We start from the raw sequence: 144,179 nt of genomic DNA on the forward strand, positions 1-144,179 counted from the left end.
TGCCTACCATGCTAGTGTTGCTCACTCCTTTGTTTTAGTCTGTAGGGCTGTGGGTCGTCCCAGCCCAGGAGTTACTGCCCACGAAGGCGTCCTCTGCTGGAGGGATGTCGAAGCCTGACCAGTTGCACTTCCGTGGATGGGGGAGACAGGTCACAGTGGCAGGGGACCCTCAAATCAGTAGGCTTTGGTCTGGGGGAATTTCAGAGCCTGGCTGGCCAGCTCCCCAATTGGTCTAGGCCTCCTGCAGAGCCTCTGCAGTTCATCCCCCACCCAAAAGAGAGAAGCCTTGATGGCTGGATCATGTCATTTCCCTTGGCCCTTGTTACAGTGGAAAGGACACTGGACTTCGTGGGTGTCCACAAGCCTGGGGCTGTGCTAGGCCAAAGCCCTGCAAGGCCAGGGCTAGCAGCCTGCAGTTGCTTTGAACTGGTGAAGATTTGAAAGGTTGTTTTTTTTGTTTGTTTGTTTTTGGGAGGGCAATAAGGGTTGAGTGACTTGCCCAGGGTCACACAGCTAGTAAGTGTCAAGTGTCTGAGGCTGGGTTTGAACTCAAGTTCTCCTGAATTCAGGGCAGGTACTTTATCCACTGTGCCACCTAGCTGCCCCCAAAAGGTTTTAATAAAACTCACAGTCTCCATAGTGATTCTGTCTCCTGGCCATATATTCCTCTATCCTAATAAATCTTTATTTATAAAAAAACATATACACACATAACACTGTAAAATGAATCTCATCCCTCCTGGACTTAAGCAGCATCTCTTCCCTCCAGAGATGGGAGGTACCAAAAATGATACAAAGAAAGTGTTTCCATGACAAACAAAAATCCTCCAGGGAAAGAGAAATCCGTTGGTCCTGACAGGAGGCTAATGAGGCACTTTAAGTGGCACTGACAGGCACACCCAGGCATGGGCACTACCCAAGCTAACTGGCACCATCCCATATCCCCCCACACCCCACAGGACTGCTGACTACAGGGCAGCTCTCAGCTCGAAGCAAGCAGCCCCAGGAGCCACTGCTGCCTCTCCAATTGAGCCAGGCAGGGAGGGTTACTCCCAGACAGAGTAGCTGAAGACATAGTTTCTGACACTTCTCCCCGAGAATCAGAGCCAAGCCTCAAAAAGGCTTGGCCTGCCCCACACCCCTCTGCTTCCTCAGTTTGGTCCCTGTCACGGCTCAGAGGATACCATTCACGTCCCCACTCTTGGCAGGGGCAGCTCTGGGGAAGAAGCTCTGAGCGAGTTTGGCCATCCTCCTGTTCTGATGCACGTCTTGGAGGGTGAGGCCCCGGCTCCCATCCCTCTCATCTAAGGCTGTTGCTTGGCGGCTGGGGTGCAGCCAATAGTAGTAGGCACCACGAAGCCCCAGGCCCAGCAAGAAGAAGAGCACAGGCCCAAGCAGGAGCCACGGCAACAGGGAGGGGTTGGGAAGTGGGACATTGTATGCCAGCCATGTGCCTCCCAAGAGGAGGCTGTCCATCACAAGGAAGCTGCAATGGATGATGCTGCGGCTTTGAGTCCTCCCCTCAGACACGTTAAACCAGGAGAAATAGAGGATGACAGCCACGGTGCCCCGGTACAGCCACTCGGATGCAATGGTTGGCATGAAGTCTGTGTTCTGCAGCCAAACCCAGAGGAGCAGGACCACCCAGAGGGTCAGGAAGTGGACAGTGATGTACCTGGGGAAGACAGTGGTGAAGAGGGCCAAGGCCACAATCCGGGGACACAGTAGCAGCAGGTTCCAGAGGAAATAGACAGTAGAAGAGAGGTAACCCAAGGAAGACTTGGTCGGGAGGCAGCTTCTAAGGGCCCGGTGATAATCCAGCAGGGTCCACGAAATGCAAATGAAGGAGGTGCTAATGCCCAGCCCTGTAAAGCACGCACACCACAGGCATGAGCTCAGATCCACGATGCTGAGGCCGTAAACATCACTGGATGGTGTGGCCAAGGTCTCTCCTCACAGCAGTGACATAGGAGAGATTAGCCCCCATTTCAGAAAGGACAGTGGCCTCGGGCTCCCAGAAGAGCTGAGCAGAAGGAACAGAACCCAGCAGGTAGTCGGGTCCTAAGACCCAAGACCGAAGGTGCTGCCCCCCCACACACGAGGCCCTGAGAGCCTTAAGCTAAAACCAAGTGCCCAGAAAACATGCTCGCAGCTCCCCGCCCACCCTTAGGGAGTTCTACCCTGGACCAGGATGTTCCTACCCAGCTCCTACCTACTATGCCTTAGAAGGAACTCCCTTCATGGCAAGCGTTCCTCAGGCCTGCCCCTTACTGAGGGGCTGGGGAGAAAGATGAGGCAGGAGATCTGGGATTGAGCCCCTGGTTTCTTTGGAGTCTGCAAAAAGGCAGAGTGTCTGACTCCTTCCTACCTCACCTCAAAATGTCCCTGACCTAAGGGGAAGCTAGGTGGCATAGTGGATAAAGCACTGGCCCTGGATTCAGAAGGACCTGGGTTCAAATCCAGCCTCAGACACTTGCCACTTACTACCTGGGTGTGTGACCCTGGGCAAGTCACTTAACCCTCACTGCCCCACCAAAATAAATTAAAAAATTTTTTAAATGTCCCGGACCTGGTCCCAGCCCCAGAGCTGCTGCCTCTGCCCCATGCATGACTGGTGGGTGTCCCAGGACCATTCCACAGATAGAAGCTATGCTAAGGCATTACTGGATGGCAGAGGTTCCCAAACTTTCTAGGGTGATGGCAGCCAGGTGGCTCATTGGATAAAGCACTAGGTCTGGAGTCAGTCAGAACTGAGTTCAAATCTGGTCTCAGACACTTATTAGCTATGTGACCCTAGGCAAGTCACTTAAGCTCTGTCTTAATCCACTGGAGAAAGAAATGGCAAACCACTCCAGAATCTCTGCCAAGGAAACTCCACAAGCATTATTGGCATGATATGGGCCACAGGATCAGGAAGAGTCAGACATGACTGAACAACAATTTTTTCATGGAGCCCATGAACCAAAGGAAATAGCTAACAGTGCCTTTTATTAAAGAGGTCCAAAATGTGGGACTATCCCACAGTGCCCCTGTGAGTTTGCTGCATGCTGTACACAGTTTGGGAACAACATGCTGCCCTGTAGTGGGCAAATCTCTCCGGGCCTGGTAGGCCAGGACCCTGCAGCACATGGGGAAGTGAAGGTAACCTGCCTCCCTCCTGACCCCCTCACCCACCCCACCCACCCCAACCCTTCGGGTTCTGGGGCAGCACTCACACTGATAGCATTCCACTCTGCCTGTACACAGGGCGATGTGGAGCACCAGGATGAGCTGGGGTGTGGCCTCCAGGAAGGTCTCGAAGAGCCGCAGCATGCTAATGTCCATGGAAATGAAGTTGGCATAGTCCAGGTCAAGCTCGGATGGCTCATCCTGCCTCCACAGGGAAAATCCCACCTTCAGGGCCCGGGCACACCTGGAAGGGCACAGTGCACCAACAGCAGCAGAATTAGGCCTCTGTTTCCTGGGGCAACAGTGCAAAGGACCCCTCATTCCCAGCACCCTGATACTCCCTGCTGAGGGAAGCCCAGGTCTCAGGCCCCAGGACAGGCTTTTGAACCTGGTGTCCATGACATCACTATTGCAGGATAATTGGTTTCCTTTGTAATCCTAAGCATTTTCTTTTATACACTTTTTTTTTTTTTGCGGGGCAATTGGGGTTAAGTGACTTGCCCAGGGTCACACAGCTAGTAAGTGTTAAGTGTCTGAGGCCGGATTTGAACTCAGGTATTCCTGAATCCAGGGCGGGTACTCTATCCACTGCGCCATCTAGCTGCCCCTCTTTTATACATTTAATAACTTTATTCTGAGGAACCCATGGGCTTGACCTAGACTAGAGGCTTCTGGGACACACAAAAGGTCAGAATTCCAGTTCTGCCTGTCCCCACCGGCCAGGAGGGCCCACCCAGTCACTGAGCAAGCGTTAGGACAGGTGGCACTACCTTTGATTCTAAACTTGCCCATGGAGGAGCTAATTGATGATTAACCTGATCAGATCTGAGATACACACACCTCACCCTTTGCTCCCACTATTCAAGGGAAAACAAAACCCTTGATAATAAATGGTTGTTTTTGTGTTAGCCATTCAAAACTGACAGTCATAACAGCTGTTCTTGCTATACTCACCTGAAAACTGTTCAAATTAGTGAATAATCGGAGGAATGCATGTCAGATGGCAAAAACAGCTACAAACAACAAACAGCCTTTAATTTGAGGGCTTTTTCCTTGCATCAGTCCCCACGTTGCCCCTTTGTGATTTATAGTCACTCCCAGCTGCTAGATTTGCCCTCTGGGGCCAAGAACAGGTCTGTTCCATCTTGCAAATACTAGCATGTCTTCATGTTGCTCTTCTTCAATTGAAACATCTCCCCATCCTGGCTGCCCTTTCTTAAAATGTGGAGGCTGTCACCTCCCAGGACATTGGACATGGGCATTTAGTAAGCACACTTCCCATCATCCTCTGCTCCCGGATCCTATGATCTAGTGGACTCACATACTTTAGATTTCTCAACTCATATGGAGCTTGCAGTCCACTAAAACCCTCAGATCTTTTTCAAATGAATTGCTGTTTTGCTGTGTCCCTCCCATCCTGTACTTATGAGGTTGATTTGCTAAATCCAAGTGTGTAAGACTCCACTTCTATCCCTTTTAAATTTTATCTTAATAGATTTGGTCCAATGTTCTCACCTGCCACAATTCAACAGTCATTCCATAACTGCCTACTACATACAAGGCACCCAGTATAAAAAGACCAATCATGGGGAATCTTTTTTTAGATCTCGAATCTGTCATCGAATCTATTACTCATCTGTTCCCAGCATCGTACTGCCTGTAGATGTAATGACCATACCACCTATACCTTTATTCAAGGTACTGATCAAAATGGCAGCAAAGGCCCACCAGTCAATTGGTAAAAATTGATGAAGGGCCTCCCATGTGCCAGGCATTGTGCTAAGCCCTGGAGACACACATATTCTATGCTGCGCTTCTTCCAAGTGGACATCCAATCATTTGGCCAGTTCCCATACCACAGAATGGTATCAATTTAGCTCACATTGCCCCATCTTCTCCATAGAAAGGGCATGGGACAAGGGCAGCTAGATGGCACAGTGGATAAAGCATCGTCCCTGGATTCAGGAGTATCTGAGTTCAAATCCAGCCTCACACACTTGACACTTACTGGCTGTGTGACCTTGGGCAAGTCACTTAACCCTCATTGCCCCACAAAAAAAAAAAGAAAAGAAAAGGCATGAGAGAGTCTGATGTTTGGTAAAATCGAGCCAGTCTAGTAACCCTGTAAGAAAGAAGATGAGGCTGGTGTGGCATGACCTGTTCTAATGAGGCATGCTGGCTCTGTGAAGCCTCCCCTCTGACGGGGACTTCTGTCCTTCAGCAAGAACGAAGGCTAAGGTTCCATCCCAGACACTGGCCCTTCTTTGGGCCTTCCGTGGGTGCCTGGCCCACTTTCTCAGCTCTTTCAAAGATCACATACTAACAGTGGCTCTCTATCCACCAGCCAGTTAGCCTAGGAAGTAGTTTGTCTGAACCTGGTCACTTGAACTTATCAATGGCATCCAGGTCCTAATGACTGGGTACTTTTGTCCTGGCCTTTCCCAGCAAAGCTCACTCTCTCTGGCAGAGAAAACAGAATAATAAAAGTTGGTTTAGGAGGTAGAACATAGACCTTGGGGTGGAGAAGACCTAGATTTCAATCCTGCTTCTGCTACTAAGATGGAAGCTGTGGGCAGCTAGATGGTGCAGTGGATAGAGCACCGGCCCTGGACTCAGGAGTACCTGGGTTCAAATCCGGCCTCAGAGACTTGACACTTACTAGCTGTGTGACCCTGGGCAAGTCACTTAACCCCAATTGCCTCACTTAAAAAAAAAGATGGAAGCTTTGGAGCTAGAAGGGGCCATGGAGTGCAGCTCTCTCCTTCTACAGATCCCACAGTGGCTCTAGCCACTGAGCAGGTTCCTCCACCCCAGACTATCTGGACAACTTTTGTACCCCTGCCCTAGAGACCTTCTCTAGGACTGTAAACTCCTTGTGGGCAGGTCTTTTGGGCTAGTATACCCAGTGGTTTAGTACAATGCCTGGCCCATAGTAAGAGGTTAATGAATAACTGCTTTCCCTAATCTAATCCAAAAGGAGGGGAAGAGGACAATCGCTAAGGTCCTTTCCGCTCCAAATCCAGGATGCTCTGCTCTGTCTTCACTCCAGCTGTCCCAGGCCACAGGGCTGTCCCACCTTTGATTGACTACTAGGGCTAAAAATGAGGTTGCATGAAAGATTAGAGTAAATAAAAAACTATCGGGTTAAAAAACCGCCAAGGCTTTTTGTAATGATTAGCTTCAATCCCCCACCTCGGCTCATCCTAAGCCTCAGTGTTCTCAGAGTGACTTTTCCAGGCCTCATCTTCAGACGACAGAGGAAAGTGACCAATCATCACAGCACAACAAGTGCAGCTTGGGAGGTCTGGGAAGGGGACATGGAGCAAACAGACAGCTCTTTGCTGTTGTTTGGTGAACATTTTTTTTTTCCAGTTAAAAAGGCAACTCTCTCAGGAGCCGTGACCCCGAGACAATTGGGGAGGGCTCATTCCATTTCCATTTCCAGGAACGATCCCACCCGTTTAGTTTTCACTACATTTTCAACTCAAAACCAACAAGCATTTATTAAGAGCTTTCTGTGTACTGGGCCCTTCACAAGCATCTCTCGCTCCAAAGAGCCCTATTTGAGAGGTGGGGAAGGCATTATGACCCTATTTCAGAGGTGAGGAAACAGGCCCAATAAGGAGAAAAGTTTGCCCAAGGTCACAGAACAAATGATTAGCAGGACAGGACTTTGAACCCGTCACCTGACACTATGAGACCTCACTAGCCAAAAAAATTTCTCCACTTGGTCCAGGGCCGAAGAAGCAGATTTGAGGAAGAGCCCACAACATAAAATGCTGTTCTGGTCCCTGGCTGCACCCCAGGGCAGGAGAGACTATGGCATTTTATTTGTATCCAACCGTCTGTGCCCCTCAGGGTACCAGGATTACTGCACTGAGCTGGAAGGGTAACACTTGTAGTCGAGTCCCCAAGGTCCACCTGGAGGAGGAAGCAGCTACCATATACCAGACTTCACCCAAGGCACAAATGGAAGGCTGCTGAGGGGGCCTGAGATGGCAGCAGGCTTGGCAGTCACAGTGCCCACTCCTGGAAATGATGCCCAAGGCTTTAATCGGGCAATCACTGGCCCATCTCTCACCAACTCACTGCTGGAAGTAAGACACTTCCCTCTGGGTCTTGCAAAGTAAAGTGGCAGATGAGGCGCCTTCCAGCTTCACCATTCCCTAGGAATAATAACTGGCATTTCTATAGTGACAAGTAGCTTGGTACAGTGGAGAAAGAGATGGCCTTCGAGTCCAAGTCCTATCTGATGCATCCTGGCTGGGCAGGACCCTGGGTGAGTCACTTTACTTCAGAGGGGGGAGGGGGGAAGAGAGAAAAACAGCTGATTGAGAGAGAGAGAGGTAGAAAGACAGACAACATTTAAGCACTTACTTCGGATACCCCCCTAAGAATGCCCCCTACCTAGGAACTCAGTAAGGTCTCCAAGATAACTTCTCTGCCTCCCTCCCTCCTCCGCACCTTCCGACCCCGCCCCCTCCCCGATTTACCGGTCCCTCCCAAAGTCTTTAAAATCCCCCTCCCCTCCTTTAGAAAGGAAGCTCCCAGCGGGGAGGCTCAGTGCTTCTTTTCTAGTTTTTATTCCCAGGGCTGAGCACGTAAGGATTTACCAGGCTTTATATCAAAGGATTTAAATGCTTTATCTAATCTGATCTACTAAAGATAAGGCTGGGAGTTAAGAGCTGGGGAGGGAGGAGCAAGTGAGTCCTGCCCACGCTTCCCAATTTCTTAGGACACATGGCCTCTGGCTAAGAATATTAGTCCTAGTTATAATGATAGCATTTATACTTAGGGCGGCTGGGTGGGGTGGTGGGCAGTGTCGGCCTGGAGTCAGGAGGACCGCTTTCTAGCTGTGTGACCATGGGCAACTCGCTTACGCGCTGCCTCAGTTTCCTCATCTGTAAAATATGGGGAGCATAACAGCACCTACCTCTCTGGGTTATTCCGAGCGTGAGCTGAAATAATTATAAAACGCTTAGCAGAGTGACTGGCAGATAGCGGGCCCTAAGGAAATGCTTGTGTCCTTTCCTTCCCCGACTAGAACTGGCAAGGACCGTAAGTGCCATCTAGCACCCCCCCCCACGACGCGTCACTGGACAGAGGGGGAAACTGAGGCACAGTCGGGAGGCGCGGGGACTTGCCTATGCAGGTAGCCCAGGTGCAGGAAGTGCAGCAGCGCCAGACGGCGGCCCGAGGGCAGCCCTGGGTGCAGGTCGTCGGGGTCTCCGCTGTACCAGGCCCAGCTGAAGAGCTGCAGGGCGGCCGAGGCGAGGCCCAGCGCGGCCAGCTGCAGCGCAGCCCACGGCAGGCGGCCCTGGAGCGCGTACTGGCCCGCGGCCCACACGTCGGCGCCCAGGTCCAGCACGAAGGCGCCCGTGCCCAACGCCGTCAGCACCAGATCACGGAGCCGGCAGGCCCGGGAGGGCCTAGACATGACCCCGCTTCCTCCCGCCTCGGCTGGTACCACTCCCGCTCAGGACGCCGGCGGGCCGGGTCAGTGCGAGGCCGGCTGGAATGGAGCGCGGAGGTTCCGCCCCTTCCATCGCGTCCCCGCCTATCCCCGCCACGCCCCGCCCCTTCCATCGCGTTCTCTCCTATCCCCGCCACGCCACGCCCCTTCCATCGCGTCCCCTCCTATCCACTATATCATCTCTTCCCCTTTCCTTCCCTTCGGGGCCCGCCCCCTCCCTCCTTTTCCTTACAAGAGCCCCGCCCCTTTCTCCTCCTCAAGGAGCGGCCAGGACCAGATATGCTCCACCTCCTCCCTAATGGGACGGAGCCCAAGAGAGTCTCTCCCCAGCACTCCCCTCCCCAGCCAGGTCTCCAGTTGTTTGCTTTTTAAGCTACTTGAGCTCCAGTCGGGAAGTATCGAAACGGGGAGGAGCCTCAGTTTCCCCTTGTAGCAAAGGGCTACTACTGATCCAAACCCCACCCCCACCCCTTAGTAGAGAAGGTTAACACTTTTTGGAAAGTAGAGGGTGTGAAATCAACCATGTTCAAGGCCTTTGTCGGGTCTCTGGTTCCCTGTCCAGTGTGGATGTGCCACGAGGTACCCCGACCCCTCCATCCAGGCATCTGTTTGGAGGAGATGCCTGTCCAGGAAGCGTAATCACAGGTCGCAGAGGTGATGGTCAACCTGTGGCCCAGAACGGACACAATGTCAGCGCTGGGAGAGACCTCGGAGGTCACTCAGTCCAGATTAAAGTGAAATATTCAACGAAAAAATAAAAATACCACTGAATCTTGAGGTGTGCAGCCAGCAGGATTGTTGACTCCCTTGCTGTGGGAGTTCCACACAAGGAGTCGAAGCCTATTTTCCTCATCTGAGAATGATTTTTTGGAGGGGGAGGAAGTTCTAGGAGGGAGGAATCAGGAAAGGCAGTGTGTCAGTAAATCAAGTCAACAAGCATTTATTTGGCACGTACTGGGCAACGTGTTAAGCACTTGGGGTACAAAGGTAAAAGTCAGTCCCTGCTCTCAAAGAGCTCACGGTGTAATGGGGAGATGACATGAAGGGACAACTATGTTCAAACAAGATATATGTGGGATGAACTGCAGATGGTCCCCAGAGGGAAGGTGCTAGAATGAAGAGAAATCAAGAAAGTGGGCCCCCAGAAGATGCAATTGTAGCTGAGACTTGAAGGAAGACACGGAAACCAGGAAGCAGCGATGAGGAAGAAGAGGAGAGACAGTATTCCACCCATAGAATAGTCCCAAAATAGAGAAGGAGGGTCTTGGCAGCTGTATATGGAAGTGGAAAGAGCAAGAGGCCTGTAGTGGGTAAGACCTGAATTCAAATTCAGCTTCAGACACTTACAAACTGTGTGAGCCTGGGCAATTTCCCTTAACTCCTGTCTGGCTCAGTTTCCTCTTCTGTAAAGGGGGTATAATAACAACACCTACCTCCCAGGGTTGTCGTAAGGCTCAAATGAAATAACACTGGAAAGTGCTCAGCATGGTAGGAGTTTACACAGTAGGAGTTTAATAAATACTCATTTCCTTCCTTCTTTGAGGTACAGCAAGGTGAGCAGTGTCACAGAATGGCAGATTCCCAGAGGGGGAGATTGGGAAGCGGGGAGGGGCCAGGCCGTGAAGAGCTTTCTCAGTCCGGGGCTCTCTCTTGCTCTCTCTCCTCATGTATCCCTTTGACTTCCCAAAGGACTGGAGCTTCAGAATCTTTTTGCCTGCTCCAACCCCTCTCCCCACAATGCTTCTCTTCTACCGGGGAGCCAGGACTCTGATCAAGTGAAGCCCCATCATCAGGCAGAGGAGGAGCAGGGACCCCGACAGCCCACAGGAGGAGTTGATACACCTTTCATAGCCTGCAAAGTCCACCTCCCTCAGGGCACACAGCTGCTCTGCCCGGCAGCCCTGCTCACAAGGGTCCAAATCATAACTGACAGAGTTGTACCGGTAGTATCTCTGCAGGGCACAGTTATCCTGGGTAAGCTGGTCCAGCACCCGCTGCATGGAGGCTGCTGAGCCATCCAGGGCCTGGAAGGCTTCAGTCAGACGGTATTCCTTCTCCCACCTTGGGGCCTGCAGGTTGGCATGGGTGAGATTTAAATAGTAAGTCACCATGTCCTGAAGGGGCAAGAACAGAGGCCGATGTCAGCTAGGATCTGGTGTCTGATGAGCCAAACACTTCCAGCTTCCTCTTCCTCCTCCTCCTCCTTCCTCCTCCTCCTCCTCCCCCTCCTCCTCCTCCTCCTCCTCCTCCTCCTCCTCCTCCTCCTCCTCTCTTCTCTCTCTCTCTCTCCTCCTCTTCCTCCTCTCTCATCTTTTCCTCCCCCTTTTTCTCCCTCTCAGATGCCTGTGGCACTTAATGTGTATTACCTAAGGCTGAAAAGCTCAACTGGATCTGAGATATAACAACAACTAACTGATTTAGTGCCGGTCCCTATTTTACAAATACTATCTCATATGATCTTCACACACCAAACCGAGGACACTGAGGCAGATGGGGGTCACACAGCTAATGAAAAGGCTTATCAGTCTGAAGCCCTTTCGTCCCTTCAAGGGTGCAGATCACAACCCAATGTGAGAAGTTTTTGCCCCCACCTGGTAATGGCCATCTGAGGACCAGCCAGGCCAAGTTTAGTTCACCAGAGGGGCTCAGGCCTCTCTAACCTTCTCCCTTTCAAGTGCCTCCACCTCTCATTAGAGTGGAAGCTCCCTGAGAGGACAGTCTACTTCTTTGTTCATATTTACGGAGCCCAGACTAAGGCCCAGGAGTCGTCGGCAGCTCCTCACTGTTGCCCACACACCCCATATCCAATCAGTGGTCAGGTCCTGTCATCTCCACCTTCATCTCTCCTCAAGCCCACCACCACCAGGGACAGGCCTCATCTCCTTGTTTAAGGGCTAAAATTCTAGCTAGTCTGTCTAAAATATCTAATGAGTGGTCGCCAATAAATTATAAGCTTTAGCAAGAGTTAGACTTTTAAGCATTTATTAAGGAGAATAAGAATTTGGTAAAGAGAGAGAGAAAGGCCTAGATTTCTATCTATTAAAGGGAGAGAGCATTTCTAGCTCCACTCTCCACCAGCGTCCTCAGGAAAGAGACTGAGACTGAGCGCCAGTCTCTTCCTTCCTCCTCCCACTAGCCCGCGTCACTTCCTCATGCCAAAGAAAAGACTCCTGGTCTTGCCCTCAAAGACCTTCGCTTCATGGGTGGAACTCTTCTACAGTAAGTCTCCAGCAGGTGGCGTCATTCCAATCGGTACATCCTCATGTCTGGACTAACCCCACTTCAGCCACCCCCTCCCCACAGCTGTCAGACTGACCTTCCTAAAACTCACCCTCCTATTCAATCAACTCCAGAGTCTCCCGGTTACTTCCAGGATCAAATAGAAAACCCTTTTATTGGCTTTTAAAGCCCTTCAGGCCTGCTCCCTTCCTACCCTAGCCCCAGGAGTCACAGATCTGGGAGGAGAGAAACATTTCTTAAGTATCAACTAGGTTCCAGGCTCCGTGCTAAGCATTTTATAAAGCACTGGATTCTCATAACATCCCTGGGAGGACGGTGTTATTACTACCCTCATTTTGAGGAAACTGAGGCAGAATGAGGGAATTGTCTTGCTCAGGGTCACACAGCTGGGAATTGTCTGAGACAGGTATTAAATCAGGTCCTCCTGACTGTGGTGCACTAACCATTGCACCACCAACTGCTGCCTCTGGAACAAAGCACGTCAGAGTGTAAGGGACCTGGGGAGTCATCTAGTCCTCCCTTGGGAGTGGAGGAAAGTGAGGCCAGGAGGAGAAAAGTGGCTCAGTCACAAGCAGACAGCCACAAAGTGGCACTTAATGTTGTGACTCTCATTAGCACCTTACTCCAACCCAGGCTTGCAGACCCCAAGTCCAAGACTTGGGGAAACATGTTAAAAAGTTGGTTCTTTGTTTCTCTCAAATTATTAAGAAACTGTTCCCATAATCCTGGGGAAAAGCCCCTTGGAAAGGTGGGGGATAAATGGGAGACAAACAGGCTTTTTTTAAGATGATTTACTGGTGATAACCCAACCCTAGTGAATGATCCAAAGAGTCACCAGGCTCCATTTTTAAAGGATTAAGATACTGATGAAAGAAAGCCCTTTCCTGGGGGCAGCTAGGTGGCAAAGTGGATAAAGCACTGGCCCTGGATTCAGGAGGACCTGAGTTCAAATCCCACCTCAGACACTTACTAGCTGTATGACCCTGGGCAAGTCACTTAACCCCAGAAGGAAGGAAGGAAGGAAGAAAGGAAGGAAGGAAGGAAGGAAGAAAGAAAGGAAGAAAGAAAGAAAGAAAGAAAGAAAGAAAGGAAGGAAGGAAGGAAGGAAGGAAGGAAGGAAGGAAGGAAGGAAGGAAGGAAGGAAGGAAGGAAGGAAGGAAGGAAGAAAGAAAGAAAGAAAGAAAGAAAGAAAGAAAGAAAGAAAGAAAGAAAGAAAGAAAGAAAGAAAGAAAGCCCTTCCCTTTGTTGACTTAGAAGCTGCTGGTGACAATGCTGGGTCTCGTCAGGAAGATCTGGGTTCAAATTCAGCCTCAGATACTTACTGTCTGTGGGAACCTTGGCAAGTTACTTAACCTCTGCCTCAGTTTCCTCAACTGTGAAGTGGACATAAAATAAAAGGCACATACTACCTGGCAGAGTTGTTGTGAGGATCAAATGAGATAATATTTCTAAAGCACTTAGTACTTAGCACTTATACTTCCATATAACCATTTTTCAATCATGTCCAACTCTTTGTGATCCCATTTGGGGATTTCTTGGCAGATATACTAGAATGGTTTGCCATTTCTTTCTCCAGCTCATCTGGCAGATGAGGAAACTGAGGCAAACAGGGTGAAGTGACTTGTCCAGGGTCACACAGCTAGGAAGTATCTGAGGCTGGATTTGAACTCCAGGCCCAGCACTCTCTCCATTGCATGACCTAGCTGCCCTTAGCTATGAATACTACTAATATGATTACTCTTGGAGTGAGGGGGAAAGGAAAAGGGAGCAGGAATAAGCATTTCTATAACTCCTACTCTGTACCAGGCACCGAGCTAAGTACAAACATTATTTCATTTGATCCTCACCCTTGGGAAGTGGATGTTATTATTATCCTCATTTTACACTTGAGGAAACTGAGGAAAAGGAGGTTAAGTAACTTGCCCAGGGTCATGCAGATAAGTATCTGAGGCTGGATTTCAACCCAAGTCTTCCTGACTCCAGACCCCAGGATGCTATCAAGTGCTCACTAGCTACCTCCAAGCTAAGAGGCCAAAATACTGTGGACTAATTCTTTTGGCTTCAACAGCTTATGAATCCATCTGCTAAAACATGGCGGGGGGGGGGGGGTGCTGTAATTTGTGGAAGTGGAGATCAGAGCCCTCCCACTGCTGTGCCCTCCCCCCAATCCTTCCTGTTCCTCATGACCAGCGTGCCTCCTCCAGGGCCCTCCAGCTATGTATGTCCTAGCTCGGCTGATGTTCTCTGAGGGGATCCCCGATATGGAAGCTGGATTGCTAACCTGCTGAGGCACCCTCAGTCCCTTCAGGTGAGAAGGACTGGGGGCCTGCGCCAAAGTGAGGGCTGTGTGAACAGATCAAAACAGATGCATGAGAGATAGAAAAAACAAGATTTTGTGACTCATTTGCCGCATGGGGTGAGGAAGGCGACCAAATACCAGGTCCTGTGGAGCCTTCCTCTACAACATATGTCACATCCATCATCCCCCCCCCCCAATTCAGGCCCTCGTTATTTCTGCTGCACTGTTGCAGCAGCTTCTTAATTAGTCCCCTTCCTCTAGCTCGAGCTCAGAGCTACCTGTCTTCCTAAAGCACAGGTCTGATGGTGTCTCTCCCCTGCTCAAAAGCCTTCAGGGGCCCCCTATGGCCTTTAAATTAAAACACAAATCCCTCATCTCTTCACTACTGGCTCCCTTCTCCTTCCTAGATTCATTACACATTATTCCCTTTCATAAAATCCATATCCCAGCCCAACTGACCTATTTGCTGTTCCCAGAACTCGGTGTTCTACCCGGACTCACACAAGCTGTCTCCCCTGCTGGGAAGGCACTCCCTCCTCACCTGGGCCACTTAGAATCCCATGGCCAAGGCTTAGTGAGCATGTGCCATCTCTGGTAGAAAGCCTTCTGATCCCCCCAGTTCTGTGTCTGCATTTCTCTCCTCCAGTGCTCTTAGGCTAACTTGGCTAGGCTCACATGGTAGAAGGTATCTCTCTCTCTCTCTCTCTCTCTCTCTCTCTCTCTCTCTCTCTCTCTCTCTCTCTCTCTCTCTCTCTCTCTCTCTCTCTCCCCCCCCCCCCTCCAGGTGGTTAACCACTGCTGATTGCACTGAATGACATTGGATGGGGTCATGCCTGTGCATACCTGAAGCTGGAAGGTGGCTCGGTCATATTCCCAGACTCGGATCCCAGGATTATTGGCTCCGTTGCTCACCCCAGAGAGTGTTGTCTTCCAGGGAGACACCGCGGGAGCTAGGAACATGACACTGATGGGGACACCTTTCCAGAAGAAGGCAGAGATGAGTGAAGTTTGAGTGTCTTACACCCACATTCAAGGAAGTCTAAAATCTAGCCCTGCTCTGCTTTTTTTCCCCTCAATTAATCAAAATCTGCTTTCTCTCTCACCCATCCTTTTCAGCCTCGTGTCCTGGAGACCCTCTCTATATGCTCTAAATCACCGCCAGCCTGAACTCCTCACAACCCCCCATCTGCACCTGTGCTCCCATTGTTCCCCACGGGAAGATTACCCTCTTCCTGTTCCTCCTATTGAACTTCCTCACCCTTTAAAACCTTCCTCAAATGCTAACCTCCTTTAGGAACCGCCCCCACCTTCTCAGACTTTTCTCCCCTTGTCCCCTAGAACAGCATACCCCATGCCTGGCATGGATTTCTGCAGATATGGTTTATTCTCCCCTATCTGACCGTATCCTCCATGAGGACAGTGCCCAGGCCTTCTCCCCTATCACCCAGAACGGGGCTCCACAAATGGTAGGTCCTTGATTTGGTGGTGTAACTTATAGAACTGAAATATAGGAGGCTCCTGAGGCCTAAGGGCAGTTAGGTGGTACAGTGGATAGAGCACCGGGCCTGAAGTCAGGAAGACTCATTTTCCAGAGTTTAAATCTGGCCTCAGATACCTATTATCTGGGTGACCCTGACCAAGTCACTTAACCCTGTTTGCCTCAGTTTTCTCACTGGAGAAGGAAATGTCAAACCACTCCAGTATCTTTGTCAAGAAAACCCCAAATGGGGACATGAAGGGTCAGACATGACTGAAAATGACTGAAGAATAAGAGACCTGCCAATTCCCTGGCCAAAGAAATCCCTACAGTTCGGGAGGGAAGGCTATTTGAAAAAGGGAGAAGACATAGCTTTAAGCCACCCTGGAGGACAGGACACCTGCCTGTGTCATCATAAAACATCCGGAAGCTGTCAGTGTGCTGATGACCGAAAAACTGCCCAGCAATCACATGATGGTACTTCTTGATAATTTCCATGTAGCGTTGATTGAAGTTGGGCCGGAACCAGGCTTTGCTTCGGGTCTTCTCAAAGAAGCCAGGGGGCACGTGACCAATGACATACACCTGGGAAAGGAAAGGGTTTGGGCTGTTGGGACTTTCTAGGGTACCAAAAGGGAAGACTCCTTCCTGGATCCCTTCCATCTCTGCCTGCTGAATGCCTGGGCTTCCGGGATGGGCTTCCTCTGTCCCTGGAGGACCATTTATTGGGGATGTTGTAGATAAGAATCCCTTCAGGTATGGATTAGACCAGAAGGCCCTTCCAAATCTGAGACTCTGGGAAGGGTGCCAGTACCTTGGGGCAGCTTGGTGGAGCGCAGGAGAGAGCATTAGGCCTAGGTTCAAATCTGACCTCAGACACTTACTAGCTGTGTGCCTCTTGACCAGTTTGCCTCAGTTTCCTTTGTTGTAAAATGGGTTGTTAGTGCCTGGCACATAGTAAGAACAATATAAATGCTTAGCTCCTACTCCTTCCCTTAAGGAAGCCCTCCCTGATTGCCCCAACCTAAAGACATCTCTCCCTTTTCTACATTTGCCTCTTATTGGGCTGGGACCACTACATACCCATCTTATTATCCAGGCATGGACAACCATCCATGTGACCTGAGGATTTAGAGGGCTTCACGATCAATATGAGTCATCTCAATAACATCCTCCTCCTCTTAGCCATCCTTTACATATTACAAAGTGCCTTGGGAGGTAGATGCTATTATTATCCCATTTTAGAGATGAGGAACCTGAGGCTAAACGACTTGCCCAGGGTCACAGACTCTGTAAGCATCTGAGGCAGGATTTGAACTCAGGGCTTCCCAATTCCAGTCTCTACACTCCACCCACCATACCACCTACTTGCCTAGAATGCCATGGTGGCAAAAAAAAAAAAAATCAGTGTAAATTAGGCAGCATAAGAGGGCTTTGTCCAGAATGAGGGAGGTGATTGGTTCACCTGCACTCTGCCCCAGTCCAACAACATCTGGAGGACTGTGCTTGGTTTTAGGCACCACATTTTAGGAAAGACATGAAGACATTGAGTTCATCTGGAGAAGGGAAACCTGAGGGCAGAGGGCACTCCAAACCAGGCCACAGGGAAGGAATGGGGGCTACTTGGTCTAGAGAAGAAAAAACTTAGGGGAAAAATAATCATTATCTTCAAGTAAAGAAGGCTGTGAGGAAGAAGAGAAATCTGACTTGTTTTGCAAGGTCTCAGACAGCAGAATGAATGAGAACCAATGAGTGGTAAAACTTAGACCCCCTGTTTTCCAGAGCTAAGACACAGCAAGCAAGCTGTCAGGACAACAATCCCTTGCAATCACCTGCTGGATGATTTTACCCTCTGGGCAAGTCACACAATTCACCAGATGTTCTATGACCAGAGACAAACACTGAACAAAGTCAGAACATCCTGCCATGAATCAAACTTGTCCCATGCTTGCTGCTCCCTCATTGTCAGGGCTACAACTCACTAAGCAGCCACTAGTATAAGTATTGAGATCTCCCCACACTACCTCAGGGCCCCCCCCATTAAGGGTGGGACCCTGGCACATATGTCTATAGCACCTCCTTGCCTGCAAGCCTTTTTCCTCACTTAGAAAATAAACTTTGTCTCTAATTCCTGACTCACTGGTCTCTGGCCTTGTGCAGCTCTGGCCATACACAGCTTAGAGATAGGTTCTGATCCAGTAGACAATATGTGTGTATATATACAAAGACATAAGTGGTAGTATTATCCCCATTCACAGATGAAGAAACTGAATCTGAAAAAAGTTACGTGACTTGGCTGGGGTCACACAACTAGGAAGTGTCCAAGGCAGTGACTCCAAGCTTGCGCTGTGCTTGCACTGTGCCTGCTGCAACACTTGGCTGTCTCAGAGGAACAATGCCTTACCCTCTGCATGTTTCCCAGGAAGGCAGAGCCTTGCAGAGAGTAGGTCCACGGTAAACGTTTGCTGAATGAAGGTGAGGACAGGACAGGAGACCAGGCTGTAGGCCACCACCCTCAGAGAGAGGAGAAGGAAAACCATCTATTTACCTTTTCTCCCTCTCTGGATGCATTGCTGAGCACATCCTCCAGCCACTGAAACTGGCTCCCGGGGTCGTCCAGGTTGGCCGTCAGCTTGTTGTTGCTATAGTACAGGTTGCTGTTGAGTACCACAATTCGCCCAGGCTTGTCTGGACTAGGCAGCCTCTCCGTGTAGAAGGCACCTGGGGTGACATGTGTGTGTGTGTGGGGTAGAAAAGAAGGTGTATGTGTGCTTCCTCGACACACGTGCTCTCACAACACACGTGCTCCCAAGACACCTCTGCCCAGGCCTACACTCACTCATTTCCTTCAGCTTTAAGTGGAAACAAAGTAGGATGCCTCAGAGTCAGGGGAGCTGGGTTTGAGACCAGGCTCTGCCCTAAACTTTGTGCCTGACCCTGGGCCAAGCTCTTCCCCTCTTAAGGATGATCTTTTAGGGCCTTGCAGCACTAACATTGTGACTCCCTAAAGAACATGCTGACTTGGTCAGGCAATGTCCTTTGCTCTGCCTTCCTTTGCCTTATCCCTTCCCAGGCACCTCAAACCTTCTGTCTTCTTCACTTCTGTTCCCTCCCAGATGCCCCAGCAGCTGCTGAGGTCTCATTGCCAGCCTGTCCTAAGAGACTTCTCTTGCTGCTTAGTGATATAAACAGCCTTCTGGGTACATGATCTTCCACTGGGCTCCCTGGAAACCTCACTCATCCCAGGTATCACTGCTCCTGGTGGAGCCAAAGTGCCCCCTATCAAAGATGCTGCAACACTTTTCTGCCTGGGAATCAAGAAGAAGGCAGAAGGATCTCAACTTGAGCCTCTTACTCCCCACAAAAATGTCTGCTTTGATTCCAAGAAAACAGCCCTCAAATTAGGGAGCCAGACATGATTTCTGGCTCTCAAGCAGGGGTGGGCGGACAAAGGGTAAATCAAAAGGTCCCTTGGGCACTGGTTCCTAGACTCAATGTCTTCATCACCAATGAAGATCTACAGAAGAGTCTCAAATAATCCTCTGGAAAGGCTCAAAGTCTCCCCGGCCTGGGTACATCCTAAGGCAATGAATAGGACAGGTAGAGGCTCCCTGTGAGCACAAGTTCCCTTCCCAGGCCTGACTAGCCCTCTCTTCTTCTCTTCCCCCTCTCCATCCCTGGCAGAGATGAATGAACCCAAGCTGGAGAAGAAGGGATGGCTGCATGACTGCTGCCTACAGGGATCCCAGGTGACTTCTATTGCTGCCTCCATCTGGTGGAACTATCTGGATTTCTTGTTTGGTTGTTGTTGTTTTAACTCATTTTCAAGTCATTATGATAGTAAAACATGGATGTACATTGTTAAGGGCTAAAATTCTAGCTAGTCTGTCTAAAATATCTAATGAGTGGTCGCCAATCAATTACAAGCTTTAGCAAGAGTTAGACTTTTAAGCATTTATTAAGGAAAACAAGAATTTGGTAAAGAGAGAGAGAAAGGCCTAGATTCCTATCTATTAAAGGGAGAGCACATTTCTAGCTCCGCTCTCCACCAGAGTCCAGAGGAAAGAGAGCGAGACTGAGCGCCAGTCTCTTCCTTCCTCCTCCCACTAGCCCGCGTCACTTCCTGACTCCTGGTCTTGCCCTCAAAGACCTTCCCTTCATGGGCAGAACTCCTCTACAGTAAGTATCCAGCAGGTGGCGTTATTCCAATCGTTACAACATGAATAGGAAGAAAGCACATTTCTGAAATTTGGAATAAGACGCACCCAAGGCAAGGCTTGTTGATCAGATGATTCTTGTGGCCTGGCACCGGGGACATACCCACCCCTGCTCTAGGCAGGCCCACATCTTCAGTACTAACCTTCAGCCTGACTCTACTCTTTCTGGTCCTGTTGCCTGGGGCTGTTAGTGAGTTTGGTGCTAATGAGGCCCCTGTTATAGGTACAATCCCCAACTGGACTTCCAGGGCCCCAGACTGCATGCTCAGCTCCCCTCTGCCCTCTCCATAATTCAGAAGGGGGCCTGGGTGAGGGGCTACAGATGGGTCATGCATCCTACACCAGAGGCGGGGACAACTCAGGGCCCACATGGATGTGACTGAAGCTAAGTCAGGTGCACCGTTTTTGCATATGATGTTGCCCAAGCATTCTTTTTCTCTACCGTTAAGTACCTTCTTTGAACTGAGAGACAGATTCATTATTGAGCCACGGCCTCCACAATTCGGCTACTTTGTCATATATATTGTTGCTTCCAGCTGGCAACTGGCTTTTGGGATGGAAATCATGATTTCCCAGAGCAGAGTAGACTTTGGTTTCTAGGGAGAAAATACAAAGGGAACAGTGAGAACAGTTTTAAATGTCATTCTTAAAATTATCTTCACTAAATAGGAAAAGAGATAATGCAGATGACTGAATCAAAAACCCCTCTTTTTATCAATCTGTTTCAGCTCTCCCCATCCCTGCACTCCCACTGAAGCAATACTAAGTGACTTAAGGAAGGGCCGTAGCTGACCTTCTCTACTCCCCTTGGCCATGCGCTACTGGAATAATAAGAGTAGTAATAAAAATAGCCAGCATTTAGAGCACTTTCTTTAGAGAGCAAACTTTAAGTCTGTGAAGCATTTCACATATATTATTCTACTGTTCCTTCTTTGGTCTTTGCTAGGACAGTATGGAAATGGAAATGCTAATGATTTCTGCAGATCTATACTACATCTAGATGCAACCTTGCAGAAACTATTGTCCCTATTTTGTCACTTACTCTCTGGAGTTTTGTAAATATACTATTATGCTACCTGCAAAGAGAGATCATTTTATACATAATAATTAAAGGGGAGGCAGGGCACTAAGGACTCAGGTAAATGACACAGGCTTCCCATAGGAGGCAGCACCTGAGCTGAGCTTTCAAGGTAGCCAAGGATTCTAAGAAGTAGCAAACAGGAGGAGTACAGTCTAGCCATTGGAGGTGAGATGGGGGGTAGGGGAGGCCTGTGAAAAGGCACCTAGCTAGTCTGGTTGGAACAAAGAGTGCATGAAGCCTGGAGAAGGAATGCCAAACAATTAAGTCTGGCTGGAACATCAAAGCTATTATCCTGTAATAGGAGAAGGTTCTCAATGACCTCTAGGAATGAGCAATCTGAATAATAGAAAAAGAGCAGGGCAGCCAGGTGGGGTAGTGCATTGAGTTCCAGCCCTGGAGTCAGGAGCTGAGTTCAAATTTGACCTCAGACACTTACTAGCTGTGTGACCCTGAAAAAGTCACTTAACCCTGAGAAAGGAAGGGAGGGAAGAAGGGAGGGCAGAGAGGGGAGGGGAGAGGTAGGAAGGAGAGGACACAAGTCAGAAGACCCTGAGTTTTAGTCATAGTTTCAACATTCACCCTGCCTAAAAAATCCACAAACCATTGGTTCTTTTGTTTCCTCATTTTGAAAATGAAGATAATAATCTCTGATATCCAGAAATGTTTTGAACTCCTCAAAAGCAAGATGATAGGTGTAGGGTTCTAATCAGAGGTCAAGTTAATTAACAAGACCTCAAACCTTTACTATGACCTCAAGGAAATCTTATCACTCCCCTTTCCCACCTCCCTGGGTAAAGTTAGGGAAAGCTAATATAAAGAAGAGAATGTGCAATCTTGGAATCAGCTGGACAGATGAGGAGGGAAGGCAATGACCAATGGAAATTGAACATAAGATTTGAACCATATCCATAATAGGTGTGATTGTTACATATATAGATGCATATGTATATGTACATGCATACACAAGTAAATACATAAATCATCTGCATGCACACACACACACACCTGTATAGGTACATGTTCCCACTTGGTAATCTCCTTAGAATCTGATGACATGGGTTCAGTGATCTCTATGGAGGTGATTCCTACCTCCATTTATCCAGTCTAGAATGTTTTCCCTTTTGTCTCTGGATGCCCAACATCTAGCAGAGGGCCTAGCACAAAGTAGCAACCTAATAAATATTTGATGATTGATGGCTGAATTGATTGATGCAAAGAGAGAAGAGAAAAGGCCTTGACCACAGACAGGCTTATCAACAGACCACACTGTTCATCAGCAAGGAAGCTTCCTGAACTTGTCACATCACATCAATCTCAAATTGATGGAGGAGGCTAAAAGGGGTTAACAGATAACCTAAGACTTGTTTAATAGTAGCTAAAAGAGTTAACAGAGAAACTAAGGTTTGTGTTCAGTAACAGAAGGTTCAAGTCCCTATCAACCAACAATATTAACAGAAGCCTAAGGAGACATAACCAGGGATCATTAACCATTAATAGCCATTAATAATCCTGGATGACAGGAAACATAAACTGTACCAGAAACCAGATTTTAAAGTAAAGAGATATCCTAAACAGAGAGACCCTTGGGGTCTGACAAGTTTGAACATGTTTTTAGGAACATGTACAGAAGGACCAAATGACATTTAAAACCCCAAAACACACCCCTAGTGACAAAGGTACCTACCTTGGGGGATGTCTTAACACCACAGGAGCTCCAAAATAGGATGGGAACCTCCGACAAGGAGGAGACTGGGATAATGAGGAGATAACCTACTTTTCTCACTATAAATGTAACCATTTTCCTCTCCTTATTTGAGACACCTTTCTGGTGTTCTCCCTGTGGTCATCAGTCTTTCAATAAAACTTCTGAAACTGAGTCACTATTCTTTGGGACACCTCATGATCAATTTGATCAATTTAATCCATCTCCACTTCAATATGACCGGCTGGAGGGGCAGCTAGGTGGCGCAGTGGATAGAGCATCGCCCTGGAGTCAGGAGGACCTGAGTTCAAATTCAGCCTCAGACACTTGACACTTACTAGCTGTGTGACCCTGGACAAGTCACTTAACCCCAATTGCCTCCCCCCTCCCCCCAAAAAAATATATGACCAGCTGGTGCTACCCTCTCATGCTGAAGGTACTCCAGAAGCCTTGGTGTCATGTTGAGTCTTCCTTTTCAAAATATACATGGTAAGAGGCAGCTAGGTGGCACAATAGATAAAACACCGGCCCTGTATTCAGGAGGACTGATTCAAATCCGACCTCAAACACTTGACACTTACTAGCTGTGTGACCCTGGGCAAGTCACTTAACCCCGTTGCCCTGCAAAAAACAAACAAACAAAACCCAAAATATACATGGTAACCTATCTTCCCAACGCTACTGCAAATATCTTGTGGAAATTATGACATCATGCTGACTGAGCATCCTACAAATTTATCATGGCTAATCTCCCCAGACTGTTAACTACTTAGCAAGACAATCCTTCCCCTCCTCTCTGATTTCCTATCCTACCCAACAGCTGTTCCAAACACTTTCTCCTCTCTTCCTGCCTTCCATAACACTCCCTCCCCAAATCTTCTCTGCTGAAGACCTCACTTCATACCTCAACAAAAAAGGACCATTAGAAAACCTCCTCTTCTCCCCTCCTCATTTCACATCCCTCTGACATCACCTCCTACTACTGTCCTCTTAACACCGAGTCCCTCATGGTAAGTTGGTCCTCTGGTTCGTCAAAGCCAGGCTCTCCAGGTGTGCCTTTGACCCAGTTCCCTCCTGTCTTCTCTAGCAGATTGTCCTCATCATCCCCCTCACTCTCTTTCTAACGTTCAATCTCTCCCTACTACTGCCTACAAAAACATCCAAGTGTTTTGTATTTTTTTTAATGTATAAGGTATTTTATTTTTTCCGTTACATGTAAAGATAGTTCTCAACTTTTGTTTATACATGCTTTACAATTTCAGATTTTTCTCCCTCCCTCCCCTCCCTCCCTCCTCCCCTAGACAGCAGGTAATCTGATATAGGTTATATCTATATATCTCTATACATATACATATACATATAGATATATACACACACATATATATACACATAATTGCATTAATCCTGTTACAAGAGAAAAAAATCAGAGCAGTGATGCAAAACCTCAAAATAGAAAAAAAAACAACAGCACCCAAAACAAAAGAAATAATATGGTTCAATCAGCATCTATACTCCACAGTTCTTTCTTTCTTTTTTTTTCTTGGATTTGGAGATCCTCTTCTATCATGAGTTCCCTCATCCAAGTGTTTTTAACAAAACAAAAACAAACCTCTCGCCTCCCCTTTTTTTTTTTTTCGGGGCAATTGGGGTTAAGTGACTTGCCCAGGGTCACACAGCTAGTAAATGTTAAGAGTCTGAGGTTGCATTTGGACTCAGGTCTTCCTGAATCCAGGGCTGGTGCTCTATCCACTGCGCCACCTAGCTGTCCCTCACCTCTCCTTCTTAACTAAACTACTTGAGAAATCCATCAATACCAGCAGGGTGGCACAGTGGACAGAGTACTGGTCCTGTAGTCAAGAACTCAAATCCATCCTCAAACTCTTGTCAGCTGAGTGATTCTGGGCAAGTCACTTAAACATTTATTTGCCTCAGTTTCCTTACCTGTAAAATGGGGATAATATCAACATCTGCCTCACAGAGTTGTTGTGAGAACTAAATGAGGTAATATTTGTAAAGCATCTGGGGCTCTGTATCAATGCTTATTCCTTTCCCTTTCATTCCCCTTCTCTCTTTCTCTCTCTCTCTCTCTCTCTCTCTCTCTCTCTCTCTCTCTCTCTCTCTCTCTCTCTCAACAGTCTGAACTGCTGGCACCATCCATCTATGTCTGCATGTATTTTTTGTTTTATCCTTTAGCTTGATAAAGTAGGCCCTCGGGCTGGGATCTTTCACTTCTGTCTTTGTATTTCTAACACTTGGCACAATGTCAGAGTATGTACTTAATAAATGCTTGCTGATTGACTGTGAGAAAGAACCTTTCATCTAACTCTTTTTTATCCCACTGAATCCATTTCCATTAGAACCGTCTTCCCATGCCTCATCATGGCACCGAGGAGATTCTGGGGTCTTGAAGGCTATTCCAATCATACAGAAGTTTGAACAGCTCCTCTGATGTGAAGGCAGCCCCAAGGACATGCTGGGGAAGAACTGGGTACCTGAAGTCTACAAACCGGCCTGGCAGAAGACTGCCACCAAGGAGGTAGATAGATAGATAGATAGATAGACAGACAGACAGAGAGACAGACAGACAGACAGATAGCTTGATAGATTATAGACAGATATAGATCAACAGATAAGTAGATAGATAAGCAGATAAATAAGTAGATCAGTAGATGGATGGATGGATACATACATATACACACATGTATACACATGCGCACATATTTTGGCCACAACAAGTCATGAAAATGGCCTGGGCATGTGCCCTGGAGGAAGAGGTGCCCACCCTAATGAATCACAGGTCCATGAACCATGCAGCTGGTGTGCAAAACCAACCCCTGTCGTCAATAAGAAATCATTCATTAATTGGTTGAAACATACCTGGGAATACTGACTGAATGAGGTCCGTCAAGCGTTTCACTATTTCCAACACGGCTTCTTCTCCCAGTTTCTCGTTAGGGACATGAGGGGTGTCATCACTGCAAAGTCACAGCAGTGCAGAAGTAAGACGAGGGAGAGGGCAGCATTTCTATGGAAAGGATGGGGAGCCTGAGATAACAGATGTGTCAGACATACTCAACTAGGGTTCATTGATTCAGAGGAGAAAACTCCAGGGGCATACCAGCCTTAGCCTCCAGAATCTCAGGAATCCAGCCTCAACTCAGGACTCTGTGGGTGAGGAATCACCCTCAGGAATGTTAGAGCGGCCTCAGCAATTCCCATGGCCTCTCTCTCCTCTCCTCCTGTGTCCTGGACACCACCAACAATAACAACAATCATTTATTGAGTGCCTAGGATGTGCCAAGTCCTGTGCTAAGCAATCAGAACACAAAGAAAAGCAAAAACAATCCCTGCCTCCACTCTAATGAGGAGGTTTTTATTTTTCCCCATATCATTTTGACTCTCCACTCTAAAACCAAGCTGATTTCTCAAGTCCACCTCAGGCAAACCAGGGAACTGCCCTAATCAATCTGAATATACACCTTCAAGACTATACTGGCATCGGACAAGATGAGGCAGTCGCCTGCCCAGACATGTAATCAGACAAAATCAAAGGACCACACTGGATCACTAGGAAACAAGAATCCATGACAATTTCTTTATTTCTTGGAGTATGCAAAGTTCCAAAGGCTTGTGTGAAATGAGATCTTCTCTACCTTCTAGGGCCTGATTCTGTTGTCAGAAAAAACTACCCATGTCCAGTGGGACCCTGCAGAGGTGGTACAGGTCAGGAGACCTGGGTTGTAAACTTGGTTCTGCCACTCATTATTGTTGTGTATGGTTTTTTTGGGGGGGTTGGGGGGGAGGCTGGACAATGAGGGTTAAGTGACTTGCCCAGGGTCACACAGCTAGTACATGTCAAGTGTCTGAGGCCGGGTTTGAACTTAGGTCCTCCTGAATCCAGGGCCAGTGCTTTATCCACTGCGCCATCTAGCTTCCCTTGAGCCATTCCCCCCCAATGGGCCTTGGTTTCCTCTTCTGTAAAATGAAGGGTTTGAGATAGATTATCTCTAGGGGTTCTCTCCAGCTTCAAAACTATAACATCTCCCACAAAATCATAGAACAAACCTTTTTAACCTTTTTGGTGTGGCAGGCCCCTCTGGTAGTAATCTGGGAAAGCCTATGGATCCCTTCTTAGAATAAGATTTTTAAATGCATAAAATTATTATGAGAGTTTTAAAATTCTGATTATGTTTGGCTCCAGCATGCCCATTTTATTTGTAAGGAAATCTTAGAGTATGGAATTTAGCTGAAACTTCTGATAACTAATTCAAGATGATTACCAGGTTAGGGGTAAAAGAACTCTGGCTCCATTTTTTTTTTTCTTTTCTTTTCTTTTTTTTTAGTGAGGCAATTGGGGTTAAGTGACTTGCCCCGGGTCACACAGCTAGTAAGTGTTAAGTGTCTGAGGCCGAATTTTAACTCAGGTACTCCTGACTCCAGGGATGGTGCTCTATCCACTGCGCCACCTAGCTGCCCCAGCATGCTACTTTTAATTCTCATTTTGTCTAACTTAGCAGTGTCTTCTCGCTGTTAATTACTTCCTATTTATCCTTCATGTAGACTACTTCATAAAAACTTGTTTTCATGTTGTGTCTCCCATTAGATTATAAGCTCCTTGAGGGCAAGGACTGTCTTTTGGCTCTTTTTTGTATCCCTAGTGCTTAGTACAGTGTCTGGCACGTAGTAGTTGCTTAATAAATAATTCTTTATTGTTCAGTAGGTTCTTAGTGAGGGCTACACTGAACTGAAGCCGAGATAGTCATTGAGACCTTACACAAGACAGGAACAAAAGGTCCCTCTGACTCTAACACACTGAAGCTGTGTTGCTAAGGCTCCAAACCAAGATGGTGAGTTCAGCATTTCTGTTTAGGGACAGGTACTCACCCGGTCCAGAGAATGAAGTCCGGGCTGGGCAAGATTGCCTTCATGGCATAAATGGAAGAGTTGATGAGGATCCAGGGAGCATCACAAAGGTAATTTCCCCACACACCTGCATTGGGTACTGGCTGGGAACCTGCTGATGGACACACTTGGAGGGGATCCTGGGAGGCCTTATAGTCAGGGTCCAGGTGCAGGTCTGAGATGTGCCAAAACTGACCTGTGGGAGATAAAATCAGCATCTTATTGCCTGTCCTCCTCCTTCCCCAAGTATGACTACATCCATGAAGGAAGGAAGGAAGGAATGCATGCCTGTGTAGGAATGGGTCTGTCTGTGCACACATGCATGCTGGGACTGATATGGCATTCACATAAAGACAGTTCTCACTTGACATAAATTCCCAGGAAATCCGACTTTATGTAAAGAATTCTGCATACCAAAAAAACACCTATGTTAACTTTACCGTACAGTACTATACCCCAGGGGGTTTGTCTTGAAACCTCCCACCAAAAGGAGACTTTTGCTCTACTCTTCCATGGGCCCCACCAGCCTCCATGTGTCTATTTTTCCTCCATCTGCCCTCAGCCCCAACATTTCCTTGAACCCTGTACCAGCCCATGCTCGCAAGCTAGCACTTGCTTGCTCACATACCACCCCCCCCTCTCTCTTAGTGTCACATACACACACACACACACGTACACACACACACACACACACACACACACACACACACACACACTGTGGCTTCCTTCCTGTCTCCCTCCTTCCCTACATCTGGAAGCAAATTCACATTACACAAAAATCACTTTACTAAAGGTCTCCTGACCTGTCCTTCTACATAAAGTGAGAACTGTATCGTTGGATAGCTTATGCTACTGAGAGCTGATTGTTAAATTTTCAGTGTGAACAGTTATACCCTGGAAATGAGCAAACATACAAATCAGGCATTTATATATTATTTTGTCATTGTCTAGACTTAAAATGATAGAGGGGGCAGCTAGGTAGCACAGTGGATAAAGCACTGGTCCTGAATTCAGGAGGACCTGAGTTCAAATCCGGACTCAGACACTTGACACTTACTAGCTGTGTGACCCTGGGCAAGTCACTTAACCCTCATTGCCCCACCAAAAAAAGATAGATAAAATGTTAGTAATGCCAATTACTTAGGTCTGTCATGTGTATTTTTTTATTTTTTTGGAGAGCCAGTTAGTTGTTAAACACTTACTAGCACTTTACAAATATCTTATTTAATTCTTACAACAATCCTGTGAGGGAGGTGCTATTATTATCCACATTTTATACATGAGGGAACTGAGGAAGATAGAGGTTAAATTATTTATCCAGGCCCATATGGCTCATAAGTATCTGAGGATGAATTTGAAATCAGGCCTTCCAGATTCCAAGTCTATCTCTCTATTGTGTCACCTTGCTGCCACTAAAAAGTAAACACGTGGGTGGGGACTCACGATTTTTGAGTGAATATAGACCTGTGTGTACTTTGAACTTGGTATTCTAGGGTTCTCCATATCTCAGTGTTAAGGATATGCCTCACACGCTACATAAACACTACGCCCATTTTTTACATAGTTCATATGACGAAAAAATATTTATTATGTTTACTTTGTATCAGGCACTGATAAGTGCTGGGGATTCAAATACGAAAGAGGAATAGCCTTTGTCCTTTAGGAGTTTACATTCTTTTTTTCTTTAAAAAATTTTTTTTTCTTTTCTTTTCTTTTTCTTTTTAGGAGTTTATATTCTAACAGTAGGAGACAATACACCCAGGTGGCCATAGGGGGGTGCTGTGGTCTGGGAAGTCACAAGGATGGGAAGTGGAGCTATGGGGCAGGCTGACTGTAATGCTCTTTCCAGAAACAACAGTGATGTTACTTTGCTTACTATACCCAGTCTAAGAGGTGGCCACTGGGCAGATGGCATAGCCAGGGTCAGGCAGGGTGGGTGATCTGGAATCTGCCAGATATAATGGGCTGGTGAGTTTGTGTCCTGACATTCAAGATCAACAGGACACAATCCCAGAACAGAAATTCCAAAGCCGAGTGCTTTAGGAGGTTTGGTTTATTAAGCACTTAATTTATGCTAGACAAATAGACAAAGAGATAGGAATACAAAGTAAAAACAAGGTTTGTGTTTGGTAAATCTGTAAGCATACGATAAATACAAAGTAATGGAATGTAGTCTTGAAAAGGAAGGGTCCTTAAGGTTCCTACTAATTTATGATCTGTGGTATCACGGCATGAGAACTAAATTTTGAGTCAGAGGACAGAGGTTGGAATCCCAGATCTTGGGCAAATCAATTATCCTCTCTGGGGCTCATTCTCCTTATGTTTAAAATGAAGGTGGGAGGGGGGCGGCTAGATGACACAGTGGATAAAGCACCAGCCCTGGAGTCAGGAGGACCTGAGTTCAAATTTGACCTCAGACACTTAACACTTACTAGCTGTGTGACCCTGGGCAAGTCACTTAACCTCAATTGCCTCAAAAAAAAAAAAAGGGTGGGAGAAGGGGCTTAAGTTAGGATCCTATGAACTGGAAAACTTCTAAGGGCCCTTACAGTTTTAAATTCCATGATCCTGTGATCCTTGACATGGGTAGCTACATGGCACAGTGGCTAAAACGCTGGCCTTGGAGTCAAGAGAATCTGAATTCAAATTTGGCCTCAGACACTTACTAGCTGTATGACCCTGGGCAAGTCACTTACCCTGTTTCCCTCAGTTTTCTCATCTATAAAATGAGCTGGAGAAGGAAATGGCAAACTATTCCAGTAACTGCTAAAAAATCCCAAATGGGAGTTGAGTACAACTGAAAAACCAGTGAACAACAACAAAAATGATCCTTGGCAATTTGGATGGATGAAGTGAGGGGGTTTTGAGGCTGTGATGAGAAGAGGCATAAGCATGTCTGTAGGCAATGGGAAAGTAGCCAGCAGTCATGGAGAGATTGAAGGTAAGCAAGATGATGATGGTGGTGGTGGTGGTGGTGGTGATGCCAATGCCAATGATAAAGGCCAGCCTATGTGACAGGCACTATGCTAAATGCTTTACAAATATCTCATTTTATCCCCACAACTACCCTAAAAAATAAGAGAATGGGGATGATGATGCAAAGGGGGCAGGGTGCTAGAGGAGACAGGATAGCATGAGATCACTTCCTTTCACCCTCTGCAGATGATTCCCAAGTCTATATTTATCAAGGGGCTGCCTCTCTCTCTTTCTCTCTCTCAATCTGAGTCACAGTCATAGCAGGCTGCTCCCACTGACAGCTAGGCTGGAAGCTCTACCCCATCTCTTCTTTTGGGAAATCTCTCAGAAACAGCCCAGCGGGGTTTGCATAACTCAGTTATGGGGCTCTTGACTATATATTTATTTGGGTTATCCTTATCAATATTTGTCATATTAGAAATTGGGGGCAGCTAGGTGGCGTAGTGGATAAAGCACTGGCCCTGGATTCAGGAGGACCTGAGTTCAAATTCGGCCTCAGACACTTGACACACTTACTAGCTGTGTGACCCTGGGCAAATCACTTACCCTCAATGCCCTGCCCTGCCCCAAATTGTATCTCAAGTGATTATGTATGTCCCCCTAGCTGTTCTAGGAGAGGAGGTGACTAGGATCCCTAGGAGAAATAAATTTGAGATTTGAGACCTGAACCTAGTTTGGGCTCCAACACTATCTGGATAATTTTGGGTGGATCATGGCCCCCCAGACTGGGGCTCAGTAGTCAGTCAACAAACATTTATTAAGAGCTTACCAGGTTCTAGGCACCATACTAAGTAAGAACTGGGGACACACAAAAAAAGCAAAAAATACCTTCAAGGAGCTCATATTCTAAAGGGGGAGAAAAATGCAAACAGCTATGTGATATAAATATATATGTATATGTACATACATGTACATATAACATCTATGTAACACAAAATTTCTTTCTATAGACATATATTTATATACATATTATAAATATATATATTAAAAAACCCTTCCATCCATATATAATACCTATATATAGATAGATATATCTATATCTCTAGATCTATCAATCCTGGGGCAGCTAGGTGGTATAGTAGATAGTACAGAAGACTCATCTTCCTGAGTTCAAAACTGGCCTCAAACACTTACTAGCTATATGACCCTGGGCAAGTCACTTTACCTTGTTTGCCTCAGTTTCCTCATCTGTAAAATGAGCTGGAGAAGGAAATGGCAAACCAGTCCAATATGTCTGCCAAGAAAACCCCAAATCCCCAAATGGGATCATGGAGAGCCAGACATGATTGAAAACAACTGACCAATCACAAAATCGTAGCTGACATTTATATAGTGCTTACTACAACCTTTACTGTATCTATTTCTCTCTCTCTCTCTCTCGTAAATGGATGGAAAGTAATTTCCAGGGAAGCCACAAGCAGTAGGGGGAAGAGGGAAGAAGGGGAGGTCTAGAAAAGGTCTTTTGACTAATGTGGGATTTGATGTGAATCTTGAAGAAAGCCAGAGAAGCCAAAAGGTAGAGGTGGGGAGGGAAAGCATTGCAGGCATGGGACAACCAGAGAAGAGGCAGAGCTGCATTGTTGTGGGCAAGGACCAGCATGAAGGCCAGTGTAGCTGGACCACAGAGTATGTGGAGTGGAATAAAGGGAAGAAGGAAGGGTCAAGGTCCTTCCAAGCTCTGACCCAGTAATCTGTCAATGTCTTCCCCACACTCGGCCCTACACATGCTGCCAAGGTGCCAGAGAAACACAAGGGGGAAGTGTCTCTAAAGAAAACAAGGGGGAACAGTTAAATGGCACAGTAGATAAAGCACCAGCCCTGGATTCAGGAGGACCTGAATTCAAATCCAGCCTCAGATATTTGACACTTACTAGCTGTGTGACCCTGAGCAAGTCACTTAACCCTCATTGTCCTGCAAAAAAAATTTTAAAAATAAAGAAAACAAGGATCTCTGAACTGAAGAGACTGACTTCTTTTCCTAAGAGACTGACCTCAAGGGGAGGTGTAGGAGCTGAATGGGTGAGAAGACAGCAGTGATTCAGTTTTTCCTTTGGTTGCTTAGCAGCTATTGTTGTTTGTCCTTCATTCCCGAAGAGGACCATAACACTGGGTGCATGGAATTGGATTTGTTTTTTTTAAGGGAGGGAGGGCTGTGCAAGCTCACCAACCTTACTTGCTCCTCCAGAGCCCTCTGGGTCCAATGGTGAGCTATACATCAGGACTACTCATGGCCCTGGATGTTTAAGGCAATTGGGGTTAAGTGACTTGCCCAAGGTCACACAGCTAGTAAATGTCTGAGGTGAGATTTGAACTCAGATCTTCCCAAGTTCAAGGCCACTGCTCTATCCACTGCACCACCTAGCTGTTTAGTATTTTGGGGGGCTGGGGGTGGGGCAGTGAGGGTTAAGTGACTTGTTCAGGGTCACAGAGCTAGTAAGTGTCAAGTGTCTGAAGTTGGATTTGAATTCAGGTCCTCCTGAATCCAGGACCGGTGCTTTATCCATTGAGACACCTATATATACACTCAATTTATTAAGGACCCCAAAGATCTTTTGTTGATGCGGATTACAAGTATTACTATTTACTGCATTAAAATTTTAAGTGGATATATTTTTAAATATTTGTTCATTCATTTAAAATAAAAATAACAAGGGGCAGCTAGATGGCGCAGTGGATAGAGCACCGGCCCTGGATTCAGGAGTACCTGAGTTCAAATCCGGCCTCAGACACTTAACACTTACTAGCTGTGTGACCCTGGGCAAGTCACTTAACCCCAATGGCCTCACTAAAAAAAAAAAAGAAGAAGAAGAAGAAAATAAAAATAACAAGTCAATTATATGTTAACAGAAAGAACGTAAAATAACCATATTTTCTGGAAAAAAACAACAGTGAGCAGAGTGATATCATTTTACATATCTCTAACATCTGTCTTAATGATTTGTTTCCGTATTTGATCTGTTGTAATATGTTGTTTTGGCTGAAACACATGAATATCCCGCCTCACACAACTAATGTAGTTGGAAGAGAAGTTTTTTGTTTTTTGGTTTTTTTTAGTGAGGCAATTGGGGTTAAGTGACTTGCCCAGGGTCACACAGCTAGTAAGTGTTAAGTGTCTGAGACCGGATTTGAACTCAGGTACTCCTGACTCCAGGGCTGGTGCTCCATCCGCTGTGCCACCTAGCTGCCCCCAGAGAGAAGTTTTAATAGGAAAATAACATCTTAGAATTATTATGAAAATAGTTTGAACCTTACAGGCCTCCTGAAAAGATCTCAGAGACCTCTTCAGGGGGTGGGGTGGGGTGGGGGAATTTGTGGATCATATTTTACGAACCTTTGACCCATGAATTAACCTATAAATCAGGTTCAAAGTCAGAAAGCTCCACAAACAACCTTTCCTACTGCCTTCTGCATCTGAGCAAAACACATTACCCACCTCCATCCTGACTCTTCAACCTGACAGCATTTGACTAATAACCTCCCTAAATACCTTCCTTTCTGTTCTCAGTAACAAAGCTCTGGGGTTTTGCTCATTGTTTTTCACTCCCACAGCTAGCTGTCTCCTTGCTCCCTAGCCTCCAGGTCAACAGACACCATCACTAATCAACCTTCCTTTTCTCTCCAAGTCATGGGACCCATCAGTTCTAGATACTTCCTCAATTCTTCAAAAGATTCATAATTTCTTTTAAGATAAAAAAAATTGAAAAATCAAATCAAATAAAAAAAGATTCCTATTTCTTTTCCCTATGGGGATATTCCCTTCATCAATATAAGCCATAATCCTTCCTTACCCCAGCGAATGGTTTCTTGAGTTGACATGGTTGAAACCCCCGCAAACATTCATTACCTTTACCTGCTGGCCTTCAAAGAAGTCAGCCCAACTGGTTTTTTGACAACTAGAAGCTTTCCCGGCTTGCCGGAGCTTGTCTTTCACTGCAATAGCATGGGAGAGAACCTAAGGTCACTTCCATACCACAATGAGGCATCAGAGGAAGATTTGGGGGCAGCACAATTTCCAAACGCAATATTCTTCCTCCTAGCTTTTCGACTTGGGAACTCTGCCTCTTTCTAAATTTATCATTGGCTCCAGTATTCTTAAGTACTCCTATTCTGGGAAGCAGCCTAAGAAGGCAGTTTCCCATGAGAGAGAAGTGATGGATTAACTGTACAAGTGAAAGTGAAAGATCACAATCCAGCTACTGTATTACCTGGAATAGCCCCGGTCACTCTCCAGCATAACAGGAAAAGCAGAAGCTTCAGCCATCTCATGCTTTCAAATTCTCTGAAAGTCTTTCACTTTTCTAGGATCTTTTCAGGTCTTGGATCTAAGTTCACTCTGGAGGTTGTGAAACTAGTCAGCCAGTCCTGGATGAGAAGCACAACTTTCTGCTCAGTTCCTGGTACTCTGAATGTGGCCACTGATTGGGGAACTCTTGTTTAACCAGTAGGGTGTGTACTGGGCTGGATAGAATGGGTAAGCAAGGAAGGCAGAGAATTCAAAGGAAAAGGGACTTTGTATTTTGTACCACAGTACGGCTTGTTCTTCCGGTTATTCCAAAGGCAAAATTTCTGAAAAATGCATAAACCAAGTACACGGCAGTTAAAATCACCCACAGAAATCCTCAGTATTAGTTATGTGACTTATAATGATGACCAAGGTTACTTCCCCTCAACCTTCATTCTAAGTAAAGGTGACAATAAATAATGACACCCACTTCTGAGACTTGTTGGGACAATAACAGGATTGCAAACTACTTAGCACAGTGAGCACTATATAAATGTTGAGTATTGTTATGGCTTCCAGATTGCATAATATATCTAAGCTCATGACAAGAATGATTTTCTTTTTTATCTATTTATTTAGTTAGGACAAGTTACTTCCCCTTTTGATCTCAATGCTGTTAAATTACAAGGCTATGAGTTATATATGGGAAGTGAAAGAAATGATAGAGGAAACAAAGGTTTGAGCTTCTGAGCTTATTGAAATGCATGCCATTTGCATTACAAATCAGAACCAAGCCTCCTCAGCTTGGCACTGGATCCTGAATACAGGGTGAGATGGATTTTTATGCATTAAAAAATAACAATAAGCAGGATACAAAATTAGGTAATCTGATTTCTAGGGGCTTCCCAAGAAAAAGAGGTGTCCTGCTCCCTCCAAGTATTATAAACAATCAAAGGAACATAGAAACAACTGATTGATCAGTACAGGCCAGTTTTCAGATAAGACATATGGGCTGCTTGAGATGTATAACTGTGTGAAATCTTCTTGCATCAATCTTTGGAGCTGACTGAGTTTCTGGTCAGCATAACCTATGTCCTTAGTTAAGGGTCTCTAAACAGCAGGTAGAGGTGGTTCAACTTTCCAGCCATACAGGGCTATGTTCAAACAAGGCAATAAAGTTTTTTTCCAGTTCCCATAATTGAATAAAGTTTTCTCACAAGACAGAAGTTGAACTAGACTCATCATTGAATAGAAAGGGAACTGGAGCTAGCTCCAGAACTGAGCCACAAGATGGAGTCAGAGTGGTTCATTCAATTCCACAATTCCTTCATATGTTTTTTTACTTCCAAAATTGTCCTGTTTTCCTGTGCTTTCCACTAAACTTCCTTCTCTTCTATACATTCTTTATCTTTTTTGTCCACTTTAAAAACCATTTTTATTTAAAGTTTTGAGTTCCAAATTCTATTCCTCCCTCCCATTCCCGCCCCCTCCCTGAGGCAGTAAGCAATAGATATAGGTTATGTGTGGGCTTCTATACTTGGATACATTACTGTTACATGTGAGAACAATATATCCAATATTCTAATCCCTAATATAAGTAAGGGATGTTTACAAAGGAAAGACAGTTCCTAGAAACCTTGGAGCTTGGTGGCATAAACAAAATCCAGCTTTCAAATAGCCAATGCCACCTCCTCCTTCCTGGTAGAAGTTAACTCTAATTAACTCTCTAGTAAAAAGAGGTTCACCTACTGGGGGCAGTTAGGTGGTGCAGAGGATAAAGCACTGGCCCTGGATTCAGGAGTACCTGAGTTCAAATCCGGCCTCAGGCACTTGATACTTACTAGCTGTGTGACCCTGGGCAAGTCACTTAACCCTCATTGCCCTGAAAAAAAAAAAGGTTCATCTAGCTTATGATGGGATCCCCATTCCAGGTCCTCTTATATGTTTTCCTGATTAGGAGACGGGGGCATACATAACCCTCGGACTCATGGTTCTTTTCTGGCTTTATATAAAGAACTGTATGTAGTTATAATTTTCTATGGTTCATGGTTCATGATATTTCTGACTATATATACCTATAGTTTCCCCATTGTTAATTTAATTCCAGTGGATGTTGATCATTTGATCTTTCCTAATGATATTAATTTGGTTTACAAATAGTGATTCATTTGAGCTGTGTCTCCAAAGAATCAAAGGGAGAGTGTGAAATATGAAAATTGATATTCCATAATTAATTATTGAGAATTGTATCTAGTCAGTGTCTCTAATCAGAATTGTTAAGGGCTAAAATTCTAGCTAAACTGTCTAAAATATCTAATGAGTGGTCGCCAATAAATTATAAGCTTTAGCAAGAGTTAGACTTTTAAGCATTTATTAAGGAGAATAAGAATTTGATAAAGAGAGAGAGAAAGGCCTAGATTTCTATCTATTAAAGGGAGAGCACATTTCTAGCTCCCTTCTCCACCAGAGTCCAGAGGAAAGAGACTGAGACTGAGCGCCAGTCTCTTCCTTCCTCCTCCCACTAGCCCAAGTCACTTCCTGACTCCTGGTCTTGCCCTCAAAGACCTTCACTTCATGGGCAGAACTCTTCTACAGTAAGTCTCCAGCAGGTGGCGTCATTCCAATCATTACAGAATCAATATTTGTAACTCAAATTCAGAGTTGACCGTATGGGCCTTGTTGGATTCAAACTAGCCCCTCTTAGTAAAAGCTATAAGATTGGGGGCAGCTAGGTGGCGCAGTGCATAGAGCACTGGCCCTGGAGTCAGGAGTACCTGAGTTCAAATTCGACCTCAGACACTTAACACTTACTAGCTGTGTGACCCTGGGCAAGTCACTTAACCCCAATTGCCTCACTTAAAAAAAAAAGCTATAAGATTATTATACTATTATTATTAACATCCCTATTCTTTTTTTTTTTTTTTTTTTAGTGAGGCAATTGGGGTTAAGTGACTTGCCCAGGGTCACACAGCTAGTAAGTGTCAAGTGTCTGAGGCTGGATTTGAACTCAGGTACTCCTGACTCCAGGGCCGGTGCTTTATCCACTGCGCCACCTAGTTGCCCCCTAACATCCCTATTCTTAAGGGCTTAAATGCAACCACAAAAATTCTAATGCATGAACTTTGCTGACCACAGGACTTTCCAGAGGCTTTGTTTACCCTTTGACAGGTTATGGAAATTACCCTTTGAGTCAGACCAATGATAACCCAAACTCCACTTCTGCTCTTTGCTTCTAATGTAATTTGCATTATGGTCTATTTTTTGCATCCTATGTAATATTTGTACTACTTTAGCTACCTCTGCCTGTCAGTTTTTGGTTACTGAGGAGTCTTGGATCCCATTTGTTAGCAATTGCTAGCTTTGCTAATAAATCGATCATGCTTGGAACTCTGTACCTCAATTTCTCTGGATCACAGATTTTTACTGGGACACTGAATATGAAGTCATTAAAGAATGAATCTGAGGCTATGATCCTAGGTGACTAGGAAAATAGCAGTTCCCTCAAGAAAAACAGGAAAGTTCAGAGGAGGGATAAGTTTAGGCATGAGGAAGTGGGAAATTATGAATTGAGTTTTAGACATACAAGTTTAAGATGCCTATGGATACTTAGGAAATACTATCTAGCAGGCAGATGGCAATGAGTGGTTGCCTCAGGAGAAAAACTGAAACTGGATTTAGGAATCATCTGATTAGAAATGATACTTGACCCCATGAAAATAGAGGAAATCTTCAAGAAAGAAAATATATAGGGGGCAGCTAGGTGACACAGTGGATAGAGCACCAGCCCTGGATTCAGGAGGACCCAAAATCCGGCCTCAGACATTTAACACTGACTAGCTGTGTGACCCTGGGCAAGTCACTTAACCCCAACTGTCTCACCAAAAAAAAGAAAAGAAAAGAAAAAAGAAAATATGTAGTAAGAGAGCCACCCATACCAGGAAAGGAAGAGATAAATGATGATCTAACAAAGGAATATAAGTACACAAATAAGAATACAATGGTGACATGAGAGCCTGGGGAGAAGAGGGTGGGGTGGTCAAAGACAACAGAGGTCAAGAAGGATATAAGACCACATCATCAGATTTGCTGTCAGAGAGATCCTTGGTAAATGCCAGACAAAAAAATCTCTGAAGAGTGGTGGGGTGAGGAATCTATTTTAAGGGATTTAAAAGTGAGTAGGATAGGGGCAGCTAGGTGGCGCAGTGGATAGAGCACCGGCCCTGGATTCAGGAGTACCTGAGTTCAAATCCAGCCTCAGACACTTGACACTAACTAGCTGTGTGACCCTGGGCAAGTCACTTAACCCCAATTGCCTCACTAAAAAAAAAAAAGTGAGTAGGATAGAAATGGAGTCAGAGAATGTACATAATTCTAAGAGTTTGGCAGTGAAAGGAGAAGAGATATAGGACAATAGCTTAGGAAGACAGCATGAGGGAAAGGAGGTTTATTGAGGATTCAATAACAAATTGGATTTGAGAAGCATATATAAGTGCATAGTACATAGAAGGCACTGTGCCAGGTGTTGAGGACATCAAGACAAAAATAGTCCCTACCCTCAAGGGATCTGAGGGTGGGGGTGCAGGGGAGGAAGGGGAAGGTGTGACCTATACAAAGATAATATAAATATATACAAAGTAATTTTAACGTTTTGTATTACTTCACATGTATAATGGGTATCAATGGGTAGGAGAGGGAGAAAATGTGGAACTCACAACAAGAAAAGAATGATAAACATAAATAAATAAGAGAATTACTAAAAACAAATAATGTAATTTCAGGAGGGAGAGATTATTAAGACCTGGGGAGGGGGGTGCACAGCTAGGTGGTGCGGTGGATAAAGCACTGGCCTTGGATTCAGGAGGACCAGAGTTCAAATTTGGCCTCAGATACTTGACACCAACTGTGTGACCCTGGGCAAGTCACTTAACCCTCATTGCCCCACAAAAAAATAAAAGATCTTAAAAACAAAAACAAAAACAAACAAAGACCTTAGGGCATCAAGAAAGGCCTCCTCTAGGAAGGGGCACTTGAATTGGCCTTGGAAGAAAGCTAGGGATTCTCTAAGACAGAGGGTGAGGAGGAAGAATATTCCAGTTCCAAAAGTCAACTAGCCAAACATCTTCAGGCAGGCTCAGACAAAACAGCAAAGACCTGAACAGCTTTGTTAGGCAGGCAGCATGGAATAAGGCAAGAAATGAGAGAGAGGGCATGATCTGGAGCAGGGGTTCCCAACCTTTTTTGGTTCCCATTACTCTTGGCTTTCAGTAAACCTCTCCATACCCTAAATTAGATATTGAAGGAAATAAATTCCAAAGTTTACCTGGTATACACACATTTTGTTGTTGTTGAGTTGTTTCAGTCGTGTCTGTTTATTGGACCCCCTTGGGGTTTTCTTGGCAAAGATTCCTTCTCCAGCTCATTTTACAGATGAAAAGCTGAGGCAGAGTTAAGTGACCTGCCCAGAGTCACACATCTAGTAAGTGCATGAGCCCAAATTTGAATTTAGGAAGAGTCTTCCTGCCACCGGGCACTCCCAGCACTTTAACAAGGTCCACCTAGCCGCCCTAGGTGTGTACACACACAAGAAATATAGAGATTAATTACTTTCTTTTTTTTTTTTTTTGGTGGGGCAATGGGGGTTAAATGACTTGCCCAGGGTCACACAGCCAGTAAGTGTCAAGTGTCTGAGGCCGGATTTGAACTCAGGAACTCCTGAATCCAGGGCCGGTGCTTTATCCACTGAGCCACCTAGCCGCCCCCAGATTAATTACTTTCAACAGAATAACCTAGTTACTTACCAAATCTTTCCCATAACCCTACTCCTTGACAAACTTCTTAGATCTCCTGAAGGAAGGTATGTGGGCCTCTGGCTGGTAATCCCCTATACAGGATATTGAATTCGATTCTGAGTACCACATTTTTGGAAAAATATTGACTAGCTACAACATGCAGGGGAGGACAGGGAGTTTGAAGTCCAAGCTACAGGAAGATTTAAGGAATTACTGATGTTTAACCCTGGAGAAAAGGCTTAAGCCAGGGATAACAGCAGCCTCCAAGTTACTGGACACTGCAGTGCTTGTTGTCTGCTGTCGTGGTTGGATGCTCTGCACCTGGCACACAGTTGGTGATAATTAAGTGCACTTTGACACTGGCTGCCAGTCTGGGCCTGACCCCGGCGGCTGAAGGCGCTTGGCTGAGGCTGGCTTTCAGAGGCTGGGGATTGATTGGTCTCAGAATGTTAAAGACCCTGTGGTTTCAAGCCCAAGCTCTGCCTCAGCACGTGACTCAGTTTCCTCATCTGTAAAACGGCGATAATAACCACGGCGGAGGGTGCAGCCTGTTCAGACACCGGCGCCACCATGGGGGCGCTCAGACCGAGCCCGGCTGCTCGCTCTGGCCACCCCTCCTTTCTAGGACTCAGTTGCAAAACAGGGGTGGGAGGAGGCGGTGTTGGACTCAGGGATCTCGAAGCGTGCTTCCGGTTGCAGGTAATCGGAACTTGCGGAACCTGAGTCGGGAGGATGCAGACCAGACCTTGCCGCCCAGCCCAGATTTACCCCTAAGAGGTCTGCGCTTGCGCCCTGGTCCGTCAGACGCGAGAGCCATCGACCCGAGAGGTGAGAAAGAAGTTCCTAGAGGGGAATGTGACGTCATCTCCGAGAGGCGGGACCACACAAGGGTAAGACCCTACTTTTTCATTGGTAGCTTTCCAGGGATGATCCTCCAGTTTAGGTTTCTAGCACCTGTAGCTCGGACTGGTTCATTGCCCGTGCGAAAGATGGCCGCAAAGACTTCACGTTTCTCCGCGGGATAAAGTGTGCGCACGCCTCGCTAGTACCATCTAAGCCCATTGGATAAACTTGGAGTATCGTCAGCGTTGATTGGCTGAAAAGGGCGGAAGGGAAATCAGCCAGCGAGTTGATTGGCGTGGACATTCGCGGGATAGTGTTTGTGGCGCCAAGTAGAGCCAGATTTCTTCTAGCTGGGAAACTGCGGGATTCCTCGGGCTCCAAGTGGACTCTGTGGACACCGGCCCCGCCACAGCCCTCGGGGTGCTGAGGCCAACATGTGGAATAGTAATGAAGGAGCTGGGCAAGAGACTTTTAGGGAGGGGGAAGGGAAATGTTGAAAGAGAGAGGGGCTCGGCCGGGCTCTGAGGATGGGGGTGCTGCGGTAGGAGCTGCAGGGGGGAGAGGCTTGGCAGTGGTATGGAGAAGGGGTTAACGGTTGGGGTCAGCTGGGGACAGGGTGGTGGCAGAGGTTCTATAGTGGTCTGGGTTGGGGGCGGTGCTAAGCCGGGGACCAGGTGGGGAGGGAGACTCGGCACTACTAATGTGGGGGTACTGGGAGGGGGGCGCCCACTATGGGATTGAGGATCCTGAAGTGATGCTGATATCTTTAATACCAGGTGGATTCGATGGAGGCTATGGGAATACTTCCTACGGAGGTGGTTACACGCAGCCCCCTGGGGGGTTCGGCACGCCTACTGCTTCTCAGGCTGAAAAGAAATCAGTAAGTTGAAAATGAAAATAAACAGTTAGCCCTGTTTCATCGACTCCCTCCTGAAGTGCTTAGAAAAGAATCCCCACTTGGGGGGATTAAGCATAGACAGAATTGGCGTTTTAATGTGGGGGTGTCTAGGGGCTGGGCAGGGCCGGAGGTGGCGATAAGCTTAGTAAATGCCAGATCCTCCTTTATCTTTTTTTTTTCTTTGTTTTTACTTTTTAAAAAGATCTTCCCCCCACCCCCACCCCCACCCCTTTTGAGGCAATGAGGGTTGAGTGTGCTAGGGTCATACAGCTGGTAAGTGTCAAGTATCTGAGGTCATATTCGAATTCAGGTCCTCCTGAATCCAGGGCCATTGCTTTATCCACTGCAGTGCCACCTAGCTGCTCCATCTCTTTTGTCTTTTATGTGTTTCTTTCCCTGAGTAACATCCTGTTCCTCACATTCCGGATTCCATCTCTCAGTTCTTTGCCTTTGGAAGGGATCATCAGAGATTTTGACTTTTTCTTAAACCAGCTGCTGATTAGATTGCACATAACCGATTCTGATGTATTCCCCATTTTAGCATCCAGTTTCTTGTAAAAGCAGTTTCATTTTTTTGCCATATAGTTTACTCATCAGATCGGTTGTCTTTGAGTCTCTTGGAAAAAGTATTCGTGACTTCTGGTTGAGAGGATTTTGAGTAGTTGATGAGATTTTGGCTTTTTTTTAATCTGTCTTAAATCTAAACTGTATTTTCTGATCTCCCCTGGGCCCAACTTCACATTGAAGACACCAGTTATCAAAATATACATAAACTTGATTTGGTGGTGCTTGTCAGGTTCTTTATGTAGTTTTCTGCCTCTTCATTTTCTGCAATTAATGTAGGCCTATAAGCAGCAGTTACCTTCACAGGGGACTTTTTGCTTAAATTCATCATGACAAGCCCAGCAAGGTGACATAATGTGTTCCTTGAAATGTTTCTTCTTGTTGGGAACAAGGTGAAACACAGTGCCAATTCTTTTCATTTGACTCTCTTTTTTGTTTTGTTTTGGGGGTTTTTTTGGGGGGGGGAGCAGGGCAATGAGGGTCAAGTGATTTACCCAGGGTCACACAGCTGGTACATGTCAAGTGTCTGAGGTCAGATTTGAACTCAGGTCCTCTTGAATCCAGGGCCAGTGCTTTACCAACTGTGCCACCTAGCTGCCCCTCATTTGCCTCTCAAAGAAAACCAGTGAGTCAGCCTCACATTTAGCTTCAACTTGCTTCTGAGTTTGTTTTCTGGGAGAATGTCAATATTGACAAGGTTCAGTCCTTCCATTAAAATTCCGTTAGAATGTCACTTCCACTCTATTGCTTCATTGGGACATGCTTTTCTAAATGTGAGGCCCTTGTCCACGTGGCCTCAAATTGACATGGTCTTGGAAGCAAGAGGAAGCAGGAAAGGAACAAGATTCAGTGAAACCTTGGCCTAATTTGATGTCTACCTTCTGGCTCAGCTAGGAAGAAAAATAGAAGGAAATAAGTGAGGTATTCCCAAAGCCCTTTTTATTTACTCAAGAATTGTTTTAGGTTGAATTGAGTCACTTTATACAGTGATTGCTTAAAGGATGTGTGTTTACCTAAATATTGTCCATGGGCCTCATGGTAAGAAACTAGTGAATCTTTTGCAATCTTGTACACAACAGTATTGCACGAAATCTCTCTTGAGGATTGTGGATTTGGAAATAAAGTTGTGACTCTTTCTTCCACTCCCCTAACCCCAAATTATGGCTCTTGCCTAGGGTCACAGAGTGAATTCATAGAACCTTCCTTTTCTTGTGCTAAAAAGAGCTGTAAGAGGGGGCAGCTAGGTGGCGCAGTGGATAGAGCACTGGCCCTGGATTCAGGAGTACCTGAGTTCGAATCCAGACTCAGACACTTGACACTTACTAGCTGTGTGATCCTGGGCAAGTCACTTAACCCCAATTGCCTCACCAAAAAAAAAAGTCTGTAACAAAGACCTCAGAGGCTATGTAAGCCGAAAACCAAACACAAAAATGTTGTGAGTGGGGTCTGGCTCTGCATCTGGGACTTTTGTTGTTTCCCTCTTAGACAGAGGAGAATTCCAGTTTTATCCTGTTGTTTTTTTTTTTTTTTTACTGGTGATCCTTAGTATCCATTTAGTTGAGTTCTTCTTTGGGATACCTGTGGTGGTAACAGGAAGACTGACAGGTGTCTTCTCTTCACAGAGAGCACGAGCCCAGCACATTGTCCCTTGTACCATATCACAGCTCCTTTCTGCCAACCTTATTGATGAAGTATTTAAGATTGGAGAGATCGAGATTTCACAGGTATGGCAACATCTTGGTGCTGGATGATGGCAAAATGTTAGACCAAATGATGATTTGTCATTAAAAGGGCATAAGTTTTGCCCTGGGACTCAGGAAAATCATTGTCTACCTTTTTACATAGGTCACTATCGTGGGAATAATCCGACAAGCAGAGAAAGCACCAACTAACATTGTTTACAAAATAGATGATATGACTGCTGCACCGATGGACGTCCGACAGTGGGTAGACACTGATGTAAGCATTTTGGGATGAGTGAACTACCATATGGTCTCAGCCTTACTGAAAGCAGCATAGTACCCAGAAGAAAGTCCTGTGGGACTCTACCCCAGTTGGATCATATCAGGAGTATTGGGGTGCCACATTTTAGGAAGGTCTATGGTAAACTAGAACATGTCTACGGGAGGGGACCCAAGATAGTGAAGCTACCGAAGACGACCATGACATACTAGGTGAAGGAATGAGCTGTGCTTAGCCTAAAGAAAAGGAGGCTTTGGGGAAGGGGAAGGACCAGGATGATAGCCTTCTTGAGGTATCTGGAGGATTTTCACATGAGAGAGATTTGCTGTGTTTGGCCTCATGGACTCCCTTGGGGGAGATAGTGCTATCTCCCCCACTGCAGGTCTTCAGGCAAAGGCTGAATTGCACCCTAGTCATCCAGTCTTGCTTCATGGAATCGGTGGAGCACGGACCTTGAAGGTTGGGAGATCTTCCACTTCCTGGGCAAAGGAAACGCCATGAGCCCACAGGGGCTGGGCTGGGGGAAAGGCTCCTGACCAGTCAGACAGCACCAATGTATTTGGTCTCTGAGGTCTTGTTGCCACAGTCTCGCTATACCTTAGAGAGCCAGTGAAATGGAATGACTTTGCATGAGAGCCGTTGGCACACCTTTCCTAGAGGGGGATGAGAATGGGATGGGAAGATGACGATATACTCTAAGTACCTGAGCTGAGTCCTTTGTCAGGCCTGCTCTGTGTATACATTCTGCCTTACATAGAGGCAAAGTGGGCAGTCGCCCATTCAGTGTGAGGTGAGAGGTGCCAAGCAAGCCTAATACTAACACCTCTCTTGTCTTTTTTGTACAGGGGTGGGGCAGGTGAGTGAGTTCTGGACCTGTGATTTCACTAGGGTAGGGAAGTCCTTGGCGAGGAAATTACCTCTACTAATGCAGATCTCTAACCATTCTGTGACTTCTAGACTCTGAGAATTGCCTGCACCACCGAAAGCTTCTAACAACTTGTTCAGGCTGTCACTTGGCGCTGGAATTCAAGTATTCTTGATACCAAGATTTCCTCTCTGCTCCCTGCTCTGCTGTACTCTTCTCAGTGCCAGCAATTCTGCCTTAGAAATAGACTCATTTAAGCTCTCATTCCATCTTGCTTGGATTGTTGTAACACCCTCCTGACTCAGGCTCTTACCCCTCCCATCCATCTTACATTATATTGCCAGTTTAATTGTCCTTGTGCACAGATTTTGGTCTTGTTCCCTCGATCCAGAACTTGGTGTGGCTCTCTGTTGCTTTCCAAATAAAGCATGCCACTGGTGGTGGGAGTTCTGCCCATTCTGAAATGGAGTCTTCAAGTCTATTGAAAGTGGAATCAGAACTAGAAGGGATCTTGAGAGAGAAAACTGAAGCCAGAGAAGGGTAGTAGCCTGCTCAGAGTCTTCATGAAAGCTAAGAGTGTAACAGGGCTGTTCATTCTAACTTCAAGATCTGCTAGAATTGAAAGAATAGAAATAACCCCTGTTGCAAAGCAGCTGTACCTGTTTTTAACTTTGATTTTCTTTATACATCTTGGTAATTAAACACATTAATCAACAGCTATAGGACACTTACAGGTTGATTTTTTTTTTTTTTTCCTCTCCCACTCTTAGGATGCAAGCAGTGAGAATACCGTGGTACCACCAGAAACCTATGTGAAAGTGGCAGGTCATCTCAGGTCTTTCCAGGTAAAATTGGACATAAGTAATAATAATCACCGATTTCTATGCCATTTTGCAGTTGACCTAGTGCTTTATTTACAGTGACCCTGGGAGGCAGAGAGTACAACTATTATCCCCATTTTACAGGTGATGAAATTGAGGCTCATATACATGATGTGAACTGCCCACCCTCTCAGAACCACTGGTGTCAGTGTTGGGAATAAATGATAGTTTCTCAAACCCCATCTTCTGAGAAACTGTGACCCTGTTCAGAGTAAAAGAACATTCATATTTTATACACAACAAATGTGGTTTGTATTTGTTTCATGGTATTCTGGGGTATGTCAGAATTGTTGAAACCTATGAGTTTGAGAAGAGTTCATGAAGTGTTACATACACTTTCTCATCTGTTTTATAGAAAGACAGTTCTAGTTTTCGGTTCCAGTGAGTGCTTTGGGAATGACAGTTAGGTCTAGTGGAAAGTGCATTGGAACGTCTCCAATTATGCTACAAAGGAATATTTATCAAAACTCTGGATAAAAGTAGATGAGGATATTAGAAAAGATCTAGAACCAAATGCATATGCATAAGTCCACTTCTTGATAAAATCAAGAACAAAACACCTAGGAAGGAATTCATTATTCAACAAAAACTTGGGGAAATGACATTTCCCAAAATGGGAACAGGCCAACGTCTTACAACATAATAAAATCCAAGTGGATTAACAATCTAAATACAAAAGTACCCTAACAGGGGCAGCTAGGTGGCATGGTGGATAAAGCATCGGCCCTGGATTCAGGAGGACCTGAGTTCAAATCCAGTCTCAGACACTTAACACTAGCTGTGTGACCCTGGGCAAGTCACTTAACCCCCATTTGCCACAGGGGGAAAAACACAAGAACAAAAGTACCCTAACAAAATTAGAGAAAAATAGAAAATTTTAAGAGTGACCATAAATGAATCTGATTATGCATATATATTTATAAAGATTACACATAATTGAAAGTAATAATTCAGAATAAAACAGAAAAATAAGGCATGAGAAGTGATCTTTGCTTTATACTTAAGATAAAAATCTGATTCCAAAATCTATAATTTAAATAATAGGGTTAAGAACTGTTGTCAAGCACCTTAGGGGTCAAAGGTGTGAGCAGCCAGTTTTCAGACCAAGAAATATAGATTATCAACAACTTGGAAAAGTTCAAAATCTCCAATAAAAATGGAGATTCAAACTGAAACAATTTTGAGACGCCACCAAATTAGCAAAAATAGTAAAAGATGCTAAAATCCAGTGCTGATGAAAACTTGCAGCTAGGGATTGGTTTAATTGCTTTGGAAAGTAATTTGGAATCCTACAACAAAAGCTAGATGTTCATGCCCTTTGACTCAGTGATACATCACTCAGTCTGTATTCAGGTCTTTATTGACAGGAAAAAAAAGAGACCTGATCAAAAATATTTCTAGCAGCACTCTTCTTTTGGTGCCTTCTTCCTGACTGTGAAATCACCTCAGAAAAGTTCCCATGTGGCTTTGAACTCTCCCCATTTATCGTTTCTTATCACACAACATTTTACTACGTGTAAATACAGCTTAGTCATTCCCCAATTGTCGGTCACATTTGTCCAATTCCAGTTTTTGTTATTTAATTAGTGTTGCTAGGATGGTTTCAGAAAAACCAGGGAAGACTTAAGTGAACTCATGCAAAGTTACGACTGCAAGAACCAGGAAAACATTGTACCCAGCACAATAGCAATATTGTGTGATGATCAACTGTGACAGACCTGAGTACTGGAAGACTCATGATGAAAAAAGGCTATCTCCATCTAATCCAATTTTACTTTGGTCATTGTTCTTGTTTTGTCTGCTTTCTTTTGCAACACGATTAGCATGGAAACATGTTTTGTACGACTTTACAAGCATTATCCACATCAAATTGCCTTCTCAAGGAGTGGAGGTGGGGGAAGGGAATATAGAATTAAAAATTTTTTTTTAATGGATGTGCTTTGAAAAATTAAAAAAGCATCTTATGTCTGGGGATTGTATTTGTTGTTCAGTATGTAACAGAGAACATTCATTCAAAGACCTAAGTGTGGGGCAGGTGCAGTGAATAGAGCACAGATCCTAGAGGCAGGAGGACTTGAGTTCAAATTTGACCTCAGACATTTATTAGCTGTATGACCTGGTTGAGTCACATTACCCCAATTGCCACCCCCCACTGCCCCAAAAAAACCCAGACCTAAATGCAAGTGCCACCTTCAGCACTTAGCATCCATGTGAGCTTGGCCAAGTCTTTTCTCTCCTGAAATTTATTTTCCTCCCCTGTAAAATGGAAGTAGCATTTACAGTACTTGATTTTTAAGGTGCTTGTGACAAAGTGTGTTGTAATTGTCCACTATGAATGTGAGAACGTATCGATACTTGCAAATGTTTTAAGTTAGTCACTTAAGATCCCTTAAGCCATGCTATCAAGCCAAGTATAAAGTTATCTTTTAGTAGTATGTTTGTACAAAAATTAAGGGGGAAGGACCAGAGGAGGAGGGATTTGTTCTCAGACTTGAAATTCTTAGGTTTCTTTAAGAAAGCTGATACCATCAATAGGAGACCAACAGTTTAATGCTCTCCCTTCTCCCCTCAATTACTTCCATGTTAATATTAGATCTCAAGTGGATCGGTATTGTTTCAGCCCCTTTCTCTCTCTGCCTGTGAATTGTGAGAATGTCAGCAGCCTAGAAATCCAAATAGAAACTTAAGCTTGTGGTTGGAATCCTGTTCCCATGTCCCCAGAGAGTGCCTGTAAACGGTACAGAGCAAAGTGTTCTTAAAGAAAAACTTGCACAGAGCAGTCATATTTATGAATCTAATGCTTCAAAAGACGCAGACCCCAGATTCTGTGTCTAACTTGCAGTCTGTGTTAGTGGAGAGAGTATTTATTGACCCTGATGAAATTGTGGGAGCGTTGAAGACAAGGCCCTTAAAAAAGTTCCCAGAGGAGGTGTGTGACTCCTCTGCTCTGGCTTCCTGGGAGCCAGAGAAATGGGGCAGGCCAGGAAGAAAGGACAGGGGCCCAGTCCTGACCTCCTTCCTGTGTCTGAGCTCAGACTGAGGGAGGGGCAGCTGAGCCCTTTATCTCTCTAGAAAGAGCATATAAGGATTCCTATATCCTGAGATGAAACTGAACCTATTTTCCATAGAAAGTGGTTGGAACGTGGTCGCTAGGATCCATTGTACAATTAGCCCAGTGTGACATGCCAGGCTATTAAGGGTTCAGTAGGCTTTGGCAGGCAGTCTGGAGGACCTGACTACCGTTGATTTTGAATGTTGCTTTTGTGGTCAGTAATTCACCCTTGCAGACAGCTGGCTTCCAGATGCTGTAGGAGCCCAGGCTGTCCCTGACTTTCAGGACGTTAGCCTCATCGTGCCTTAGTGGCAGCTCAGAGAGAGAGCTCTGCTGTGTTCCCTCCTTTGTCCTAAACTATCTTGTTATTTTAACAGAACAAAAAGAGCCTGGTGGCATTTAAAATTCTTCCTCTAGAAGATATGAACGAGTTTACCATCCACATCCTGGAAACTGTCAATGCTCATATGATCCTGAGCCAACCCATCGGCCAGGTGAGTGGTTCATGCAAAAGATAATGCTCTGGACGGCAAAGAGCATAGAAACAGCGGCGTACAAATGAGATAAGACACAGGATAAATCGGAGTTCCACTTTCTCTGGGATAAGATTTAGAGAAGAGAGAGTGTGGGGATGTATGATTTTTTTTCTTCTAAACTTAAACACCAGAAAAAGAACACTTACATATGTAGAGAACACAAAGAGAGGATTCTCTGTAACCAGGAATCGATTTCATACGGCATGCACTCTTTTATAGTCTATTATACCATCCTTTATTTTCAGAACCGAACTGCTAATCTGCGATTCCTTCTGAACCTCTGAATTGTTAAAACATTAGATTATCCCCTTTTTTGTATCACTGTTGCTATCTCTGCCCAGCCCCCTCAGTTTAAAAATTGAGAAGAAAGGGGTAGTGGGAACTTGTAATGCATATGCATAGTTAAGCAAAATAAATCTACATATTGGCTGTATTTAAAACCTAATGTCCTAATCAAGTTACCAGAATCAGAAATGAGAAGGTTGACTATTGCCAATGGAGATGAAATTAAAGCAATGATTAGCAGCTGTTTTGCCCAATTATATGCCAATAAAATTGGTAGTTTAAATGAAATGGATGAATTTTTACAAAAATATAAATGGTTCAGATTGACAGATGATGAAATAGAATATTTAATCTTAGGAAAAGAAATTGAACAAGCCATAAATATGCTCCCTAAGAAATCCCTGCAGACAGTATAAAATACTTGGTAGTCAGCCTGCCAAGACACAGCAACTACCAAACATTTAAAGAACAATTCCATTATTGTATAAAACATTTGAAAAAATAGATAAAGGAGTCCTACCAAATTCCTCTTTTTTTTTTTTTTTTGGTGAGGCAGTTGGGGTTAAGTGACTTGCCCAGGGTCACACAGCTAGTAAGTGTTAAGTGTCTGAGGCCGGATTTGAACTCAGGTACTCCTGACTCCAGGGCCTGTGCTCTATCCACTGCGCCACCTTGCTACTTGCCCCTACCAAATTCCTTTAATGACACTAATGTGGTTTTGATACCTAACCTGAGGAAAGCAAAATCAGAAAAGAAAACTATAGACTAATTTCCCTAATGAAAATTGATGCAAAAGTTTTAAATAAAATACTAGCAAGGAGATAACATTGATCACAAAGTTCATGCACTATGAGCAGGTTGAATTTATGCTAAGATGCAGGGCTGTTCAGTACTGGGGAAACTGTCAGCTTAATTGACCACATTGATAACAAAAACAACAAAAATCACGATTATATTAATAGATGCATAAAAAGCTTTTTACAAAATACAACATCCATACCTCTTAAAAATGAGAAAACATAGGAATGAATGGAGCTTTTCTTTTTGTTTTCTTGGTAGAGCTTTTCTTAAAACAATAATTATCTATTTAAAACCCAAAGCAAGCATTATCTGTCATAGGGATTAACTAGAAGCCTTTCCATGTAGATCAGAGGTAAGCAGGGATGTCTATCATCACCCTTATCATTCAGTAGTGTACTAGAAGTGCTAGCTATAGCAAGAAGACAAAGAAAAGAAATTGAAGGAACTTTGTGCAGATACTATAATAGTAGCCTTGGAGAGCCCAAGAGAATCAACTAAAAGTCTAGTTAACAATGAACAGCTCTAACACAGTTTCAGGATATAAAGTAGACCCACACATGTTACTGACAAAGTTCAGCTGCAAGAGATGGAAAGAAGAATCCCATTTAAAATAACTGCAGACAGTATAAAATACTTGGTAGTCAGCCTGCCAAGACACAGAAACCATATGAACACAGCTACAAAGCACTTCACAGAAACAGAGAGATCTAAACAGCTGGAGAAACACTGATTGCTTATGGGCGGGTTGACAGTACTTCCTAAATTAGTTAATTCAGTGCCATGCCAATGAAAATACTAAAGGATTGCTTTATTGAGGTAGAAAAAAAATTTTTAAATTCATCTGGAGGAACAAAAGATCGAGAATACCAAGAGAATTGATGAAAGAAAAAAAAAGTGAATGAAGGGAGCCTAGCAGATCTTAGTCTATACTTCACCAAAACCATCTGGTACTGGAATTTTGGTCAGTGAAATAGAGCAGGTATGCAGTATGTAGAAGTAAATGACCACAGAGACTTCATATTTGGTCTAAGCCATTGGGTACAAAAAGTCAGCTTCACCAGGACAGGGCTGGGAGGCCTGATCAGGGAGCACTTCTGGAAAAGAAACACCTCGTTTAAGTTGTGAAATATATGCTTCTTTTATAGGGCAGATTGGGGGATTGAGTAATGCCAGAATCCTAGAAATTGACAGAGTTGAAAGGCAGCAACTTAGAGTCCATCAGTCTGTTCCCTTAATTTTATAGTGGAGAGAACTTGGGTTCAGAGAGGGGGAGCCTGCCCTGTGAGACTGGTGGCAGCTGAATTAGAACTCTTCTCCTGACTTTCCCAGCCTAGTACTCTAATGTGTCTTTTTGGTTTTTTCCTTAGCTCTCAGCAGGAAGACCATCTCTCCACCCTTCTGGAATAGGGGATGCAGGAGGCTTTGGGGGAAACAGCTTTGGTGGGAACAGCCTTATGCCAGCAAATGGCCTCACTGTAACCCAGAATCAGGTAAGCCCCACGTATGTGACCCCAGTATCCTGGCTCATGTGCCCACTGATTGCAGTCTTCTAGTGCCATTCTGCCTGTGCTGCTATTTGGATTTGAACTCAGGTCCTCCTGACTTCAGGGCCGGTGTGCTAGCCATTTCATCACCTAGCTGCCCCATCTCTTTCATTTTTCAGTGAGTTAATCCCTCAGACTCAGAATCTTCCTCTCTACCCTCTTCACTGTCATTTTTTTAGAAGGGAGAATGCAAGATTCCATTGTATTTATTGTTTAATGTTTAAAATTTCCTGAATCAAAATGCAGCCTTGGACCCTCTCCTGCAACAAGTTGTCTCCCATGCATGTGTGAAGGTCATGTAGAATTCCTCTACATGCATAGAGATGCCACTGTTGGGGGGGCCCTCTGGCTGTTAGTATCACAGAACCCGGCCACCATTCCTAGGTATTTCAGTACCTGAGCCCCAGATCTGCCCCCTCCTCATTTCCCACTGAATGTCAGCCACATGACGGTGTGGTCACTTGTTACACTTCTTTTTGTTTTGTTTTGGTTTTTTGTTTTTGTGGGGCAATGGGGGTTAAGTGACTTGCCCAGGGTCACACAGCTAATAAGTGTCAAGTGTCTGAGGCTGGATTTGAACTCAGGCACTCCTGAATCCAGGGCTGGTGCTTTAGCCACTGCTTCACCTAGCTGCCCTACACTTCTTTTGATTGCACCAACACTCACATTTGGGACTCTTCCCTCCCACTCCTGGGCCTCCTCTTGCTCCTGTTCTCCCTGGCATCAAGCTGATTTCTCTTTGTTATAATCTGTAGTCCCTCGACTCCCTCACTTCCCATTCCATCTCCTCCATTCTGTTGGTACTTCCCTACAAACTCACCCTTGACCCCAGTGCCATCCACTTATCCTTGATTCTTATTGGTACCCTAGGGCCCCTGGCCCAGCCCTGCCCACTGTCCCTCACCATTTCGGGCCTATGAGCACTTGGTGCTGGATAAGCTCCCCGCTAGCTGATTAGCACTTGTTCCAGGGCTGCAGAACATCCCTATCAGCATGTCCCACACCTGCTCTTCTGAATTCATTTTTTTCTCTTGGTAGCCACACCATTTACCCAGGCTTCCATGTTCATAAAGAAGTGTCTGTTTTAAATTTATTGACTTCTTTTGTTTTTTATACAAGTTTCCTTTCCAAATATGTCCTCCCCCACTTCTCCTCCCTAGAACACCGTGATCCCTTAAAACAAACAAACAAAAAGGAGACAAAGGAAGAAAGCAGTTCAGCAAAACTAACCCACAGGCCCACTAAGTCCTACTTGATCTTGTACTGCTCCATACAGGAGGGAGGGGGCTTCATTCTGGCATCTTTTCGCCAAATGCCGTCACGATAAGGAGTCAGTGATCAGTTTTTGTTGTGGTTCTTTCCATTGACATGATTGTGGTCGTTGTGTGTGTTGTGTGAGCAGGTCCTATCAGGTACATTCCCACAACATCCTTCTAATCTTCCATTCTACTGCCATGGCCCTGACACACAGCAGCCCCCTTCCTCCCCCTCATCCCCTCTGTTCTTCACACTGCTGCCAGGATGATCCTTTCTACAAGTGACTGCTCAAATATCACAGAGACCCCAAGTGGCTTCTCGTTCCCTGCAGAGAGTTTACCCTTAGCCTGGCAGTCACAGCCCCTCTTCTCAACCTGGCTCCATTCTGACTCTCAGCTTGTATTTCTTGCTATTCTTTGCAACTTTGCAAGTTCAAGGCATGGTTTGCAGTTTGTCTGAAAAATATCCAGGGGGTGGGAGGCCTCCTAGATCGGTATGAGACAGCAGCCAAAAAACCTAATGGGTTGGATCAGTTGGCTGCCAAGGCTGCTTCCAGCACTCAGTCTGATTTCTCCCCTGCATGCTTTCTAGACCCTGCTAAGTTCTGTCCACTTCTGCCTCCTAACCCACTGTGCCCTTTGCTCACTCTGGCATGCCTGCCCTGCTTCTCTTTAAAGGCTAACTGCCCTCCTCTATAGGAAGCTTTCCTGCACAGTCTATTACCCCCTACCTCCACCCCCACACAGACCATCTCCTCAAACCTCATGTAATCTTTGTTGTGTCCCTCTCTAGGGCACTTAGAATGACTGTGTGGCTTCCACAAGTCCATCTTGGTGTCCGTGTGTGCTGGATTACAAGTTCTTGGGGGGCAGGGACTGAGTCACACAAACCATGTTTCCTGCCCAACACAGGGTGCACACATTAGGCACTTTTAAGTACTCTGTCATGTTGTCATATTAGGGTTTCCATCTGGCTTAATGGATTTTCTCTTCTTTGATGGTTCTCTCCCCAGGTGCTGAGTTTGATTAAAGCTTGCCCAAGGCCAGAAGGCATGAACTTTCAGGATCTCAAGTCTCAGCTCCACAACTTAAATGTGTCTGTAATCAAGTAAGTGCATTGCTTTCCCTCCAGCCAGGCCTCCGAAGCACACATGCAGACTTAATGTTTGGCAAGCTGAACTGCTGGGGCCATCTGAGCCATCAGGTTTAGTTGAGGTTCTTCTCTGGCCAGTAGCTGTCACGGGGTAGATCTAGGGAGTTACCTTGAGCAATAGGCCCAAACCCCAGAAGATTTTATGTGCCTGCCTTTGGGGTTTGTTCAGAAAACTGAAACGAGGCTGCAGAGCCCTGGTTTGGGGGGCAGCCAGAGTGGGAACAGGGAGACTGCCCACGGGGCAGAGAATCAAGACAGGGCTTTTACTCTCATGGCTGGCCTGAAGTGAGCTTCTCTCTCAGATTTCTGCAGTGCTTTCGCCAAGGGCTGTCCTCACAAAGCGGCTAAATGATGAACAAGCTGAAGGCAAGCGTGGGGAAGGAGCTTGCCCCAAGAATCACTCTTGTCAGTGCAGGAGGCCAAGGCCAAACCCCAATTTCAGACTTGCAGCATTTTCCACTGGGCCACATTGCTTGGGGCTCCCCATCTAGCCCATTGTGGCCACCAAGTCCATGGTCAGCCTTTGTGCTGCCCCATGAGACACCTGTGCCCAAATCTGCCTCCTCTTCTGCCTTGCATAAACAGGTTGACCAAGCTGTGGTCCGTATCAGCAGGAAGTTGGGGGAGGCCTCTGACTGGCTTCTCTCTCTTTACAAACAGTTGCATTCTCTCTCCCCTTCAGGCAAGCTGTTGATTTTCTGAGCAATGAGGGACACATCTATTCCACCGTGGATGACGATCACTTCAAATCCACAGATGCAGAGTGATTCAACAGCTGGGTCTACTTTCATGAGAGCCTCAACTCCCCCCAAGCATCGATTTGGTCTAGTGACTTGGACAAGGTTTTCCCATGGACGCTCTCAAACGCCCCCTCAGACTTTCTGCTCTCCATCTCCTTTTGATGCTCCAGTTAACACCAAGCATACTTACCAGCCAGCTAGCAAAAACTTGCAGGGGTGTTTGGACTTGGTGGAGGGAGGCCCCAGAGGAGTCAGGAAAATATTATTTAAAAGAGGGTTTGAAAACTTGTGTCTTAAAGCTTCCCTGCCTCAGGAGAAAGTGGGCAGGACTGGGTGTCGTGGGGTGAGCCAGGGAAGCAAGGTGAGCCTTGTTTGCAGGGTGTGGCTTCCAGGATACTTGCAGATGTGCTGCTCACTTCTTCAGGCACTGGGGGTGACTGGATGGATACGTGTGTGCCTATCATAGAAATGCATCATGATGCTGAAGACCATAAGGGAAGATCATTAGGTAGAGTACAAAATAAATATTCTAATCTTTGGTTAACATTTTTTTAGTGTTCCTGTTGCATTAACTCATCAAAACATTGGGGTTGAAGACTTTTCTTTTGTAAAGAAAGTTCTATCAGTGTCTTTTTGTTTGTTTGTTTTTTCTAGTGAGGCAATTGGGGTTAAGTGACTTGCCCAGGGTCACACAACTAGTAAGTGTCAAGTGTCTGAGGCCGGATTTGAACTCAGGTCCTTCTGACTCCAGGGCCAGTGCTCTATCCACTGCGCCACCTAGCTGCCCCAGTGTCTTTTGTTTTTACATCACTCATTTCTGGATATATTGAACTATTTTCTAACAGAAAAATAACTGAAAACAGCTGGTTTGGTGATACATTTTACAGTCAACAAACACTTATTAAAATGCCTACTATGTGCCAAACACTGTGCTAAGCATTGGGGCATACTAAGAAAGGCAAAAGACAGTCCCTGCCCTCAGGGAGCTCACAGTCTAATAGAGGAGAAACCTGCACTGTACAAACAGAATATAGACAGGCCACATGGAAGTAATCACCAGAGAGAAAGCACTAGCATGAAGGAAAATGGGGAAAGGCTTCCTAAAGAAGGTGAGATTTTAGCTAGGATTCAAAGGAAGCTTGCAGGCAGAGATGAGGAAGAGAGTTCTAGGCAAGAGGGACAGCCAGGAGGCTGGTGTCACTGGTTCACAGGGCACCATGAGGCTTAACAAGACTGAAAAGGTAGCAAGGGACCAACTGGTGAGGGGCTGTGAACACCCAAAAGGACTTCATCTTTGGCCTTGGGGTGGTAGAAAGCCCCTGGAGCTGACTAAATCAAGGGAGGGTTGATGTCATACTGGCTCTTTAGCTAACAATATAGCTGATTAGAGACCAGATTGGGGTGAGGAGAGACCTGAGGCAGGGAGACCCACCAGCAGGCCATTGCCATAGTGCAAGCCAAAGGCACTGAGGCCCTCCACCAGCGGGGTGGCAGCAGCCAATATTTGACTTCGTGCAGCATTCTGGCTTTCCAGTGCCCCTCTGCTAAGAGAAGAATGGTCTGGTTTTTTTTATCTGTTCTCCAGACCTCCTACTGTTTTTTCAGTTAGGAGGTTTTCTTCCTTTTTCGGTTGTTTCATCTATATTGCAACAGTCTTGTTTTATACGTTGCTCTGATTCTGCTTACTTCAATTCTACATCGGACCATACCCATCTTCCCGTAATTCTCTGAATTCCTCATTCGTCATTTCTTCAGCACAATAATATTTCATTACATTCTCAGTGCAAAATTTGTTCATCCGTTCCCTAATTGATGAATACCAATTTTGTTTCTGGTTCTTACCACAAAAAGTACTGCTATGAATATTTTGGTACATAACTCATTTTCCCTCTTTTTTTTTTTTTTTTTAAGTGAGACAATTGGGGTTAAGTGACTTGCCCAGGGTCACACAGCTAGTACGTGTTAATAAGTGTCTGAGGCCAGATTTGAACTCAGGTACTCCTGACTCCAGGGCCGGTGCTCTATCCACTGCGCCACCTAGCTGCCCCTTTCCCTCTGTTTTTAATCTCCACATACATACTTTCTTTACCTGTGGGCTTGGCATGTTTCAGCACACCTGTTTCACCTGAAATCAACATTGATCACTGCTCAATTGTCTTCTGGTATTGTCTTCACTTGTATCATTTGAATCCTGCATTTTCTTCTGGAGCTGCCTTCCCTGTTTCTCTGAATTAGAAAGGGACAATAATACATTATATTCACATGCCACATTTTGTTCAACCATTTTCCATTCAATGAACCCAACTCTTCTCTTTTTGTTGTTTACTACTACAAATATTTTTGTAAATGTGAGACTTTATAAACTGATTTTATTACTCTTGTGTGGACTTAGGCAGAATAGGAATTGAACGGATGTGATAGTTAAGACTTTAGTGTTGAAGTCCTGGGTTCTGTGTTTAATATGTCATGTGGATCTAATGGCATAGATCATCGGTGTCAAGTTCATATAGAAACAGAACCCTGTAGCCACATTTTCTTTCTTTTTTTTCACGGGGCAATGAGGGTTAAGTGACTTGCCCAGGGTCACACAACTAGTAAGTGTCAAGTGTCTGAGGCCGGATTTGAACTTGGGTCTTCCTGAATCCAGGGCCAGTGCTTTACCCACTGTGCCACCTAGCTGCCCCCACATTTTGACTTGTTGAGTTGTCTCAGTCGTGTCTGACTCTTCCTGACCCCAGTTGGGGTTTTCTTGGCAAAGATACTGGAGTGGTTTTCCATTTCCTTCTCCAAGCATATTGACTTAGAAAACCACAATTAACACTGTCACATTATGTTTTCATTTATGTCGTTAGACATTTCGCAATTATATTTTAATCTTCCTGCAACAGCACTGAGAAGTCAGTTTGACTCCTCAGGCATAGACTACAGAGGTGCTATATTGGTCCCAGCCTCATAGTGGTGCTTGGTAGCAAGAGACTTTCATCTTCTGCCCATTTAACCATCACTTAGCAGAACCAGTCATTTCTCTATTGGACTTAACAGATTCTTGTTTTCTAGAGCAGTGTTGTCACACTCAGAAATGGGGCCACAAAACCGTACATAAGGGCCTCTGGGGGTCATATATTGACTTAGGAAACCAGAACATTAACTATGTCTTACTGCATTTTTATTTTAAAAAATATTTTCTAATTATATTTTAATCTGGTTTGGCTATAATCTGGAATGCTGTGGGCTAGTGCAAACAGTGTCAAAACACCTCTTCTTGAGATCACCATTTTCCAAACTTCTTACTAATATTCTTTTGGCTACAGGATATTTTGGGGCCCGAAAAATATTGGTGGAATCCATATGTACTGATAGTCTAGGAATATGGACATCTACCCTCTGAGATAAAGGCAGGGGAGAAAATGGGCAAATTTTGGATGACTAGAATAGCATTAAGTATTTTTGTTTCCCAAAAAAATGCCTCCCAAGTATTTCTGGTACATAATTTCATGATCTATTTTAGAAGGGAAAATATCACTAGTTTTCAAAATTAATACCACTTATTCACATCATGACAATTCCGTGTTCCATGGACATCAAGCTAGGAAACGCAGTCTTAGATCACAGGATCAGAGATCTGGAATGAGACCTCAGAACCATTTGTTCACACCTGAGATGAAGGAAGGTTGTGACTTGTGGCCACACAGGTGTCAAGCCTCAGAGGCTGGATTTGAACCTAGAGCCTCTGGCTCCTGAGTTATTATTTTCCCCCACTTTACTGCCTCCCATAAAATCATGCATCTGAAAGTGTTTGAAAGCCCTGGAAGAACTATAGAAACAAAGCACCTGGGCAATTAGTTCCAACTGGGAAAGATCTGTGTGCCGAGAGCAGGGGGCAGCATTTGAGCTGGGCTCCCAGGGAAGGAAATAGGATGTCTATTGAGGTTAGGAAGGGCATGTCTGAGGAGCAGTGTGGGCAGGGAGTAGGGCATGTGAGCGGGGTAGCGAAGAGGAGGCTGGGAGGGGAGATCAGAACTGGACTCTGGAGTCCCCTGGACAGCCAGTTAGAGATTTTGGACTTTATTCTATAGGCATTAGAGAGATTTTTTTGTTTCTTAATTTCTCTGGTGCTGTAAAGTTTGCTATGTGCCTAATGAAAGAGGCAATGCAAGTATTATCCTCATTTAATAGGTGAGGTACAAAGAGGCAGCAACTTGGCTCATGCTGGGATCTTCAGGCTGACACCTTTTATTCCCTGCCCCATGGGACTACAGTGCTCAGACATATGCAGGAGGAAGATGTAATAGCATGTGTGATGCAGACTAGAAGGGAGAGAAATGGGAAGCCAGAATTTTCTGTTAATTTGGAGTTGGGGATGGTGGGGAACAAAGAGGCCTTAGGGCCTGTTCTGGGTCTAAATTTTGTGAGGCTATTGAAGTCAATGGAAATGGTTACAGTGGAGACAGATGGGAGGAACGTACAGGAAAAGAGGGAACACTGCATAAATTTGTTCCAAGATGATACCCATTTGGGGCCTTGCAGAAAGGGCTTGGCCCCAGCTCCTCTGTGCTGGCCTATATATCTGGAATCATGCTTCTTGGAAGAGAAAATTAGCTTTGTCAGTTCTGAAAATCTTAACTCAGGTCAAACTGTAATTGAAAAGTCCCTTTCATCACACAGTAAAGGAGATCTGTATATGCAGATATTTCCTCAATGGCCACTGTGTTTCTAAATGACTTAACCATCAGCATGCTAAATATTTTGGTTTCGAACCCAATCGAAAGTAAATTTGTTGAGTGGGCTCTGACCTCAATAGACCCATAAATTCTCTAATTCTAAAAATAATCAGATCCTGTTTCTTTTTTGGATCCACAGTGATAATCTTATTCAACTTCTTCATTTTGCAAATAAGAAAACAATCCCCCTTGCCCAAGGTCCCATCGGGTTACTGGAATCCAAACTTTCTGACTTCCCATCAGTAAATCAGTACCAGAGTTTCCATTTCAAGAAAAGGGAGCTTGGGCCTGGATACACCAACCACTAAGAATACAAACTCTTACATGGGTCTTTGGCAGGTTCATCTTCCCAATGCCGTTTGTGCTTGGCTTAGTATCCCAATGAATTTGTTTTCCTTACAAGGTAACATTGGCAGGAAGAAGCCAATCTAGGGTCAAAGTTTGCCACCAAGAACTAGTTACCAACAGTAACCTTTTTCCCACTTGGCTAGTAAGGGCAAAAGATTGAGTTGTCTCACCTTACCCTTTAGGCACAATGGAATGCTGACTGAACCTTTAAAATGGGCTGCTGAGAAGTATAGAGCAGTCTTACCTCCTATCTCTATGCCCCAGGCAACCTACCCCCGTACCTGAGAATGTACTGTGTTCTCATCTCCACCCCTTGGAAAGTCAGGCTTCCAGATTCATTCAATTCATGAGTCACTATCCACTGGAAGCCTGACCTGACCCATCTAATGATTAGTGTTCATAAATCCAATTCACATACAAGTCAAGATATCATCCCTGTTATTGATGTCATTGTTACTCTGAAAACAGGACAAAGAAGAAGTAAATGTTTCCTCTCTTCTCAAATGTGTGTGTGTGTGTGTATTTTTATATGTTATGTTTTGCACCCAAACTCCTTGAGGTTAGGACAATTCCTTTTGACTTTGTAACCCTAGAACCCAACACGATGCTTGGCACCCAACTTGGTGTTTAATAAATATTTGGTGGATTGGATTCTTGAATACAGAGGCTTGTGGTAGACAGGGAGAAAAGCCAGGCTGTTTATTTCTTGTATCAGCTAAGATGAAGAAAGTTCTCCTCCTGGGCTAGTCTTTGGCCTGTAGGGAGGGGCAGAATGAGAAAGCTGGGACATGAACCCTTGGATACTGTGAAGTGAGTCATTTCCACCCACTTAAGAGCAGCCCTTTCCTAATGAATCTTCTTGTCTCTGGTCTCTTCCTCTCCAGTCAATCTGGTTCATTTCTTTAAAGAATAGATTTTAATTCTCTCATTCCCCTGATCAATTATAGAATTTTAGATCTGGAAGGGACCTCAGAGATGTAGTCTGAATTTCTATAGGAAATAGGAATGCTTCCTACAACATTCTTGACAAGTGGTCGGTCCATCAGCCTCTATCTACTTAGATGATTTCAGGGATATGTTAAGGGCTAAAATTCTAGCTAGTCTGTCTAAAATATCCAATGAGTGGTCACCAATAAATTATAAGCTTTAGCAAGAGTTAGACTTTTAAGCGTTTATTAAGGAGAATAAGAATTTGGTAAAGAGAGAGAGAAAGGCCTAGATTCCTATCTATTAAGGGGAGAGTACATTTCTAGCTCCGCTCTCTACCAGCGTCCAAAGGAAAGAGCCTGAGACCAAGCGCCAGTCTCTTCCTTCCTCCTCCCAGTAGCCCACGTCATTTCCTGACGCCAAAGAAGAGACTCCTGGTCTTGCCCTCAAAGACCTTCACATCATGGGTGGAATTCTTCTACAGTAAGTCTCCAGCAGGGGGCGTCATTCCAATCGTTACAGTTAGAAATCATCATCAGCTGATGGGTTTGACTCATTCCACCTTTTTTTTTTTTTAAGTGAGGCAATTGGGGTTAAGTGACTTGCCCAGGGTCACACAGCTAGTAAGTGTTAAGTGTCTGAGGTCGGATTTGAACTCAGGTCCTCCTGACTCCAGGGCTGGTGCTCTATCCACTGCGCCACCTAGCTGCCCCTTCATTCCACCTTTAAATAGCTCTGATGGCTTCAAAATTTTGCCTTATGTTGAGTCCAAATGAACATCTGCCTCTCTGTTACTTCCACACATTGTCCCTAGAGCTACCCTTTGGCCTCAAGGAGAACAGGTTCCATCCTTCTCCCTGACTGTCCTAAAAATATTTGGAGACATCTTTGCTTCTTTCAGGTTAACTGGTGGTTTCCCATTGCCGGCCTCCTTTTTGGCCTGGCACTTTTTATCTTCTTGTTCTGTATTTAACCATTATCACATATGATCATTTCTTAGACACAGAAGTATAGAAAAGAGGATTATACATGAAACTATGAATATTATATCAGCTTGTATTTTTTAAATAATAAATTTGATATTTTTCAAAAGCTGTCCTGCTTATCTATGCCTCCTGAACCTCCTGTTCTCTTCTTTGCATTGAAAAAAATGCTACAATCTCCCTCCTTTCTTGGGGGGTAGGATGATATTTCTATTATTAGCCCCCTTTTCCCTTACAAATTCTTATTCCCCAAACTGGGGGGAAAAAAACCTCCCACAGAGCAAAAGTATAATCAAGCAAAATAAATTCAATAATTGTCTGTATCCTAAAATGTCTATCTCAATCTGCCCCTTAAATCTGCTACATCTTGGTCAGAAGGTGGGTAATATTTGTCATCATCGGTCCTTTAGAATCACAATTAGTCACTGTATCGATCAGAGTTCTTATGTCTTACAAAGTCTTTACAGAGTTGTCGCTGTTGTATAAATTGTTCTGGGACTGATCTGCTACATGTCACTCTGCATTAGTCCATACAAGTCTTCCCAGGATTCTCTGGAGCCATCCCTTTCAAAATTTCTTACAGCACAATAATGTTCCATTTTATTAATATGCCATAATTTGTTCAGTAATTTTGCAATTGATTGTGAATTCTTTGCTCCAACAAAAGGCATTTATTATATACTTTGTGATAACTATTTCATGAAGGAGTTCTTGATGCTGGTGTCCAGTAAAATCTCATCCTGGTGTGGAGGTGATTTGGGATTTTCCAAGGCTTTGCTAGCAGAATGTGTACTTTGGCAGGGCCTGCCAAACTGCAAAGACTTCAAGTTTGGTTTACTTGTGTATAATGCAACAAACTTGGTCATCTGTGGCTTAGTCTCACTGAGGCTGGAGAGGCTCCCCTGTAACTTGGCTGCAGGAGGAGGAATGGTTGACCATCATATCACTCAATGACCCACACAGTTGTAGAAAGGTTCTGGTCTCTGTCAGTGGAAAGATGGCTCACCTTGAGGAGAACACATATCCCTGAAGTTGTGTATATGTCATATCCCTCATACTATAATACTATACTATAAACTCCTTGAGGACAGGGACTAAGTCTTACTATCTCTGTATAAAGGAATTGAGGGGATTGAGTAATTGTGGGCATTGGTTAAAAGCACACTTTCTCCATCTTGTGACTCAATTCTGGAATTAGCTCAGTTCTCTTTCTTTTTTTCTTTTTCTTTTTTTTTTCTTTTGGTGAGGCAATTGGGGTTAAGTGACTTGCCTAGGGTCACTCAGCTAGTAAGTGTTAAGTGTCTGAGGCCAGATTTGAACTCAGGTCCTCCTGACTCCAGGGCTGGTGCTCTATCCACTGTGCCATCTAGCTGCCCCCTCAGTTCTCTTTCTATTCAGTTACAGGTCTGGTCCAAATTCTGTCTTGTGAGAAAACTTTATTCAATTGTGGGAATTGGGAGAAAACCTTATTCCACTGTTTGCACCTAGCCCTGTGTGGCTGGGAAGCTGGCCCACCTCTACCTGTTGATCAGGGATCCTTAACTAAAGACCCAGGTTATGCTGACCAGAAACCCGGTCAGATGTGAAGATTGATGCAAGGACAGAAGGGCATGGCTGCTGTGGTCCACAGGTCATGAAGAGTCGGATACGACTTAACAGCTGAACAACAATAGCAACAAGAAGTCGATTTTAACTAAAGTGTTTGATAACCAGGTTAAACGTTACTTCTCTGTAGCCATGTTTACACTAACAAAGTCAGTTCAACAAGTATTACATGCTTGCTTTGTGTAAGACTCTGTGTTAAGTATTGGAAATACAAAGAAAGGTGACCTCAGTAGTCTTTAAATAAATGTAAAAAGTAGGGGAGCAGCTAGGTGGCACGGTGGATACAGCACCAGCCCTGGATTCAGGAAGACCTGAATTCAAATCTGGTCTCAGACACTTGACATGTACTAGCTGTGTAACCCTGGGAAAGCCACTTAACCCTCATTGCCCCCCACACAAAAATAAATAAAAAATAAATGTACAAAGTACAAGTAACAAGCAGAAGAACATATAGATCCTGAAGCAAATATGACCATAGGTGTCAACACGGTTTGATGTGTTTCTGGCAATATAACAACAATAATAGTTAACATTTATTTAGCACTTACTGTGTACTGGGCACTGTGCTAAGCACTTAAAAAATATTATCTCATTCGATCCTTACAATAGTCTGGTAGGTAGGTGTTGTTATTATCCCCATCAATCCATACAAGCTTTCTGAGTTTTCTCTGTAACCATTCCCTTCATTATTCCTCACAGCACAATAGTATTTCTATATTCCATCACATTTATATGCCATAACTTATTCACTCCCCAGTTGATGGGCACCCCCTCAGATTCCCTCCCTTTGCCCCTGAAAAGAGAGTTGCCATATTTTTTATACCCATTTGTCATTTTCTTCTTTCTTTGATCTCTTTGGGGCTACAGATTTAGTAGTCATATTGTTGGGTCAAAGGGCATAAACATTTTAACAAACTTTGGGGGCCTGGTTTTATGTTGCTTTCGTTCATATCTCCATCAACAGTGCATTAAAGTACCTGTTTTTCCACACCCCCTCTCCAGAACTTTTTATTTTCCTATTCTGTCAATTTTGTCAATCCTAATGGGTGATGTGAAACCTTGTAGTTGTTTTCATTTGCATTTCTTAAATTATTAGTGACATGGAGCATTTTAAAAATATGACTACTGACTGATAACTTGGATTTCTTCCTCTGAAAATTGCCTATTCTTATCCTTTGACCATTTATCAATTAGGGAATGACTTTTATTCTTATAAATTTGAATCAATTCCCTATATATCTTAGGAATGAGACCTTTACAGAGAAACTTGCTGCAAAGCTTTTCCCCCATTCTATTGCTTCACTTTTTTTTTTTTTTTGGTGAGGCAATGGGGGTTAAGTGACTTGCCCAGGGTCACACAGCTAGTAAGTGTTAAGTGTCTGAGGCCGGATTTGAACTCAGGTCCTCCTGAATCCAAGGCTGGTGCTTTATCCACTGCACCCCCTAGCTGCCCCTATTACTTCACTTTTTTTTTTTTTTTTTAGTGAGGCAGTTGGGGTTAAGTGACTTGCCCAGGGTCACGTGACTTGCCCAGGGTCACACAGCTGGTAAGTGTTAAGCGTCTGAGGCCGGATTTGAACTCAGGTACTCCTGAATCCAGGGCCGGTGCTCTATCCACTGCGCCACCTAGCTGCCCTATTACTTCACTTTTTAAAAAATATTTTTTAAAAAATACTTTCTGTTTCTTACATAATCAAAGTATCCCATGTATGCCTTTCCCTCCCCTTCAGTTACAACCATTCCAAATGACAAATAGTGTTTTTTCAGAAAGGAAAAAAAAAAAAGCCAGTACAACTGATATTGATACATTGAAAAAGTCTGACCATGTGTAATGTGTAACACCTATAGACCTCCTACTTCCACAAAGGGGTAGGTTGGGAGTGTTTTCTATTTATTCATTTGAGGTCCACTTGATGTTTATAGTTTTGTCTCATTTACTTTTGATTTTTTTGTTGTTGTTTTTGGGGTTTTTTTTTGCAGGGGCAATGGGGTTAAGTGACTTGCCCAGGGTCACACAGCTAGTAATTGTCAAGTGTCTGAGGCTAGATTTGAACTCAGGTACTCCTGAATACAGGGCCGGTGCTTTATCCACTGCGCCACCTAGCTGCCCCTTACTTTTGGTTTTTTGGTGTTATGTTCTTTTAATTTACATTGTTGTAGTTTCTGTGTATATTGTTTTCTTGGCTCTGCTTACTTCCCTCTGCATCAGTTCATAAAGATCTTCCCATGCTTCTCTGTATTCATCACATATATAATTTCTTTTCTTTTTTTTTTTTTTCGTGAGGCAATTGAGGTTGTGACTTGCCCAGGGTCACACAGCTAGTAAATGTCAGATGTCCGAGGCCGAATTTGAACTCAGGTCCTCCTCAATCCAGGGCTGGTTCTTTATCCATTGTGCCACCTAGCTTCCCCACATATATCATTTCTTACAGCACAGTAATATTCCATAACATTCATGTACCAGTTTGTTTAGCCATTCCCCAAATGATAGGCATCTATACATTGTCCAATTCTTAGCTATCACAAATACTGCTGCTATAAATATTTTGGAGTATATGGGGACTTTTCTCCTATTAATGGATTTCTTGGGACATAAACTCAGTAATAGAGTCTTTGGTTCAAAGGACATGGACATTTTAGTCACTTTATTTGCATAATTTCAAATTGATTTCCAAAATGGTTGTACCATTTCACAGATCCACCTATCTTTCCACCACCCTGCCAACATTAACTGTTGCCTTTTTTATCAATCTGTAGGATGAGGTTGTTTTGATTTGCATTTCTCTTATTATTAATGATTTGTAACTTTTTTCATATGGTTGTGACTACAGTTGTTGGGATTTTTTTTTCTTATCCTTTGGCCATTAATCTATTGGGGAATGACGATTAATCCTATGTATATTTATTGTTTATATATCTTGTATACCACACCCTTATCAGAGAAATATGGAAATAGTTTTTCCTTCCTTCAACCACTTCCCTTTTTATTCTAGATACAGTGTCTGTGCAGAAGCTTTTCACTTTCAAGTTTCCTTTTCTCCTGTAGAAACAGTATTATGTTCCTTTGGTTACTTAATTTTTTTTTAAGTGGCCCTGTTCTTACTGGGTCTCTTCCACTTGCTCCTGATCCCCATCTCCTTGTTTGATATTCCTCCTTCTTCTCCTCTTCAACTACTCCTGTTCCTTAGTTTTTGCATTTCAATTTTTTTGTGTCCCTTTCTAAAAATGATTTCTCTGACTCTCTTCATTATTTTTTCTTTCTGTTTATTCTAGATCCTCATCCTCTGATTCATGATTCCTATAATTATTTGGTCTCTCTCTCTTTGTATTTTTCATGCAATTAAAGATTCCAAGGTACTCATTCCGGGCTCTCCCCTATAGAGGCTTTCTGCCACTACCTTGTGGATTCCCCTTTTCCATTGTGTCTAATTTCCAGGAGAATGGCAATGGTTGTTGATGTCAGAGAGGACACTGTCACAAGCTAAGGGCCTTTCCCTATCATATCCCTGATTTTGCAGTCCACCACTGATTTATATTCTCTCTTCTTTTTTTCTTCTTCTATATTTGCCTGGAAATCTCCCAAACGACCTTAGAGTTAGTGAGCATCAGCTTCTGGGTTTTTGTTTTTTTTACTTTTTTTTTTTTATGGATTTGGGGTGTTCTTGACCTTGGAGACAGCTGAAGTTACTTTGTCTTTGGAACATAATTTCTGTTTTGGAGAGATTTGAGAGGTTGTGGGAATTGGAAAAAAAAAATGTTTAGTTTGCCCTCTCTCTGCTTCACCTCCAATTTTAGCTGCATTGGTTTTGTTTACCAAAACTTTCAAATTGTATGTAATTAAAACTGTCCATTTTGCCTTCTGTGATCCTATCTCTCATTTTGTCATGATCTCTTCCCCTATTCATAGATCTTTCTTTAATTTTTTTACAGTCACCCTTTATGCCTGAGCCATGCACCCACTTGGAACTTACCTTGGTATACAGTATGAGATGTTGGTCTATACCTAGTTTTTGCCAGAATGCTTTCCGATTTTCTTAACGGTTTTTGTCCAAAAGTGAGTTATTTTCCCAATAGCTAGGATTTGGGAACTTAACAAACACTAAGCTGCTGTACTCATTTGTTTGTGTATTATGTACTAATCTGCTCCACTAATCAACCACTATTTCTTTTTTTTTTTTTTTGTGAGGCAGTTGGGGTTAAGTGACTTGCCCAGGGTCACACAGCTAGTAAGTGTCAAGTGTCTGAGGCCAGATTTGAACTCAGGTCCCCCTGAATCCAGGGCCGGTGCTTTATCCACTGCACCACCTAGCTGCCACTCTCAACCACTATTTCTTAACTAATACCAAATTATTTCAGTGATTACTAATTTGTAGTACAATTTGAAATCTGTTACTTCTAGGCCCCTTTCATTCCCACTTCCCCCCCATTATTTCCCTTGATATTCTTGACTTTTTGTTTTTCTAAATGAATTTTCTTATTATTTTTTCTAGCTCTATAAAGTGATGCTTTAGTAGTTTGATTGGTATGGTACTGAATAAGTATATTAATTTAGGTGATATTGTCAGCATTATTATATTGGATTGGCCTAATTCCCAATTATTTAGATGTCTTTATTCAGGTAGCTATGTTGATATGGTTCCTGTGAGTGTCTTGGTATATAGATTCCAAAACATTTTATGGCTAATATAGGTTTTTTTTTCATATAAATATTTTATTATTTTCCAGTTACATGTAGAGATAGTTTTCAACATTTGTTTTTGTAAGATTTCTAGTTTCAAATTTTTCTCCTTCCCTCCCCCTCCCCAAGACAACAAGTAATCTGATATAGGTTATATATGTACAATCACATTAAACACAATATAGTTTTTTAAAATGGAATTTCTTGTTCTTTTTAATCTGGGCAATTTATAATTTTATAAATACTTATTTATTTCATTTAGATTGTCAGTTGTATTATCTAATTGGGTAAAATAGTTCTTTTTTTTTTTTTTGGTGCAGCAATGAGGGTTAAGTGACTTGCCCAGGGTCACACAGCTAGTAAGTGTCAAGTGTCTGAGGCCAGATTTGAACTCAGGTCCTCCTGAATCCAGGGTCTGTGCTTTATCCACTGTACCACTCAGTTGTCCCAACGGTTTAACTTTTTTTTTTTTAAGTGAGGCAACTGGGTTAAGTGACTTGCCCAGGGTCACACAGCTAGTAAGTGTTAAGTGTCTGAGGTACTCCTGACTCCAGGGCCGGTTCTCTATCCACTGCGCCACCTAGCTGCCCCCCAATGGTTTAACTTTAAAAAAAAAAACAACTACTAGTTTTATTTATTAACTCAATTGTTTTGCTTTTAATCTTGTTAATCTCTTTTTTGATTCTGAGATTTCTGTTTAGTAGAAATTCTTTTAAAAATGTATAAGTTTTCTAGGGTTTGGTTTTTTTTTAATATTGCTTGCTCAATTTGTTGATCTGTTCTTTTTCTTCCTTTTTTAAAAATGAAAGTGTTTAGAGATATGTTTTCTCCCAAAGACTGCTTTGGTTGCATCCACAAAATTTTGGTGTTATTTTTTTTTTGTGGGACAATGAGGGTTAAGTACTTGCCCAGGGTCACACAGCTATTAAGCCACCTAGTTGCCCCTAGTTGTCATTATTTTTAATGAAATAATAAATTATTTCCATGATTTGTTACTTTACACACCCATTCTTTAGGATTAAGTTATTTTGTCTCCAATTAACTTTTTTTTTTTTTTTGGCGAGGCAATTGGGATTAAGTGACCTGCCCAGGGTCACACAGCTAATAAGTGTCAAGTGTCTGAGGTTAGATTTGAACTCAGGTCCTCCTGACTCCAGCTGGTGCTCTATCCACTGTGCCACCTAGCTGCCCTTTCCAATTAACTTATTTATTTATTTAGCCAGGCAATGAGGGTTAAGTGACTTGCCCAGGGTCACACAGCTAGTAAGTGTCAAGGGTCTGAGATTGGATTTTGAACTCAGGTCCTCCTGAATCCAGGGCCGGTGTTTTATCTATTGTGCCACCTAGCTGCCCCCCAATTAACTTTTAATCATTTCTCCAGATATTCTTTATTGAATATAATTTTATTGCATTATGGTCCATAAAATGTATGCTGAATAATTCTGATTTTTTCTATTTGTTTTGAGGTTTTTATGCCCTAATACAATATCAATTTTTAAGGTGCCATACACATCTGAATAATATGTATATACTTTTTATTCCCATTTAGTCATGTCCAGAGATTTATCATATCTAACTTTTCCAGACTTTATTTAGATTCTTATCTCTTTTTTGTTAGATTTATATAGATCTTATAGAGGTAAATTGAGCCACCCCACTGTTATAGCTTTACTGTCAATATTTCTCCCTGAAATTCATTTAATTTCTTTAGATATTTATACACTAAGCCATTTGAAATGCAGCATATATATTTAGGATTTTATTTATTCATTGCTTATAGTACTTTTCAGCAAAATAGTTTTCCTATTTATCTCTTCACTTTGTTTGAGATCATCATTTCTACCACCATCTTTTTTTTAGTCAAGGTAAAGTACAGTGGATTTTGCCTCTGCATGCATCTTTCTATTTCAAATGTGTTCCTTGTAACCAACATACAGAGTGTCCCAAAAGTCTTAGTGCAATTTTAGACTTCAATAGTTTTAAAAGCTTAAAACTACTCTAAGACTTTTGGGACAACCTTATATTATAAGAGTCTGCTTTTTGATACATTCTACTATTGTATCCAGTCTTAGAGATGAATAGAAACAATTAATATTCACAGTTAGGATTGTAATTGTGTATTTCTCTCCATTTTATTCTTTTATACTTTCCCTAATCTTAGTTTCCTACTCCTTATTTTTTTCTTTTTCTTTTTTTAAATAGGGAAATGAAAGAGAAGAGTGAATTCAGAAACAGAATTCCAGGTTTGGTGTAATCTGCTTCTGCTCCCTTTCCCCTCTTTCTGTCATCTAGAGACAACTAACTAATAGGCTCATATTCTTTCTATCTTTTCTTTTAAGTCCCTCTTCAAAGTCCACCCTCCTTAGAAAGCTGTTTTATGTAAGACATCCCTCTTTAAATGTATCTTCCCTTTTATTCCCTCTTGTCCATTATCCCCTTTGCCTCCTCTTTTTATTTTTAAAGCTATTTTTACTTATTTCATTAAATATTTCCCAAGCACGGTGCTAAGCACTGGGGATACAAATTTTAAAAAGCAAGGCAATCCCTGTCTTCAAAGAGTTCATATTCATTTTTATTTAATTTTTTTCACTTAACAAAAATCTATTATTTTCCTCCCACTTCCCCCATTGGAGAAGAAAAAAGAAAAACAAAAACTATTTTAAACAAATAAGCACAGTCAAGCAAAATAAATTCTTGTACTGGTGATGTCCAAAAAATTTTGTCTTATTCTGCACCACCCTAAGTGGATCATCTCCCTCCCCACCAGGAATTGGACAGCATATGTCACCAAGAGTCCCCTGGAATGGTACATGGCCATTCATTGCTCAGAGTTCTTGCGTTTTTCCAAATTCTTTGCCTCTACAGTCATTGTTGTTATTGCATAAATTGTTCTGTTTCTGGAAGGACCTTATACTCTAACAGGGAAAGACAGCACACATACGGGAGTGATGGGCAGGGAAGGGTATTTTGGCCTGGCTGTTTTGACCACAGGGATGCTGAGTGAAATCAATGGACCACTAATTGGCACACCCTTTTCTAGGAATGGTAGTAATGAATTCACTACTGCTCCCAGAACAAGACTTGGAAAGGATGTGGAGTATGCCAGGGGCAGCATGGCATGAAGATGCCAAGAGAGCAACAGCTGGACTAGATAGAGTGAGCCCTCATCAATCAGAAACCCAGGGTGGGATCTGAAGCTCAGGAGCACGGGAGTGTGAGGATGACTGGAGGACAGTAGTGTGTAGGGTCTGAATCTCTGAGTCAAGAGCTGTTCTCCCCACCACCAAGCCACCCCTCCTTCCCAAGCTGCTTCTGAGATGGACACCTGGGAACAGTGGGAAGCTGGTGGAGTTGTCATCTTTGGTTGGAGTCCTTGCTGTTGTGGCCTCATCCATCATCTGAATGGTTTGCTTGAGCCAAAGGTATCCACGCACTCATAGTCATGGTCATAGTAGGAAAGTATGGTCTCTTCCATCTTCTTGATGGTTTGCTTGATATCTCCGTCGGGATTCTCATAGTTGTGGTCGGAGTCATCTGCAGATTCCCTCTGCTCTGTACCGGCCCCAAAGAAGGTAAATGATCAAGGCATGATATATTTCTGAAGGCTTGGAGTTTTCAGAGAAATGACCTCTACCTCATCTCTAGCCCCTGACCACATGCCCCCCCACCTTGCCTTGTCTTGCTACCCCAGCCCATCCCATCCACTCCACACTGGCTCAACTCCCCACCCACTCCATTTGTTCATCTCCCTCCTTCATCTAAGCCATCCCCTTCCACTAAACAACCGCTGGAAAACCTCCCTCTCATCCCTCACCTTTGGCCCCTTCATGAAGACTCCCCAAATTGAATTCTTCTTTCCCACTGTGGACAGAGCTCCCCTTGCTCTTCTCCTAGGCTTTATCTCAAAGTGTACTCAATGTTTTCTTTGCCTAGTATTTTTATAAGATTTAGCATTGGAAGGGACCCTTAAAGGAAATTGAACCTAACCTCCTCATTTTGCAGATAAGAACATTGAGGCCCAGAGTTGTGAAGTGGCTTGCTGAAAGTCACAGATAAAGTAAATGTTGGAGCCTAGATTATAACCCTGGTCTTCTAACCCCAAATTCCCAACTGTCTGTTGTGTGTATGTATGCACAAATATGTGTGGGCACACACACACATGTACATATATGCACATACATGTGTCTGTGTATGTGTGTAGGTGTGGACAATATGTTCCAAAAGTCTTGGTGCGGTTTTAAGCTTTAACAGCTTAAAACCATTAATATAAAATGTTAAGATAAGTCCATATATATATATATACATATATATATATTTATATTATCTGTAATGTTCCAATGGCACTAAGACTCTTGGCATACCTCATACATGTAATTTACCATATGGATTTGCCTTTACTCATTTCTCTGTCAGTGGGTCTGGTTCCCATGCCCAGCTTAGTGTCACAAACAGAGATGGTAACAGTGAATAACAGTGGGCAAGATGGCTATCTGCCAACTCCGGTATTCCAAACGTGGATTTTAGTTCTCTCACTTCTATCTGTGCAGTATCAGACAAGTCACTTCTCTTCTGGACCTTCAAGTTCCTTATCTGTAAAATAGGGGTGATACTTTGGCCCGTCTGAAATCAGAGGAATCTATGCCACCGCTGAGAGGCCATCCTACTGCCCTGAGTAGGTTTGAGAAGCTCTAGAGCAGGTGTTGTTAACTTGGGGGCTGAGAATCTGTTATCTCAATTATCTTGATAACTATTTCGGCATAATTGGTTTTCTTTGTAATCCCTTGTATTTTTATTTTATGTGTTTGAAAACATAATTCTGAGAAGGTCCCATGGTGTGCACTAGACCGCCAAAGTGTCAGCCCACATTTCTGCTCCTGGGTCTGGTCCCTACCTGCTCTCCTCTCCTCCTTCCCTATAACAATCCTGGGTGGAATTGCATGGATAAGAGGAGGCAGAGTTTGGGATTCATATAACTTTCTGGGGAACCCTCTGCAACCCTCATGAGGTTGGGCCCTGAGGGAGGTCACTGGTGATATACCTGGGCTCTTTCTCAGGTCCTTCTGAATTTTGCAGTATCTAGGCTTCTGGGTATACAGATCTGAGCAGCACTTGGAGAACTGTGGCAAGGTTGAGGCTCTGGTGTTTTTGATGGGGGGTTCAGGCAGCTTCATTGAGACCATTCTCTCTGACTGTGGGGGTTGCTTAGGCTGTGGATAGGAAAGAAGAGCTGGCAAAATCAGCCTCAGCACAAGAAACCAGGCAGCAGTCCTAATTAAAAGCAGGTGCGTGGGATTAATTAAAATCAAGCAATGAAGTCCAAGAAAAATATGAAAATCAAGGGGGCAGGGTTCATGAGAGTGGGTCTGCTTCCTGGGAAGATGCTGGTGTTTCAGGAGGTAGGGGGTGATCTGAGACAGGTTACTGGGGGACAGATGGGTGGTGGCAGGGCCAGTTTCTCTGAAGTCTGTGCTCTGAGTTCTCTTGCTGGATACTTACAGCTATAGGCTCAAAGGAGTGGGAAGAAGAAGAGAAGGGAAAAGAAAAAAACGGGAAAGGGAAGCTAGTCTTGCTGTTCCCCATAAGTATCATTCTGACCTTAGAGGTCAGACTCCTAAAAAGCTGGCTGCCTCTGCTTCCTTACCACCCCACTCACTCTGTGTTCTATGATTTGACTTTTGCCCATAATTTCCCTGAAACTGCTCTATCCAAAGTCATTAATGACCTACTAGTGACAAAAGCCAAAGGCCAGGGCAGCTAGATGGCGCAGTGGATAGAGCACTGGCCTTGGAGTCAGGAGGACCTGAGTTCAAATCCAGCCTCAGACACTTAACACTTACTAGCTGTGTGACCCTGGGCAAGTCACTTAACCCCCATTGCCTCACTTAAAAAAAAAAAAAAGCCAAAGGCCTTTCTCTTTCAGTGGTCATCTTCCTTGAGTCTACTGCTCCCCTCCCCCTCCCTCCCCTCTCCTAGGATTTCTCCTGGTTCTCCCTACCTCTTTGGCTGCTGCTCCTTTTCTGTCTTCACCAGCTTTACAACCTACCCCTTGATTGCGGTCATCCACCCCACAGCTTCTGTCTTTGTCCTTCCTCTGTCTTTCTCTACTCTTCTTACTTGGGTGATCTCAATCACTCTCATGACGTCAACTATCACCTTTGCACCCACAAGAACCAAATGGGTATTGCCAGTGCCAAACTCTTCCCTAAACATACTCAACATGTGCAAAACAGAATTTATCTTTCCCTGGAAACCTTCCCCTCTTCCCAACTTCCCCACTACTGTCAAGGGGACCATCAGCCTCCCAGTCACCCCTGCTCACAACCTCTGTTTCATCTTCTCCTTTGCATTTACCTCATGTATCTACTTTATTTTTGTTTTTGTTTTGTGTGGCAATGGCGATTAAGTGACTTGCCCAGGGTCACACAGCTAGTAAGTGTCAAGCGTCTGAGGTCAGATTTGAACTCAGGTCCTCCTGAATCTAGGGCCGGTGCTTTATCCACTGCGCCACCTAGCTGCCCCTTTATGTATCTAATTTAGTGTTAAATATTGTCATTTCTGTATTCATAACATCTCATGTCTGATCCTTCTACCATTCAACACTAGCTCATGCCCTCATCACCTCTCTCCTGGACTACTGCCTTAAGTCTCTTCCCATCCCAGTCCACCTTCCATTCAGCTGCCAACACAATCTTCCTAAGACCTAAGTATATTAGGTCTGACCATGCCATCAACCCTGTACTCAAACTCTAGTGGCTCCCTATTACTTCTAGGGTCAAATATGAAATCCTCCCCTATTTAAAGCCCTTTTCAATCAGGACTCTTACTAGCTCTTCTGTCTTCATACACTTTAGTCCCCTCTATTAGGTGGTGCATTGGATAGAGCACTGGGCCTGGAGTCAGGAAGACTCATTTTCATGAGTTCAAATCCAGCCTCAGACATTTACTAGCTGTGTGACCCTGGGAAAGTCACTTTGCCCAGTTGCCTCCGTTTTCTCATCTGTAAAACCAGCTGGAGAAGGAAATGGCAAACCAGTGCAGTATCTTTGCCAATAAAACCCCAAATGGCATCATGAACACAACTGAAATAACTCAACAACAACCACCTCACTCTATGGTCCATGTACCTTGGCCTTGGTGTTCTTTGAACAAGGCAGGCTATGTCCCATCTCCATGCCTGCAATTTCTCTTCATTTCCACCTCTTAGCCCTGGCTTCCTTGAAGACTCCTGCTGCTAGCACCTTCCCTCTGTGAATGTTTCTTTTTTTTTTGTGGAGCAATGGGGGTTAAGTGACTTGCCCAGGGCCACACAGATAGTAAATATCAAGTGTCTGAGGTCAAATTTGAACTCAGGTCCTCCTGAATCCAAGGCTTTTGCTTTATCCACTGCACCACCTAGCTGCCCCAATGTTTCTAATCTATCCTGTATACATCTTGTTTATATACAGTTGCTTACATGTTGTCTCTCCTCCTTGAGGGCAGGACCTGTCTTTTGTCTTTCTTTGTATCCTTTGAGCTTAGGACAGGGCCTGGCACAAAGTAGATGCTTAATAAAGGCTTGCTGACCGATTGATTGAACTCCAGTTTCCTGTTTCAAATAGCTTTATGGATATCTCCCACCTAGATATCCCACAACAGCTCAAAATTAACATGTTCAAAACTGAACTCATAATCTCTCTCCCCCAACCCTGTCCGTGTTCCCAACTTCCCCGTTTCTACTGATAGTACCATTATCCTACCACTCATGTATGCTCAAAACCTCAGAAACACTGGTGAGAAGTGACTCAATACAGTGGAAAATGACCTGGATCCTTAGCCAGAGGACCTGAGTTCAAATTCCAGCCCTACCACTTAGTAGCTGTGCAGCATCGATCTAGGCACAGCCCCTGTGGACTTCAGTTTCCCCATCTATCAATGAGGGGGTTGGGCTAGATGGCCTGTAGACCTATGATTCTGTGCCTCTTCTTTCTCTCCCCATATCCAATCAGTTATCAGGCCCCCTATCTTTCCCCATCTGTTTCCTTACTTCTGTTCTCAATGCCAGGAGCCTACTCCATGTTCTCACAACTCCTCATCTGGAGTCCTGCAGTCACCTCTTAACTGGTCAGCCTGCCCCTAGCATCTCTCCCCTCTCCAGCTGCCAAAGAACTCCAGTCACACCACTCCCTGTCTCCATTGCCTATCAAACCCAGGCCGGGGTGGGGTAGGGGTTCGAAACCTGAGTCATCCTGGATTCCTCACTATCTCTCACCCCTCATTTCCATTTATTTATTTTTTATGTGCAGGGCAATGAGGGTTAAGTGACTGGCCCAGGGTCACACAGCTAGTAAGTGTCCAGTGCCAGGCCAAATTTGAACTCAGGTCCTCCTGAATCCAGGGCCAGTGCTCTATCCACTGCGTCACCTAGCTGCCCCCACAAATATTTCTTTTATAAAAGCTAATGTGGTTGAATGGAACTGGGATGTAGGGGACGCCTAAAATCTGGGGAATACAAAAAGTGGGGACTTGAGCCAATGGCAGAGAAACCAGACACCCCTAAAGTCACTTAAGGGTCCCAGAGAATCCTAAGGGGAGGATGGAGATGAAATACATTGGCCTTTAGGCTGTGAGGATGGAATGTCTATGACATTACTCTCTCCACCTGGTTCTATGGCTTTCCATATGTTATCCTCTCCCCCCCTCAACCCCTGAATATGCTTTCTTTCACTCTTCTGCTTGCTAAAATCCTTTCCCTCCCCTCTCCCCAGCATACCAATCCATCCCTTAGCACTGGCCTCTCAGATACTCACCTTGGCTGAGCTGCTGCACTTTTGCTTGGTTTTGGGGGGCCTGGGTGGAGGGGGCTGGGCACCAAAGTCCTGCAAGGTCCGAAGTTTGTAGTAGAAGGTATCTGTCAGTTCTTCCACTGTGGAGATTAACAGTGGCTCTCCTTGCTTCTTCAGTGGCTCACTGATGGCCACCACAGTCAGGTCTAGCCATCTGGGGGGGATCTCAAAACCCACTCTGGGGTCAGTGGATAGACTGACGGTCAGGAAGGGCTCTGTGATCTTCTCCTCCAGCCGTAGGCCAAGTAAGGAGAACAATGGGTCCTCAGAAAGGGAAGGGTCCTTGCTTAAGACCTTGACCTCACAGGGCAGTGAGACCTGGGTCATTAGGTTGGCCAGACTGTAGCGTCTCCCATCGTTCATCTCTTCCACAAAGCCACAAGGGGAGTAGAGGGGCAGCAGGAACTCTTCCTTTTCCTTGCTCTGTTCATCCTCTTCCTCCTCCCCAGCCAGATCACTTAGTCGATTACAGACCAGAACCTCTCCATCAGGGCCCTCATTCTTCCCCAATACCTCTACTCGGTCACCTCTGAAAAGGGAAGGGGAGGTGGAGTCACCCTCCTCACCCTCCCAATCTTGGGTGGCCACCACATGCAGTGGGAAACCGGGTGCCAGAGCAGCCAGGAGGTCAAAAGCTGTATGGAATTCTTGGGGCCGGCGCCTCAATTTTCCCTGGTAGGCTCCTGAGATGAAGAAGTGCCGAGGGGTCTTCCGGCTCCTACTGGACGCCAGGACCCACCACGGTGAGGAAGTTGGGCCATGAATCGTTAGCTCCTCTCCTTTCTTCAGGGACCTATGAAAGACGGGGGGACCATCGGGGATCTCTAGGATCTTTACCCACATTGGGAAGGGCCCCCCCTGGGCCAAGACCTCACTGAGCAGCAAAGGTTTGATGAAGTATTGTTGAAGATGTTCTGAGGAGGCAGTCACGTCCTCCACATCCACCTCCAGGGTAGACGGGATCTTCACAATGTTTCTCCGCACTGTGGAGGGAGGTGAGGGTCAGACCCCAGGCCCTGGTGACACCACCCTCTGCCTACAAGCCCCAGAAGTATCTTGTCCCCTCCCTGCCAGGCCCTGTCCTGGCAAGGCCCAGCATCCCAAGCCATCCTTCCCTTTCCCTCTTTACAAAAGGAATGGCCCAAGAAGCAGAACCATCGTATGGAGGAGTTAGAAGGGTCCTTAGAAGTCAGGTGAACCCCACCAGCTCATTTTACAGAGGGGGAAACTGAGGCCCTGAGAAGGGAAGAAATTTACCCCCAGATGGCTTCCATGGGGAGAGTGAGAACTGGAAGGAATATTAACCATCATCTACCCCAAACCCACCATGTTACCAAGATGGAAACAAGTCCAGAGACCACCCTTGGTCTTATGGGGAGTAGCAACAGGCTTGGCTTTTCACAAAGGTCCTCTGGCTCCACATCCCATGCCCTGCACCACACGGGCCGAGCAACTTAATGCTCCCTAACAGCTTCCCACGTTTCACAGGGATCAGTTGAATGGGCATGGATGGATTGTGTCTGCAGACCTCTTGCCCTGGTGGGGCTGCCTGGGATGCAGAACCCTATGGAAATGAGGGAAGCTGGTCCAGTTTCCAAAAGTCCCTAGTTGCGACAGACCCACAAACACTCTGTTTCCTCTACTTTCCACTCATTCTCCCTGTACCACTTCTGTGAGGCCTTGAGGGTAAAAGGGAGGGAAGCTCACAGAGGGGAGGAAGGGGACACATCTAGTGATTGGGTCCCTCCCTCCCAATTTGAGACCCCTCCAGGATCCTCGTCCAGACTTGCTGTGCTTCACAAAGCTCTTTCTTCACAACCATCTTATGAGGGAGGAAATGTCAAGATTTCTCTGCCCATTTACCAAAGAAAAAACTAAGGCTTGGAGTAATGAAGCAATCTGGTCATGGTAGACAGAGCTCTGGACCTGGAGTCAGGAAGACCTGAGTTCAACTTGGACACTCACTAGCTGTGTGACCCTGGACAAGTAACTTAACTTGTTTGCCTCAGTTTCCTCAACTGTAAATCAGGGATAATCAGCACCTACCCTGAAGGGTTGTCATGGGGATCAAATGAGATAATATTTGTGAAGCGTTTAGCAGTGTCTGGCACATAGTAGGTACTATGTACATATAATATGCATCATATGTTTGTATACACACCATACATGTTTATTCCCTTTCCCCTAGGTGCTATATATGCGCACACACACACGTGTGTGTGTGTGTGTGTGTGTGTGTGTGTGTGTGTGTGTGCATACTATATGAGCTGAACGTAACCCTGCAGATGTGGAAGTATCTATGGTCCTCTGACGAGAGGAGGGGACAGTGAAACTTTTTTCCCCCCATTCCTATTGGAAAATCTAACATAGCATGATGTTTTTTGGCTCCATTTAATCCAGCTGACTGAACCTAAGTTTTTGGTTCACTGAATGCTGCACATCTTTTTTGCTTAAACTCTAGCAATGCCTCATCGTCCTATGCCCATCCAGTTGGAACTTTAAGGCCAGGTGCGAGACTTTACAGTTCTGTATGTTAAGCTTCATTTGGTGGGCGTCAGTTCTTGGTGCCATCCTGCCAAGTATTCTATTCTGACTCTCAGTTCTGCATATGCCACCGCCTCGAGTTATTGACCCAGCCTGTTATTGCCCTGACCAATGACTCATTGTGCCTTGTATCCTGTGGCCAATTATCCATATCTGGGGACACCTGAACCTTTGTCTCTGCTACCAGAGTTAATGCCCCTCCAATACTCTTTCACATGCTTTGTAATTGACCCACCTTGCCTAGCAACCTTCAGGCTCCTTCAGGAATTAGTAGGAGGAAAGCAGGGCAGCTAGGTGGCACAGCGGTTAAATCGCCAGACCTGGAGTCAAGAAGACCTGAGTTCAAATCCATCCTCAGACCTACTAGTGGCTATGCCACTTACCCGGTTTTTGCCTCAATTTTCTCACCTATAAAATGAGCTGGAGAAGGAAATGGCAAACCAGTATCTTTGCTAAGAAAACCCCTAATGGGGTCATGAAGAGTCAGACATGACTGAAATGACTGAACATCAACAACAAGGAGGGAAGCAAGGAATGCTGGAATGTTTTGACATTGACTTAAGATTCGATTTAGAAAAATACATCTGTTCTAGGGTGGGTAAGTCATGTAATACATTCAAAAACCACAGAGAATTTATTTGGTCATACGCTTCCATATTTCCATTAGACTACAAGTGCTTTGAGGGCAGGAAATGTCTTCTGTCTCTTTTTGTATCCTGAGGGCTTCGTACCGTGCCTGATAAATGTTTATTGACTGATTGTTATGTTAGCCTTCCGGTACTTCAAGAACTTGCACACTTTCTAGCTACGTGGTCATGGTAAGCATCTTTGTTTTCCTCATCTGTAAAATGTGAGTAATGGCTACCTCACAGATGATAATCTATGTGAAGTGCTTTGTAAACCTTAAACGTGCCATATAAGTGTTAGCAGTAGTGGTCACTATCACCATTGTAAATTACTCAACCCTCCTCAGCAGATAGTCCTAATACAAGGCTTTCTGATGAAGGCATTCTGGATTAAAAGCCCTGCCTATCTCACCCTCCTTGAATTCAGGTGTTCTAAGAAACCCTCATTCCTGACCTGGACAGAGATCTGTATTATCTGTTAGATCCCGATTCAGATCCCACTTATCTTTCCCAGGGTGAAGACTGGAGGCTCTTGGGGCAATTTTTCTAATCACCAGCAAAAGTCAGCTCTTCCCTGACTCCACGCTGGGTGATGTTGCATTGTGTGCCACCCATGGGAGATTCTCAAGGGATGTGCTCCGACAATGGAGAAAGAAGTGAAATGAGTGTTAGTAGGATTTCTACCATCATGGTTAGGGAACCCAGGTAAGAGGCAGAGAGGATGATTTTCTGGGACCAAGATGGTTTATGGGGAGAATGTGTGGTGAGCAGGTTGGGGTGCATGGAGGGGAGAAGTTGGGAGGCATGGTATAGCTGGGGCTTATTCAGTATTCAGTGCCACCCACCCTCCCTGGGCATCATCATTGGAGTGTGGAAGACTATTCATAGGTCTCTGTCATTCTAGGCCTGGAGCTAATGCTTCTCCCACATAAAGCACATTTCAGAATTAGAAAAGCAAGCGATGATAAACTTGTGATCAGACCTAGTGCTACCCATCTTAATTGGACCAGCTGAGCTTACAGTTCCGTCCAGTTCCCATCCCTAGGAGGGAAGGAAGGGTGCCTACCAGTGGGCAGCCAGAATAGTGTTTGGGTTCCAGTATGCCCTCTACCACTTACTAGCCAAGTAATCATGACCAGTAACTTCTCTTTGGGCCTCAGTGTCCTCCTTTTAAAATGTATTCTAGAGTTCTGGAACAGATTGCATAGGGCTCATGGGACAAGAGCAAAATTTTTCCCCCTCCACATTTTCTTTCAGTGCCCCTTCTCCAGGACTGTCCCCCCAGCCTAAAAGGTCCCTGGGACTCACTGTGCATGATGGCATCAATCTCGTACTCGGGTTGAAGGATCAGGGAGTTCCAGTGGAGAGTGGGGCAGATGAGGGGCTGATCCAGCAGAACAGAGTCCTGCAATATCTGGAGTAATGTCCGTGGGAAGTGTGATCCCCAGCTGTAAAAAGTCCCTTGCAGAGACGTAGGTAGGTACATGGTAAACTGCTGGGTTCCTGAGTCCATCATGCAACAGGCATAGTGGGTACCCTGCAATGTCTTCACAGCCGTCAGCACGAGGGGCTGGTCCCTGGGCACCACTCTGCCCTCCACTTCAATGTCGTGCACTGAGCTGAAGTAGATAGGTAGCGTTCCATATCGGGTAGCAACAGATATCAGCTTGGCCAGGGTGCCATGGAGCTGAGGGCTGACAGTCGAGCTGAAGTAGCCTGTGGAAAAGGCAGAAGGAAAGGCGGCTCTGTCACTCAGGGCCCTAAACGCCGGAACTTAGCTTGTAAAAAGATCTATGCAGGTGGTGGGAGCCAAGGTATGTAACAGAGCATAAAGAGAGGAGCACAGCACTGGTGAAATTTGTATTGGGAATGCTGGTGCAGCAAGCTGTGGTCAGGCTATGATGGAGGAAAGGTGAGGATCAAAGAAGGAATAGAAATGCTGCTTAGGGATGGATGAGACAGACAACTGACAGCAGAGAGAATACAGAGACACTTGGTTCTCATTTTTCTCCTGTTTTCTCTGCCAAGGAGAATGAATTTTGCTCTGGAAATTGCCAGAGGAGATAGTAAGAGACACACTAGGTACCCTTGGTAAATTCAAGTCCCTTGCCTTCAATAGATTCACTGTTTCCCCAGGTACAGAAAGAATGGGTGGATGTGACTGCTGAATCACTGGCAATAAGATCTCAGAGAGATTGGAAAATGGGAGAGGTGCTGTGAAACTGGAGCAAGGCAAATGGTTTCCTGACTTTCAAAGAAGGGGAAGAGAATAACCTCAAAATGGTAGACCAGCAAGCTCGTCTTCAATTCTTGGGAAAAGCCCAGAACAGGTTATTAGAGAGATGGTTAATGTACATCTAGAAAGGGAAGTAGTAATCACAGAGGGCTAGTAATGCCTCATTAAGCACTGTTTGTGCCAGAACTCATTGTCCCTTTTGACAGGATCATTGCTTTACAAATGTTATCTCATTTTACTCCTACAACAACTATCCTGGGAGGCAGGTGCTATAAATGATCCCCATTTTACAGTCGAGGAAACTGGGGCAAACAGAGGTTAAGTGACTTGCCCAGGGTCACACAGCTACTAATTTTCTGCAGTTGCATTTGAACTCAGGTCTACCTGACTTCAGGTTCAGCTTTCTATCCATGGTACTAACCAGCTGCCTCTCATCAAATATGAGGTGACACAAAGTTAGGAGCTAACAGTCAGGATACAAAAGGATACTGACAGGCTAGAATTTTAGACTGAACCAAATAAAATGAAATTAGAAAAAGATAAATGTAGTCTTTTTTATGTATGAGGTATTTTATTTTTTCCATTACAGGTAAAGATAGTTCTCAACTTTTGTTTATACATGCTTTACAATTTCAGATTTTTCTCCCTCCCACCCCTCCCTCCCCCCCTCCCCTAGACAGCAGGTAATCTGATATAGGTTATATCTATATATCTCTATACATATACATATATATATATATACACACACACATATATACACATAATAACATTAATCCTATTTCTGCATTAATCCTGTTACAAGAGAAAGAATCAGAGCAGTGATGCAAAACCTCAAAATAGAAAAAAAAAAAACCAACAGCACCCAAAACAAAAGAAATAATATGGTTCAATCAGCATCTATACTCCACAGTTCTTTCTTTCTTTTTTTTCTTGGATTTGGAGATCCTCTTCTATCATGAGTTCCCTGGAACTCTTCTGTACCATTGCATTGGTGAGAAGAATATAGTCCATCACAGTAGGTCAACACTCAATGTTGATGATACTGTTGTGTACAATGTTCTTCTGGTTCTGCTCATCTCACTCATCATCAGCTCACGTAAGACCCTCCAGGTTTCTCTGAACTCTTCCTGCTCATCATTTCTTACAGCACAATAGTATTCCATTGTATTCATATACCACAGCTTGTCCAGCCATTCCCCAATTGATGGGCACCCCCTCAACTTCCAATTCCTTACCACCACATAAAGAGCAGCTATAAATATTTTTGTACATGTGGGTCCCTTTCCCCCTTCCATGATTTCTTTGGGCAAAAGACCTAAAAGTGGGATTGCTGGGTCAAAGGGTATGCACAGCTTTATTGCCCTTTGGGCATAATTCCAAATTGCTCTCCAGAATGGTTGGATCAGCTCACAGCTCCACCAACAATGCATTAGTGTTCCAATTTTCCCACAGCCTCTCCAACATTTATTATCTTCCTTTTTTGTCATTTTAGCCAATCTGATAGGTGTCAGGTGGTACCTCAGAGTTGTTTTAATTTGCATCTCTCTAATCATTAGAGATTTAGAGCATTTTTTCATATGGGAATAGATAGCTTTGGTTTCTTCATCAGAAAACTGCCTGTTCATATCCTTTGACCATTTCTCAATTGGGGAATGACTTGGATTCTTATAAATTTGATTTAATTCCCTATATATTTTAGAGATGAGGCCTTTATCAGAAGCACTGGCCTCAAAAATTGTTTCCCAGCTTTCTGCCTCCCTTCCAATTTTGGATGCATTGCTTCTGTTTGTACAAAATTTTTTTAATTTAATATAATCAAAATCATCCATTTTGCATTTTATAATATATTCTATCTCTTGTTTGGTCAAAAACTGTTTTCCTTTCCAAAGATCTGATAAGTACACTATTCCTTTCTCTCCTAATTTACCTATGGTATCACCTCTTATGTCTAAATCATGTATCCATTTTGACCTTATTTTAGTATAAGGTGTAAGATGTTGGTCTATGCCTAATTTCTGCCATACTATCTTCCAGTTTTCCCAGCAGTTTTTGTCAAATACTGAGTTCCTATTCCAGAAGCTGGAGTCTTTGGGTTTATCAAACACTACATTACTAGTGTCATTTACTACTGCATTTCCTGAGCCTAGCCTATTCCATTGATCTACCACTCTATTTTTTAGCCAGTACCAGATAGTTTTGATGACTGCCGCTTTATAGTAAAGCTCCAGGTTTGGTACCGCTAACCCACCTTCCTGTGAATTTTTTTTCATTATTTCCCTGGATATTCTTGATTTTTTGTTTTTCCAGATGAATTTTGTTATTATTTTTTCTAGCTGTATAAAATAATTTTTAGGTAGTCTGATTGGTATGGCACTGAATAAGTAAATTAATTTAGGCAGTATTGTCATTTTTACTATATTAGCTCTGCCTATCCATGAGCAATTGATATCTTTCCAATTATTTAGATCTGATTTGATTTGTGTGAAGAGTGTTTGGTAGTTGTGTTCATAGAGTTCCTGGGTTTGTCTTGGCAAGTAGACTCCCAAGTATTTTATATTATCTACCGTTACTTTAAATGGAATTTCTCTTTCTATCTCTTGCTGCTGGACTTTGTTGGTCATGTATAGAAATGCTGATGATTTATGTGGATTTAGATAAATGTAGTCTTAACTTGAGTTGTTGAATCATTTCAGTTATGCCCCCAATTTGAGATTTTATTGGCAAAGATACAGGAGCAGTTTGCCATCTCCTTCTCTAGTTCATTTTACAGATGAGGAAACTGAGGCAAACTGGATTAAGTGACTTTCCCAGGGTCACATAGCTAATAAATGTCTGAGGCTGGATTTCAACTCAGGTCCTCCTGACTCCAGAGCCAGCATTCTATCCACTGCCCCTTAACTTCATACAAAAATATCAACTCATAAGTTCAGGATGGAAGAGGTATGGCTAGACAATAGTTTTGTCTGAAAAAAAGACATAGGGGGGCAGCTAGATGGCACAGTGGATAGAGCACCGGCCCTGGATTCAGGAGTACCCGAGTTCAAATCTAGCCACTTAACACTTACTAGCTGTGTGACCCTAGGCAAGTCACTTAACCCCAATTGCCTCACTAAAAAAAAAAAAAAGACGTAGGGGTTATTATAGTGGACTGAAAAGGCAATATGAGTCAGCAATGTAATATAACAACAAAAAACGATAATGTAATCTTGGGCTTAGGAGGTAGTAAACACTCTGTACTCTGCCTTTATTAGATTCTATATGAAGTAACATGGATCTGGACATCATGGTTCAAGGACATTGACAAGGAGAAAACATGGTGAAGGGCCTGGAGTCTTGGGATAGAAAGATCAGTTGAAGAAATTGGGCATGTTCAGCCTAAGGAAGGAGACTTGGGAAGGACGTGAGAGTCATGTTAAGTACCAGAAGGACTGTCATGTGGAAGAGCAATTGGACAAGGTCTCCTTGACCCCAGGGGGAAGAACCTGGAGCAGAGGGCAGAGGTTGCAAAGGGGTCACTTGAAGCTTGATGTCAAGAAAAATGACAACAATCAGAGCTGCCTAGGAGTGGAAAGGGATGCCTGGGAGGTAGTGGATTCCTCACCCCCTGCCCCTGCCCCCAACTTGGTGATCTTTTTAAAAAAATTTTTTTTTAATTTTAAATTTTTTTCCCTTGGTGATCTTCAAGCAGAGACGGAATGACTACTTTCCTGTATTATGCTGAGGATTCCCTTATTTTATGAGTTGGACTAGCCAAGATCACTTTGAACTCAGATTCTGTGATTCTATGACTCAGCAAAATACTGCTAGTTTTTTTGCACACCACTGTATACTAAAAAATGTGTTACTACTACTCTGCAAAAAAATAAGTGTGCAGAGGTGGTAGGGGTAGGGACTAAAAACTAGAGGAATCAAGAAAGGCATTGTAGTTGAGGCAGTGGTGTGGGAACTGAGCATTGAAGGGAGGGTGGGAAGGGAGAATGCATGTTTTAGCTATAAAAAGGTGTGCTATATGTGGGGGACAGTGAACTGGCCAGTGAGGCTGGAAGACGAGGAGAGTTGTGTGGAATCAGCTTAGAAAGATAGGACAGAGCAACACTGGGAGGGGTCTTCAGTGCCAAATAGAGGAGTTTGTATTTTACCCTAAAGTAAATGGGAAACAGTGAGGTTTCTTGAGCAGGGGAATGATGTGGTCAGACCTTCGCTTTAGCAATACAAAGAGAGCAATGGCAGCTCTCTAGAGGAGTGGATTAGAGAGGGGAGAGGCTAGAGGCAGGGAGAACAATGAAGAGGCGATTGTAATAGTTGAGGTAATGAGGATCTGAACTCTAAAATGGCTGTAGTATAAGAGAGAAGAGGAGGGATGGAAGAGATATTGAGGAAGTAGTACAAGCAAGATATGGAAGACAAATGAGAATGAAGAATTGAAAATTATTCCATTGCCAATGTGGCTGACTGGAAGGAAAGATGATGGTGCCCTTGTATAGAGAGGTGAGGAGGAAGGGTGAATTTAGGGATGAGGACACTGAGTTCTGTTCTGTAAATCTTGAACTGAATGTCTCATAGGCATCTTAAACTTTTTTTTTTTTTAGTTTGAGCATTGGTTTTAAAGAGCTTCCAGTCCTAAGCTGTTAATAAAAAGGGAGAAATAAGGAAAGAAGTACATAGGGAACAATGATATTTTTAAAAATTATTCAGAAACTAGGAAAAGAAAAAAATATGACTAAACCCAAGGAGCAGACTCAAATCTCTTAAGATTTTCAGTGATGGTTAAACCACTTTGATTATTACTTTCTCAAATGGTATACTTGGTTTTAAAATTGGGGGGAGTGAAGGTGGTGCTGAGAGGATAGAGATTGTTTATATATAGCTGAATCAGTATCAGCAGGTAGTGTTAGATTACAACCCAATAGGGAAAGAGCAACAAATGGATATATGGTAAGAGAGAAATAGCTATAAAACATCCATTTCACACACATGTACTGAGTTATATTGGGGGAAGAGTAATAAAAATATATTCTCATCTGCAATTCTCCCTATTTTTGGAAAACAGGAATTCTGATGTGATAATGGGTAAACTTTTTTAAAATTTATTTTTAATTTTTTTTTGAATGGGTAAACATTTAATTGGAAATTAGAATTTTTTGTTTTTTGATACTGGTATCACCAGCAATAACCAATAAGGTTTACAAGCATCTGTTGATCATGAGCATCTTAAACTTTTAACACATTCAAAACACAATTTATATTATCCCCCTCAACCCTCCCCATGACACAAACAACCAATCAATAAACTCCAGCAGCTCCTGATTACCCTCAGGAACAAATATAAAATCCTCTTTTTGGAATATACAGTCCTTCACATCCTGGCCTCCGAATAACTTTTCAGTTTTCTTCTACCTAAATCTCCTCCAATCCAGCAATCCAGCTAGGCTGACTGACTTGCTATTCCTAACACATGATCCCATCTCTATGCCAAGCTATCCCCCTTCATGGGAGGCTCTGTCTCCTCACTTCTCCTATCAATTTCACCTGGCTCCCTTCAAAAATTAGATTTGGCTCCCCCCATGTGCCTTCCCTTTCGGATTACCTTCATCTGATCTGTTATGGGGTACCCTGAGAGTCTTAGCAAAGTCTGAAGCTTCAGCAGTTTAAAACTTAAGAAACACTGAAAGGAAGAATGGGGGAAATTATGTCACATAAAAGGGCCCACAAGGAAGTTTTTACAGCAGAGGGGAAAATGAGAGGGGGATGGCAGGCAACACTTGAACCTTACTCTCATTGGAATTGGTTCAAAGAGGGAAGAATATGTATGCATGTGTGTATGCATGCATTATGTATGTGTGGGTATGCATGTATGTATATACCACATGTATACATATATATACACATACACACACTCAGTTGGGTATAGAAATCTATCTTACCCAATAAGGAAATAGGAGAGGAAGGACTTAAGAAATATGGTGTGTGTGTGTGGAGGGGGGATGATAAAAGGGAGGGCAGATTAAGGAAGCAGTAGTCAGAAGCAGAATAGACTTTTGAGGAGGGATAGGGTAAGAAGAGAGAGAAGGATAAACAGAAAAAATAGGATGGAGGAAAATATATAATAATCATAACTGTGAATGTGAATGGGATAAATACCTATAAAATGGATAGCAGAATGGATTAGAAACCAGAATCCAATAATATGTTGTTCAGAAGAAACATACTTGAAACAGAAAGATGCACAAAAAGTAAAAATAAGAAGCTAGAGCTGAGATTAAAAAAAGGCAGGGGTAGCAAGAACTAGTTAAATCTAAACATAAACTAAATACCAAAAAAAGTAAGATGAATAGGATTTCAGAAAAGTTAGATAAGATGGGCCGCTAGAGAAAATGGAATGGAAATAGAAAGTAGTATACCTTTCATGTATGATGCTTTCACAAAAATTGACCATGTATCAGGGCATAAAAACCTCACGAACAAATGCAGAAAAGCAGAAATATTAAATGCACCCTTTCTGGACCATAATGCAGTAAAAATTATATTCAAGAAAGGACCTTGGAAGCATAGATTAAAAATTAATTAGAAATTAAATAATAGAATCCTAAAGAATGAGTGGGTCAAAGAACAAATAATAGAAACAACAAATAACTTGATTAATTAAAGACAATGATCACAATAAGAGAACATACCAAAATTTGTGAGATTCAGCCAAACCAGTACTTAGGAGAAATTTTATATCTCTAAATGCTTACATTTATTAAGAGAAAGAGAGAGAGAGAAAGAGAGAGAGAGGAGAGCAGATTAATGAATTGGGCATGCAATTAAAAAAAATTAGGAAAAAAATTTAAATCCCCAATTAAATACCAAAATAGAAATCCTGAAAATCAAAGGAAAGAGTAACAAAATTAAAAGTAAAAAAGGGACTAATAAATAATAAAACAAGGAGCTAATTTTATGAAAATACAATAAAATAGACAAATGATTGGTTAATTTTATTTAAAAAAAGAAAGACAACCAAATTACCATATCAAAAAAGGATGAATGTATTACCAATGAAGATAAAAGTAAAGCAATTTTTAGCAGCTGTTTTGCCCTATTATAGATCAATAAATTTGATCATCTAAGTGAAATGGATGAACATTTACAAAAATATAAATTGTATAGCTTAACAGAAGAGGAAATATAATACTTAAATAACTCTATCTTAGACAAAAAAAAATTGAATAAGCCATAAATGATCTCCCTAAGAAAAAATCCCCAGGACCAGATGGATTTACAAATGAATTCTACCAAACATTTAAAGAACAGTTAAGTAAAAAACTGTATAAACCATTTGGAAAAACAGGCAAAGAAAGAGTCCTATTAAATTCCCTTTATGACACTAATATGGTTTTGTTGTTGTTGTTGTTTGCAGGGCAATGAGGGTTAAGTGACTTGCCCTGGGTGACACAGCTAGTAAGTGTCAAGTGTCTGAGGCCAGACTTGAACTCAGGTCCTCCTGAATCCAGGGCCAATGATTTATCCACTGTACCACCTAGCTGCCCCACTAATATAGTTTGATACCTAAATCAGGAAGATCAAAAACAGAGAAAGAAAACTATAGACCCATTTTCTTAATGAATGTTGATGAAAAATTTTAAATAAAATAATAGCAAGAAGGTTACAGCAACGTATCACAAGGATCATACACTATGACGAGGTGGAAGTTATACTAGGAATGAAAAGCTGGTTCAGTATTAGGAGAACTATCAGCATAATTGATTATATTGATAACCAAAAAACCATAAAAATTGTATGATTATTTCAACAGATGCATAAAAAGCTTTTGACAAAATACAACACTCATTCCTATTAAAACACTAGGAAGCATTGGAATAAGTGGAGCCTTCCTTGAAATGATAAATTGGGCTAATATGACAAAAAAGGAAAATAATAATTGTTGGAGAAGCTGTGGAAAAATTGGAACACTAATGTATTGTTGGTGGAGCTGTGAACTGGTCCAACCATTCTGGAGAGCAGTTTGGAACTATGCCCAAAGGGCTATAAAGTTTTGCACACCCTTTGACCCAGTAATACCACTATTAGGTTTTTTCCCCAAAGAGATCATAAAAAAGGGAAAAGGACCCACAAGTACAAAAATATTTATAGCTGCTATTTTTTGTGGTAGCAAGGAATTTGAAATTGAGGGGTTGCCCATCAATTGGGGAATGGCTGAACAAGTTGTTGTATATGAATGTAATGGAATTCTATTGTGCTGTAAGAAATGATGAGCAGGCAGATTTCAGAGAAACCTGGAAGGACTTGCATGAATTGATGATGAGTGAGATGAGCAGAACCAGAAGAACATTGTACACAGTATCAACAACATTGTGTATTGATCAACTGTGATAGACTTTATTCTTCTCAGCAATACAATGGTCCAAGATAGTTCCAAAGGACTCATGATAGAAAATGCTCTCCAAATCCAGAAAAAAAACAAAAAAGAACTGTTGAATCTGGATGCAGATCAAACTATACTATTGTAACGATTGGAATAACGCCACCTGCTGGATACTTACTGTAGAAGAGTTCTGCCCATGAAACGAAGGTCTTTGAGGGCAAGACCAGGAGTCTTTTCTTTGGTATCAGGAAGTGACGCGGACTAGTGGGAGGAGGAAGGAGGAGACTGGGGCTCTTTCCTCTGGACTCTGGTGGAGAGCGGAGCTAGAAATGTGCTCTCCCTTTAATAGATAGGAATCTAGGCCTTTTTCTCTCTCTTTACCAAATTCTTATTCTCCTTAATAAATGCTTAAAAGTCTAACTCTTGCTAAAGTTTATAATTTATGGCGACCACTCATTAGATATTTTAGACAGTTTAGCTAGAATTTTAGCCCTTAACAGATGGCTGACCACGAAGAGGAAAGCTAAACCTCAGTCTTCTGATCTTCTGGTTGGGTAAGAAATTTCCCCTCCCTCTCCCTTTAACTGCTAAGTACTGGCGTACTGGCTGTGTTTTCCCTTTAAATTTTTTCGAATGGACCTTTTAAACTCCCTAATTAGCCTATTTTGATTTAGTCTGTTTAACCAGACAAATGGGAGATAAGATCATGTTAATGCTTTGTTTTTGTGGATTTTCTATTTTTCTTTTTTCTTTTTGTTAAAAGAGCCAGCAACTTACTCACACAAGGAAATATCTCTCCCTCTCCCAACCATGCTTTTTCAGAGAAGCCTGAAGAGATTCCCGCAGCTTTTCCCAGTTCTAACAGTAATTGTTGCTTTAATTTTGCATGCCTGGAGGCAATGACCCACTCTCTAGAAGCTTTTAATCCCCTAGCACCTGGAGGCAAAGTGGGGGAAGAGGAATCCAGGCCTGAGTTCAAAATCAAGTCTGATTCAAATTGCACTGGTCCCTCCCCTCCTCCCCAGACCCCACCCTCTACTCCTCCCATGGCCAAGCCCATTACTTCCCCTGCCTGGGAAGTCCAGAGAACTGATGCGCATGCTCAACTTTCTCTAACTACATTTGCAGCTTCAGGCTCAGCCCTTCCCCAGCCTGGCTGTGCTTCTGAGACAACCTTAGAAAACCCTTTAAATTCCAGATATGCTCGTTTTGTTCATAATTTTGCTAACCTGCTTTTGTCTTTAATTAGTAATCTTATAAAGCATTTGTATGGTGAAAAGAATGACAGACAATATAGAGGGGTTAAAGAAGAAAAACTTAAGCTGAATAAGAATGACAATCATCAACATAGTTCAAGACTCTGCTTCTTTTGCCATGGAAGGGTATATATTTTACAGAAATGTAGAAGTAAGCAGCAAGGTATTGATATGAGTATTGGGGATTTTAGATATCGGAATCAAAAGTGTTCTGAATTCACTCAGAGTAATAGTATCAGTTCAGAGGTTACATAGGATTTCTGTGCTATTATATATACATTTTGAAATTAATGGTATGGGTTTATTTTTATAGAGATTTTCATGCTTTTGAGATTGTATTTTATACTTAGTTTTTAAAACAAGGAGAATATTTGTAAAAGCTTTTTATAGTCATGTGATCAAGTTTATATTTTGTAATACTCTTATTAATATTAAGTTCATATTCATTTAGATTTCCTTAGTTTGAATTTCACTGTATTTTATTGTTCCATGTGTATTTTCTTCTATTCATTTGTCTATCTAATTTTGAAACATTGCAAGATGGTTTTGATTTTATTATACAATGTTAATTCTAGGAGTATTGTGCTCCCATATTCTGAGTTGTTTGTTTTTGTTATTTTTTCTCAACTGATTATTTGATCAAACTCTTTAAAGCATTTCCCTAGCAAATTGTTTGCCATGGCAAGTGTAAATTGATTCTAGAAGTATTATTTTTGATAAGCATATTCCAAAAAAAAAAAAAAGAGGGGAACATTTGTAAAAGTTGTCTTTGAGATTGTGTTGTGCTTTAACTTGTATTTAAATATGTTCAGATTTTTCAAAAAAGTAATTGTATGCTAAGTAAAAAAAAGGTATTATTTGAAATTGTTGCATAATTATATATTGTGTTCTGAGTCAAGATGTATTCACATTTTTTGCAATCATTTATTATCCTCAATTTTTAAATCCATATGAGACTTGGATTATGGGAACTTATCATTTAAGACATTAATTGCCTTTATTCTGAGTTATCAGATGCCAGTTGGCCAAGGTGCCATCCAATCACAAGAGGAATACATGCAAGAGCAGACACTGAACTGTCACATGAGGGGAGACATGCATGAAGTCAAGGTATGGCCAAGGGAACGGCTTTTGACAAATGTTGAGGTTGGATTCTCTTGGTTTAATATTTTATTTTATTTTTCCCCACAATATTGTACAGATGGCTGGAAGTATTGATCCTACCCATCTCACTTCTACACCTGGCTTCTATGCTCCCTCCTATATGCCTGATGCCATGGACCATCTCAATCCCATGCATCTGATTAAGTCTGACTCAGTTTCCTCCAATATGTTCGGTGGCATGGACGTATATTCCATCCACCTATTTTAAGCCTGGCATACTGTATGGGCAGTACATATTGCTCAAGTGTGGGAATGCTCATATCCCATCATTTCTCTGTTCTTTTATGGTAACCCCCATAATTATCTCAGGTGTCATGATAAATAACAGTGTTGAATTTGGCCTTGACATCTGTTACTAATTATATTAGATTTTAAAATTTCTCATAATGGCATGAGGATAATTAGGCAGATGATGCAAAAAGTGATGAAACAGATAAAAATTATTTTTAATAATTAATATTGCAGCAATTGTCTTCTCAATTGCCCTCCATAGGGGGAACTATATTAATTTTAAATAATGTTTCAACTTTTGTTTTATTATATGTTTCATGTGTAACAACTAAGATTCTGTATTCCCTTAGACATGTTTTTGAGAACTTTCATTGTTTGATTTGATTATTGACAAAGCTATTTTAAAGTTGTGTTAAGCTCAATTTTGTAGGAAGTTTTCCTGGCTGATTACCAGCATCCACACCTCAACCCCTGAAAAGACTTCCATTCCACGACTACACCTAGAGGACATCTAAGAAAAGACTTTCAGAGACTTTAAATGAACAGTTTTGATTTGTTGTTTTTTTTTTTTTCTCTTTCTGTTATAATATACACCATCTGTAATATGTATTCTCTGCAGAGGCCCTCCCTTTGCAAGACTAATGTCAAAGCGTCGGTTCATGAGGACAAAAAAAAATCGCCCCTCTGGACAAAACTTTCCTCTCTTCCTTTTCTATATTGTTGTTCACATATTATTAGTTAGCAATAGTTATTATATTCTTTTTACTGTTCCGTCAAGGAAACATTTTGTTTCTTGAGGAACAACAGGGGGGACTGTAACGATTGGAATAACGCCACCTGCTGGATACTTACTGTAGAAGAGTTCTGCCCATGAAACGAAGGTCTTTGAGGGCAAGACCAGGAGTCTTTTCTTTGGTATCAGGAAGTGACGCGGACTAGTAGGAGGAGGAAGGAGGAGACTGGGGCTCTTTCCTCTGGACTCTGGTGGAGAGCGGAGCTAGAAATGTGCTCTCCCTTTAATAGATAGGAATCTAGGCCTTTTTCTCTCTCTTTACCAAATTCTTATTCTCCTTAATAAATGCTTAAAAGTCTAACTCTTGCTAAAGTTTATAATTTATTGGCGACCACTCATTAGATATTTTAGACAGTTTAGCTAGAATTTTAGCCCTTAACACTATTTCTATTGTTTTTGTTGTTTTTCTTTTTTGAGGTTTTTCCTCTTTGCTCTGATTCTTCACTCATAACATGACTAATGCAGAAATATGTTTAATGTTGTTGTACATATATAACCTATATCAGATTACTTGCTGTCTTGGGAAGGGGGGAGGGAGAAAAATCTGAAACTAGAAATCTTATAAAAACAAATTTTAAAAACTATTTCTAAATGTAACTGGAAAATAATAAAATATTTATATGGAAAAAATGTTTTAAAGTCAAAAAGTTAAAATGATAAGTTATATTTATCTAAAACCATCAGCAAGCATTATATGTAATGAGAATAAGCAAGAAGACTTCCCAATAAGGTCAGGGGTGAAGCAAGGATTTCCATTATCATCATTATTATTCAATATTATGCTAGATATGCTAGCAATGCCAATAAGACAAGAAAAAGAAGTTGAAAAAGAATAGGCAATGAGGAAACAAAACTATCATTCTTTGCAGATAAAATAATGGTATACTTAGTGAGTCCTAGAGAATCAATTAAAAAATTAATTGAAACAATTAACTTTGGGAAAGTTGCAGGATATAAAATAAACCCACATAAATTATCAGCATTTCTATATATTACCAACAAAGTCCAGGAGGAAGAGATAGAAAGAGAAATTCCATTTTAAATAACTGCAGAGTACTGACTATAATCCAAAGGAATTGGGCCTTTCTTGGCTAAAGACTAGAGCACAGATTAGGAGAAACACACATCTTCCCAAATCATACCACCTTAGAAGCATTGAAAACTTCTAAACCCCCAGAACTAGCTCTGAAAACAGCAGTGGGAAAAAAATAGTCTGAAGCTTGAGGCAATATTCTTCTTCTCCACACTGGAAACAGAGCTCAATTTAATATAAAATTAAAAATAAAGAAATTGGCTAGAAGAAAATGAGCAAGCAACGAGAAAAGAACCTGACCATAAAAAGCTACTATGGTGACAGGGAAGATCAAGACACAGACTCAGAAGAAGACAATGTCAAAACAGCTACAAGCAAAGCTTCAAAGGGGGGGGGGAAGTGAATTGGAACAAGCCCAACAAAAATTCCTGGAAGAACTAAAAAAAATTTTTCTTTATAATAGAATTTTATTTTCCAAAATATATGTAAAAACAAATTTTGACATCATTTTAAAAAAACGTTGTGTTCCAACTTCTCTTCCTCCCTCCCTTCCCACCCCCCGCCCACAAGAACTCAAGCAATTCAAAATAAGTTATACATGAGTAGTCATGGAAAACATTCCCACATTAGCTAGGTTGTGAGAGAAAACAGTCAAAAAACCCCAAACTTCAGATTAAGGAATTGTCAAAAACAAAAAAATTTTAAATGTGTTTCCATCTGTTTTCAGATACTATCAGTTCTTTCTCTGTAGATGGACTGCAATTCTCATAAGTCCTTCAGGGTTATGTTGTATCATTGCCTTGCTGAAAATAACCACATGCTTCCCAGCAGATCATCTTACACTATTGCTGTTATTTTATATACAGTACATTTCACTCTGCTTCAGCTCATTTAGGTCTTTCCAGGTTTTTCTGACATTATCCTGTTCATCATAACCTGTATATAGTACCTTAAACTTGACAAAGAATTTTCTTCATAATAGCCCAGCAAAGTAGGTACTATACATTTTGCCATTATAATCAATCATCATAACTATTTCCCTCCATCCTATTCCCTTCCCATGATATTTACTCTATTTTCTATCTTCTTTTACCCTATTCCTCCTCAAAAGTGTTTTACTTCTGACTGTCACCTCCCCTGCTCTGCACTCCCTTTTTTCACCCTTCCTTCCTTATCCTCTTCCCCTTCTACTTTCCTGTAGGGTTAAATAGATTACTCCTCCCAATTGGGTGTGAATGTTATTCTTTCCATGAGCCCACTCTGATGAGATTAAGGTCTTTGAGCTAATTCTGTTCTAAATTTTTCTTCTTCCCTCCCTCCTCAACCCTCCCTATGAAATCAAGCAATTCAATATGTCATACTTGTGCAATTATGCAGAACATCTTCACCTTACTCGAAAGTATTTTGCTTTTTACTGCTCTCTCCCCCAATCTGCCTTTCCCTCCTTCCCCTCTTCTCTCCCCTCCCTTTATCTCCCTCCCCTCCCTCAGGGCAAAAATATATTACTATATCTACTTGAGTATGTATGTTAGTCCCTCTTTGAGCCAATTCTGATGATATTAAGGTTTACTCACTCCCCCACTCCTTCCCCTTCTTCCCCTCCCTTCCATAAGCTTTTTTCTTGTTTCCTTCAGAACAAAATATAAATGTTTTACAGATATCATCCCTTCATATTCAGTTCAGACCTGTGTCTTCTGTGAATTCCTTACTGAGAAAGTTCTTATGAGTTCAAAGTATTATCTTCCCATGTAGAAATGTAAATAGTTTGATCTTTTAATATCCCTCATGAAGTCTTTTTTCCTGTTTACCTTTTTATGCTTCTCCAGCGTCTTGTATTTGAAAATCAAATTTTCTATTCAGTTCAGGTCTTTTCAGCATAAATGGGACTTCAATGAAAAAAAATTTCAAAATCAAATAAAATTGGTAGAGGGGAAATTAAGGAAAGAAATGAGAGTGAAGGAAGAAAATTATGAAAAGAATTAATAGCTTGGTTGAAAGAGGCACAAAAATACTGATGAAAACAACACTTTAAAAAACAGAACTGACCAAATGGCAAAAGAGGCACAAATATTCACTGAAGAAAAGAACTCCTTAAAAAGTAGAAGAGGCCAAATGGAAAAAAAAAGAGGTACAAAAATTCACTGAAGAAAAGATCACCCTAAAAAGATAATCTGGCAAGTGGAAGGTAATGTTTCCATGAGACATGAAGAAAAAAAAATCAAAGTAAAAGGAATGAAAAGCTAGAAGAAAATGTGAAATATCACATCAGAAAAAAACAACTCACCTGAAAAATAGATTTAGGACAGATAGTTTTAAAATTATTGGGGAATGGGGGGGGTACAAAAGGGAGGTAAATTAAGGAAGTTTGTGGTCAGAATTGAAACAGACTTTTGAGGAGGGACAGGATAAAGAAGAGAGAGAGAGAAAAGGATAAACAGAAGAAAATAGGATAGAGGGAAATATACAGTTAGTATTCATAACTGTGAATGGGAATGGGATGAGCTCACTCATAAAATGAAAGTAGTTAGCAGAATGGATTAGAAACCAGAATCCAATAATATGTTGTTTACAAGAGACACAGTTGAAACAGAAAGACACACACACAGAGCTTAAATAAAGGACTAGATAAGAATATTATGCTTCAGGGGTAGCAATAATGATCTCAGACAAAGCAAAAGCAAAAATAGACATTATAATTAAACAAAATAATCAGGGAAATTACATTTTGCTAAAAGATACCACAGATAATAACGTAATGCAAAAAAAATTTATAGTAAGTTTCACTGATAAAGGTGTAATTTCTTAAATATATAAAGAACTGATCCAAATTTATAAAAATAAGAGCCATTCCCAATTGAAAAATGGTCAACGAATATGAATAGGCACTTTCAAAAGAAGAACTCAAAGCTATCTATAGTCATATGGAAAAATGTTCTCAATCACTGTTCATTAGAGAAATGCAAATTAAAATAACTCTGAGGTAATACCTCACAACTATCAGAAATCACAAATGCTTGAGGAGATGAGGGAAAATAGGTACATTAGTAAACTGTTGGTGGAGTTGTAAATTGGTCCAACCATTCTGGAGAACAATTTGAAACTATGCCTAAACGACTATAAAACTGTGAATACCCTTTAGCCTTGTAATACCATTACTAGGTTCATACCTCAATGAGATGAAAGAAAAAGGAAAAGGACCTATATGTACAAAAATATTTATAGCAGCTCTTTTTGTTGTGGCAAAGAATTGGAAATGGAAGGAATGTCCATCAATTGGAGAATAGTTGAATAAATTGTGGCATATGATTGTCATAGAATACTATTGTGCTATAAGATATGACAAGCAAGATGCTTTCAGAGAAAGCTGGGAAGACTTAGGTCAAGTAAAGTGAGTAGAACGAGGAGAACACTGTATACAATAACAGCAATATTATAATGATGATTCACTGTGAAAAACTTGGGTACTTTGATTAATACAATGACACAAGACAATTCCAAAGATTCATGATGAAAAATACTATCCATCTCCAGAGAGAGAACTGATCAACTTTGAGTGCAAATTGAAGTATAATAACCTCTCTTTTAAAATCTTTTTTTACTTTCTTTAGTGATATGGCTAATTTGGAAATATGTTTTGCACATTTCACATGTATAATTGATACAATTTTGCTTGGGAGGGTGAAAGGGAGGGAGATAATTTGGAACTAAAAAATTAAAAAGAAAAGAATACTAAAAATAAATGAATACTAAACATTTTAAAACTGCAGACAATATAAAATGCTTGGGCACCAACCTGTCAAGACAAACCCAAGAACTATATGAACACAATTAAAAAACACTTTTCACAAATAAAGACAGATCTAAGCAACTGGAAAAATATTAATTGCTCGAGGGTAAGCTGAGTCAATATAACAAAAATGTCAATTCTACTTAATTTAATTATTCAGTGCAATACCAATCAAATAGACTGGCACAAGACAGCTGAGGATCTCGGGGTCTGGAAAGGTAAAGTCTTCAGATTCCACTGTCCTTTCCCCTCCCCTGCACCATCAGTCCTCTGTACCTCTCTGAGAGGATCTATAACTGTTTTGATTTTGCACCCTAAAGCGGTTTCTAAATTCACCAGCGATCATCTAAGTTCCCTTTGCCTAATCCTACAGTCCCTCATTGTGTGTCCCCCTCTATTACAGAAATAGCAAAATCTAGGGAGTTGATAGTGATTTTCAACTGCCTGACCTCACTGCCTCGTGGTTTCCTGTAATGGAGCTAAAATGCTCTATCTGTTCCTTTCTTCCCTCTCATTTCCTTCATAAATGTGTTGCTATTTCTTTAATTCTGTCAGTACTCATGCCTTTCAAAATATTTCCATATTTCTGGCAATTAGTGAACAAAATGATTAGGAAAAAAAATGTGCATCTCTAGAATCTAATAGGTCTAATCTAGTATATTGTTTGGTACTCTTATACAATCTATCATAGAATCTATTAGGTCTTTCATTAGGTTCCTGGACAGTATTTATAAATTTTGCCAGTTATTAGTCTTGCTAGCACAGGATTCCATTGCCTTCAACAATGTTCCCCTTGCTTCCTGCAACTTAAAAAGATCAAAGGAAAAGGATCTATATGTGCAAAATATTTATTTATCTTTCTATTTATTTATTGTTTATTCATTCATCCATCCATTTATTTATTCATTCATTCATTTATATATTTATTCATTTATTTATCTATCTATTTATCTATCTATTTGGTGAGGCGATGAGGGTTAAGTGACTTGTCCAGGGTCACACAGCTAGTAAGGGTCAAGGGTCTGAGATTGTATTTGAACTTAGATCCTCCTGAATCCAGGGCCAGTGCTTTATCCACTATGCCACCTATCTGTCCCCATGTGCAAAATATTTATAACTGTTCTTTTTGTGCTGGCAAAGAACTGAAATCAAGGGTATGCCCATCAACTGGAGAATGGCTAAACAAGTTGTGTTATATGATTTTGGTGGAATACTATTGTGTTGTAAGAAATGACAAGTGGGATGGTTTTAGTGGGATGACATATTAACTAATGCAAAGTTAAGTGAGCAGAACCAGGAGAACATTGTACACAGTAACAGCAATATTGTAACAATGATCAACTGTGAAAGACTTGGCTAGGCTACTCCAGTCAAGACAAATGATCCAAGACAATTCCAAAGGACACAGTGATGAAAAATGCTCTCCACCACTAGAGAGAGAACTAATGAACTCTGAGTACAGATTGAAATATACTTTTTAAACTTTGTTTATTTTTTTTGTTTGTGTGTGTGGCGAACATGGAAATGTTTTGTATGATTTCACAATATTGCTTTCCTTCTCAAAGTGTGGGGAAGGTAAAGGAGGGAGAGAATTTGGAATGCATAATTTAAAAAAAATGAATGTTAATGTTTTTTACATTTAAAAAAAAAAAAGAGTAGCTAGGGGCAGCTAGGTGGCGCAGTGGATAAAGCACCGGCCCTGGATTCAGGAGTACCTGAGTTCAAATCCGGCCTCAGACACTTAACACTTACTAGCTGTGTGACCCTGGGCATGTCACTTAACCCCAATTGCCTCACTTAAAAAAAAAAAAAAGAATGTAAGGTCCTTGGGGCAGCTAGGTGACGCAGTGGATAGAGCACTGGCCCTGGAGTCAGAAGGACCTGAATTCAAATCCAGTTTCACTTACTAGCTGTATGACCCTGGGCAAGTCACTTAACCCCAACTACCTCACCAAAAAAAAAAAAAAAAAGAGTAGCTTTCCAGCTTAGGTGGGCACAGAATGAAGGAATGGGATTCTCACAACTCTGGCCAGTCCATTCCTTTTATCTGTCTCTTGAAGAACCCACTGCCCACAGCTTAGGAGATAATTTTCCAGGGAAGAGTAGAGCAGATCCAAGTGAAGGTTAAGAGTCACTGAATTAAGTCACTGAGTTAATGTCATTGAAACACCCGTTAGAGGAACCAAAGTAGGGGTTGGATTGCTGAAGTAGTTGCAGTTTGGGAAAGAGGTAGGGCAGCAGGACAGATGAGAATAGCTTATGACAGAGCCATACTGATTGGCCCCCAACAGCCCAGACAGAACCTTAGAGCATCAGGGACCCAGAGGAATCCGTGAAGGTATTATGAAACAGGGTCAGGAGAGAGGCCAAGACAGGATCAACTATGTAGCTACACAGACACTCAGAGACAGAACAGAGACACAGAGAGAGGATCATGGGGAGAACTTGCAGACCCTCTACAGACAGAGAATTAGGCAGTCAGATGTCCCAGTGTGGCAGAGCCCCTGGCTGCAATCAGCTGCCCAAATTTGGCCCAACACTTTTACTCCTAGCATTTCTATCTATGAGAATAAATGCTGAGAGTGCTTTCCCATTCCTAAACCTTTTCTCAAGCTGTTTTGTATGCCTGGAATATCCTGACCTCCAACATAACCAGTTGAATCTTTAACCATCCTTCAAAGTCCAGTTGAAACCTTACCTGATTCCCTCATTTGGAAATGACTCTTCTTTTTTTTACATTTGCAAAAAAATGTGTAATTTTATTCAATCAGTTTTCATCATTCCAATCATTACATATTCTAGATCCTTGAGGGATACAGCATCACTCGGATCCTGTGTCCAATGGCCTTGGCAGGAAGATTGCTTCTGAACTTGGCCCGGACCATTCCACTATTACCATGAGCCCAAGTAACTTTCCCCCAGATCACTCTTGTTCTGTTGGGTTTCCCACCAGGAGTCACTGTGTTGCTTTTTGCCTTGTATACATAAGCGCATCTCTTGCCCAAATAGAATTCAGTTTCATCCCAAGCACAGACTCCTTCAATTTTCAAAAGAGCTGTATGTTCCCTCTGGTTTCACAGGCCTCGCTTGTAGCCAGCAAAAAATGGCCTTGGACCACAGTCTTCCAGACATTTTGCTGTTCTAGAAGTCCTGTTTCCAGGAGGCCTCCGAGGCTCCAAGATGGAGGAAAAAGGAAGTCTTGGAAATGACTCTTACCCCTCAAGCCTCATGGAGCACTTACTTTGTATCTTTATAATGTATTTATCGTGGATTATTTGATGTTACTGTTTATTCTGTAGGTACAGTTATTTGAGGCAGCATGGTGTGTAGTGCTGAAGCTGGAGTTAGGAAGACCTGCAGTAAGTTCAATCCTGCCTCTCACAGCTAACCTTGGGCAAGTCACTTAACCCCAGTCTGTCTCAGTTTCCTCATCTATAAAATGGGAATAATGATAGTACCCTACCTCCCAGGGTTATTGTGAGGGTCAAAAGAGATAATATTTGTAAAGTGCTAGCAGATAATAGGAAGTAACTTAATGAAACTTGCATTGACTTCAGTCATGTATGTATGAATGCAGAATATGAGCACAGGCTAGGATTTAGGGCAGGATTCTTTAACCTTTCGGGGGTCTTGGCCCCTTTTATAAGGCTGTTGAAACCTAGGGCCCTCCTTTCAGAATAACATTATTAAATGCATAAAATAAAATCCAAAAGAAACCAGTTATATTGAAAAACAATTATCAAAATATTTTTAAATCACAAAGAAGTTCACAGGCTCCAGTTTAAGAACCCTTGATTTAGGTGAATGAGAAGGTGGTGGGGAATGGGAGGGAGAGGTTTCTAGTTTACCTGGGAAGTCAGGAGAGAGCTTGGTGATGTGGCCTGTTTCGGGGTTCTTACAGATCACCTTCTTGAGATGAATCTGGATAATTTTTACAAAGTCTCCAGTGGACAAACAGCACTCATTCCCAGACATTTCATAGATAGAACCTATGGAAACAATCACAGTGACAACAAAATATTAATAAGAAATTACATTTAAATGGTGTTTTAAAGCTTGCAAAGTGACTTACATGTGGTATTTCATGTGGTATTTGATCCTTACAATGGCCTTGGTGAGGCAAGTAGTGAGGCTATTTTCACCTTGATTGTACAGTTAAGAAAAATGAGGGGCAAAGAGTTTTAAACTAAGTTGCCCAAAGTCAAACAAATAGTTATTGGAAGAATCAGTACTGAACTCTGGCCATCTGATTTCCAATCCAACCCTCTTTCTCCCTTCCCAACATTCTTTAGTTTTCCCCATTAAGGGGAGCAACTAGGTGGCACAGTGGATAAAGCATTGGCCCTGGATTCAGGAGGACCTGAGTTCAAATCCAGCCTCAGACACTTGACATTTAACTAGCTGTGTGACCATGGGCAAGTCACTTAACCTTCATTGCCCTGCCAAAAACAAAACAAAAAGTTTTTCCCATTAAGTTGCGTCCTAAGTCCCAGTCAGCCTCCACCTTCCCAATCCTACAGCCTTGATTGACCATCTCCCTTCAGGGGTCAGAGCCACCCAAGAGTCACTGAACATGAAGCAGCTAGGTGGCACAGTGGATAAAGCACTGGCCCTGGATTCAGGAGGACCTGAGTTCAAATCCAGCCTCAGACACTTGACACACTAGCTATATGACCCTGGGCAAGTCACTTAACCCTCATTGTCCCCCCCCCCCCAAAAAAAGTCACTGAACATGCCTCTTGTCCTCCAACCCATATCCAACTTGGTTTGACTGTAAAAAAAGAAGCTAGGTGGCACAGTGGATAGAGTACTGGCCCTGGATTCAGGAGTACCTGAGTTCAAATCCAGCCTCAGACACTTGACACTTAACTAGCTGTGTGACCCTGGGCAAGTCACTTAACTCTCATTGCCCAACAAAAAAAAAAAGAAAGAAATCAACACACTCAAAACACATTTCACTTAAGAGTTAAACTGAAAGCTTGGTCAGCATTATGATAATGAACAACAAAATGGTTTTGTCAAGGGAAGTGATAGACACTAGCTTCTCAGAAAGGGGAAATAGCAAGGCTGGAAATAGTCCATGATTATTGGCTCGCCCTTAGACTCTGCAATACCACTAAGTCTGTATCCCAGAAAGATCATAAAGAAGGGGAAAGGACCCATGTCTACAAAAATATTTATAGCAGATCTTTTTGTGGTAGCAAAAAACTGGAAATTGAGAAGTTGCCCATCAATTGGAGAATGGCAGAGCAAGTGGTATATGAATGTAATGGAATACTACTGTACTATAAGAAATGAGCAGGCAGATTTCAGAAAAACCTGGGAAGACTTAACATGAACCCATGCTGATTGAAGTGAGCAGAACCAGGAGAACATTATATGTAGTAACAGCAACATTGTGTGATGATCAACTATGATAGACTAGCTCTTCTCAGCAATACAATGATCCAAGATAATTCCAAAAGATTCATGATGGAAAATGCTATCCATATCCAGAAAAAGAACTATGGAGTCTGAATGCAGATTGAGGCAGTCACTCGGTTTTTGTTTTTTCCCTTTTGTTCTGGTTCTCCTCTCACAACATGTTGAGGAGCAAAAAAAAAAAAAAAGCTTAATTATCATCTCTCCCAAATATAATTAAGTGTGACTTCCAAATTAAAGAGGAGTTGAAACCCAAAGTCTCTTATTAATTCATCATTTGATAAACATTGATGACTTCAAGCTATGTGTTGCCATCAGAAGACACAGTAGATGATTCCCTCATCTTTTGGAGTCTTTCTCCAATAATAATAAAATGTCATTTGGACTTTTAAGTGTAAAATTTTTAACACACTAAGGAAAGAAAGAGACTGAAGAAGACTTTGAGCTTGAATCCGAATGTTACATGGCAAAGGAGGAAGGCAATACCTATAAACATCTTGGTCTTCTCTAGGCAATACACCTCTAGCATAAAGATGTCAAAGTGATATCTGTGGCTGCATATGTTAAGAGACATTCTAGCATCCTACAATCAAAACTGAATGGGAAAAACAAATTTAAAACAATAACATCTATTCAAGATCAGTCTTCACATATACTTTTGGAACTATAAAATGGACCCTAATAGATTTTCAAAATACCCCAACTAAAACCTGTACAATATTAACATGAAACTAAAGGAGCTATGAAAAGATTAATACTTCCTCATCAAAAAAGAGGGAAATTGATACAAATCCTTCCTTACCCACCTCAACCAACTCTTCATCAATGGTCTCCTTGTTATTTTTCTTACAACACCCTCTATCTCTCAACTCTAGATATTTTCACTGGCTTTGCCTAATGCCTGGAGCTCTCTCCCTCCTCATGTCCACAACCAACCTTCACTACCCTAACATCCCTTCAAACAATAATCCTATATCTCTCCTCCCTTTCATAGTCAAATCCTTAGAAAAAGCTATTTATACCCAGTGCTTACATTTTCTCATGTTCCCACTCACTTTTCAACCCCTGACCCTCTAACTTCCCCATCTCTTGACTGAAACTGCTCTTTTCTTTTTTTAAAAAAAGAGTTTCATTTATTTCTTTTGTTTTTACATCAACTAGACTCCCCCCTGTGTTCCTTTCCTTTCATCTCCCCAAGAGCCATTTCTTATAACAATATTTTTAAAAGGAAGAGAAAAAAAATCTAGCAAGACTGGTTAACAAACTCCTGCCAAAATATTATATACTTCTGAGCCCTAACCTTTTTTGAGAAGATCTTCCTTCTATTTCTTCTTTGGGTCAAGTTTGTTCTCTCTAAGTTCACAATATGAAGTTTCAATTATTTTGTGATTGTTCTTTCTATTTATGTTATTGTAATTATTTTGTATATTGTTTTCCTGGTTTGGTTTACTTCACTTTGCATTAATCCATGTAAAAAAAAAAAGCGTTGACTATGCACCAGACACTGTGTTAAGCACTCAAAATACAAATACAAAAAGAAAGAAAGATAGTCCCTGCTCTCAAGGAGCTTACATTCTAATGGAAGAAGATAACACATAAAAGGAAACCAAAAATCAAGGTGGAGAGTACCAGTCTAGGGGTAAGGTTTAAAAAAAAAAAGTCTGGAGGGTCAAGAAGAGATCATGGAAAGGAATGAAGACACAACTGGCCTGAGCACGTTCTTAAAATGGATGGTTCTAGGAGGAACCAAACAATAAGAGGAAGAGGCCTTAGGGGTGAAGTATGAGAAGTCCATGGGTGCAGTGAGCTTCCAGGGTAAGGAGGATTCTGTGGCATGGTAGAATAAAATTGTACCACAATCTGTTTAGCCATCCCTCCAATGGATGGCATCTGCTTTGAAATTGCTCATTTCAAAGTTACCAGCGTTCTCTTAATTGCCAGATCCAGTGGCCTTTTTTCAGACTTCATCCTTCTTGATGTATCTGTCCCTGTTGACCACCTTCTCTTCCAAGGTTTGATTCTCTCCCCTGTTTATCATGATTATCATCCATGGTCCACCAGTGGCATGCCCCAGGGCTCAGTTCTGAGACCTCTTCTCTTCTCTAAATACATGATCTCTCCATGATCCCATCAGCCCCCATTGGGTTCTAATATCATCACTATACAAATGACTGAAAACTTTATATCCAGCCATCATCTCTTAGCTGAGCTACAATCTCCCATCACCAGCTGCTTGTTAGACATCTCTCCCTGATTGTGATAGATGGTTAATTGGATCCCTCTTTTATTAGGCCCTTATTTTATTCTAATCAGCATTAATCAGTTTGAGATGATTCCATAGGGGTGGTGATTAAAAGTTCTGATAGTAGGCCTCAGAACTGTAAACTGAAGATTGTAAGTTCATTTGCTTAATTGTAGGAAGCTAACTAGAGGACATCCACCCTTGTTTTTCTTTATTATGGTGACCAAGCCTACTGTGGCAGATGTGACTCAATTACATGGAAAGACCCCTCAACCTCCACCAGCTAATTTTGTTGCCCCTCTGTTCCTTGTCATCCCTCTATTGCCCAAGATAGAGAGATAACTATGAGCACTTGACCAATGAATGACCCTGGTTGCTGGCCTGCAGCCTGCCTTTCTACTGGCCCATCAACCCATGTAGATATTTTGGTATCTGTTTATCAGCCCAACCCATGGGGGTGCTCATTGGCTTGGTAGGACCTCCTAAAAGGTCAAGATAGGTCTGTTAAGGTCTGCTCACTAGCCTGTTTATCAGGCAATGGGATTCTGTATTTTGTGTAGACCCTACTAAAGTGTCAAAGGCAAGGTCTATATAAACCAATGAGATTCTGTATTTCTGGTCTGCTTAACCTGTATTGTCCGGGTATTAAGCACTATAAAACTAAAGCCCTGAAGGAAGGGGGCATCTCAGATCATGAGGAAGATCAGAGGTCCATTTCATTAGATGGGGTCATGGACCCTTTAATAAAGTGTGTTGGTCCAGAGCTCTGCCTCAGTGAGTTTTTTTGCAGATTGGACAATTTTGGAATTTCCATAAGATGTTTAAAACGGAAATCACCATTTACACCCACACCTTAAACCCACCTCACTTTCTAACTTCCCTATTTCTATGGAAAGTATACCACTATCCTCTCAGCCCAGGTCTGCAACCAGTCACCATCCTTAACTCTTAATTCTCTCTCACTCTTCATATCCTGCCAGTTGCCAAGTTTTGTCAATTCTACCTGGACGACATCTCATTCTGTCCTTTTCTCTCCAGGCTGTTTTAGGCCCTTCTCACCATAGGAATGGATTATTGCAATGGTCTCCTAATTGGACACCCTGTCTTAATTCACTCTCAGTCAGTTGGTCAGTCAGTCAATAAGCACTCATTAAGCACCTACCATGTACCAGGTATTATACTATGCACTGGGGATACAAAGAAAGGCAAAAGACAGTCCCTGCCCTCTAGGAGCTTATAGTCCAATGGGGAAACAAGTACACAATTATGTACAAACAAGCTATAGACAGGATAAATAGGAAATCATTAAAAGAGGGAGGGCACTAGAATTAAGAAGGGTTGGAAAAGGCTTCCTGTGGAAGATGGGTTTTAATTGGGACTTCAGGGGAGCCAGGACACAGCAATGAGAAGGGAGAACATTTGAGAAATGGGGGATAGTGGATAGAGCACCGGCTCTGGGGTCAGGAGTACCTGAGTTCAAATCCGGCCTCAGACACTGAACACTTACTAGCTGTGTGACCCTGGGCAAGTCACTTAACCCCAATTGCCTCACTAAAAAAAAAAAAGAAAAAAAAAGAAATGGGGGATAGCCAGAGCAAACACCCAGAGTCGAGAGATGGAGTAGCTTGCTCAAAGAATAGTTAAGGTCAGGGTCTGTAGATCGAAGAGGACATGCTGGTGGTGTAACATGTAAGAAGGCAGGAAAAGCTAAGGAAGGGACTAAGTTATGAAAGGCTTCGTTTTTATTTTATTTTATTTTTTTTGGTGAGGTGTGACTTGCCCAGGGTCACACAGCTAGTTAAGTGTCAAGTGTCTGAGGTCGGATTTGAACTCAGGTCCGCCTGAATCCAGAGCTGGTGCTCTATCCACTGTGCCACCTAGCTGCCCCATGAAAGGCTTTGAATGTCAAATAAAGTATTTGGTATTTGGTCCTGGAGGCAATAGGGAGCCACTGGAATTTTTTGAGTAGGGGAGTGACATAGTCTGGACCTGTGCTTTGGAAAATCACTTTGGTGCTTAAATGGGGCAGGCTGAGCCTGCAGCAGCTCAGCCGGCTGTTACATTAGTCTGGGGGTGAGGTGATGAAGACCTGCCCCAGAATGGTGGCAGTGTCAGAGGAGAGAATGGGGGAGGGTATTTGGAGAGATGTTGCAAAGATGAATTCAATAGACTGGCAACAGATTGGACATGAGGAATCAAGTATACTCTCCTTTCTAACATGTTCTCCACATAAATACCCAAGTGATGTGTGTGTGTGTGTGTGTGTGTGTGTGTGTAGGGAGAGTAGAGGGAGAGGGGAGGGAAAGAGAGAAGGACAGATGAGAGAAAGAAAGGGGAAAGAGAGGGAGAGAGGGAAAAAAGAGAGAAGGAAAAAGGAGATAGAGGGAAAAGGGACAAGAGAGATAGAGACAGAGAGAAAGAGAGATTTAAATAAATTTATTTGAGGAAGAAAGAATATCTGAACATCAGGTATAGTCTAATCCACATGAATCTCATAATATGCCACCATCACGGATCTGTGAGTATATAACTAAGCAGATAGATTTCAAAGGAACTTCACACAGAACAGACAATCACTGAGGTGATCCTGGATGAGTCTCTTTACCTCTAAAATGAGGGTGTTGTTGGGAGCAGCTAGGTGGCAAAGTGAATAAAGCACCAGCCCTGGATTCAGGAGGACCTGAGTTCAAATCCAGCCTCAGACACTTGACACTTACTAGCTGTGTGACCCTGGTCAAGTCATTTAACCCTCATTGCTCCGCAAAAAATAAATAAATAAAAGGAGGGTGTTGGATTCAGTGGCCTCTGAAGGCCCTTGCAGCTCAATGCCTAGGATGCCATGAATCTATTTGACCTTAGCTTCATACAATGCATAATAACCAGAATGTAGTAAGGAAAAGATTATACCAAAGACTCACTATGTATATATTTGTGGCAAGTTACCAACTATAATATGAATATTTTAAGACTTTTTTAAAAATAGAAACTATATATTCTTTTTCTATATTTATTTCAAGCTTTTCCATTAAATGCAGCTTTGTCCAGATTGGCTTATTCTATACCTCCTGAAGGAATTCCTCTTAAATTAGACTTGGATGGGGTATTACTCATTTAATTGTTTGGATGATAAGCTTCTGAGCTCAGCTATGGTATGTGTCACAGTTTAGACCACAGAATTGGACTCTGTGTTCTGTATACCTTGCTAAGACCTAAGTGGTTTTCAAATATACACACCCTAATTCATGGCAACATTTATTTGAAAAGATGTAGCCCTCTTTAAGGAGCCTAGACATTATTATATCCAAAGTAGACTCTCAATTATGATTTCAAAGTATGTCATCCAAGGAGTTTGAAATTTTGCCAGTCCAACTGCCAATCTGTACCAGCTGCTACTTTACAACACAAGGGACATGGCGATGTTTGCTTGGTTTTTTTTCCTTTTCTGAAAACTTCTAAATGTGTTCTGGGATGGTCACAGTTACAACAAAAGTTCTCAGCCATCCTTGGGCCCTTCCATGTGAGAGGTGTAGAGGTTGCCAAGTTGATCATTAATTACCAAGAAAACAGACATACATATTGAGCTTCTAGGAAGGTTAATAGTTCTTGCATGGGGGCCTGACTATAGATTATAATATTTGCCTTTACCATCGTCTATGTTCAGTTTTTGCTTGTTCAATTTGAGCCCAAGCATCTCATCAGCAACTTTGAAAACATAGGAAGACGGTCTCTTATCTTTGTTGAGACAAAATGGCTATCAAGACCATTGGCCTTCCAAAATCATAGTTGCTGTTTTTTAAATCAGATTTTATTGTCTTCATATGTCATGAATCATTTTTGTTGACTAAGGCCAACAGCTCTGGGTTTTTGATTCCTCATTAACTCTCTTAACCATATTGTGCCAGTCTTTCAAGATCTCAAAGTTTTGGTAATTTATAATATTATAAACCAAGAAGACTCCCCTAAATTCCATAGATGTGGCCAGGCACCTAGATGGCAAAGTAGATAGAATGGTATGCCTGGAGTCAGGAAGATATGAATTCAAATCTGCCCTCAGATGCGTACTAGCAAGTCACTTAACCTCTATTTACCTTAATCCATTGGAGAAGGAAATGGCAAACCGCTCCAGTATCTTTACTAAGAAAATCATGTGGACAGCATTGGCGCATGCCCATGGGGTCACAAAGAGTCAGAAATGACTTAACAGCAATTGCATCTTGCTTCTTATTCTTTGCCCTCCTATATTTCTAATTCTCCATTTTCCTGGGCCCTTATGCCCTTTTTGAAACTGATAGAACTAAAGCACTGGCCACATCCCTCCCCTGCTCAGGATGCTCCACTGGCTCTTTCTAGCTTCTAGAATAAAATACAAACTCATTTGTTCAGCATTTAAAACCTTCACAAGCCAGCTCAAGCCAACCTTTCCAGGATTATCACGTGGTATAATCCTCCATTTGCTCTACTTGCCATCCCCTGAGCTTATCATTTCATCTCTAGACCTTTGCACAGGTGGGCCTATGTCCAGAACACCCTGCTTCCTCACTTCCATTTTGAAGAATCCTTAATTTTCTTCAAAGCTCAGTTCAATTGCCACCTTCTTTGTGAGGCCTTTATTGATAACCACCACTACCCCACTGCTAATCCCTAATTTACCCATGACACTAAAAATTATTTTGTATTTACCTTGCATGTAGTTTGTATTTATTTTGTCTGATTGTTTCCCCCAGTAGACCGTAAGTTCCCTGAGGGCAGGGACTATTTCATTTTCGTTTTATAGGATCATAAATTTGAAGAGGACTTAGAGGACATCTTGGCATCCCAAGTTTGTAGCACAATACCTGGGTCAAAGAAGGCCTTAATGAACTCTTTTTTTTTTAGTGAGGCCATTGGGGTTAAGTGACTTGCCCAGGGTCACACAGCTAGTAAGTGTTAAGTGTCTGAGGCTGGATTTGAACTCAGGTACTCCTGACTCCAGGGCCAGTGCTCTCTCCACTGCGCCACCTAGCTGCCCCCTTAATGAACTCTTATTGAATGAATGAAATCTTTCCTGATCTTCTTCCCCCCTCAATGCTTAGGCTCACTTTCTCTTAATTTTCCTGCTATACTTATCTGGGTACATATTATATCCTTCCTGTAAGAGTGTAAGCTCCTGGAGGTCAGGGCTGTTTTGTTTTTGTCTTTATATCCCTGGTACCTAGTATAGTGTCTTGCACATAGTAGATGATTTATAAATATTTGTTGATAAAATACATGTATGTCTATTATACATATATAAAACTTCCTTTTATTTAAACATATATGGGGGCAGCTAGGTGGCACAGTGGATAGGGCACCGGCCCTAGATTCAGGAGGACCTGAGTACAAATCCGGCCTCAGACACTTGACACTTACTAGCTGTGTGACCCTGGGCAAGTCACTTAACCCCAAATGCCTCACACAAAAAAATAATAAAAAATTGTAAAAACCATATATGTACACACGTGTTTAAATAAAACTAAAAGTCTATCCAATATGTAAGTAGACAAAGGATGTGAACAAACAATTCTCAAAAGAATTGCAAACAATTAATAACCCTATGAAAGAATGTTCCAAATCATTAATAATATGAAAAATACAAATTTAAAAAACCTGAGGTTTCACCTTATACCCAATAAGTTGGCAAAGATAAGAGAAGATAGCAATAGTCAATGTTGGAGTGCTTGTGGGAAGACAGGCAAATTACCACTTTGTTGGTAGAAATATGATTCAGCACAAGCATTTTGTAAAGCAATGTAGCATTATGAAAATAAAGACTAAATGGTCTATAAATTGTCCCTTTGACCCAGAGGGTTCACTAGTAGGCATATACTCCATGAAAGTCATTAATAAAAAGAAAGTCCCTATATATGCCAACATAACAACAACACTAGCTACCATTTATATAGTTCCTACTATGTGCCAGGGACTGGGCTAAGCGATTTCCAAATATTATCTCATTTGATCCTCACAACAACCCCGAGAGGTAAGTATCATCCCCATTTTAGAGTTGAGGAAACTGAGGCAAACAAAGATTAAATTATTTGCCCAGGGTCACACTGTTTGTGAGATAGACTTTGAATTCAGGTCTTTCTGACTCTAGGTCCAATCTCTATCCAGTGTGTCATCTACCTGCCTCTAAAAAGATGTTGCAGAATATCTGCAATAGTACTTATGTGGTAGCACAGAACTGGAAACAAAGTGAATGTCCATCCACTGGAGAATGGCTAAGTGAATTGTGGTACGTGGATGTAACAGAATGTTACTGTGCTGCAAGAAATAATGTGTGGAGTGAATACAGGGAAGCCTGGGAAGATGTATATGAATGGATGCAGAGAGAAAGCAATAAACACAGTGACCAAATGGAAAGAACATCCACATACCAAAAAAAGTGGAAAGTGAAGATTGCAAAATTGCAAAGATAAAGCATGGCTCAAAAGAAGAGATTGGAGAAGATATTCCCAATTGTACCCCTTTGCAGACATGGGACACTCACCAATGTTGTACATGGTATGTAGGGCAGCTAGGGGACACAGTGGATAGAGCACCGGCCCTGGAGTCAGGAGGACCCCAGTTCAATTCCTGCCTCAGACACTTGACTCTACTAGCTGTGTGACCCTGGGCAAATCACTTAACCTGATTGCCTCAAACATCGGGGCCACCTCCAGTCATCCTGATGTATATCTTGTCACTGGATCCAGATGGCTCTGGATGACAGAGGGAGGCTGGTGACTTTGCACAGCTCTCCCTCACTTAAATCCAATTCACTGCAAGACATGACCTTACTTCCCGATGACATGATCTTCAAGAATGGGGCGGGGGGGGGGGGGAGGGAGGTGCAGCTAGGTGGTGCAGTGGATAGAGCACCAGCCCTGGAGTCAGGAGGACCTGAGTTCAAATCCGGCCTCAGACACTTACTAGCTGTGTGACCCTAGGCAAGTCACAACCCCAATTGCCTCACTAAAAAAAATTAATAATTAAAAAAAAAAAAAGAAGGAAGGACAGGAGCAACTAGGTGGATAAAGCACTGGCCCTGGATTCAGGAAGACCTGAGTTCAAATCCAGCTTCAGACACTTGACACTAGCTGTGTGACCCTGGGCAAGTCACTTAACCCTCATTGCCCTGCAAAACAAAACAAAACAAAAAAGAATGAAGGACAAACAACAACATTACATATGCTTTCAGGTTTTGTTTTCATTAAATTGATCGATTATGCTGATTTTTTCCTGTTTCCTTTCCTTTTTTATTTATTTTTTTTTGGTGAGAAAATTGGGGTTAAGTGACTTGCCCAGGGTCACACAGCTAGTAAGTGTCAAGTGTCTGAGGCTGGATTTGAACTCAGGTCCTCCTGACTCCAGGGCCGGTGCTCTATCCACTGGCTGCCCTACTTTTGTCTTTTCTTTAAAAAAGCTATTTGTTATATGGATGGCCTTCTGGGAGAAGGAAGGAAAGGGATACTAGGAGAAATTATGGTGATGAAGAAAAACAAGAGACATTTAAAAACTTATTTAAAACAACAACAACAAAGTGATCATTAATAATTTTGGAGAGAGTAGTTTCAGGTGAGTGATAGTAGCTGGAAGCCAGATTGCAAAGGATTGAGGAGAGAGAGAATTGGAAGTGGAAGCAGCAAGTGTAGACAGTTTTTACAAGGAGTTTGGCTGAGAAAGGGAGGCAAGAATGATAGCTTGATGACTCTAGTCAAGATTTTTTTTAAAAAATGGGAGAGGGGCAGCTAGGTGGCACACTGGATAGAGCACCAGCCCTGTAGTCAGGAGGACCTGAGTTCAAATCCGGCCTCAGACACTTAACACTTACTAGCTGTGTGACCCTGGGCAAGTCACTTAACCCCAATTGCCTCACTTAAAAAAAAGGATGGGAGAGAATTGAGTATGTTTGAAAATAAGGAACCAGTTGATAGGATAAGATTTGAGAAGGTGTGTTTGTGTGGGGGGTGATGATTGAATTGAGGATGCAGTCTACTGGAGAAGATGGGAAGGGCTGGGATCAAGCAGACATGTAAGGGGGTTGGCCTTGCCAAGAAGGACCATCTCTGTCACAGATGGGTGAAAAGGAGGAGAGTGTGGGAGATGATGTCAAGGGGTTTTGAGATGAAGAGAATGAAAGAAAAGAAACATGTTGAATGCCTTCAATTTTTTTTCAGTAAAGTAAGAGGCAACATCCTCAGCTGAAAGATTGGGGGGAGGGAAGGTTTGGAGAACTTTTACTTTCCATAAACATTATTGGGTTTTTTGTTTTGTTTTGTGAGGCAATTGGGGTTGTGACTTGCCCAGGATCACACAGCTAGTAAGTGTCAAGTGTCTGAGGCTGGATTTGAACTCAGGGCCTCCTGAATCCAGGGCTGGTGCTCTATCCACTGTGCCACCTAGCTGCCCCATATAAAAATTGTTAGAAAAATTAATGTTAAATTTTAATTACTTGAAGTACCTGAGCTACAACTCACAACCAGGTACTCTAACTCTAAATCCAGTGCCTCTTCTGTTATGCCTCCCTTCCTCCTAAAAAAGAAGGCCAAAAAGGCCTCTAGTCCCCAGTATTTATCCCATAATTAGCATTAGTCAGGTCTGACCTTGTTTTACCTCTAAGCTTCTGCAATCAGTTATAGTGACACTAGTATTTTCAGCACAGACCTTACCGAAGGTAAGTTTCATGATGGGAGGGGCTGGGTCTTATCTAAACTTTTCTCTTCCTCAGTCCCAAGGCAGTGAGTGTTTTGCATCAATTATTGTTTGTTAAATGAATGGATGGATTTTTCCAGTGGATGAACATATATGGCCTAGGGAGAAAGGAATATGGTCAAGCTATGTAAGAGTATAAAAAAACTTGACAATTAGGTAGGCCAGGCCAGGAGGTGGCCTGAAAGGTGGGTGAATTCAGGGGACATCTTGTAGAGATCCTAGGTGAGCAGAAAGAACTTAGGGCATAGGTGGGGGTTCTCTAGCCTGGAAAGGCTGAAGCACTAATTCAGATGTTCTGGGCCCTAAAAAAGAAGACAGCTTCTGAAGACATTGGCCTCAGTTCCCTCTCGTTTCCCTTCTTCCCTTCTCTTTTGGGTCCCTAACTGCTGTATTGAACCCCTACCCTGCAGTGTGTCCTTCCCTTGTTTCCCCATCAACCTCTAGCCCTTTGTTCATCTCTCCCCTCAATATGTCCTCCCCAGCAGCCCAAAACTCTCCTCCTGGCCCTAGGACACAAGGAGATCAGCCTTTCCTTGTAAAGTCCTGGGTGGGCTTCTCTCAGGATAACTGGGGTACTGGCTCCTCTCCCTGCCCCAAGCCACTAGTCTGGGGGCACAGAGAGCAACAGTTTTTCTTGGGAGACCAGCTCAGGGAAACAGAAGTCAGGAGTCTGAAGTTAGAGGCTGAATATTCTTCTCTCTTCATTTCTCATTACCCCCACTCCCAGCCATTCTAAAACAGGCAAGATTCTTTCTTGAAGCTATTATTTGTAAAAATTTAGAAAGCACTTTCCTCACAATAATCCTTTAAGGGAAGTAGTGCAAGATTGATCTTCATTTTACCAAACAGAAAACTGGGGCTGTGAGAGGTATTTGCTCCAGAAAAGAAGGAAACAAGCATTTATTAAGTGTCTACCATGTGCTAAGTGCTTTACAAGAACCCTGCTAGCTGGGCGTTATTATTATCCCCATTTTAAGTTGAGAAAACTGAGGTGGGTAGAGTTTAAGTGACTTAGGGTTACACACCCAGATTTGAACTAAGCTCTGACTTCAGGCCCACAGTCCCACCTAGTCCCTCCAGTCCTATGAGTTCAGAAGTCCACCAGTCCCACGAGGACAAGCAGTGTGTTGTAGGAATCTAACAAAAGCCTTGACTTTACTAACAGCCACTTCAAGGGAATCCCACGGATCATCTCATTAAACCTCTATCTGACCACAAACATCCACTGTGCCCTATTTGGCCAGTGGTCACTCAGTCTTGGCTTGAAGAGTCAAGTCAAGAGGAAGCCACATCATTTCCTGAGTGAATGAATGAATGAATGAATGAAACATTTATTAAGCTCTGATAGTTTGCAAGGCACTGGTCCAAGCACTGGGCAAAACAGATACCAAAGTCATTCAACCCCTGCTCTAAAGAAGTTCACATTCTAATGGGGGAGACCACATAAAGAAAACCACTGAGTTTCCAGTCTTAGTGAGATATACTGAGAAATACTGTCTCTGCCTTTGGGGATACCCCTATCTAGGATTCTAGGATGTCAGAGCTGGAAGGGACTTATTAGATCAGCCATCAAAATCCCTTCATTTTGCAAATGGTGAGTCTGAGCAGGATGGAGTTTAAGCAGCTTGTCCAGGGTCACTCAGTGACCAGCACCAGGTATACAGGAAACACCTGTTACCCAGTGGATCACTGTTGTTTCTGTTCTTTCTGTCACTCGGGTTCCAGATCTGGGGAAGATCTCTTTTCACTCCTTCAACCTCTTGCCCAATTAGTCCCCAAACCCAGCAAGTTCTTCTTCCTCTACCCTTACTCTCCACACCCACAGTCATGACCTGCAATCCTTTGATTCCTTAATTCTCTCCCAGGTCATCTCCCCTGCACTAGCCACTCTTTCCTCTTCTCTCCATCTTGACTCCTTGGGGAACCAGTTCAACTCTACACTGTCTTCCTCTCTTAAATCCCTAACCCATTATCATACTGCCCCCCTGCAAAGGGCTCAACGTCAGGAGACATCTGCTGTAAGAACCTCACAATGGGACTAACCCCAATCAAGAAAGTTTTGAGGAACACTGCCTTCTGAGGAAAGCTGGGCAACTTCATCCAGCTCAGTACCACCCTCTACTCAGAGCTGCTGTGCTCATGAGGCAAGGAATCTGGGGTCCTCCTCTCTATGGAACTAAGAAGCAGAGGCAATGGCAGACACACTGGGTGAGGGATAAATATACCCATGAAGCAGAGGCCCTAGGCCAGGTCTGGGCTGTCACACTTACTCTGAAAATACACCCCGGAGCATATCTTCAGGATCCGAGGGAGGGAGGCTAGGTCCACGGAACAGATGTAATCCTGGAGGGCCACAGGGTCCATGGTCCTGGACCTTAGTCAGCAAATGTTCCAGCTGAGTTTTCTGGAGTGTGTCTCTTGTACCTGCTTCTCCTTCCTGCTTCAACCACACACAGCCTTTGTTTCGACTGCAATTGTCCCAGCCCCAGAGGAGGCGGTATAACGGGAGGGGCCCGCCTTAATTTGGAGGGACTATTTCAGCCCCTTTGCCCTCCACACCCACATCTTCCTTCCCCCTAGTGTGGTCACCAGCCCTCCCACTAAGCCCAGTGAGTCATTATAAACAATGTTTTCATGCATTAGGGAAACATTCAGAGGTACCCTACCACATAGAGAAACATAGCCTTCACCTTGGGAGCCAGAGAAAGACTTTCTACATCAGTGGGGAACATTCGGTCTGATGGAAGTTCCCCAAGTGAGGGGAGAAAACAATCCCCCTACCTTAGGAACCCTCTATCCTGATGGAAGAGACAGTCAATGCTTGAAGATGCTCTACAAGGCCATTCACTAGGACCTCAAAGGTAGGAAATACAAGCAACACATTTAACGCTACAAGAATGAATGAATGCATTAATTAAGCTCTGGCCAGTTGTAAGGCACTGGGCCAGAAGCTAGGCATACAAAGAGAAAAGTCACTCAGCTCCTGCTCTCAAGAAACTCACACTCTAGAATATTATTATGCCATAAGAAATGACGAGGAGGTGGATTTCAGAAAAGGCTAGAAAGACTTACATGAACTGATGCAGAGGGAAGTGAGCAGAACCAGATCATGGTACACAGTAGCAGCAAAACTGTATGATGGGGGCAGCTAGGTGGCGCAGTGGATAGAGCACCGGCCCTGGAGTCAGGAGTACCTGAGTTCAAATCCGGCCTCAGACACTTAACACTTGCTAGCTGTGTGACCCTGGGCAAGTCACTTAACCCCAATTGCCTCACTAAAAACAAAAAAAAAAAACAAAAAAAAAACTGTATGATGAACAATTGTGAATGACTTAGCTATTCTCAGAAATACAACAATCTAAAAGGGACAACTAGGTGGTGCAATGGATAGAGCACTGGCTCTGAAATTGGGAGGACCTGAGTTCAAATCTTACTGCAGATAGTTAGTAGTTGTGTGACCCTGGGCAAGTCACTTAACCCCAATTGCCTCAAACATCTGGGCCATCTCCAGTTATCCTGATAATGGATCTTGCCACTGGACCCAGATGGCTTCGGAGGAGAAAGTGAGGCTGGTGACTGCACAGCCCTGCCTCATTTAAATCTAATTTAGTGCAAGTCATGATATCTGTCAAGGTCCTCTTTGAGAATGAATGACAGGGGCTGGAGTCAAGATGGTGGAAGAAAGACATTAAACACACAGAGCTCCTGACATAATTACCCCCCAACAGCAAACTCACAAAAAGACAGGCTGATATTATTTTCCAGATTAAAGGGGGCTGTACTGGGCTGGAGCAGAATCCACCCCGCCCCCACCCGCCCCGATTGTGCCAACACTGACCCTAAACGCACTGCGCAAGGGGAATTTATCCCCAGCCTCCAAATCAGCTGCAGTATAGGTGCCTTCTGGAACTAAGCTTACCGTCAGGTGAGAGGGCTGAACGGCTGGCGGGGGGAGTGGAAAACGCAGGGGTGTCTGCAGGATCTGAGGAGGACTTTGGATATCCCACCCCAGCAGGGAACCAGGAAGAAATCTTGAGCAGGGGGAGGCCCAGGTCGGGGAGGGGCACAGGCTCATCAGAACTAAGAACCACAGCACACAAAATTCTGCTGGCTGGTTAATTAGCAAGTTGGTTTGAGGTTATCTTTGGACCAGAGAACAGGCCAGGTGAGAGAAAAACCTGCCCTCTCCACACTCACAGCCATGACCTGCCATCCCTTAACTCTTTAATTCTCTCCCAGGTCATCTCCCCTGCAGTAGTCACTTTTTCCTCTTCTCCCCATCTTGACTCCTTGGGGAACCCATTCAATTCTACACTGTCCTCCTAACCCTATATCATATTGTCGATGATGCCTGGCCAAGCCTCAGCCTTGGATCCCTCCCACCATTCACTGCCCACACTTCTGCACACTATTGCTAAACAAAAATGGAGAAAATCATGCAACTCTTCTTCCTGGATCTACTACAAACTGTTGTCATACAACCTCCCCCATGGCCCTCACTGTTGCTAGGCAGTCCTACTTACTCTACCTCCTGTATCAACTCACTATCCCTCTCCCCACAGCGGCTCTTCCCAACCTTTTCATCCTTCCTCAAACTTCCCACAACTTCCCCTCCACCTGCTCTCTCATCTGAAACTCTTGCTTCATGTTTTACAGAAATAATTGAGGCCATTTGCCATGAGCTCTCTCTTCTTCATCTCCTATCACTCAGGTGGCTCTGCCACTCTCCACCTTTGCCCCTGTCTCACGTGATGAGGTGTCTTTAATTCTTACCAAGGATGGGGGCAGCTAGGTGGCGTAGTGGATAAAGCACTGGCCTTGGATTCAGGAGTACCGGAGTTCAAATCCAGCCTCAGACACATGACACTTAACTAGCTGTGTGACCCTGGGCAAGTCACTTAACCCTCATTGCCCTGCAAAAATTAAAAAAAAAAACAAACAAATAATTCTTACCAAGGCTAACCCCTTTAGCTGCTCAGCAATCCCATTTTATCCTGACTCCTCCAACAGATAACCCTCTGCCATCCCCAATCTATCACTTATTTTCCATCTCTTCTTGTCTACTGGCTCATGCTCTACTCCAAGTCTCCACTATCCTAAAAAAAACAACCCTCACTCGATCCTTCTATCCCTTTTCTTCTGCCCTTCGTAGCTAAACTTCTCCAAAAGGCTCTTTACAACAGGTGCTTCCCCTTTCTGTCCTCTCACTCTCTTTTTAATCCCTTACAATTTGGCTTCCAACCTCATCACCTCATCATTCCAGTGAAAGTGCTGTCTCCAGATTCACTAATGAACTTTTTTTTTTTTTTTTAGTGAGGCAATTGGGGTTAAGTGACTTGCCCAGGATCACACAGCTAGTAAGTGTTAAGTGTCTGAGGCCAGATTTGAACTCAGGTACTCCTGACTCCAGGGCTGGTGCTCTATCCATTGCGCCACCTAGCTGCCCCCACTAATGAACTTTTAGTTACCAAATTCAATGGCCTTTTTTTGGATCCTCATCATCACTAACTTCTCTGCAGTCTTCAACATGGTTGACCAATTCTCTCCTCCTTCATACTCTCCTCTCTTTGGGTTTTCAGTACACCCCTCTTTCTCCTGATTCTCCTCCTATCTGATAACCCTTCTCTGTCCCCTTTTCTGGATCCTCTTCTAGATCATAACCTCTAGCCAACCATTGGTGTCTCAACAGCTTCCATGGACTTAATTACATCTCTATGACAATAATTCTGCACCATCCTCTCTACTAACTTCCAATCCCACGTCTCCAAATGCTTTTCAGACATGCCCAATAGACATCTTACATTCAATATGTCCAAAACTGAGCTCATTATCTTTTTCCCTAAACCCTCTCCCACTCCCACTCCCACTCCCACTTTCCCAATTACTATCGATTTCACCTTTGTATCTTTGAAATATGCCCCCTCCTCTCCTCTGACACTACCAGACTAGACTGGTATGGGGTCTCATCACCTCATGCCTGGACTATTGCAATGGTGACTGGTGTTTTTGCCTGCCACATGTCTCTCCTCACTTCAGTCCACCCTCCATTCAGCCACTAAAGTGATTTTTTTTAAATCAAAGATTTGATCTTACACTGCCTTCCAATTAAATTCCAATGGCTCCCTATTCCCTCCAGAAGCAAATACTAAGTACTTTGTCATTCAAATCCCTTCATGACCTAGCCAACCTTTCTAGTGTGACAAATAAAAAGTTTGAGAGACATGGTTTCTGAGTAATTTAATAATTTTATTCATAAGGCCAGCAGATTACTAATAAAAGGATGGTCATTTGGATGTCTCTCTTAGATAAAAGACCCTTAATGGCAGTAGGGTCACAGTTTATATACCCTTCAAAGAGGAGGTGTTCCTGAGGGACGCCTAATCAACTCTGATTGGTCTAATTAGATCTTGGCCTAAGTAAATTTCTAAGAGATATTTCCCACACTGGTTGGTTTCTGAATGAGGAAGTAGAAGAGGGGAAGACTCTTTGTCTTAAAACAATAATTAGTTTTTAAATAGATGAGAGAAATATTCATTTCTCTTTTGCTGAATAATAGACTCACTCTGTTCTTATGTGTATTAGGCTACTCTGGTTTTTGTTTGTTTGTTTTTTACCGCATTATTTGGGCATGAGTGGATGGGTTTATCTGGAGCTTGTGGGAGTCACAGCCTCTCCTCTGCCATCTTGGCTTTGCCCCCAAAATATTAATTTCTCACAGTGGTCATCTTACATCTTACTCCTTGATAAGCGCTCTTCAATCTGATACCGGCTTCTTGGTTGTTCCTCAGACAAGACCCCCTGCTTGACTCTGGGCATTTTCTTTGATTGTACCCATCCCTGGAATGCTCTACCTAGTTACTCTGACTGCTGACCTTCCTGTATTTCTTTAAGTCCCCACTAAAATCCCACCTTCTACAGGAAGCCTTCCCAACCTCTCTTATTTCCAGTGCTTTCCCTCTATTAATTATTTCCTATTTATCCTGTATATAGCTTGCTTTGTTATAAGTATTTTTGCATGTTGTCTCCCCCATTAGATTGTAAGCTCCTTGAAGACAGGGGTTATCTTTTCCCTCTTTTTATATGCCCACTACTTAACACAGTGCCTGGCACATAGGAGGTAATTAATAAATATTGATTAATTGATTGATTGATTGATCCACCACCTGAATCCAGGTCTTGGTGGTCTCTTTAACAGCCTTCTCCATGGTGTCCCTGCCTTCCACACACCCACCCACACTCATCTTACACCCACACACCTTTTTTCTGTCTGGCTTTAAAAGTCCTTCACTAATTACCCTCACTCAGTCAAGCAGGTCCATTTCTTACTTGCTCTTAGAATTTCAGAGAGCATCTCAAAGTGGAAGGGACCTCAGGGGACATCTAGTCTAATTTATATATGGACACAGATCTTGACAAGTAGCCATCCAGCCTCTCATGAGGGGGAAAGTCATTACTCACTTTTGGACATCTCTAATTATTAGGAAGTTTTTCTCCCCACTCAAAGGGATAAGGACTAAATCCGTAATTTCTTTAAGAAAGGAAATTCCTGGGTGAGGAAATTCCCTTTGGTGGAAATATTCTTAGCAAGGTATAATCATAGAGAGTTGCCTAGAGCATTGAGAAGTTAAATGAACTACCCAGGGTCACACAGTCAGGACATGATTTGAACTCAGGTCTTCCCAATTTCAAGGCTGGCTCTCTGTACACTATTCCATGCTGTTCATAAACTGAGATCCTCTTCAATGCAACTTCCAAATCCTGTGGCTCATGTTAACCAAGTAGGGGCCAAACCTAAGAAGTCTGATTCACTTTTCTCCTGCCAACACTTAGGGGTCATGCCACTCCACTAAATCTTCTTTTCTCCAGTTCCCTTATAAATCTCCTCTATTCCCACTAAATTAACATCTGTCATTTTTCATTCCCTCTTCTGTTATTTTAATGTATTGCCCCCTACTTTCCTATCTCTTCTTCAAAACCCACTTTCCCTAAGAGAATTCCCTGTGCTTCAATAATTCTATATGACTCAAATCTAGGGTTTGCTCTTTCAACAGTGGTGCTAAATAGATCCCCATTTCTATTTGGGGGGTGGGGGGAGGAAATTTAGTTGTTGGCAGGTGAAATAAACTGGGGTTTTTTTGCCTTTTGTGGGTTCCTCATTTTGTTGACCTCGATCTGTCAGCATTTCAAAGTTTCCTGTGACTAGGGGCCTCTTCCCAATTTGGGGCCCAGTCCAGCATAGAGAACTAGCTCTTTTAATTTGTCTTCCCTCCTTCCCAAATGCCCATCCCCCAAGAGGTCTATCTGGAAAACCAGTTCTCCCACTCTTTTGCCACCCATTTGGATTGGGGGCATGAACCTCTGGACAGTTCAAGGTTTGGGAGCTTTCAATAGCCCTTACCCTGTGATGGGGGTTGGGGAAGATCTAAACATCCAGGCAAGGATCTCGGTTCAACTGTTTGTAACTCAGCTGAAGACAACTTCAGGGTTCTCCAGAGATGAAGGCTATCAAAATGACAAGCCTCATGGAAGCCCTCAAATCCAACCATCTGTCACCCAGATCCAGATCCAGACCTGGCCTTTCCTTGTTCACCTTGAAAGAACCAGGTTAGAAGCAATTTCCCAAAGTAGATAAGGCGAAGGTCAGTGATATCAGGCCATCAGGCAATTTCCTGGGGCTCTGGTCACTGTTGCTCCCTCCTACCTCCCAAATCAAACACCATACTACCTAGGTATCTTGACCATGACAGACCCTGGGTAGCCCATATGCTTCCCCGCATACAGAACTAGTTGATGCCTGAGCTCACTCCTGCTAACATCTGTTCTAAACCTCATCTTTGCTTCTCCAGCCTCTCACACCACCTCTGTCCCCACCCTTTCAGCAGAAGGCCCTGCCTCATACTTTGCCAAGAAAATTGAAGCCATATGCCATAAGATCTCTTCTTCACATCTCACAGCTCATTGACATCATCTAACACAATCTCCTCAGTCTCTAAAGAACAGGTGGCTCTCTTTTTTTAACCAAGATTAACCCTGATATATGTCCCTTTGATGCCGTCCTCTCTTGACTTCTCCAGTAGAGTATCTGTTCTATTATACCCTTTTTCTAATTGCTAATCTCCCCTTCTCTGCTGGTTTCTTTTCTGCTACCTACAAACATGCCCACATTTTCCCCCTGTTCTTTTTTATTGTTCTTTTAAAATACATTATATATTTATTTTTAGCATTCTTTTTGTTTTGACTTCTAAATTCTCTCTCCCTCCATTCTTCCCCCCCATTCACTGAGAAGGTAAGAAATTTGATATTAGTTATACATGTGAAATCATGTATATTCTTATATTAGTCATGTTGCAAAAAAAGAAAAAGCAAGAGAAAGTAAGAGAAGTACACTTGGTGGAATCCCATCCCTTCACTCTGTGCCCACCTGAGCTGGAAGGCTGCTCTCTTTTTAAAAAAAAAAAAATTTGTGGGGGTATTTATTTCATAAAAATTTCCCAACCAAATGCAAAAAGTTTAACATTAATTTTTTAAAAATTGCATTCCAAATGCTCTCCCTCCTTCCCCTATGCTACTTCTTGAGAAGGAAAGCAATATTTTGAAATCATGCAAAACATTTCCATATTAGCCATGTTGCAAAAGAAAAGAAACACACAAAAATAGTTTTTAAAATACACTTCAGTCTTCACTCAGAGTTAATCAGTTCTCTCTCTACAGGTGGAGAGCATTTTTCATCATCAAGTCCTCTGAAATTATCTTGGATCATTTGTCTCGATCAGAGTAGCCTAGTCAAGTCTTTCACAGTTGATTATTGTTACAATATTGCTGTTACTGTGTACAATGTTCTCCTGGTTCTTCTCACTTCACTTTGCATTAGTTAATATAAGTCATCCTAAGTTTTTCTGAAACCATCCCACTCATCTTTTCTTATAGAACAATAGTATTCCATCACAATCATATGCTACAACTTATCCAGCCATTCTCTAGTTGATGGGCATGCCCTTGATTTCCAGTTCTTTTCCAGCACAAAAAGAACTGCTACAGATATTTCTGTATGTATAGATCCTTTTCCTTTTTCCTTGATCTCTTTAAGATACAGACCTAGTAAAGGTATTGCACAGTTTTATACCCGATCTTTACCATTATTTTTTTTTTGTGGATGACTTTTTTAATTTCTTTTTTTTTAATTAATAATTTTATTTTTTTTCCATTACATGTAAAGATAGTTCTCAACTTTTGTTTATACAAGCTTTCCAATTTCAGATTTTTCTCCCTCCCTCCCCCCTCCCCTAGAGAGCAGGTAATCTGATATAGGTTATATATATATATATATATATATATATACATATATATATATATATACATATATATATATATATACACATGATAACATTAATCCTATTTCTGCATTAGTCATGTTATAAGAGAAAAAATCAGAACAATGATGAAAAACCTCAAAATAGAAAAAAAACAACAGCATCAAAAACAAAAGAAATAGTATGGTTCATTCAGCATCTATACTCTGCAGTTCTTTTTTTTTTTTTCCCTTGGATTTGGAGATCCTCTTCCATCTCGAGTTCCCTGGAACTCTTCTGTGCCATTGCATTGGTGAGAAGAATATAGTCCATCACAGTAGATTAACACTCAATGTTGATGATACTGTGTACAATGTTCTTCTGGTTCTGCTCATCTCACTCATCATCAGCTCACGCAAGACCCTCCAGGTTTCTCTGAACTCCTCCTGCACATCATTTCTTACAGCACAATAGTATTCCATTGTATTCATATACCACAACTTGTCCAGCCATTCCCCAATTGATGGGCACCCTCTCAACTTCCAATTCCTTACCACCACATAAAGAGCAGCTATAAATATTTTTGTACATGTGGGTCCCCTTCCCCTCTCCATGATTTCTTTGGGAAGTTCTTTACCATTCTTAAAAAGCAAAGCAAAGCAAACAAAAAACCTGTCTAGATACTACCATACTGAAAGCTATCTACTGTCCTTTATTTCTCCTACCTTTCTCAAAGTCCTTGAAAAAGGCATTTTGTACCTATTGCCTCCACTCAACTGTGTACATTCTATTCCAAAGTCATCAATGATCTCTACTGCAAAACCAATGGCCCTTTCTCAGCTCCTGGTCCTACTTGAACTCTGCAGCCTTTGATACTATTGACCATCTTCTCCTCCCTGAGCTTAAATTTGGCACAGTTTCTCCTTCGTGTCTGGCTGTCTCTTTCACAGTCTCCTTTGCTGGATCATCATCAATATCATGGTTCCAAACTTGGTTTATCACAAGGTTCTGTCCTCTCTCTCTCTCTCTCTCTCTCTCTCTTTGCTTTATATACTTTCTCACTCACCAGTTCCTCTGAGTTTAACTGTCTCTCTGCAGACAACTTCCAGATCTATACGACCAGCCCTAGTCTCTCTTCTGATTTCCAGTCTCATATCACCAAACACCCTGAGACACTGAATTAGACATTCCATAAACATCTCAGACTCACATGTCCAAGACAGAACTCATTATCTTTCCTCATCGATCTCCAAACTTTCCTATTTTTCTCTTAGAAACTATCATTCCTCTAGTTTTTTTTTTCATTTTTCAATTTTTTTTTAAATTTTCCCAATTTCCTCATCACACACTGGAAAGGTTACTCCAGCTCTTTCTGGAGTGGATTCAAGAACACTTTTATGAATACTTTCTTCCTTTTTGTGGATATAAACTTTCCTCATTGGGCCTCTCACTTTTTCTTTTCTTTTTTTAAAATAGTATCTTCATTTTTTTCCCAATCACATGTAAAAATAGTTTTTTTACATTCTTTTTGGTGGGGCAATGAGGGTTAAGTGACTTGCCTAGGGTCACACAGCTTGTATGTGTCAAGTGTCTGAGGCCAGATTTAAACTCAGGTCCCCCCTGAATCCAGGACCTGTGCTTTATCCACTGTGCCACCTAGCTGCCCCTTGACATTCATTTTTGTAAGATCTCTAGTTCCAAATTTTTCTCCCTCCCTCCCTTCCCTCACCACTCCCAGAGCCAACAAGTAATCTGATATAGGTTATACACTTCAATCATGTTAAACATATTTCTGCATTAGTCATATCATTCTTCTAGTTAAAATAGTTAACAATCTCAATGTCATCCTTGAGTATTCAAATTTTGAGGTTTCTATCTCCACAACATCCCTTGAAGCTGTTCACTTTTCTACTCTCAGCCAGTCAATAAGCAACCTATAAAAATTTAATAAACACCTCCTGTGTGCTGAGCACTGTACTGAGTGCTGGGGATACAAAAAGAGGGGAAAAAACAGTGCCTGCTCTCAAGGAGCTCACAGTCTAATGGAAAAGACAACAGTCAAACAAATATGTACAAATAAGCTATATTCAGGACAAATAGGAAATAAGTAATAGAGGAAAGGCACTAGAATTAAGCAGGGTCAAGGAAGGCTTCCTATAGAAGATGGAATATTAATTGGGACTTATCTTGTTCAAGGAACAGCCAGGAAGCCGGTGTCACTGGATTGAAAAGTACATTTCAGGGAGTAAGGTATAAGACTGGAAAGGTAGGAAGGGGCTAGGTTATGGATTGGTGAATTCACACCAAAAAGGATTTTGTATAGAATCCTGGAGGCAATAGGGAACTGCTGGTATTTACTGAGTAGGGATGATAACATAATCAGACCTGGGCTTTAAGAAAATTGCTTTAATGGATGAATCAGGAAGAAAGATTGGAGTGAGGAGAGACTTGAGGCAGGCAGACCCACCAGTAGACTATTGCAATAGTCCAGCCGTAAGGTGATGAGGGATTGTACCAGGGTGGGAGCCATGTGAGAGGAGAGAAAAGGGTGTACTGGAAAGATGTTGTGAAGGTGAAATTGACAGGCCTTGGAAACAGGATATGGGGGTGTGTGGCAGGGATGGTGAGGAATCCAGTATGACTCCCATGTTGGAAGCCCAAGATATGGGAGGATGGGGTTTGCCCTCTACAGCAACAGGGAAAGCTAGGAGGGGGAAGGTTTAGGGGGAAAGATAATGAATCCAGTTTTGGACATGTTGAGTTTAATGAATGAAAGACATTTGGGATGTGAGACTGGAGGTCACTCACACAGCGACCAACCTAAACCCATGTCATCTCTTATCCAGACTAGGACAACAGCCTCCTCATTGGGCTTTGGGCCTCCAGTCTCTCTCCTCTCTAATCCATCTTCTATTCAGCTGCAAAAATGACTTCCCTAAAGAGCAGGTTTGACTTTGTCACTTCCCTTTTCAAACTTCAGTAGCTACCTCATTCTTCTAGGATCATATATAAACTCCTCTGGCACTTAAAGGTCTTCCTTCACAACCAAGACCTATTCTATCTTTCCAGCATTATTTATACATAATTCCCCTCCATGCTCTCTGTGGATCAGCCAAAGTGGGCCACAGATTCTGGTTTCCTCACACAATGTTGTCCCCTCCGTCTCTGCGCTGTGGCATTTGTGGCACAGTAGATAGAGCGCCGGGCCTAAAGTCAGGAAGATCTGAGTCCAAATCCAGCAACAGACACTTCCTAGCTGTATGACCCTGGCCAAGTCACTTAACCCTGTTTGCCTCAGTCTCCTCATTTGTAAAGTGAGCTGGAAAAGGAAACGGCAGACCACTCTAGCATCTCTGCCAAGAAAACCCCAAATGGGGTCACAAAAAGTCAGACACAATTGAACAATAATATACCTATATATGCGTGTATATTGTTCCTTCTGTTATCTCCTTGAGGACAGTGACACATTCACTTGTGTCTCTGTATGCAGTTGCTAGCATGGGGCCTGGCTGATAGTAGGCTCATTGATTGACACTACTCCTGTCCTCAAAGTATCTGGGAAAATGACAACAACATATCTTTAGTATTTGTCTCTACAAGATTAGACAAACTGTGACCCTGGGCAAGTCACTTAACCCTCATTGCCCCGCCAAAAACAAAAACAACAACAACAACGAAAAGATTAGACAACTAACACTAAGGTATTGTAGAAAGGATTCTTGGTCGGGTATGAGTTGAACAACCTACCCCTAGTCTCTTCCTTTTTCAAGGAATTTGGTACTTGAAACACAGTCTCTCTCCCAAGCCCAACTCTTGCCCTCATACTTGGCAATTTCAATATACACATTGATGTTCCCTTCAATATCTTGGCTTACTAATTGATCAACCTCATCAACTTCCATCACCGTCACCTTCATTCCACCTTAGTCCCATAAAGAGAAGCTTAAATCCTTAGTCTTACCATAACCAACAAGAGTTCCAATTCCATAATCAAGAACTGTGAAATTCCTCTACCCAATCATAACTTTCTATCATTCCATCTCTTGCTGTACCTCCCTCCTAAACCCATTTTTAACCTATTCCCCAACCTCCCTGAGACCTCCAAGCCCTTCTCTCCTCTCTGTTTTCTCAGGCTGTGTCATCTGTACTGGATTCACTCTCCTCCCTTCCTAGTCTTAACTCTCTGGTCACCTGGTTCCACTTCATATTGTTCTCTACTCATGAAACCCTTACCCCCTTGTCCTATTGTCTGTCATGTCTCCCCAAACCCAAACCTGCTTCTTTCCTCTGCTCATTCTCAGAGGAAGAGATGGCCCTTTGCCAAGGTAAGGTAATGATAATAGCATCTAACAATCATGTAGTGTGTTTTTTTGGGTTTTTTTAGTGAGGCAATTGGGGTTAAGTGACTTGCCCAGGGTCACACAGTTAGTAAGCATTAAGTGTCTGAGGCCAGATTTGAACTCAGGTACTCCTGACTCCAGGGCCGGTGCTCTATCCTTTGCACCACCTAGCTGCCCCAATTGTGTAGTGTTTTAAGGTTTGTAAACTGCTTTACAAATTTTATCACTTTTAATCTTCACAACCTGATAAGGTAGATGCCATTATTATTCCCATTTTACATGTGAAGAAATGGAGGCAGACAGAAGTTTAGTCAGTCAACAAGCATTTATCAAGATACTACTGTGTGCCAGACCCTGTGCTAAGAACTGAGGATACAAAGAAAGAGGGAGGGGCAGCTAGGTTGGGAAGTAGATAGAGCACCAGCCCTGGAGTCAGGAGGACTTGAGTTCAAATCCGACCTTAGGCACTTGACACATACTAGCCTTGTGACCCTGGGCAAGTCACTTAACCCCAGTTGCCTCACCAAAAAAAAAGGGGGGTGGGGAGGCAAGTCTCTGCTCTTAAGTCTAAAGGGGAAGGATTGACTTTTCTAGGCTCACAACTAGTGAGTATCTGAGGCCAGATTTGAATTCAGGTCTTCCTGGCTCCCAGTCCAGTGCTCTATCCACTATGGTGCCACCTAGCTGCCCCTCTAGTTATATTCCTATAGTCATACACTTGATCCCAGCTCCTCCCATCTCTTCCAGATGATTGACCCTACCACTATTTCCTTCTCTCTCTAAATCTTCAATTTTCCCTAATCACTGGCTCCTTCCCTGCTGCCTACAAACATGTCTAGGTCTCCTCCACTTTCCCATTCTTAAAAATCCTTTGCTTAATCCCCATCAATCTTCACACACACACACACACACACACACACACACACACACACACACCCCACATACCTCAAGATATTACTCCATGTCCCTCCTTCCTTTCACAATCAAAGTATTAAGAGAAAAAAAAACCAAAACTGTTTACTTTCATTATTTTTACTTCCTCTCTTTTCACCCATTTCTTGTAAACTAGCCTTTATTCAATTCAAATTTGCTCTCTCCAGTTAACTGCCAAGTCTTAATTGCCAAATCCTCACAATTTTAAATGAAAGCCCCCCCACCCCCACCCCTGCAACACATACATACAGAGACACACACAAACACACACAGAGACAAAATTATTTTGTATTTATTTATCCCTATACAGACTGTTTTCTCTGGTAGGCTCTTTAAAAATTTTGCTTCTCCAGAAACTAGCACACTGTCTGACACACAGTAGGTACTTAATAAATGCTAGTTGCCTGGAAACCTCTGTATGCCTCAGGTTCTTAATAAATGCTTAATTCCATGAGAAGTAGAGAGGGCCATGAATCAAAGAATAAAAATCTAGAATAGATTTTTAGAAAACAGCATAGAAAATTACTTTAAAAAAAACAGCAAAAGTTGAAGAGGTAGAGAAGAAGGGGATGTTGCTTGATTACTTATCTAAGAGGAAAAAGGGGGAAGAACTAACTAGCTAGATAAAAGGAAGAAATAAAAAGGAACTAATAAGTTAAGCAAAAGTCCAAAACTAGGAGAAAGGTAACAAGTGGGAGGGAAGAAGCAGCAGGGTAAGAAGAGAGCTCATGGGAATGGGATTGCCGTAAAGCAGATTAAACTAAATATCTGTAAGAAATAGGTAAACTGAGGCAGGACCTCCGGTTTGGTGCAAAGCATGAAGGCCTTTATTTATAATCTTGCAAGAAGGGGCACACTCTAGGGGCAGCTAGATGGCGCAGTGGATAGAACACCGGCCCTGGATTCAGGAGTACCTGAGTTCAAATCTGGTCTCAGACACTTAACGCTTACTAGCTGTGTGACCCTGGGCAAGTCACTTAACCCCAATTGCCTTACTAAAAAAAAAAAAAAAAGAAGGGGCACACTCCAAAGAAGTAGTGTGACTTGTCCCAGTGAAGTCCTCCTTTTTATCCTAGATCTAATACAAGGTCCCTTCCCTATCTGGGTTCACATTCCTCATGATACTTCTAAACATGTAGACCACCCCCCCAGATGTAACACAACTGCTGCCCCCCACCCCCACCCCCATGGAACAACCAGACCCTGAGGTTTTACAATTCTTTGTTCTCTAACTTTAGAAAACTTCTGTTGACTCAGTAGGGGAAAGGAAGGGAAATTTTGGGGAGTGGGAATAAGCCTTTAGGTCTTGGATTGTAGTTTGTTTGTTTGTTTGTTTTTTGCAGGGCAATGGGGGTTAAGGGACTTGCCCAGGGTCACACAGCTAGTAAGTATCAACTGTCTGAGGCCGGATTTGAACTCAGGTCTTCCTGACTCCAGGGCCGGTGCTTTATCCACTGCGCCACCTAGTTGCCCCTGTAGTTTGTTCTTATCTGAGAGAAACATGCTCTACTTATTAACTGTTAACCCAGCAGGAAAAATGAAGGAATGGTAGAGATGGGGGGGAGAAGCCCCAGGACTTAAATAATGTATCCTGCCTTCTGAGGAGGACACATCGTTCCTATCAATCCCTTCTTTTTTTATTTCTTCATTTGTGTCTCTCCTTACCCATTGTTCTCCTCCCATGACAAGTAAATCTTATCCACCATTTCTTCCATCTCCTGATCTAGGCTTTGTTTAATCCTTCATTGAAGGATCATCATTTGATACCCTTCTTCAACTCTTTTTGGTAGGGTTACTACCTGCATTCCCTCCACCACTCTAATAATTAAGTTAATAAAGCAGGGAATTAGGCAGTATATGACTAATAGAGCTGCCAGGGCACATAGGAGAAAGAACCCCAATTATTTCTACCAGCTTCCATTTAGCCATGAAAACCATCTACCCTCAAACCAAGAATTTCATTGCTGAACAGATACATAAGCCACCTTCCTAATTTCTGTGGCTATAGCTTTAACTGCTTCATACAACTGAATATCTGAGGCAGCTAAGTGGATAAGTGGATAAAGCATCAGTCCTGGGATTCAGGAGGACGTGAGTTCAAATCCAGCCTCAGACACTTGACATGTTCTAGCTGTGTGACCCCAGGCAAGTCACCTAACCCTCATTGCCCAGCAAAACAAAACAAAAACAAAAAATCATTCTATATGGCAGCTAGGTGGCACAGTGGATAAAGCACCGGCCCTGGATTCAGGAAGATCTGAGTTCAAATCCAGTCTCAGATACTTAACACTTACTAGCTGTGTGACCCTAGGCAAGTCATTTGACCCTCATTGCCCTGCGCAAAAAAACCCAACTGAATGCCTAATCCTGTCCCATAGGTATCTTTCAGAAGGAAAATTGGGGTCTAATTATCCTAATATACCAGATACTTGTCCAATTCTTGGGAAGACATGTGTAAACAGTTTTTGGTCACAAATCCAATAGTGTCCTCTCAAGACTGGTTTTGTTCCTTGGGAAATTCTATCTTCATCATATTTTTGGTAACAATCCCCAGATATAACACATGGAACTGATCTCAATAACTACCAAGATTATAACAGCAAGCATGGCTAACAGCATTAGCTAATATCAAGTCTCTTTGTAATTTCAGTGGTGTACTCCCTGTGTCCATTCAATTAGCAATTTCATCTTGGATCTCAGATGTCCCATGTAGTTATCTGGTCTCTGGAACTCCTTTCCTTGGGGCAGTCTGGAAGATGTCTTATCTCCAGGGCACCTCTTCAATGGATTCACTTCTCTGGTCTCAAATCACTTGTAGAGGGGCAGCTAGGTGGAACAGTGGATAGAGCAACAGCCCTGGAGTCAGGAGGACTTGAGTTCAAATTTGGCCTCAGACACTTAACACTTACTAGCTGTGTGACCCTGGGCAAGTCACTTAACCCCAGTTGCCTCATTTGAAAAAAAAAATGTGTATTCTTAAATCACTTGTAGAGACTCCTCAGATGTTCCTGTTAAAATCTTTTGCAAAACAGATCTTAATAGCAAATACGACTGTTTGCCAACTCTTTTCCAAGGAAAGAGTACTCTCTAACTGACCCCCTCAGGGCCAGAGCTTCCCTAACTGGACTCAAGCCTACTAGGCTGCTACTACATTTCCCCACTTTTTCTTTTAATAACTAAGGGAAAAGAGGGTTAAGATCTCTTCTTCTGTAACTGCTTCAAGCTGAATACGGTTGTAGAGCTGGCCTTATGTCTTAGCGGAAGGAGTAGAAATCCTTGCAGGCCTGGTCCAGAGGGTGAAGAGGTATATAGACTGGAATTGCTACCATAAGGTTGAAAGCCTTGAGCCTAGATGAAACAAACTACCAAGAGGCAAAGGCCAAAAATTAAAAGGACAAGAACCAATGTTACTATAGGGAGAAAGGGGGCAAACCAAGAGAGAGAATCCAGGAATCCCAGGATCCTGCATCAGGAATGAAAAGCTGCTTACAAATATCCTTCATCCAGTGAAAGATATCATGAATGCCCCATGCTGTTTAAAGCTTTATTCTAATTCTGCATCTGACAGACATTATTAACAACAGGCCAAAGGGTTACTACCACTTTGATACATGCAAGCCATATAACCTAAATGTTTCAAAATGCCACAGAAGGCAGAACCCTTAAATCTTTCCAAATTACATATATATCCATTTAACCCTATTTCTCCAGAAGTTTTCATTCAATTGTTTAAGATCTAATCCTCACATAAAACTTAGGTTACAGAATACCTTTGTAAGAAGATGGCCACAAATGAACTTACATAAAAGTTACCAAGTTAGCTTCAATTGTAATAAAGGACTTAGGATGACACTCAAGCAATTAATTTCAAAACAGTGCATGTCAAATAAGTTGTCCATAATAAACCATGTTTGTATTATAGGACATGCTCTACAGACAGATGTTATTTCCACATGACATAATAAACTTATAGTTGAGCTTTCCATAGGTATAACAAAACATTCTTTAAGTAACCCCCCTCTACTTTTCTTGAAACAAACTTGAGATGTTTTCTGATTCAGTTTTAAAATACATAACTAATAACAGACAGATGACAAGGCTAAATGCTTATACAGTCTAGTTGTTTAGAATCTGAAAAGGACTAGAATTTCTAAGTCAAATAGCCTGAATCTTATACCTGCATCTCACCTAGATATTACAGTATTAACCTAGCGATGAAGAGACAATATTGTGTTCATGCTGATCAAGTGACATGATTATAGGAATTTGCCATAAAAGAAGAGGAACAAAGTTCTGAGGGAAAAGTGCTTCCCAACTCCCAGTAGAGGTTCTGTAGACAGTCAATGCAGTATGCCAGATGTAACATTGGCCAGGTGGGAGAGTTTACATTCCATATGTAATATTTGGGGAAACTGAGTCAGGAGATGCCTACCTTAGTCTTTGCTGAAAAGTCGGTCTCCCAGCCTTTCCCAAGAGAATTCCACCTTCAGTGCATATATGTAAAAACCCCATAGGGTTGCTGGCATCATGGTCATATGGCTCAACATTCCTTGAATGGGAATAACTGGAGTTAGACCCAGAATAATAATAGTTAATAATATTAGTTAATAGTCCCACAATGTCTTAAATAGCAAGTTCCGATAATCAGTACTTAAAGTGAACTCACAGGGGGTGGCTAGGTGGTGCAGTGGATAAAGCACCAGCCCTGGATTCATGAGTACCTGGGTTCAAATCCAGCCTCAGACAGTTGACACTTACTAGCTGTGTGACCCTGGGCAAGTCACTTAACCCCCATTGCCCCATAAAAACAAACAAACAAACAAAAAAAGTGAACTCACTTCTCAAGGATCATATATCCTATGTAGCAGGCATTAACTATGATTGTATTTAAATAGATGTTTTTCATCCCTAAGTTAGCACTACACAAATGAATCTGCCTTGAGATGCTCAACAACAAGCAATGGTTGATATGAGTATAAACAATCCCAAATTGCATACTTGGAACAAACTAGAAAATGTCCCACACAATAGCACATAGTTAAAACAGGTTTAGGTATTAAACATAGGATACTACCCTCAGAATTCCTTTAAACAATGGGAACATCTTTAAATTGACAACTAGTTTGCATGTGTTTCTACACACGTTCTAATTCAAATTAAATAGCAATTAAATATCAGATTACCCATTAAGGTGATATAAGATAGCTCATAAGTTACTATTGTTCACTAACATATCATACCTGACAAGTTCAGGAACCAATTTAACTATCCCAAAGCACCAATAAATACAGATCAAAACAGCAGAAACTGCCATGTGGAAAGGGGGAGGAGGGGGCTTTATGGGTAGTAGTCTCATTTGATTTACAATTATTTCCAATTTTAACACACCAATTTAAAAGTTACTTTACCATTAATCTACCTATTACAAAGTTACAAAATTCAGGTGTTCCCTAGGAATTCCTTGAACAAACTTGAAATTAAAGAACCATATACTAACTCCTTTTCCTGTGGTTAGCAGCTCAATGCTTACCTAAGGCCATGAATGGATAGCAGAGAATCCACATTCCAATGGCTCAATTCAAATTCTGAATAATTTACAATCCTGCAACCTCCCCCCTTGAATATCAATGACTCCTAATTTCATTAGTTCCTTTTTCTCTGGTTCAGTGAATTGTGGTACACACAAATGTGGGAATTAATGGAATAAGAGGGAATAATTTAACCCCTTCCTCTTTTAGAGCTGCTTACTTGGCCTTAATATCTGCCATCCTGTTACCCCTTGCCTCTAATGAGCACCCTTTCTGATGTCCCTCCACGTGCACCACTGCAATTTCTTCGGGAAGGAGGAGGTTTTTTAATACTTCTTTCACTAATTCCCCAAGGACCAATTCTTTCCCTAGTAATCCATAGTAATATGGATAAGCCCTTGCTCTTCCCATATCTTTCCAAATGTACGCACAACCCCATATGCATATTTTGAGTCTGTGTATATGGTCCCTTCTGTTCCATCTAGCAGTTTTAACGCTTGGCTCATTGCATACAGCTCATAAGTCTGAGTAGACCAAGAGTTGGGGAGCCGACCTGATCCTCTGAGAGAAAAGTCACCTGCATCTATTATTGCATATCCATTATGCCTTTTCCCCTCTATTAACCGAGAGGATCCATCTAAGAATAACCTGAGCCCCTTATGGAGGGTGTATGATATGATTATGGATTTGAGTCAGATTAAACTCTGAGGATGGGGTTTGGAAGGTACCCAGCCCTGCCCCAGTATAGTTTGTTTAGAAGTTTATTGCTTGTCAAATTCTCCCTGTCTCCTTTAAGTTTTATTGCCAATTAACAGTATTTTTACTTCTGCTCAGTCTCCCCACTTGTCAGCTACATATTAATTTTGTCTGCAATCCATCATGTGTCAGAACCCCAGTCAGTGGGTCAGGGAGTTTGCCCACCAATTCAATACTCGGGACTCAAGAAGAAAGGACGGGACTCGGCACAGGATGCAGCAATTGAGTTGAGACCAGATGTTAAGTGACATTGTTCTTTTTTCTCAGAGCAGAATCCCCTTGGCCCTGGGGTCCCAACAATGGATTATTCTTTTCTTCCCAACATAACCGAAGATAAATTTTAACCCTGTCATCCTTATCTTTAGAGACAGGGGCCTGGAGAGGGGAGTCAGTGGGAACTGTGAGATCTGAAACATCTGACTCTCACTCCCCTGTTTCCTTTTCCTTTGGTTTGACCTTGTTCCCCCTCCCCTTTTCCCCCTTGTTCCTGGAACACGTATGCATGTCTCATACATTGATCACGAGCTGAACACGCACCCTGGGTGAGACAGGATTGGATGTTAGATCGTGAGCTCATCCACCCTAGGTGTACGTGGGGACAGTCCTTTTCAAGATTACTATAAAAGCCTAGAGGATTGGGCATATCTTTGCAAGACTTCAATGTGTAATTGGGTTTTGCCCGTCCTCATGAGGATGTAATAAATCTGTCTCTGCTTGACTTGGTGGTCTCCTCGAGTTATTTGGGTAAACTGAGGCAGTTTGCTCCATACAAGGGGAACCTCCCTCAGATCAAGTCTCACCTTAGTCTGGTATTCTATTATGTCCAAGCAACTTCCTCTCGTTGTTTCTTCCCACAAAAATTCAGCAGGATTCAGACTGTGATCTGTGGTAAGTACTAAATCATCCTTTTCCATGAGTATTTATATTTTAGTATCCTAGAATCAGTTAACCATCTACCAGCCCTCTTACCCTGGGCAAGTCACTTAACCCTCATTGCCCTGAAAAAAAAAAAGACAAAATGTTCCTAACCTGATGGGGCATGCTTACTATCAATGCACCTCCAAAAGTCACTTTCCTGCTCTCTTCCACTAAAAGAGCCATTGTAGCCACAGCTTGAATGAATCTGGGCCATCCTTTGGATACTGGGTCCAATAATTTAGAGAGGAAGGTCACAGGCTGCCTTTTACCTCCTCTCTTCTGAGTTCATACCCCTAGTGCAGTGCCCTCATTGACATTTACAAACAGGTGAAATGGTTTCTCCAAGCGGAGAAGGGCCAGAACCAGGGCTCGAATCAGAGCCTGCTGGAGGTTCTCCATTAGTTCTTTCTCTTCTTTTGTCCAACTCAATTGGGCTGTTTCTCCCTCTAATAATTTCAAATAGAGACCCCTGGTTTTCTGGGCATAGGAGTCAATCCATAATCTACAATATCCTACTAAGCCTAGGAATTTCCTTAATTCCTTCTTTGTCCTGGGGAGGGGAAATCCTATTATTCCCTGTATTCTAGCAGGACTTATTCTCCTTTTTCCTTCACTGATTGGATGCCCCAAATATTTAAGTTCTTTCTCCACATACTGCAACTTAGTTTTGGATACTCATAGCCCTTTTTCTCCTAGAAGTTCAATAGTTGATTGGTGGCTTCTGCCACTCTCTGCCTCTTTACCCCTGATACCAATAGATCATCCACATATTGTAATAACCAAATTCCCACAGGGACTAAGAATTCTTCTAATAATTCCTCCAAAACTTGACCAAATAGGTTAGGAGCTTCTGTGAATCCCTGTGGTAGGACTGTCCACCTATATTGTTGCTTTCTCCCCATCACAGGGTTTTCCCATATGCAAAGATATCTCTACTTTCTTCCCAGAAGGCATCTTTCAAATCCACTACACTGAACCATTTGTGTTCAAAGGGAATTTCACTCATAAGGTTTATGAATTAGGACCCATAGGGTATCTGGACTGTACTATGCAATTTATCCCTTCTCTAACCCAGACTACAGGATCAATTTCCCTCTCTTCTTCTGTCAATATAGCCATTTTTATGGAAATTTTTCATTCATGGACTTCTACATTTAGTCCCAATTGTATGATAAGATCTCTACCACACAAATTACTTCCTGCCTCAGGGATCAGCAACAGTCTGACCATATCTTCCTTTTCCCCAGCTTTCATTTTTATCTCCTCAAAGATGGGAACCTCAAACTCCTCACCCTTAACCCCGTGGACTCTCAATTTTTCTTGTGATAATCTAGCTCCACGGGGAGGTGAAGTTAGGGATGGTTTAGAGGCTACTGTATCTAACAAAAATACCATCTCCTCTTCTTCAGGTCCCACCTTCAAATGTATCAAGGGCTCTTGGTGAGACCCTTCCTTAAATAGCCCCTGACTCCCCTAGTCTTCAGTGGAATCTGCAGCCATGAGAGGAACAACCTTTCTTTTCTTTTCTAGTTCAGGGCACTCCCTCTTGAAGTGGCCCAGCTTCTCACAATAGTAGGAAGTCACGGCTTCCTTCCATCTCCCTTGGTTTCCTTGTGATTATTTCTCCCCCACCCTCAGGGCAATGAAGGTTAAGTGACTTGCCCAGGGTCACACAGCTAGTAAGTGTCAAGTGTCTGAGGTTGGATTTGAACTCAGGTCCTCCTAAATCCAGGGTGGATGCTTTATCCACTGTACCACCTAGCTGTCCCCACCACCTAACTGCCCTGTGATTTCTTAAGGTTCTTTTTTCTGGGGCCCTCACTTTCTCCCTTGTTCCTGTCTTTCTGGGAAGCCCTAAAGGGAAGCATTACTACTGACCTCCCCTTTAACCAGCAAAGGGCATAATCTGATTCCTCTTGACTGAGTGGTTTCTTGCTGTTCACATAGATATTAAGGTTCTGGCACAACCAGTCGTCGTCTGTTCCATATTTGGGCCAAAAGACCACAGAAGGATTAGTAAGGCTTTCTTTCATCCATATAAAACAGCAAGACCTTATCATTTCCTTTTTACTCTTTTTTTTGGTTCTATCATCATCCCTCCAATAGTGTAACATTCTGCCTAGGGGACTGTCTGGAGGAATTTTATCCTGTTCTAATTTTTCAGGTGCCTTGGATCCCTGACCCCCCATCCTACCACTTTTCTGACTGGTACCTTTCAATATATTTGCGCTTCGGCTCTCTCCAACCATAATCCTCGCTTTTGCAAAGTGAAATGTACTGTATACAAAATAACAGCAATATTGTAAGATGATCTGCTGTGAATGACTTGGTTATATTCAGCAATGCATTGATCCAAGACAACTCTGAAGGACTTATGAAAAATGTAATCCATCTACAGAGAAAGAACTGATGGTATCTGAATATAGATGGAAGTATATATATATATATATATTTTAGTGAGGCAATTGGGGTTAAGTGACTTGCCCAGGGTCACACAGCTAGTAAGTGTTAAGTGTCTGAGGCCGGATTTGAACTCAGGTACTCCTGACTCCAAGGCCAGTGCTCTATCCACTGTGCAATCTAGCTGCCCCGATAGAAGTATGTTTTTGTTGTTAGTTCTTTTTTCTAAAGTTTTTTTTGTCTGCTCTGTTATGCATGACTGCACATTGCTTAAGTTCTGTAGTAATATTAAGTTTTAGAGAATATTTCAATTTTTGTTTTTATTATATGTTTCATGTGTAACAACTGGACAATAATTGTAAAATCTCTAAAAGATACTGAATTTCCTTAGACATGTTTTGAGAACTCTCATTGTTTGATTTGATTATTGGCAAGGTTATTTAAAGTTGTGTTAAGCCCAATTTTGTAGGAAAATTTCCTAGCTGATTACCAGTATCTGAAACACCTGAAAGACTTCCATTCCACAACTACACCCAGAGGACATCCCAAGAATCATCTGAGAAAAGACTTCCAAAGACTTAAATGGACATTTTCCTGTTTTCCTTTTCCCCATTGTATACACTGTTTATAATGTCCACCTGCTAAAAGGGGAGTGCCCCTTTTAGCCTTTGTTAATGCATCACTCAATTTCTTTTCGATCTTCATTCCCTTTACTTTGTTAGTCATAAGTATCTGTAATATTATTGCTTCATGTAAGGAAACAATGTTTCTTCATGAAGCACAGGGGGCAGTGTGAGAATCAGGGTGTCACCCCCTGCTGAGAAAGACATTGTGAGAACCAGGGCAGCTCCATGCTGATGAGAAAGCATGTGACTTGGCATCCAGAAGTTGCCTGGCATCCGGAAGTTATATCTATAGAACTGCCTATAAGTCATGTCAATCAATGCTACCAGCCAATTAGCTTGGAGGGGTGTGTGTGTGTGTGTGTGTGTGTGTGTGTGTGTGTGTGTGTGTGGCCCTGCTTCCTGTTTCACAGGGGGCTTCTGGGAGAAGTGGCTGAGAACCTGAGAACAAAAAGCGGCCTTTTTGTCAGAGACTTCGGTTTGGTGGCAGACAGAAAAAGGAGAGGAAAGTAGATAGATTTTTCTGGTGTTACAGGATCCCATGTGTTGTCTACTCTGTAATAAATCCTTAAAAGCCTAAACTCTTGCTGAATTTATCAGTAAATCTTAGCCAGTTTCCCCCCAAAACTTGGGGGGGCAGGTAAGGACCCACATTAGATTTTAAACATCACAGTTCTTAAGCAGAGTTAGGGAGGAAGAGAATTTGGAACACAAAGTTTTAAAAATCGATGTTACAATTTGTTTTTACATGTAAGGTGAGGAAAAATTGTAAATAAATAAATAAACTTTTTTTCTTTTTTTTTTTTGGGCAGGGCAATGAGGGTCAAGTGACTTGCCCAGGGTCACACAGCTGGTAAGTGTCAAGTGTCTGAGGCTGGATTTGAACTCAGGTCCTCCTGAATCCAGGGCCAGTGCTCTATCCACTGTGCCACCTACCTGCCCCCAATAAACTTTTTTTTTAAAAAGGACACGGACACAAATGGAGAATTAAAAATGAAATCCTAAATAATGAATGGATCAAAGAATAAATCATAGAAACAATCATTATGTGAAAGAAAATTAAAATAATGAAACAGTATTACAACATTTCTGGAATGCAGCTAAAGCAATAATCAGGGGAAAATAATATCCTTACAAACATACATTAATAAAATAGAAAATGAGAGTAATGAACTAAACATGTATTTTAAAAATCAGAAAGGCAGCACATAAACCTAAAATAAGCACTAATTTTAAAACATATTAAGAATTAGAGGGGCAGCTAGGTAGTTTAGTGGATAGAGCACTGGCCCTGGATTCAGGAGGATCTGAGTTCAAATCCAGCCTCAGATACTTAACACTTACTAGCTGTATGACCCTGGGCAAGTCACTTAACCCCAATTTCCCCACCAAAAAAAAAAAAAAGAAGAAGAAGAATTAGAGGAGGACCAGGCAAACTAGAACTCTCCCCCCAAAAAACCTATAGGAATGATTAAAAATAACCCAAGTTAGTTCTTTGGAAACAATAATAAAATTGATCAACCTTTAGCCAATCTGATAAAAAAGAAAAGGAATGAATCAAGCCAGCAAAACAGCAAATCAATGAGGTCAAATCACAGCAAAACCAGAAGGAATAAAAATAATTATCAGAATCTAATATGGGGCAGCTGGGTGGCACAGTGGATAGAGCACCGGCCTTGGATTCAGGAGGACCTGAGTTCAAATCTGGCTTCAGACTCTTGACGCATGCTAGCTGTGTGCCCCTGGGCAAGTCACTTAACCCCAATTGCCTTACCCCCCCCCAAAAAAAAAGAATCTAATATGAAGAGTTATATGCTAATAAAACTTCAAATACAAAATAGAGGGAATACTATCAAAAATACAAAATACTCAAACTTATAGAAGACCAAATAGAGATCTTAAATATTTCAATATCAGAAAAATAAATAGAACTAGTTGTAAAGGAACTACCAAAAGGAAAAAGAAAAAAAAG

General features: G+C 42.7%; 4 protein-coding genes across 5 annotated transcripts; 1 reads left to right on the plus strand and 3 right to left on the minus strand.

The window, feature by feature from the left end:
* Window positions 1-643: 643 nt before the first annotated feature.
* Window positions 644-8,692, minus strand: XKR8 (XK related 8). Its single transcript, XM_043993111.1, has 3 exons — window positions 8,313-8,692; window positions 3,216-3,412; window positions 644-1,865 (listed from the first exon to the last, which is right to left on the minus strand). The coding sequence occupies exons 1-3, from the start codon at window positions 8,603-8,605 to the stop codon at window positions 1,174-1,176; spliced, it is 1,182 nt and encodes a 393-aa protein (XP_043849046.1). The 5' UTR covers window positions 8,606-8,692; the 3' UTR covers window positions 644-1,173.
* Window positions 8,693-9,565: 873 nt separating this feature from the next.
* Window positions 9,566-41,434, minus strand: SMPDL3B (sphingomyelin phosphodiesterase acid like 3B). The gene is made up of 9 exons (XM_043993110.1): window positions 40,556-41,434; window positions 34,741-35,101; window positions 27,542-27,755; window positions 25,535-25,632; window positions 20,327-20,470; window positions 18,206-18,378; window positions 16,062-16,242; window positions 15,024-15,157; window positions 9,566-10,755 (listed from the first exon to the last, which is right to left on the minus strand). Exons 2-9 carry the CDS (start codon window positions 34,799-34,801, stop codon window positions 10,390-10,392), a joined length of 1,371 nt encoding a protein of 456 aa, XP_043849045.1. The 5' UTR covers window positions 34,802-35,101; window positions 40,556-41,434; the 3' UTR covers window positions 9,566-10,389.
* A 63-nt stretch (window positions 41,435-41,497) lies between these two features.
* On the plus strand, window positions 41,498-56,472 carry RPA2 (replication protein A2). The gene is made up of 9 exons (XM_043993112.1): window positions 41,498-41,833; window positions 42,166-42,269; window positions 44,474-44,575; window positions 44,697-44,810; window positions 46,449-46,523; window positions 49,989-50,105; window positions 52,601-52,723; window positions 55,047-55,141; window positions 55,869-56,472. Exons 1-9 carry the CDS (start codon window positions 41,824-41,826, stop codon window positions 55,951-55,953), a joined length of 825 nt encoding a protein of 274 aa, XP_043849047.1. The 5' UTR covers window positions 41,498-41,823; the 3' UTR covers window positions 55,954-56,472.
* A 15,307-nt stretch (window positions 56,473-71,779) lies between these two features.
* On the minus strand, window positions 71,780-118,818 carry THEMIS2 (thymocyte selection associated family member 2). 2 transcript variants are annotated; one of them, XM_043996239.1, is made up of 6 exons: window positions 118,691-118,818; window positions 103,894-104,034; window positions 82,489-82,896; window positions 77,975-78,993; window positions 74,227-74,395; window positions 71,780-72,740 (listed from the first exon to the last, which is right to left on the minus strand). In XM_043996239.1, exons 1-6 carry the CDS (start codon window positions 118,782-118,784, stop codon window positions 72,583-72,585), a joined length of 1,989 nt encoding a protein of 662 aa, XP_043852174.1. In that variant the 5' UTR covers window positions 118,785-118,818; the 3' UTR covers window positions 71,780-72,582. The 2 variants fall into 2 exon arrangements, with proteins under 2 accessions (XP_043852174.1, XP_043852175.1); XM_043996240.1 differs by having other exon boundaries at window positions 72,579-72,735.
* Window positions 118,819-144,179: the final 25,361 nt, after the last annotated feature.

Source organism: Dromiciops gliroides, chromosome 3, assembly GCF_019393635.1.
Source record: "Dromiciops gliroides isolate mDroGli1 chromosome 3, mDroGli1.pri, whole genome shotgun sequence".
Lineage (NCBI taxonomy): Eukaryota > Metazoa > Chordata > Mammalia > Microbiotheria > Microbiotheriidae > Dromiciops > Dromiciops gliroides.

What these genes read in the sequence shown, in the direction of transcription:
- XKR8 (XM_043993111.1), bottom strand. Translation starts at nt 8,605, where the DNA reads ATGTCTAGGCCCTCCCGGGCCTGCCGGCTCCGTGATCTGGTGCTGACG. An exon ending in CACCTGGGCTACCTGCATAG is followed by an intron (nt 3,413 to 8,312) that starts GCAAGTCCCCGC and finishes GTGCCCTTCCAG; the next exon opens with GTGTGCCCGGGCCCTGAAGG. An exon ending in CAGAGTGGAATGCTATCAGT is followed by an intron (nt 1,866 to 3,215) that starts GTGAGTGCTGCC and finishes CGTGCTTTACAG; the next exon opens with GGCTGGGCATTAGCACCTCC.
- SMPDL3B (XM_043993110.1), bottom strand. Translation starts at nt 34,801, where the DNA reads ATGAGATGGCTGAAGCTTCTGCTTTTCCTGTTATGCTGGAGAGTGACC. An exon ending in CATTCAGTCAGTATTCCCAG is followed by an intron (nt 20,471 to 25,534) that starts GTATGTTTCAAC and finishes TTTTCTCCCTAG; the next exon opens with AAACCAAAGTCTACTCTGCT. An exon ending in GATGTTTTATGATGACACAG is followed by an intron (nt 15,158 to 16,061) that starts GCAGGTGTCCTG and finishes TCTTCTGGAAAG; the next exon opens with GTGTCCCCATCAGTGTCATG.
- RPA2 (XM_043993112.1), top strand. An exon ending in GACAGTGGGTAGACACTGAT is followed by an intron (nt 44,811 to 46,448) that starts GTAAGCATTTTG and finishes TCCCACTCTTAG; the next exon opens with GATGCAAGCAGTGAGAATAC. An exon ending in GTCATCTCAGGTCTTTCCAG is followed by an intron (nt 46,524 to 49,988) that starts GTAAAATTGGAC and finishes TTATTTTAACAG; the next exon opens with AACAAAAAGAGCCTGGTGGC.
- THEMIS2 (XM_043996239.1), bottom strand. Translation starts at nt 118,784, where the DNA reads ATGGACCCTGTGGCCCTCCAGGATTACATCTGTTCCGTGGACCTAGCC. An exon ending in CTCCGGGGTGTATTTTCAGA is followed by an intron (nt 104,035 to 118,690) that starts GTAAGTGTGACA and finishes TTGTTTCCATAG; the next exon opens with GTTCTATCTATGAAATGTCT. An exon ending in GATTGATGCCATCATGCACA is followed by an intron (nt 78,994 to 82,488) that starts GTGAGTCCCAGG and finishes CTCCCTCCACAG; the next exon opens with TGCGGAGAAACATTGTGAAG.